This window comes from Medicago truncatula, chromosome 7 (assembly GCF_003473485.1).
Source record: "Medicago truncatula cultivar Jemalong A17 chromosome 7, MtrunA17r5.0-ANR, whole genome shotgun sequence".
NCBI lineage: Eukaryota > Viridiplantae > Streptophyta > Magnoliopsida > Fabales > Fabaceae > Medicago > Medicago truncatula.
Window position 1 is genome coordinate 49,824,645 of NC_053048.1, and position 123,347 is coordinate 49,947,991.

General features: G+C 32.2%; 8 protein-coding genes, 1 long non-coding RNA gene and 2 pseudogenes across 18 annotated transcripts; 9 read left to right on the forward strand and 2 right to left on the reverse strand.

The window, feature by feature from the left end:
* Positions 1-1,311: 1,311 nt before the first annotated feature.
* On the forward strand, positions 1,312-5,988 carry LOC25499433 (putative pentatricopeptide repeat-containing protein At5g37570). 5 transcript variants are annotated; one of them, XM_024769780.2, is made up of 4 exons: positions 1,312-3,181; positions 4,186-4,639; positions 4,748-5,016; positions 5,407-5,988. In XM_024769780.2, exon 1 carries the CDS (start codon positions 1,409-1,411, stop codon positions 3,068-3,070), a length of 1,662 nt encoding a protein of 553 aa, XP_024625548.1. In that variant the 5' UTR covers positions 1,312-1,408; the 3' UTR covers positions 3,071-3,181; positions 4,186-4,639; positions 4,748-5,016; positions 5,407-5,988. The 5 variants fall into 5 exon arrangements, with proteins under 5 accessions (XP_024625548.1, XP_024625550.1, XP_024625546.1 ...); XM_024769782.2 differs by having other exon boundaries at positions 4,753-5,025; positions 5,407-5,983; XM_024769778.2 differs by having other exon boundaries at positions 4,748-5,025; positions 5,407-5,981.
* A 1,850-nt stretch (positions 5,989-7,838) lies between these two features.
* Positions 7,839-10,274, forward strand: LOC25499435 (secoisolariciresinol dehydrogenase). Of its 2 annotated transcripts, XM_039827434.1 has the most exons (3): positions 7,839-7,956; positions 8,044-8,083; positions 9,311-10,274. In XM_039827434.1, the coding sequence occupies exons 2-3, from the start codon at positions 8,049-8,051 to the stop codon at positions 10,098-10,100; spliced, it is 825 nt and encodes a 274-aa protein (XP_039683368.1). In that variant the 5' UTR covers positions 7,839-7,956; positions 8,044-8,048; the 3' UTR covers positions 10,101-10,274. The 2 variants fall into 2 exon arrangements, with proteins under 2 accessions (XP_039683368.1, XP_024625681.2); XM_024769913.2 differs by having other exon boundaries at positions 7,841-8,083.
* Positions 10,275-12,112: 1,838 nt separating this feature from the next.
* Positions 12,113-15,687, forward strand: LOC120577088 (secoisolariciresinol dehydrogenase-like; annotated as a pseudogene).
* A 947-nt stretch (positions 15,688-16,634) lies between these two features.
* LOC120577120 (secoisolariciresinol dehydrogenase-like) lies at positions 16,635-17,679 on the forward strand (annotated as a pseudogene).
* A 2,673-nt stretch (positions 17,680-20,352) lies between these two features.
* On the forward strand, positions 20,353-21,044 carry LOC25499438 (secoisolariciresinol dehydrogenase). The gene is made up of 2 exons (XM_039828020.1): positions 20,353-20,384; positions 20,477-21,044. The coding sequence occupies exons 1-2, from the start codon at positions 20,365-20,367 to the stop codon at positions 21,042-21,044; spliced, it is 588 nt and encodes a 195-aa protein (XP_039683954.1). The 5' UTR covers positions 20,353-20,364.
* A 10,749-nt stretch (positions 21,045-31,793) lies between these two features.
* Positions 31,794-37,047, reverse strand: LOC25499439 (programmed cell death protein 2). Its single transcript, XM_013594703.3, has 11 exons — positions 36,446-37,047; positions 35,969-36,307; positions 35,063-35,146; positions 34,831-34,964; positions 34,651-34,748; positions 33,776-33,864; positions 33,584-33,692; positions 33,087-33,238; positions 32,939-33,009; positions 32,399-32,513; positions 31,794-32,288 (listed from the first exon to the last, which is right to left on the reverse strand). The coding sequence occupies exons 2-11, from the start codon at positions 36,197-36,199 to the stop codon at positions 32,118-32,120; spliced, it is 1,254 nt and encodes a 417-aa protein (XP_013450157.1). The 5' UTR covers positions 36,200-36,307; positions 36,446-37,047; the 3' UTR covers positions 31,794-32,117.
* A 1,585-nt stretch (positions 37,048-38,632) lies between these two features.
* On the reverse strand, positions 38,633-43,138 carry LOC25499440 (MTOR-associated protein MEAK7). Its single transcript, XM_013594705.3, has 8 exons — positions 42,951-43,138; positions 42,762-42,864; positions 42,530-42,634; positions 42,337-42,422; positions 41,670-41,911; positions 40,689-40,878; positions 39,910-40,093; positions 38,633-39,205 (listed from the first exon to the last, which is right to left on the reverse strand). The coding sequence occupies exons 1-8, from the start codon at positions 43,001-43,003 to the stop codon at positions 38,903-38,905; spliced, it is 1,266 nt and encodes a 421-aa protein (XP_013450159.1). The 5' UTR covers positions 43,004-43,138; the 3' UTR covers positions 38,633-38,902.
* A 4,740-nt stretch (positions 43,139-47,878) lies between these two features.
* On the forward strand, positions 47,879-53,341 carry LOC25499441 (uncharacterized). Of its 5 annotated transcripts, none has more exons than XR_003006753.2 (11): positions 47,879-48,324; positions 48,756-48,870; positions 49,025-49,321; positions 49,539-49,710; positions 50,332-50,390; positions 50,647-50,761; positions 50,996-51,100; positions 51,294-51,606; positions 51,708-52,399; positions 52,589-52,693; positions 52,881-53,341. It is a non-coding gene; the product is annotated as an uncharacterized lncRNA (long non-coding RNA). The 5 variants fall into 5 exon arrangements; XR_003006755.2 differs by lacking the exon at positions 50,332-50,390 and having other exon boundaries at positions 47,881-48,324; positions 51,708-51,930; positions 52,285-52,399; XR_003006754.2 differs by lacking the exon at positions 50,332-50,390 and having other exon boundaries at positions 47,880-48,324; positions 50,996-51,088.
* A 2,955-nt stretch (positions 53,342-56,296) lies between these two features.
* LOC25499443 (uncharacterized) lies at positions 56,297-58,058 on the forward strand. The gene is made up of 3 exons (XM_024769946.2): positions 56,297-56,476; positions 56,666-56,974; positions 57,206-58,058. The coding sequence occupies exons 1-3, from the start codon at positions 56,375-56,377 to the stop codon at positions 57,971-57,973; spliced, it is 1,179 nt and encodes a 392-aa protein (XP_024625714.1). The 5' UTR covers positions 56,297-56,374; the 3' UTR covers positions 57,974-58,058.
* Positions 58,059-89,629: 31,571 nt separating this feature from the next.
* LOC25499448 (protein GL2-INTERACTING REPRESSOR 1) lies at positions 89,630-89,932 on the forward strand. Its single transcript, XM_013594715.2, has one exon. The coding sequence runs from the start codon at positions 89,630-89,632 to the stop codon at positions 89,930-89,932; it is 303 nt and encodes a 100-aa protein (XP_013450169.2).
* Positions 89,933-100,660: 10,728 nt separating this feature from the next.
* Positions 100,661-102,019, forward strand: LOC112416242 (probable CCR4-associated factor 1 homolog 11). The gene has a single exon (XM_024769419.2). The coding sequence runs from the start codon at positions 100,802-100,804 to the stop codon at positions 101,666-101,668; it is 867 nt and encodes a 288-aa protein (XP_024625187.1). The 5' UTR covers positions 100,661-100,801; the 3' UTR covers positions 101,669-102,019.
* The last annotated feature ends 21,328 nt before the right edge of the window (positions 102,020-123,347 follow it).

Here is a 123,347-nt window from a genome sequence, read left to right on the forward strand (position 1 = left end):
TTTTATTTATAATTTTACCATTCTTTGCCAAATGAAATAACTTGTTTTTTAAATAAATAATCATAAATTATTTATAACTTGAAGGACATGAACGACTATTTTATAACTTGAAAACATGAACGCCAATTTTATAATTTTAAAGATATGAACAACAAAAACAGACACAATATTTATAACTTTGAGATATGATCGATAATAACAGACACAATATTTATAACTTTAAAGACATGATCGGGAAAGGCAGATGGATGTGCAAGTTTGCATGCAAGTTTAACAAAATCGTTATACAAAGTGTGCCATTTGATATTTGATATTTTTATGACAACTATAAGAGTTTGCCAAAGTAAGAAAAATCCTCAAAGCTCGTAAGATGCTTACAAATTGTCTTACATTTTCACTCTCACAACCTTGGCCGTCACGAGATCCAACAAATAGCTTCCAAGAGAGACATGCTACAATGCAGGGAAATGGTCAAAAATCAAGGTTTGGGGAAGCCAGGGGTGAGGCTCATAATTTAATAAGGAAGTCTAAAAGGTGATAAAATAATAAAATCTTTTAACACTGCCTTGTTTGCCAATCAAATACCCCTTGCTAGGAGAAACCAAAAGAAGTCTTTCTCCATTTCAAGTTTTTATATTTTGTTGATAACCAATGTAAGCTAAAGTTGCAGCACTCGCTGCTTAATTTTTCAGTTGACCAATATGAGCAAGTATGGTCTTGTTTGTAGAGTTCTGAACATGTGTTATAAGTATAACTGGCGAGTTTTTTTTTCTTCTTCCTTTTCTACTGTAATGTATATGCTGACGTTGACTAAGAAAACTTGGTTTTTTCTCTACCAGTTTGTGTCTTTCAATGTACTTCGATCAGTTGGTTTGATTCAGACACTTTCGCCAAATCAGTACTAGTATGAAAAATGAGGTAAAAAAGAAGAATTACATGATTTGGAACTTCGAACTAACAGCCAATGAGGTAAAAATGAAGTACATGAGTTGGAAGTTTGGAACTTCGAACTAACAGCCTTATTGACTTGCGTAAATATTTTTATTTTATTTATATTTACATGGATTTATGTAAGAAATACATTAAATGGTTTATTGTTTTTTTTTTAGGATAAAAAATAGTTTATTGTTTATCTTTTAAAAAAGTAAAATATTTAGTAGGTTCATGAATTTAATTTAATTTTTATTTAAAATTGCACACGTTAACAAACCCAATTTTAAAATATGTTCCGTACGGTAATCAAAATAAAAAATTTATTTTTTTTATTTAAAAAATAAAGTTTTTTACGTAAGAAATTGAGAGGGGGAAATTGAAAGTTTACAGCCATAGGTTCATGAATTTCAGCTACAGAGTTTGAACGAGGCCACCAGCTTCACCCTTTCTCTTCCACTCCTCAGCCGTCGTTTCCATGCTTTCTTCGCTACAACAACATTGTTCCGCTACTCGTTCATCTGCATGCATAACAACCCTTCTCAAAGCTTGCAAGAGAATCCAACATCTTCAACAAGTTCACGCTTCCATCATTCAAAGAGGCCTTGAACAAGACCAAGTTCTCATTTCCAATTTCATTTCCCTCGCCAACACACTTTCCATTTCCACTCGCTCATATTCCACAGCGGTTTTCAACCGCGTTCTCAATCCCTCTACATTCCTCTGGAACACTTTCATTAGAACCCATTGTCAAAGTAGCTTCTTTTCTGATACAATTTCCGCCTTTATTCGCATGAAAGCGGAAGGGGCTGTGCCTGATAGTTACACTTACCCTTCTGTGATTAAAGCATGTTCTGGTACGTGTAAGGTTTTGGTAGGAAAGTCGGTTCACGGGTCGGTGTTTAGGTGTGGTTTGGATCAGGATTTGTTTATGGGTACTACTTTGATTGATATGTATGGTAAATGTGGACAGATTAGTGATGCTCGTAAGGTGTTTAATGAATTAACTGAGAGAAATGTGGTTTCTTGGACTGCTATGGTTGTTGGGTATGTTACTGCTGGGGATGTGGTTAAGGCAAAGAAGGTGTTTGATGGAATGCCGTTGAGGAATGTAGCTTCGTGGAATGCTATGATCCGGGGTTTTGTTAAGGTTGGGGATTTGAGTAGTGCTAGGGGTGTGTTTGATTCTATGCCGGAAAAGAATGTTGTTTCTTTTACGACAATGGTTGATGGATATGCTAAGGCTGGTGATATGGAATCGTCGAGGTTCTTGTTTGAACAAGCTGCGGAGAAGGATGTTGTTACCTGGTCTGCTTTGATATCAGGTTATGTTCAGAATGGCGAGGCTAATGAGGCGTTGAAGGTCTTTCTTGAGATGGAATCAATGAACGTGATACCTGACGAGTTCGTATTGGTTGGTTTGATGTCGGCTGCTTCTCAGTTGGGTGACTTAAAATTGGCTCAACGGGTTGATTCTTATGTAGGCAACAACTCTATTGATCTTCAGAAAGACCATGTGATTTCAGCACTTGTGGATATGAATGCGAAGTGTGGAAACATGGAGAGGGCGTTGAAATTGTTCCAAGAAATGCCTGAGAGAGATTTAGTCTCGTATTGTTCAATGATTCATGGGTTTTCAATTCACGGGCATGGGGAAGATGCTGTGAATCTATTTAATAGGATGCTGATGGAAGGGATAGTTCCGGATGAGGCGGCATTCACAATTGTCCTGACAGCTTGTAGTCATTCAGGGCTCATTGATAAGGGTTGGAAATACTTCAACTCCATGGAGGAAAATTATGGCATTAGTCCTACACCTGATCACTTTGCATGTATGGTTGATCTTCTAGGCCGGTCTGGGCAATTAAGGGATGCTTATGAACTTATAAAATCAATGCATATAGAGCCTAATGCTGGTGCCTGGGGTGCACTTATTGGAGCATGTAAACTACAGGGTGATACAGAGTTAGGAGAGATTGTTGCTAATCGACTTTTTGAACTCGAGCCTCAAAATGCTGCTAATTACGTGCTGCTGTCTAACATCTATGCTGCAGCTGGGCGATGGAAAGATGTTTCCCTTGTGAGAAGTAAGATGAAGGAAAGAGGAGTGTGCAAGATACCTGATTGCAGTAAACTTTAGTACCATGCTGAGTTATTTGTGGTTCCATGGATGAAGTTCTGAATGTACAGAACATGGAGATCGGTATGAGTTCTTGTCCAGTTGATCTTGAAGCTCAGCAGTTATTCCATGGTAGGTAAATTGCAAATTAGTTGATGCTATATAAGTTTATTGCCATTTTTCACTAACTGTCGCATATAATTTCAACATGAAAGAACATGAGAGGATCTATTCTCATTGAAGTTAAGTTATGCTTTCTTCTATGTTACTTTGGATTGAGGTTTTAATTTCATTTATGTCGTTTTTAGGGGTTGAACCTATCCTGCCTTCATAAGATGCCCTGTCATGAATAGCACTATTTATTCACAACGCATTTGTTTATAATTTTTCAGTATTTCTTGGACCACAGGATATCAAGAGCTTTTTGCAATTTACATTGAAAATGTTGTGTATGTCAACCACCAAGGATTTGTGTTGATGCCCTTACCATTCATTATATATTTATATTTTTAATACATCTACTAGAAGTTTGATGATGTTGGTTACAAATTAATATAATTTCTTCATGATTGTCGATAGAAGATTTACTAAAACAGATTGTAAAAGGCCAATGAGCTCTTTGTTTATGCCAAACTGCATATCAAAGTAAATTTATACTTCTTTTTTTGTTTCTTTAAATGGAGGGCTGTTCATTTAGTTATTTCTTTCTTTTATAACATGGTTGCATAATTTCCTATTAATTGCGTATCAAATGTTTTAATTTTATTAGTGAAAATTATAAAAATGAGGGGTAACCTTGGCGTAACTGGTAAAGTTGTTGTCATGTGACTGGAAGGTCACGGGTTCAAGTCCTGGAAACAGCCTCTTGTGTAAAAAACAGGGTAAGGCTGTGTACAATACACCAATAATGGTGGGACCCCTTCCCGGACCCCGCATATGCGGGAGCTTTAGTGCACCGGGTTGCCCTTTTTAGTGAAAATTATAAAAATAATATTTCTAAGTGAAGTTCAAAATAAGTAACTCAAGACCAGTTTTTTACATGTAACTCTTGCATATCCTAAGCACTCCATACCTTGAACCGCACACTGTTTCAAATGTCTTTGCTGATTCTCTACGTTTTTGTGTTTCCTTTTAAGGTTTTCTTCCACCTCAGTTGGTGGTGTTTTACTGTTGCTTTTATTGCCTTGAGAGAGTCACCGCTATTGCTACAGTTGTTTATGAAGCTTCACTTGTAGCTAATTAAGACAGTGAAACTGATGCCTTGTTAGGGAAGAAAGCGAGCCTTGACAATCAAATCACAACTTCCCTGTCTTCTTGGATTACCGGTACCAACCTGTACATGGAAAGGATTCATTGTGATCAATCCCAGTCTATTGCTACAGTTGTTTATGAAGCTTCACTTGTAGCTAATTAAGACAGTGAAGCTAATGCCTTGTTTGGGCAGAAAGCGAGCCTTGACAATCAAATCACAAATTCACTGTCTTCTTGGATTAGTGGTACCAATTCTTGTACATGGAAAGGATTCAATGTGATCAATCCCCGTCTATCATCACAATAAAGATCTCAAGTAGCATTGAAGCAGGTTGGCAGGTATTGTTTAAATTTCTATTGTCACCATCTGTTTGAATAATATTTTTCTATGTTTCTTTCTATCATCATCTCCTTCTGATTCCCTGTTTGTCTTTTCTGTTTTGGCAGCCCAGATTTATATGGTGGCGATAACATCAAACTATTCACTTATTGGACAGTGGATTCTCAATTCGATTGCCCCATTTTGTTCTTTCTTTTAATTCATTATAATAACTTGATTAATTACTTTGATAGATTGATGCATATCAAGCAATGGGATGGTATAACCTCCCTTGCTCTGGCTTTATTCAAATTATCGATATAGGTCTGGGAGCAAGCATCTTCCCACTTTCTAACCATGCTTCTTCCCAATAGGGAGTATAACTTTAAGCATCCTGGTATGTGAGGTACACATTTTTTATCCTTTTATAGTATTGTCTTTTGTTGTAAGACATTATGGAAAGAAATTTTGCCCCACACGTAATAAACACTAAAATTGTATCAATGAAATTGTTATGTACAAGCACACACACCATTTTTAATTGTAATATTTTGATATTGATTTTATTATTCTGTCTTTTTTATTTTTGCTTCCTTGTTTTTTTCCTGATTATGATTGAGTCATGTTTGCATCTTTTGATGACCTTTCTATTGTCTCTGTCTGGTGGCAATTCAGTATTTTTGTTCCTTCTATTGTCATGTACTCAAGCACACACACCATTTTTAATTGTTATATTTTTTATTTGAACATATTAATCAGTTCACCTTTATTTGATTTGCAACTGTAGCACCAAGAACATTTTGAGACCCACTCCCTGTAGATGGTTGAAGACTATGGAACCCACTTGAAGCCATGCCACCACAGAGACCACACAGTTAAGCTTGTCAAAGAGAAAAGAAGAAACAGAGTTGCAAGGAAGAGGAGTCAAGGGGAAGCCGTCACAGGGAGGCTACCACGCACGTAAGGAGGAAAACACCCCTCATGCAATTCATAACATTTTTCCAAAACACGTTATCCTTAACCGCCTTTTCCACAATGATCCCATCTTTACTCTTTGCAAGTTTACCGGACTTCCACTCTTTCAATGTGAACATAATAATAAGTGCTCTATAATTGTAATGCAAACACTCTAATGTCAAGTAAGATGCTGCAAAACGAGTCATTGCAGGTTAAATCAAATAGTGTCTACAGTAAATTTGTGCAATAAAAGAATATGATCTTCTGTAAATGAATATTTTATCGCTAGCAATCATATCTTGTGGAAAGAAATCTTCTCAAAATTTTCCAACATTAGGTCGATTCAATGAGCTGCACATGGTGTCCAATACAACTTCTCCCACTTTTGCATCAACAATTACCCATCAACTTTGTAATTTGCTGCATTGTCCATAAAAATTGGGACAAGTTCTTCAACAACCTTTACAACAATATCATCTTAAAAACATTGTCGGCAGTTTTTGCTTATGTTAGACGCGTCAATAGATTTCTTAAAAATGGCTCGCTTGAGAGTATTCACCAAAAAGTTCAGTATAGTTCTTCAAGTATTGGTCCAACCGTCGGTCATTATGGTGTATTCTAATTTCTTCTTAACGACCCTATGATCTTACCGATCCTCATTGATTTTACCAACATAATAATTCAAATATTTCACTCTAATATCATGATTTGGTGGTGGCTTAAATCCTTGACCATGTTTAACAACATATTTTACGGTATAACATTGTTGCAAGGCAGACTTGGTTTTTTTATTTTTATTTTAAATCTCTTCTGATTCTTAAAGAACCCACATTTCAGTAGAGTTAAACAACAGTTTTTTCCCACTGCAAACTTGCGATTTCAACCACACCGCGCACCTCTAGTAATCCTATCTGTATTGCAGTACAGAACCATGGCTGTTGTTTATAGGTTTTTATGATACAATGAGGCGAACGCCACGCGATCTTGACTACTTTGAAAGTACCCAGACCTTAGTTTTTCTAAAAATATTACTCCCTCCGTTCCAAATTGTATGATGTTTTGGCCATTTTACACGTATTAAGAAATGTAATTAATATTGTGTGGGGAAGAGAAATTATGAATTGTTTTACAAAATTATCCCTTAATAAATGGTATGGAAAAGATAAATGAAATAATTGAAAGAAGAGGAAGTAATTAATAATTAATGATATAATAGGAAAAGTAACATTAATATTTCATTGGTTTTGTAAAGCGACATATAATTTGGGACAAATTTTTTTTCCGCGACATACAATTTGAGACGGAGAAAGTAATATCTTAACACAGTGATAGTAACCGTGCCAAAAAAATTGGAAATCATCATTGCACATTATTGCATTTTCAACGTGAATTATATCCATTTAATAGAAAATTAATGTGAGGGTCACAAGTTTTATTGCTGCAAACTAGAAAAAAGAAGTAAAAATTGAAATATTAGTGGTTTAAGGTTTCCTCGGCAGTTAATTGCTGAAGTTTGTCTGGCAGTTAACTGCAGTCGGTTTTCTATTTCCTCGACACTTAACTACTGAATGGTATTTGGATAATTTACTTGTGTTTCTCAGCCAAACAACATGTGTATACAACAATTTTCTAGATCTTTTAGTATCCTATTATAAATTTGTTAACCTCTACAAATTTGTTAACCTTTACAGTAATTTAAGCTTACTAATTTCGTTAATTTTTTGCATGTTTAAATGTATTATTATAAATTAGATTGAAATATGATATAATATATAACGAAATTCTTTAAAAATTCATGTTAAATATCAAAAGAGAGATTAATCCCATTGGTATAATAGTTCGTCAGTCAATTTAACCTTAGATCACTTTACTTATTTAAAAATATTCACATGCAATAAACTTTTAAACAGACTAACAAATCATATGAGACTTTTAGAAGATCATATCCAAATCTAAAAAAATAAGCTTTTGACAAGTCACAAACTAGATTAAACCTTACATTTTTTGACAAGTGAGGATTAGGCTTTGTAAAGCCTAACTTAGCCTAAGTGCCTAACCTCACCCCTAGTTGATAAGATTCCAACTTAATTATTCTTGATCCATAATTGGAGCTAACTTCGGCGTATTACATTGAGTTGCCGGCTACAACGTGGATCAAGACACACACCCAAACAAATACTGTTGGAGTTTGTGATTATTTGTACATAAAATATTAGTACTACCTTTGTATTGGCACGTCTTTATTTTTTTTATTAAACTGGACTTCTTTGTTAATATATTGCATCATATGGATGAAACAAGAGATGAAAAAGAGTGAATAATTTCTTAATATACGGACGGTTGTTTCCATACAAAGCGAGTGACTTTTGCCTGCCTATTGGTTGCTATTAGTTAAGCTCATTTTCACGTTCTAACATACTGTTCCTTTCCTCTCATTTTCTCAGATTTCTCTCTCTCTTTTTTATAGATATCATGGCAAGTTCGAGCCCTGCCGAAGTCAACAGAAGGTATGCTTCGTGATCTTAACAATTTACTTTTGTGTAAGATTCTAAGTGTCACATTTGAAATATTTGTTTGTTTCATATTATTTGCTATTTTAGAATACCAATAAAATGTTAGTTACTTTTTTCTTGTATATTTTATTTCAACTCAAATAACTACTCCACTAAATATCAATAATGATACTTTAGCTAATGAAGTTCATTTTTTTTTTTTTTTGTTAAGTAACTCAAATTATTATAAATTTATCCTTTAAGGTGAATAGGTGGAGATTTGGAAGTTTGAACTCCGGCTGTTACATATCACAATATTTTTAGTTTTCACCAGTCAATCTTCAAAAATTTCATTCTAATACCAAACTTATATAAAAAAAAGCAGGAGAAGTAAAAAAAATGCAGGGTCATCTGTCTCCTTGGCTAGTCAAACACGGAATAGTTCATAGATCTTTGGGTTTTGATTACCAAGGAATAGAGACTTTACAAATAAAGCCTGAGGATTGGCATTCGATTGCTGTTATTTTATATGTATATGGTTACAATTATCTACGTTCCCAATGTGCCTATGATGTAGCACCAGGAGGACTATTATCCATATTCATGGGGACGCTAATGAAAATAATTTTATCATAGAAATTAATGCCCTTAATCATTTTATCAATAAATAAGCATAACTTTAATGACACTTAATATGAGACAGAGGGAGGAGTAACCATTTGGTATATATTATTGTCTAGAGTCATAGGAATGAAATTGTGTTTAGAAGTATGGATTTTGACATTATTCATTCGTTGGATATATTGAAAATTTGATACTGGAAATGGTTATACTTATTGCTAAATCAGATGCCATGATTTTTAAAAAATTTATACCATATGTACAATAGGTTTTTCTTCACTCTAAAAATAGGATAACGAAAATCATTAAAATTCAAAAGTTGAATTACGGACTAAAATTTGATACAAAAGTAAAATTAGTCTGAGTTTGACGTCTTAACAGATTTAATATTTTTCCGTCACTAGTTCAATTTTTTCTAGTAATATTTGTTTTATTGTTTAGTGTTTCCTGATTCTTTTTTCTTTTTGAAGGGTTCCAATGTTTAATGATTCTTGTATTGTTATAAAAAATCAAATAATAATAATAAGATTTTGCATTTAGATTAATCTAAAATAGACATCAACGCTCAATAACATGAATTGTGTATGAATTTAGGTCTAAAAACTCTTTTCTTCTATGCAGACTAGAAGGAAAAGTGGCGTTGATAACTGGTGGAGCTAGTGGAATTGGCAAACGCACTGCAGAAATTTTTGTCCAACAAGGAGCCAAAGTAGTGATCGCCGACATCCAAGATGAACTTGGACATTCGGTTGCTCAAACCATAGGATCATCAACATGTACATATGTACATTGTGATGTCACTGATGAGAGCCAAATAAAAAATGTCGTGGACACAACCGTACAAACATATGGAAAACTCGACATTATGTTCAACAATGCTGGCATTGGTGGACCTAACAACTCTCGGATCATTGACAACGATAAAGCAGATTTTGAACGTGTATTAAGCGTCAACGTGACAGGTGTTTTCCTCGGCATCAAGCACGCAGCACAAGCCATGATCCCAGCTCGCACCGGTAGCATTATAAGTACTTCTAGCATAAGCTCTTATGTTGGTGGTGCTGCCTCACATGCTTATTGTAGTGCAAAGCATGCTGTGGTTGGTTTAACTAAAAATGCAGCAGTTGAACTTGGAAAATTTGGGATTAGAGTTAATTGTGTGTCTCCTTATGCTCTTGCAACTCCTTTAGCAACACAATTTGTTGGATGTAATGATGGTGAGCTTGAAACTACCATGAACATGTTGGCTAACCTTAAGGGTGTAACTTTGAAAACTGATGATGTGGCAAATGCAGTACTTTATTTTGCTAGTGACGATTCGAGGTATGTGAGTGGCCATAATTTGCTCATAGATGGAGGATTCAGCATTGTTAATCCATCCTTTCATATGTTTCAGTATTCAGATTCTTGATCTTGTTTAATACCATGAAACAATAATAATTATGAAGTTAGAATAAGGGATCATATTGGCTTTGGTTGTAATATTGTACTGTTTCTACAAATGTATGTTTAGGATTCTTCTGTAACTTATGCTTGGGCTTGTACTTATGAGTCTTTGAGACCATCGAATTACTTTTCTATTCAAGGTGTTGGATCTCCTTGTCTTAATCCTCTTTGAGGCTGAAAAGGTTCAGTAGGTTCCCCATTAATAAGGATAGAAAAGTTTGATTGAACCAGATTAAATCGAATAACTCGTATATAAAACTCGGTCTCTATAAAAATGTGTGCGTGTATTAAACTGAGTTGGATCATATTGAACAATCACTCATCTCAAAAAATAAGAACAAAAAACTCATAAAACCTTGTCAAAACTCATCAAAATTAACAATAATATGTGCATTGTATACCCATTTGGAGTTGGCCTAGTGGTTGACTTGGGATCTTGGAGTTTGCTCCTTCAGAGGTCTCAAGTTCGATTCCCTCTGGTGCCAATTTCGGTGGGCTAAGTCCATACAGAGCTTGCTCTGCTTTAAACGGGGCCCCCGCAAGTGGGCGGTGGGATTGGTCCCCTTAGATTAGTCGATTGGATCGGATACCGAGTTTTCAAAAATAAAAATAAAAATATGTGCATTTATTTAGAAAGATACAATTATATTAAAAATATGTATTTTAACTATATATATATATATATATATATATATATATATATATATATATATATATATATAATAATAATAATAATAAATTAGAAACATTTTAAAATAAGAGTTAAATCAACAAATTGACTCATGTGAGCAATGACCTAGTGGTTGTGTTGTCATGGTGGAATGCTTTTTTTTTTTTATCAAAAAATAAAGTAAAGTAAATTACAACTTCTTGTTTTTTTTTTCCTAAAAATAACCTTTTTTTATAAAAAAATTGAACAAGCATATACATTTACATTTAGTCAAAAAAGAATTGAAGCATGCTTAAAAATAAAAAGCGATAGTGTACCAAAAAAAAATGGCATACGTGAATAATGGAATACACCGTGATAGATTATTATATTTTTATAGTTTTTTATAGATTATATTTTTATACGTGAATTGAAGCATGGTCTCAAATTGTATGTTTTATATATAATTGATGAAAAGTCAAAAAAGAATTGAAGCATGCTCTCTAAGAGTTACTCTGTTATTGGGTGAAATTCATGTGGGTACCGCACATTGAAAATGGATTCCCCATAAAGTGGTGAGACCCACATGAGTTTCACCTAATAAGAGGGTGAGTGTTAAAGAGAGTGTTAGAAAGAGAGTGTTCCTAGCATTTCTCTTGTGTGATATTGGTTAAAGCTGATGCCTATGCCTTGGTGTTGGTTGCGTGTTCAAGTCCCTCTCAAATTTTCAGATTTTTTTGAAAAATAGTTTGAAGCACGGTGAAAGGGAGGCATTGACTCTCGGTCGGCTAGCACAAACCGCCGGGTCACTGGTTTTTATTGGGTTTGATCGATTTTCACCGATTTGATTACATAACCGATCTATTAAGCAGTTTGAATCGGTTACTCCATCAGTTTCTATTTGGATCGATCTGACCAGCTGAGTTCGGTTTTTAAAACTGTATGATACTAATATCTTGTGTTATTTGTTACGATGTTTCTTAGAATTATTTGTCTTATATGCCCAAAAGTGTCTTTTTTAATATTGATTTAGTCGTAGAGTATTACAAGAAATTTCAAGACCATATTTCTCTAGTGCATAGTTTGTGGACTATCTCTTCCTACTCTTAATAGTACTGCATGAATAATAAGTGAAATGTATTTTTTTGCATAATGTGTACATGCTTATGGTACATGGTTTGTAAAATAACTCTATATATTATTGTTAATGTTTGGGGCATGGTTTCTGGACTAACTCTTCTTGCTCTTAATTGTAGTGCATAAACACTATCACAAACATATCATTACAGCACAAACATGTGGAATATTAATGGACAAAAATAAAGAGCATGAAGGTAAGTAAGAAATTTGAAAATAAAATGATATGTGTTTGCATACATTCATGTAGAAGTGAATTGAATTATAAATTTGTGTGTGAAAATCAATTCTAGAATTAAAAGTTATAAATCTATGGAGTTGAATGATAAGTAAGAGTGTGTTTGAATTGGAGAATGTTTTGAGGGAATGTATTCGGGAATTTAAATACTTTGGGGTGAATTCCATTGTTTGGATAATAATTTGAAGCATTTTCAAAATGATGAAAATTTATGAAGTATTTTGTTCAAGTTAAATTTAGAGAATTTCAAATTTCTTCATTGTTGTTATTTTTCATATTTTTCATTTTGGTCCTCAAGTTTTCCAAAAATTTCAAATTGACCCCAATAAATTTCCAAAAAATTGCAAATTGGTCCCTCAATTTTTTCGAAAATTATAATTTGACCCCTCAATTTTTTGAAATTTATATTTTGACCCCTAATTTCAATTTTCAAATTTGGCCTAAAAAAATTAAAATTTATAAAAGTTGCTCAAAAATGATGACAATGAATTTTTGTATTACTTTATCCAAACAAAAGAATTGAGAAATGAAAGTAATTCAATTGAATCATTTAAATTGCCTAGAATTCTAAATTCTTTAAAATTTCTCAATTACCTCATCCTAACACACTCTTAACTTTAACTAGAATCAATTCTACTCGACAAAAATAGCTAATGAAGTTCATTTTTAAGGGTACTTTAGCTAATGAAGTTTTTTTTTTTTTTTTTACCAAGTAATAATGTTGATTAGAAATTTATCCCGTAAGTGATAAATAAGGGAAGATTTTAAGATTTGAACTTCGATCCTTGTATATCACAATGTTAATCCGAACCATTATTTTCATCATAGGGATGCCAATGAAGTTCATTTTATCATAGACATTAATGCACTCAATCATTTTATCAAGAGATATGCATAACTTTAACAACACTTGATATGAGACGGAGGGAATAGAAAACACCGTGGTTTAGTTTCAGCTGAATAAAACTTCAAACTTAGTATAATTTTGTATATTTGTATTTAGAAATATGGATTTTGATATTATTCATTCGTTGGATATATTGGAAATTTGATACAGGAAATGGTTATGTTTATTGCAAAATCAGATGTAATGTCCTCGTGAGTTTAGCTCAGTTGATAAGGATAATGCATAAATATGCAAGGTATGGGGTGAATTTAGCTCAGTTGGTAAGGACAATGCATAAATATGCAAGGTATGGGGTTCAAACCCCGGCCACCACATAAAAAAAAATCCGATGCAATAATTTTTTAAAATTTTTTTTGATACCCATATGCTCTAAAAATAGCATAACGAAAATCATTAAAATTTTAAAGTTGAATTACACGCTAAAATTTGAGGTGAATTCTAGGGTGATGGTCCAATTAAGTCCCTCATCGGTGGACCACTTTTTATACATCATCAGATTTGATGAAAGGTTCGGATTTTTTAAAAATAAAATTAGAACTTTGAAAGATTGCTACACACAATCATGCCCCCCATATATTCCACAATACTCATAGGAGATCTGAATACTTTATATGCGGCTGTCGCGTAAGTTAAATATACAGAGAAGACATTGTTCCGGCTAGAAAATGAAATTGAACCTTCCTAAATTGAACTTTGTGTTGGTGTCCTTGATGCCTTGGCATGTGGCAACAATGGAAAACATATACATACATAATTTCTTTTAATAATTTCAGTGAATTAGAAATAAAACAAAGTGAGCAGCAAGCAATTATTCTCTTTTCTTTTGATTTCATTTCATTGCAACATCTTTTTCAATTCTATTACTTTTTTTCTTAAACAAAATTGAATGGAAAAATAAAGGTGTGTCGATGAATCAAGGAGTTATTTCTTTACATTGGTCCAAATGATATTTCAAGATCTTTCATTTGGGAAATACCTTGATTCATCTTCTCCATGGCTGCCATCATAAGCAATTAAGCACCCCAAAAAATGTTAAATGCAAGGGCAACATTGGTGGACATGGATGTTTGGTAGCAGAGAAAGGAGAGGAGGAGGGTATTGAAAAATATGTGTGATCTAGTGTATACAATGTATAATAGGATGTATATGTTTGATTAATCTAATGATTCTTATTTGTTATTATAAGTGATCCACCGGTGAGGGACTTAATTGAACCCTCACCCTAGAATTCACCAAAATTTGATACAAAAAAAAAAGTGAAATTAGTCTGAGTTTGACGTCTCTAACCAATTTTATATTTTTCCGACTAATTCAATTATTTCTAGTAATATTTGTTTAGTTATTCATGATTTTTTTTTGAAGGGTTTCATGATTCTTGTATCGTTATAAAAAATAATAATAATAATAAGACTCTGCATTTAGATTAATCTAAAATAGACATCAACACTCAATAACATGAATTGTGTAGGAATTTAGGCCTTACGACTCTTTTCTTCTATGCAGACTTGAAGGAAAAGTGGCGTTGATAACCGGTGGAACTAGTGGAATTGGCAAGCGTACTGCAGAAATTTTTGCCCAACAACAAGCCAAAATAGTGATCGCCGACATCCAAGATAAACTTGGACATTCGGTTGCTCAAACCATCAGATCATCAACATGTACATTGTGATGTCACTGATGAGAGCCAAATAAAAAATGCAGTGGACACAACCGTACAAACATATGGAAAACTCGACATTATGTTCAACAATGCTGGCATTGGTGGACCTAACAACTCTCGGATCATTGACAACGATAAAGAAGATTTTGAACGTGTATTAAGCGTCAACGTGACAGGTGTTTTCCTCGGCATCAAGCACGCAGCACAAGCCATGATCCCAACTCGCACCGGTAGCATTATAAGTACTTCTAGCATAAGCTCTTATGTTGGTGGTGCTGCCTCACATGCTTATTGTAGTGCAAAGCATGCTGTGGTTGGTTTAACTAAAAATGCAGCAGTTGAACTTGGACAATTTGGGATTAGAGTTAATTGTGTGTTTACTTATGCTCTTGCAACTCCTTTAGCAACACAATTTGTTGGATGTAATGATGGTGAGCTTGAAACTACCATGAACATGTTGGCTAACCTTAAGGGTGTAACTTTGAAAACTGATGATGTGGCAAATGCAGTACTTTATTTTATTTTGCTAGTGACGATTCGAGGTATGTGAGTAGCCATAATTTGCTCATAGATGGAGGATTCAGCATTGTTAATCCATCCTTTCACATGTTTCAGTATTCAGATTCTTGATCTTGTTTACTACCACGAAGCAATAATAGTTATGAAGAAGTTAGAATAAGGGATCATCTTGGCTTTGATTGCAATATTGTACTGTTGCTACAAATGTTTAGGATTCTTGTGTAACTTATGTCTGGGCTTGTACCTATAAGTCTTTGAGACCATCAAATTACTTTTCTATTTAGGGTCGATCCTAGCTGCAAGTGACTTCTTTTATATAAATCATTTAGACCTCTATTTAGGTATGGCAAATGTGCGGGGCAGATTTTGCCTCCCTCACTCCCACCCCCGATTTCTCAAAAAAAAGTAAAAGAAGTGAAATTAAGATGAGAACAACAAGCAAACGAATTCCCCTGATCTAAATGTAGGTCCGTCGAAAACAGTTGAATAACAAGCAGACGAATTCCCCTAATCTAAATGTAGGTCCGTCGAGTAGACAATAATTGAATGCGAGACAACCGAGTCTTTCTCAAATCAACAGAGGTAAGTAAAAGGAAGATCACCTTCAGAACCCCAAGAATGGCAGTGATATTGAGCTTCCTTCGGGTAGTCATAAACCAAAGATGAATTTCCATTTGTGAGGACTAATGTGCTTGACCAGAGGTATCTTCATGAAGATTGAGCAAAGACATAATAGCTTCCAAATTTCTTATACTTCCTTGACAGAAAATCATAACAAAGGGTCATGCAATTTAAAACACCTCTCTTACAATTTAAAACACCAACATTTTTACCATTCATTACGAAAGAAAGTTTACCAGAATGAATAATAGTGAAAATCCAAGAACAAAAATGACTAAATCAAAGCTCAATAAGAAAACTCCAATCTAGGGTGTAAAAATATTTGGATATATCAATCTCGATAGCAACATTCCCTCCAAAGTTCTTTTGATCCAACATGTTTATAACCTCAGAAAGCAAGTATGTGATAAATAGTGGTGTTGAATGATTCGGGTTCTCTCCGATTATTTAAATAAATGTAAGCTCAATTTGAAGAGAGAAAGACAAAAATAATTTAGTGTATTAAATATTTGTATTTTATCTTTTCAAATAAACCATCTAATCATTTTGAGAAATGAACAATACAGACATGTTAGCTGAATTTGGGAACACTTGAAATTAGAAGACGATGAAGAATGACGGTTTGCCTAAGTTTCTCCTGAAAATAATTTCGGTTAGTAGCACTAATTCTGTTGTACAGTTGACTAATTGGTATCTGTCATTTATCAGTTGTTAATTGTTATAATGAATATCAACCACTTAAAATTTTGTCAGTTTGGGGATATTTGCTCATTAAATTATCTACTTATAAATTGAAGTTCCTCTGTAGTATATTATAGAGTAGTAAATTGAATTCTCTATAGTTGAGAGCAAATCCTCTTCCATGGCTTCAATTGCCAAAAGGTATATTATAGAGTAGTTCCTTAAACTTTATATTTGTATGAATCAAATCTGAAATAATTAATAGTATTAGTAAATTGAATATTTGCGCAGGCTTGAAGGTAAAGTAGCAATAATCACTGGAGGTGCTAGTGGCATTGGTGCAGCTACTGCTAAACCATTTGTTCAATATGGTGCTAAAGTTATCATTGCAGATATTCAAGACGAATTAGGCCAATCTCTTTGCAAAAATCTTGGCACAAAGAACATTCTTTGTGTTCACTGCGATGTAACTATTGAATCAGACATCAAAACCGTGGTTGATATCGCAGTTTCAAATTATGGTAAGCTTGACATCATGTTTAACAATGCTGGTATCTGATCTGATGACAAAAATAGAGAAATATTGAATTATGATAGTGAAGCTTTCAAAAGGGTATTTGATGTAAATGTTTATGGAGCTTTCTTGGGTGCTAAGCATGCTGCTAGGGTAATGATCCCACAAAAGAAAGGGGTTATTCTTTTTACTGCAAGTGTTGCTACAAAAATTGCTGGTGAAACAACACATGCTTATACTTGTTCAAAGCATGCATTGGTAGGGCTTACAAAGAATTTGTGTGTAGAATTAGGAAAATATGGGATTAGAGTTAATTGTATCTCACCTCCGGCTCTTCCTACTCCAATTCTAATGAACTCATTGAAGTTGAACAAGAATGAAGTGGAGCAAGTTTTGTCCTCAGCTGGTGTGTTAAAAGAGGTTGTTCCTAAATTTGAGGATATAGCTGAGGCAGCACTTTATTTGAGTAGTGATGAGTCCAAGCTTGTTAATGGAGTCAACTTTGTTTTGGATGGAGGTTATAGCACCACCAATATGTCATGCTTTTTAGCATTCAAAAGTTTGATGAAAATGGATAAATAAATTATTAAATAAAATTAATATGAAAATTTTCAATTCATTTACAAAAGAGAAAGAATATGTAATCATATATGAATATCTATATATCTTGTGTTTCTATATCATGAAATAAATATCTCCGGTAGAATTACCATCCAAAAATTATATATAGCAAGCCAACCAAGTATTGAACAAGAGTTGTTTTGGAAGAAGAAAGAAAACAGAAGAATTGAACAAGACAACAAGCACATCAAATTATCAATAAAACGGGCTAATTTTTCTCATCAACGATTATGATTCTTCATATATAAAAAATTACACATGAATAAAAGTAACTAGACAACAAATTATGTCGCTAATTGATAAACCACTTAACCAATAAGACTAATCAAACCCCATTTATTTACTTCTCGGTGATTACTAAGGCATCTTTATTATGATAATTAGATGGTTAAGAATGAAAAGATCAATTGTGTCGCTAATGGCTAAGACAAAAAAGACCAAGTATAAACTAAAGTGAGTAGACAGTAAATTAAAAAAGAAAAAAAAACATAATTTATCATTGGAATCACTCGTGATTTATTATACGTGACATATAATATCAATCATTGATATTGAAATTTTTTCTTCCACTATTATCTGGTTGTACCTTTTCCAAGTACTTCTTATACTCTTTTTTTGTTGTTGAAGAAAATAAGTTTATAGCATTTCATCACTTAAAATATACTCAATGCAATCTCCACTCAAACTTGGAAATTAGCTAAAAATGTGCATACCTTAACTAAAAGTATGCTCTGATACATATGCAAACACCTACTTTGTTAAGGAAAAAAAGGAAGCGTTAATATTGCTTTTCACACGACCCACCACCGGTTTCTTTAAAAGCCAATCCAAAAGAGTCGAAATGGACTATTTTCTTTATATACAACAATATAGAAAAGAAAAAGTTGTAACAAAATAAAATAAAATAAAATAAGAGTCCGTTAAAATAATAATGAATAAATTTTTTTTTTTAGTTTATATTTCAGATGATCTTGATCCTTCTTGATATTTATTTTAAAGGAAGACAGATTTAACATAACTCTCATTTTACTGGGAAAAAAAACATAACTCTCATATTACAAGAGGGTACATCCGCACATTTTAGTGGAACACTATGTTTTATTTTGAAGAATGAAGGAGGAAAGAATGCTGGGGAGAAAAAGTGGATTGAAGATCCAGTTTTCATCATTTGGAACAAATATAAATGGTGAAAGAAAGAAAGATTTGGCTGGGGCCCACTAAAAAATTCTTTGTGCGCACAAATGAACTGGAAAAAAGTGAGAGAATGACACAAATTTTGGTCAAAAAGACGAAAGTTCCCCTAACATTACCTAACATCTTTTCTTGAATTGATTCTTTGTAAAATTTGAATTTGGGTGTTTTTCTTCATTATCTTTTGTCCATGAAATTGATTTTCTTTTTGATGAATTGTTGTTCCTTCTGTGTTTTCTCCCCTCATTATATTGTACTTTGAAATTATGAAAATGCTTTTGGATGAAGTATGAAAAAGCAATTCTTGTGTTCAAGGTTTCAAAGAAAATTGATTTAGGTAGCTATTTGTTTGACTTTTTTTTTTTCCTTTCGTTTGGGTATATTAATGACACTGCTTTTGATGTTAGTAATATTCACAGTTGGTTGCTTTCTTGACAACTTGTAAGATGCATGTGTCTCCGGAAGGGTATCCGGTGTCATGGATGATTTATCTCAATCAACATTTTTCTATATGTAATTTTATGAACTAATGACATCAACTTATTAAAAAAATTTAAAAATAGTTATTATTTTTGGTCTCATGTTAAAATTTTAAATTTATCCGTCACAATCGTCACCGCTCTTATTGTATAAGTTGTTGTCTTCTTTCGTTGTCTCACCATCGCCGCCGTTTATCTCACCCTTGTCTGCCATCTCTCTCAAGCTCGCATCTCGTCGTCTCTCTTGATATATCAAAATCGTGGTGCTATTTTTTAATGTTTAGTTCTTAAAATATATTTATAAAAATTTACTATATTGTAAATTGAAATATATGTGTAAACAAATTATATTGAAAGCAGTACATGTAAATTGAATTTCAAATGAAAGCACGTTCAGAAAGTACGTTTAAGTTTTATAATTTAATAAAAATATCTTGCAAAATAATACCAAAATTAATATTAAAAAGTCATTCTTTTTAGGAATATTAAAATTCCTTGAATTTGTAATGAAGCTTTGGTGCATATGAAAGCGGCGAAACTACGAGTTGCGGTTCGTCAATATCTTATGTTTGTTTCTAAGTTCATGATTATATGTCGTATATAATGCCGTGCATATATAATATCCATTTGTCGAAAATCAAATAAAAATTCCTATCTATCACAATTCACAACAACGTTTGAGAAGGGTTTTGGTAATATTTTCAAACCAAATAAAACAGATGTTACATCAGTGAATGTTCAATAAATTTGCAACGCTGCACGACATGCATGGTGAAAGTAAACGATAAAGAATCTGTTTATGGTTAGTAGTTCACCTAATTCCACAATTTTGAATCTAAGCACAAAACCTTTTGGTCGGTAGGTTCATTATTATTAGTTGTTCTAATTAATAGTATCCGCAACTATTAATGAATATGCATTTAAAAAATAAAAATAAAAATAAAAATCTGCTACTATAAAAAGCATTCAAACTCTAGTGGTCTACTCCTATAGTTGGGAAAAATCATCTTCCATGGCTTCAATTGGCAAAAGGTAAATATATTGTGGAGTAGAGTACTATATATTGAATTCTTTCAACTATATTATATTTTTACGAATAAAATCTCAAATCTCTCTTTGTGCAGGCTTGAAGGTAAAGTAGCAATAATCACAGGAGGTGCTAGTGGAATTGGTGCAGCTACTGCTAAACTATTTGTTCAACATGGTGCTAAAGTTATCATTGCAGATATTCAAGATGAAGTAGGTCAATCCCTTTGCAATGAACTTGGCCCAAAGAACATTCTCTATGTTCACTGCAATGTAACCACTGAATCAGACATAAAAAATGTGGTTGATACCGCAGTTTCGAATTATGGTAAGCTTGACATCATGTTTAACAATGCTGGTATCTCTGATGACAAAAATAGAGAAATATTGAATTATGATAGTGAAGCTTTCAAAAGGGTATTTGATGTAAATGTTTATGGAGCTTTCTTGGGTGCGAAGCATGCTGCTAGGGTAATGATACCAAATAAAAAAGGTGTTATTCTTTTTACTGCAAGTGTTGCTACAGAAACTGCTGGTGAATCAACACATGCTTATTCTTCTTCAAAGCATGCATTAGTGGGACTTATGAAGAATTTGTGTGTAGAGTTAGGACAATATGGGATTAAAGTGAATTGTATCTCACCAGGAGCTATATCACGAGATTAATAATAAAATAAGAATGTATGAATTTATTATTTTTTATCAACAAACATGAGACAACAGATGTGTAACGACTGATATTATATCATTTAATAAATAGAAAGAAATCACATAATGATTAAAAAAAGGAAGTGTGAGATATTGCTTGATTCATTTTTTCATTCTTCTCTAAATATAGGTGAGACCTAGATTACCCTCTCTTGTTTAGGGAATATATACCTTTTTAAGATATCAACCAATCAAAATGTAATATACAAATGTATCATTAAATGTTCAATAAATGAGTTAACTTTTTTATAAAAAAAAAAACAATTTTAATAAGGTAACTTTTAATTTTTATTTAATTATATTTATGTATACAATATTAATTAATTTACACTATAGGGTTTGTAACAATTAAAATTTCACATCAAATTCCACCCATCATGGTTGTGTTTGGTAACACGAATAAGTTCGCTTATACCTTATTGGACTAATTTATAAGCTTGTTTTGATTTAATAAGATGTGTTTAGTAAAAAGCTTTTTTCACTAGCTTATAGCGTTTTTTGAGAAGCTATTTCAAGTAGCTTTTGGTTGTGTTTGGTAACACAAATAAGTTAGTTTATAGCTTGTTGGACCTACTTATAAACTTGTTTTGATATAATAAGACGTGTTTGGTAAACAGCTTTAATTTTCCCACTAACTTATAACGTTTTTTGAAAAACTATTTCAATTAACTTTTGAGCTTTTAACTTGTAGCTTTTTATATTTTCTTCAAATCTTAACTTTTTATTTATTTTATTTTATTTATAATAAAAAAAACACCCACATTCTTGTGGTAACTGTCCATGTTTTCGCATATGTTGTCATATTACGGTTTCTTTTTAAATGTTCTTGTTCACTTTTTTTTTGTTTTTTTGACCTTGTTTATAATTCATATAATAAATAATTTTATATAAATTCTACAATAAATAGTAAAGCAAGTTTAGTTAAATAAAATTCATAAAAAAAAATTGTTAAATAAAAAAAATCGATTGAATTCATAAATACATTTATCATTTTAGAGATGAAAATAATTTGAAATATATTTAAATCTTAAAAAAAAAAATACGTTAAATAATAAAAATTATATATATGATTTTTATATTAAAAATTAAACAAATACGTCCTTTTACATCATTTTATATTTATCGGTCACTTCAACAACTAATTTTACCAAACACTTTTAATTTTAATAAGATAACTAGTTACAAACCCGTGCTTCGCAAGGGTTCAATAATGTATTCGATAAAAAAAAAATCGAAAGAAGAGATGTTAAAACGACGGAACATTGTGATTCATCATAAAATATGTATAGGCTGATTAAGAGAGCGTGTAAAATTTATGAGATTAGAAATTGACATAATATTTAGGATAAAAATAATTGGAACCAATAAAGGAAACAATGATGTGTGAATTATGATTACACATTATTCAAAATTATAAAAAAAGAGTGTTGTTGTTATAGAGTTACCAAAAAAAGATTGATACCCATATTTAAAATAGATGAAATCAAGCAAAGAAGTAGCATCAGTGAGTGAAGATAATCTAGTATAGGATTAGAATTAAGGTGATCTGTTGAAAGTGCGGATCATGAACACCAAGTCTTTATTTGAGAATGATTTGAACGTGCATATTTTTAGGTGGCTTCTCTAGGTAAAAAATTAGCTTATCACCTACCTCTAACATATGTTATCGGCAAAAGTTAAACCGTTGGCCGCCTAAGTATTTTTCGTAACTTGTTCTCTTTGCCGACACTTATACCTTTTTTGAGCTTGTTTATCGACGAGTGTGATTGTTTTCCGTGTTCCTTTTAGAAATGTCCTTGATATCTCATTTGGAAAGTGATAGGTACAAAACAAATTGCAGTGTTAATTAGACGTTATATATATATACATTTCTAAAACATTTACCAAAGCATTATAAAAATTTGTTGTAGGAAAAGAGCATGTTCTATTTTGTTAAGAGATTGGGAAAACAACATTATATTTAACATCCTCTAAAAAAAAACATTATAATTAACATGATACTAATTGGAACCAATGAAGGAACCAACAATGTGCAGATTAACGTTACATAATAGTTAGGTTTATAAAAGAGACTGCAAGTGTCATAGACTAACCAAAAAGGGATTTTTGCCAATATTTACATTAGACAAAATGAAAAGAACAAATGGCATCTCAAAGTCAATATAGTTTACGATTACAGTTCAAAGCGATACGTCAAAATAGTAGAAGTTCAAATAGTTCAGTAGCAAAGATCTACTTTGGAACAACTCGAACGTGCAAGTTCTTCGGTGACTTTTCGAGATCAAAGATGAGCTTATCACCTTCTTCCATCACATGTTCTCTGCAGAAATTGAACAATTGTCCACCCAAGTATTTTTCATAGCTTGCTGTTTCGGTGGTAATGAATATATTACATGAACTCGATCACCCTAAATTTGAGAAAGAAACCAAAAAATATAAATAAATCAAAATGTACACTAATAAGTAGCATTGATAAATCATAAAGGAAATTACAACAAATTTTAACTAACTCATCTTACCTTTGCATCACAGATAATGAGCTTCATATGTTGATTCTTATTACTACCAGTCACAATCCAAGAATCCAGCACTCCAAATCCTATTTTCCAAATGTCCAAATCATTTTTGAGATCCTTAATGTAGTCATAATTCCTTGACATTGAAAGTCCTATATAGAAATACAATAATACATCATTTCATTTTATTTCCTTTGTTCATTCTGATATCGAAAGAAGCTAACATATTTATATGTGATCAATTTTGTATCATCAAATCAACCTGATCTTAAATGCACAAATTTCAGTATCATTAACTTTCTGGACCTCACTGATATGACCAAAAATAATTTACACCAATCAACTTTCGTACGGCTCAATGATATAGGAAAGAATAAACCAAATATAAAAACTGTTACAACTTTAGGATTGCTCACAAAAACTAATATAACCCACATGCATCAAAAAAATTCAACTAGAGTACTAGAACCTAAAAGAACAATTGTGTCAAAACCTTACCATAACAAAGGAAGATTTTTCTACAACCATGCAACATAATAATTTCTGGTACATAATTCACTAACAATTGAAAAAGAAAAAAAAAACCCTTAAAATGTAAAATCATGAAAAAAGGAAGAAAATCACATATGATGAAGCAAAAACTAAAACAGTGTCGAAAAATGAACCCCTCAAGCCATAAAAATCAGTCAACTCAAGTCATACATGGTCTCAAAACCATGAAAAAAAAAGGAAGAATATGACCTCTTATGAAGAAGAAAGTGAAACAGTGTTCCTAGCTAAACTTAGATACCGTTTGGCAAATGTTTTTTACGGTCTAAAAGTTACTTCAAAACAAAGTTAAAATAAAGGTCTTTAAGAAAGAAGTTAAAGTTGTTTGTTTTCTTTGTTTTTTAGTTTTAAAGCTACTTTTAAGTTAAATGTTGTTTGACAAAATATTGTACAAACTTTGATTTTTTTTTTTTATGGTGTCCGGGGTTCGAACCCCGGATTTGGCATATATTTATGAATTGTTCCTATCATCTGAGTTAAACTCACGAGGACAAAACTTTGAATTTATTATGAATTAAAATAATAAATAAAAAATGTTTAAAATATTTTCTGAAGGCTAAAAATGTTAAAAAATAAAAGATATTTTTTTTTTTACAAAGACAATATTTACGCAATAACGTTTATTTTGTGTAACATGAATACAAATTTGTATCATCATATAAATGACTTGTTAATTTTTTTTTTTTGTGGTGGCCGGAGTTTGAACCCCGGAGCTTGCATATATTATGCATTGTCCCTATCAACTGAGTCAAGCTCACGAGGACACTTGTTAAATATTTGAATAGGAGAAACAATTTAAGGAGTCTGAAATAATAACATAAATAATATCAAAATAGTTTGTGTTTTCTATTTCAATTATAACTAATTTCGTAGTGCCAACCTAGTTGGGATGTTTCAGCTTCTCCCTGCTACCTAATAAGAATACCATATTTTTTGTGTCTTTCAAAAAGATAAGAATTTATATTATATGATATTATATTTGTTACATTGTTGGTGTCATGGAAACATGTATGTTTGTTTTTTTTAATAAGAAAAAGATATGCATAGTTTGTTATAATTACAATGTAAAGGTGCAAAATATATATATATATATATATATATAAGTATAATTTTTTTAGGCATCTAGAACTTTTTTGAAGAAAAGACATCTACAATTTTACTTTTAATTAAAATCAAAATTTTATAAAAATAATCATACGCATTATGGAACACAAAAAAAAAATTATACACATTAGCGTAACAAAAAAACAGACATACATAAAGTATTACTCTAAGCACTAATGTGTGTGTGTATATTTGCAAGGTTGAAAAAAGAAAATAAAAATATTTGGTATCATTAAATGACAGTTTGAATAAAAATATTTGTGAGGTTGTGATGATTAAACTATATTGAAATTAAATATATAAGTCATAAAAGGATAATAAAATTAAATTGAACCTCCTTAAAAAAAATTAAATGGTACGGTTCCAAAAATAATTAAATGGAAGAAACAAACATATTATAATATAATATTAAAAAATAAAAGAAAAGGTTCCCAGCGTGAATTGAAGAGAAATGCTTGTGAAATAAATTGCCGAGAAGTAGTTTTTTGAAGTAGCATTCAACAACTTTTGGCCAAAGCTCATTCCATTCAATTTTATGCATTAAAAAAAAAAACCTTTTTAGTAAGTACTTAATTGATATTGTATTTGGCCTAACTTCTCCTTAAAAATGTAGAGAAGTTGAAAAAAACCCAGGTCAAACGGTATCTTAATCTCCAACAACGGCAGTGTAGAAGCAACTGAATTTGGGAGAAAAAATTGGAAAAGAGTTAAAAATAAAAAAATATAAAAATTGAAAAATAGTTTAAAAAAAACATTATATGCATTAGCGTAACAAAAAAACAGACAGACATCAAATATTACACTAAACGTTAATGTGTGTATCTATATTTGTGAGGTTGAAGAAAGGAAATAAAAATATTTGGTATCATTAAATGACAGCGTGAATAAAAATATTTGTAAGGTTGTGATAATTAAACAATATTGAAATTAAATATATAAGTGATAAAAAGATAATAAAATTCCTTTGAAAAAAGATAATAAAATTAAATGGAACCTCTTTAAAAAATTAAATGGAACGGTTCAAAAAAAAAACAAGTTAAATGAAAGAAAAAAAACATAAATTGGAAAGAGGTGCTTGTGAAATAAATTGTTGAGAAGGTTCCAGCGTGAGTTGAAAAGAGGTGCTTGTGAAATAAATTGTCGAGAAGTAGTTTTTTAAAGTAACATTCAACAACTTTTGACCAAAGCTCATTTCATTCCATTTTATGCATTTAAAAAATTACTTTTTTTTAGCAAGTACTTAATTGATACTGTGTTTGAGCTAACTTCTCCTTAAAAATGTAGAGAAGTTGGAAAAAAAACCGGGTCAAACGATACATTAATCTCCCACAACGACAATGTAGAAGCAATTGAATTTGGGAGAAAAAAAATTAAAAAATAGTTAAAAACATAAAAATTGAAAAATAGTTAAAAGTTATTAAAAATATAAAAATTATAAAATAATTTAAAAAAATTGGTGAGGGGCAAAATGGTAAAATGCACCCATAAAAAGGTGAGGTGGCAACAACCACATTCCACCAAGTAGAAAATTACAAAAATGCCCCTCTTAGGGGCAAAATGGTAAAATCATAGGGAATTAAGTTTTATATATAGTAAGTAGACTTTTCAGCTATAAGCCATCTGCTATCAGCTATCAGCTAGCTTTTCAGCTATCAGCTAGCTTATAGCTTATTTTTACCGAACACACCCTTTGAGCTTATAGCTGGTAGTTTTTTTTTATATTTTCTTCTAATTTTAACCTTATTAATTTAATTTAATTATTTTTTAATAAAACAACATGTTCATGGCTTAAAAACTAACGGTCAAGTTCATAGCTTATTTTTTTAATAAAACAACTGTCACATTTCCTCCTTTGGAAAAAAAAATTGTCATGCTTTATTTTATTTTTTGATGAATGCTTTATATATATATTGATTAAAAGAAACGCTTTATGTTTAACTATAACTAGCCTATGTACATTGTAAAATTTTATATATTCTTTCTTATATTTTTTCCACCTTCCTCTTATTTTTGGGATTCATAAAATAGAGATCAATGAGCTTTTCCCCTCTTTTGTACAAAAAAAAATGCAGAGATCAAAATTGTCGGTGAAATTTTATTGGAGACTAAAACCAAAAGTTTGAATATTTATCGGGATCCAAAACATAGTTAATCATAAATTAAAATATTAAAAAGTAAATACATTAGAAAAAATGTCTATATATATATATACAAACATGTCATTTTATGTCTTTTTATACTTATCAGTCACTTCAACAACTAATTTTACCAAACACTTCAATTTTAATAAATCATCTGTTCAGCTATAAGCTATCAGTTATAAGACATCAGCTATAAGCTAGTTTTTCAGCTTTCAGCTAGCTTATAACTTATTTTTACCAAACACACCCCACATACGTTCATAAATTTTGTTCCATTCTAAAATCTAGAACACACATAACGTGCAATTTCTTCTTCATTTTTTTACCCATCTTGATTGTTCAGTTCTCTCGTTCCAGAATTGTCGTCTTTTCCAATAATCGTGAGAATTATTGTCGTCCTTTTGATTCCAGACATTGTGAGAATCGGTGTTGTTTCCATAATCACATCAGGTATCGTGACTTGATTTTTCTTCTTGATTTGATTTTTCAGTTTTGTTTCTTTCTGACTACTATCGTGACTTGATTGCAACCGTTTCACGCTTATAATGTGACAATGGTGACTTTCAACTTTGGCATGAATTCCAATGATGCTTCCATTTTTATTTGGGTTTTGAGTTTGATTGAGTTGTTTGAGATTATATAAAATTGTATCTTATCACACATATTTTGTGTTTGATTAAGATAAATGGATCTTCAAATGCGTTGATTATTAATTTTATTTTTGGTACAATATTGATTATTAAATTTACTTTTGGAATTTGTTTTATCCAAATCATTATATTGTGTTGTTATGTTCTTTCTGTTCCTGGTGAATTTTGTGTTGCCGAAATGAACATTTATTGAGATTGTGAACACAGTGTGAAGTCGGTTAAAGCTAAGGAATAGAAGACAAAATGAAATAAATAAATAATAAATAATGCTAATACAAACATGAATTTCATAAGGTGATCGTTGATTCGTGAGCAATTCGGGGATATAGCTTTTGGAAACAACATCGATTCTCACAACGTCTAGAATCAAAAGGACGACAATGATTCTCACGATAATTGGAAATGACGGCAATTCTCGAACGAGAGAATTGAACAATCAAGATGGGGAGAAGAATGAAGAAGAAATTGCACGTTATGTGTGTTTGGTAAAAATAAGCTATAAGCTAGCTGAAAACTGAAAAACTAGCTTATAGCTGATGTCTTATAACAGATAGCTTATAGCTAAAAACAAGGTTTATTAAAATTGAAGTGTTTGGTAAAATTAGTTGTTGAAGTGGCTGATAAGTATAAAATGAAATAAAAGGACATTTGTCCAAACCAACTGAGCTATGCTCACGTGGACAAATAAAAGGACATGTTTATATATTTTTTCTAATCTATTTATTTTTTAATATTTTAATTTATGGTTAACTATGTTTTAGATCCTTATAAATATTCAAACTTTTGGTTTTAGTCTCCAATAAAATTTCACCGACAATTTTGATCTCTGCTTTTTTTTTTTTTTTTTGTACAAAAGAGGGCAAAAGTCCATTGATCTCTACTTTTATGAGTCCCAAAAATAAGAGGAAGATGGAAAAAAAATGTAAATAAGAATATATAAAATTTTAAAACGTACCGTAGGCTAGTTATAGTTAAATATAAAGCATTTCTTTAAGATATATAAATATATATATATATATATATATATATATATATATATATATATATATATATATATAAAGTGTTCACTAAAAAATAAAATAAAGCATGTCGGTTTTTTTTTCAAAGGAGAAAACGTGGCAGTTGTTTTATTAAAAAAAATAAGCTATGAACTTAGCCGTTATTTTTTAAGCTATGAACATGTAGTTTTATTAAAAAAATAATTAAATTGAATTAATAGAGTTAAAATTGGAATAAAATATAAAAAAAAAACTACCAGGTATAAGCTCAAAAACTACTTGAAATAGATTCTCAAAAAAACGCCATAAGCTAGTGAAAAAAGTTTTTTATCAAACACATCTTATTATATCAAAACAAGCTTATCAGCTAGTCCAACAAGCTATAAGTCAGCTTATTCGTATTACCAAACACAGCCATGATGGGTTAAATTTGATGTGAAATTTTAATTGTTTCAAGCCCTATAGTGTAAATTAATTAAGATTGGTATACCTAAATATAATTAAATTAAAATTAAAAGTTACCTTATTAAAATTGATTTTTTTTTTTTTTTTATGGAAAAATTGACTCATTTATTTGATATTTAATGTTATATTTTGATTGATTGATATTTTGAAGGGGTAAGTACCCCTAAACAAGATAGGGTAACATAGAAAAAACCCAAAATATATGGTTGATTCATATTTTATTCGTTATATATACATGCATGCATGCATGGGTGCACCAAGAGAAGTTTGTTGCACGAGTGAAAATATGGTTGCATCCTTATATCATTGCAATAAAACAATACCATTTTTGGGCAAGTAGAAGAAATCTTGTCTCATGCCCAACCTTATGGATATGAAATCCTCAAAAGTAAACAACTTCAATCCAACTAAGAAACTACTCCCTCCGTCCCTTAATAAATGACCTAGTCGACAATATGCATTATTGATTTGATATACTTTGACCATACTTTTCTACTAATTCACAAAGATAAATAATATCATGTAAGATGTTGTTGGATTCGTCTCGATGAATATTTTTAAAATATTAAATTTTTATAATTTTTTTTAGTAAAGAATTGAAGATATCAAAGATAAAACATATACATTGGTATGTGTATCAAAGTCAAATAGGTCATTTATTTAGAGACGGAGGGAGTAGTAATTACAACATTTAACATTGTTGTGTGAATGATTCACAGCTTGCTCAAATAAATTAACAATGATAGACATTCTAGAAACCTAGCAAACTATGAGAAATGATTTTTTCTAATCACACCTCAAGTATTTTTGGTTAAACCCCGAATTGACATTTTAAGATAAATTATTCAAACGAATTTTTCATTTGAAGCTTTCTTTAAAAATTTATTTATTAAAATTATAAGAAAAACACATTACACTACAAAAATCTATTTTAAAAAAAACTATAACAAACGAACCTTATATATTATATTAATATGATCTTGTATGTATGCAGTAGGTCTACACGGTTTTGGATTTTTAAAAACCGTGCTCGACAGTCTAAACCCACACGACCTGTTTTTTATTGTTATTTGAGACCCGTTTTAATTGGACCTGTGAACCTGCGGGTGGTTCAGCTATTTCGATTGGGGCAGGTTCGGATTTTATGCTCACCCCTAGTTTTATATGCCTAATGGAATTTTAAAATTTTCATATACGTAACATTATGATCATTATTTTTTGAGCAATGCTATGGTACGAAACAAAAGAGAAGAAATGTTACGTGTATTGATTTTAAAAGAAGCAGAAATTGGTTACTTTCTAATTTGTAGGAAGTCAGGCTTTGGTCAACGTAAACTAAGTAGAATAAAAACGCTTATGCTTTTCGTGCGTTGATTGTTTCGTAACAACAAGCATTGCGCTTATTTTTTTAATTTTCAAATTAAAAATCTATATCCGGAACATTCATACATGGTTGGATTTAAGAGGCAAAAAAAGAGAATATACTGGGTTTTTTCATAATGATTTGAAATATGTGGATTTTTGTGGTTGTGTTTGCTCCGCAAACGTTATTGAGTTAGCTAGTCACTTATTGAGTAGTGCAAATTCACTTAGAAAAATGACTTTCAGTTCTAGTGACAAAGGCTATATTGGAGTTGGTAGATGGATCAGAGACACTACTGATCGTGACAGATACTATATAGATGCTAGTAGATGGATTAATTTCTGTGGTGGTGGTTGTTGCATTGGAGAGAATATTCACGAGATGCTTAAAGATGAAGTAAATGAACAATGCCACCTTATAATTTTGTAGTGTTGTTTTATCTATTTATAATGAGTTTTTACTTATGAATTTCATTATTACAATATTAACTATCCTTTTGGGTGTTTTTATATTTATATGAAGATATTAACTATCCTTTTGGATGTTTTTATATTTATATGAAGTAATCATTGTAGTATTAGATATTGTTATATGTGGAAATACACTTGACGAGAAGTGTCTGTTGAGAAAAGAATACATGTGGAGGGTGCTCCAAGTAATTTTGTGTTTGGACAGGGAATCATAGTGAAGATTCCTAACTGAAAGTAACATTGATATGATGCAATAGGCAAGGTTGTGTGCAAGGAAAAGACATGCAATGATTGAATCGACCTGAGGCCTTGAGGAAGAGCACACTCCCAGGTCCCAAGCCAATACCACTAGGCCAACCCAAGTGGGTTATTCAAATGCCAATTTTGTTTATGCATTTAATTATTTGCTCCTTACAATTTTCATCTGTTGCAGATTTTCCCACCTATCAAGTGATTCAAGCATATAATTCCATGTAATCAAACAAAATATGCTTCAAAACAAAACTGACAGTTTCTCAACCACATGAGTTGTGAAATGAAAGTACAGGAATCTCCTATCAAAATTACATGAGATTTGTTCTCTACTTAAAAAACAAACAAACAATATACTATGTGCTAAGGGGGCAAAATTTCTTCCAGCAGACGCTAAAATAAGCATATAAATTACACAAAACCTGTCATAATCCAAAATTGTTGGCTGAACCAAAGGAAGAAAATCAAATCTCATACCAGCTACCTAGGCTGGAAAAAAATATGTTTATTTAGAGCTCTAAAATCACACTACTGGGCTGGCAGAAGGTGAATAAAGTTGAACCCAAGCATATTCATGCTTGTAAGGCAAACTTGCTTCACAAGAGGCTTCACATGCATATACGACAATCGAAGCCCAATCCAACGAGTTCACTTCATTATCCACCCCAAAATAATACAACAGCTGTGGCAAAATCTGGCAAAACCAAAATTAACAACTCAGTATTATCAAAGAAGGAAACAGAAAATATTTGGTTGACCAACCAAGAGAAATGGCAGTACATGCAGATTGACAACAATAACTACCTGAAATTCACAACACATGGATCCACCGCAATAGATGCATTTAGGGATATCATCTCTGGATGGCCGACCACTTAAAATGGGCCATATTGGCTTAGCATTAGAATTCCTATAATATCTGTTTTTATACCACAAGTATTGGAATGTAATTAAATACAAATGAATACATAGTGATTATACACTGATGAACTTTTAACACACATCTTAGTGCATGATTATCAAAACAGGGCACCTTCCATAATCTATTTTCCAACTGTTAGTTCTCTACTTCAACATTGATGAACAGTGATTATAACATTATGCAAATATAGTTGATGAATAGTGATTATAAAATTATGCAAATATAAAATGAAAAAAAAAGTCTCAAATGATAGGTTAGGTAGGCAGAAGAGAATAATTTTCCTGGATTACTGTTTATTTTTCTTCTAAAGCAAGATAAATATTTTTGAAAACATTTTCTCCCATTCAGTTAAGAAAATAATCTGTCACATACGGCAATATCTAAATCAGTTAAGCACTCTAAAATTACTACACATTAATCACCTCAACACTTGTTCAGGGTCTTTGGCGATGCGTTCCTGGAAATGGGCCCAACTCCTTTTGTCCTCATCACCCTATTCACACACAATATAATTAGCAAATAATATAATTAAAAAAATGTAATATGATCTTAATGAAAACAGGGTAAGACCTGAAAACTATCCATGAGTGAATTCATAGTGTCATCACTCCTATTCCTCAAGATCAAGGAATTAGCCAAGGCATTATCCTCAGAGACGTCTTTGTTACATTCACTTTGATCTTCAATGATCTCAAATTCAGGCCACGTGTGTTTGTTTCCAACTGTACAGTAAATGACCTAAGATGTGAATTAACAGGAAGCTAAATAGTAGATATCATAAAATTTGATATAGTAACCTTTAATAAAAATTATAGTCATATATTTTATTTGGAATGACATCATGCAGGTTTGAACTATGTTAGTCAGATACACATTTCACTTTCTTTTAAGGATTAGATTGTTATGTCCAAGCACTAACAAAATTTAGAGTTATAATTTATTGAATTTGTCTAAAAAACTGAGTAACATTTTTGTTATTAACAAGAAGTAAACAATCCCTGCCAAACATCCTTCAAAAAAAAAAAAAAAAATCCCTGGCAAACATAGAAGTTTTAAACCACTGTGACCTTTACAAGACTCCAATGAGGTGGTTCCATTTTTGTTGGGTCCACAAACAGGTAAAGAAACTTTTATTTGCTGGCAAGCAATATTATGCTCCGCACGCCAACTCATGGTCTGTACGTTGAAAGAGAAAGATTGTTATAGGAATCAAATTTATGGAGACAAAAGTATTAGACTCATATAAGCAACTCAGATACCTGGTGTTTCTCAGAGCAATACCGCACTTGTTTGCAACTACTGCAGAGCTTGTCTCCTTTCCAGGTACCACACCAATCACATAGAGCAGCTGAAAGTAAGAAAATTTTCCATCAGTATAGAGGTAGATTTGGAACAACTCAGTGTTGTTCAAATTTCACTACATTCCAGTGCTATTGCACTGCTATAGCCACCATTTAACAAAACTTGTAATAAATAGTGTATCACGAAACAATAGCATTTTGCTCAAATTTCATTGTGCTATAAGGCTATAGTGCCGCTATTTGACAACACTTGAACAAATCCATTTAATCAGATTGCATGCATGTTCTTCAACACCTAAGTCGACAAAAGTGCCAAATTGCCAATCAACATATCTTCATGTCAATCAGTCCAATATTTGTTATACATTAAGCAAAAATAGCTGTGAATATAACGAGAAGCCTCGCAACAAGAAGACAACGGCTTGTTTAGGATAATCAAATTAAGTTTTTAAATTTAAGATTGAAATGTGACATCATCTTAATTTTTTAGCAGTAGCATAAAGATGAATAACAAGTATTCCTTTCCTAATTATTGAACTCTTATTAATTCCCTCATACTAGTACTCTCAATACGACACTTATAAGTACAAAAACAACTAAGAAGGCTTGAAAATAAAGACCTGAACCTAAACAACAATCTATGGTTCATCAAAGTAAAGGAACTCTTAACGATTACAGACACCTACTTTCCTCAGGGCAAAAACTACCAACAAGTAAGCATTCATCAAAATGGGACATGAGGAGATTATATAAATGGTCCTAACGAATAATTGTAAGGTGAGATTATTTTCAGCAAAATGAGACAAATATATTATGATGATGAGTAAACCAACCTCCAGTGCCGGTAGGTTTGTCGCTACCATCATATTTGGGGCATTCACTCGAGTAAAAAGGATTAATGCGAGGTAACTGGCAACGGAAAACCTTCACACTTCAACAAACAACTACAATATCAGAGATCAAAAGCCAAAAAAACTAAGAATGTAAAATTTTATTCGCAAGGGATAACAGACCTTCTGCTTGGTCTCTCTGGATTGCGTTTCCATTGCTCGTGCTGATCTCTGAGAAGACATGTCATGGAAGGACACATGAAAACAAAGAGCATCCGGTGAAATGTGCTTTCCTTCTCAACAACTGGTGCATAAACCTAGCAGTTCAAGGGTTTAGTACAATTTATGACGATCAAAGGTAGGGGGGACAAACAATAACTACAACAAGTAATAGTTTAAGGAATTAGCTGCATACCTGAAGCACAAAATGTAAAGGGTCTCCACAAAAGTCACAAACTGAAGACTTCCCTGCTGGTATATTCAGAGGGTCCAGCCAAGCCTATTTTTCATACAATGGATCGTACAACCATTAGACACAGAAACTCACTTTTATTCAATTATAATTATAAAGTCTATTTATATTATACGTGTGTTTGGAACAGCTTTTGCAAGAAAAATCTCGCGTTCCAATGCATTTTCAGCGCAAAATCAGAATCTCCAATACATATCTTCTGTGTTGTTGTGGTTTTTCACCGCAATTCTGTTGAAATGGAACGTGGATCCAAACGTTCTATATATCTATAGAATGAGCAAGACTTTACCTTCATTTTTTTTCTTATTCTAAAAAATTCCACTAATGATATGTGGCAGATCACTACACATCTACAAACCTTAAACCATATCGGTGTAATTTTCCAAGGGGTCTTTACTCGTTAATGCATGTTTGAATTATCTTATTTATTTGAGATTATGTACTAGCATAAGCACTTTTGAGACTATTTGGGAGAGTTTACCGAAACAGTTTATGACATTTTCATAAGATCATTTCAGCTTAATTGTATAAGTTCTTCATGATGAATTATGCTGCCAACAAACACTTTTATTTCATATGAGTTCAACTAAACCAACGTGATTGGAATAAATCCAAATTACAATCGATGAAAAAGTGTGGCAAACACTTCTCTATCTATGATAGCTCATTAAAGCAGTTTATAACTTACATAAAAACAGTTTAGTTATATTTTATCTTTTCAAAAACAAATAGCTTACACATAACATAACTACTTATACGATAAGCACTTATACTTTTAAGAGCTTAATTAAGCTATTTATACTAACAGGGTCGTAATTGAATAAAACAATAGAGAAGCAAAGTAATTACCGGGAGTCCACCAGCTTTGCTAGGGAAAAAATGACGGGAAAGATTGAGTGGATTTTTGGGTTTTTCAAGGAAACCAAGAGTGATAGGTTCATCTTCATCATCAGAATCAGAATCATCAAAATCATTATCATTATCATTATCATCATCATCTTCATCTACAAATTCATCATTTTCCATTCGAATTTCCTTGAGCTTGTTCACAGAATCTCCAATTGCAGCATCAATGTCCATCTTTTTAGAGACGCGAACGACGCGGCAGGATTAGGGTTTATAAGGTTTTGGGATCATCTCATGCCCTTTGTCTACAGTGTCTTCACTATTCTCACCCCTTAGATTAATCTAACGGTTCAAACAAACAAACAAACAAAAAGTTAGGAAAGAGAGAAAGAGGTGAAAATGATACTACTTAGTTTAAAGGTGGCGTTAAGTCGGGGAAAGTAAAGTTGTTTTTTCATGATGGGAAACTTTGCTTTTTACCTCCAGTTGGCAGTCATGATCTATTGTGATAATAAAAGTTGTCACAATCCTAATCCAATTGCATACTATTAAAACACAAAATTAAAAGAAAATGATTCTAATGAAAATGAAATGTTTCATGGTTCAATGTTACAAAATGCTCAGCTTTTCTTCTCTGCATCTTTCTTATTGTTCCTCTTCTCTGCTTCTTCCTCCACCATATTTTATACAGTTCAGTAATCTCTGTCCTACTCCGAGTTTGTTTATCTGTCACCGTGAATCCAATCGCAAATATTATGGTCCTATTTTTGTGGTGATTTTTCAGATCTGTACATTTTCTTGTTGCTGTGATTTTTTAGATTTCAACTTTGAGCAAGAAAAATTGGTGAAGATGATGAAGATCCTTTGAAGAAGAGATGAAGAAAACATGTAATATTAAATTGTCAATTTAATATCTCAATAATATTGGTTTTTCTTGGGACAAATCTTAATCGGGTTTAAATGAATGAGATTCAATTGAAAATGGCAGCTTCTTTACAAAAATTATTCAGATAGCAGGGCGATGATAACAATAATGCATTAACCTTTGATCAGAAAGAACAAGTAAAAAAATACAGACGGTGAGGAAGCAATATTTGTTTGCGAATTGATGATTAAACAAAAAGTGTTATTTAATTAGTTAAGGTAATAGACTAAATTAGTCAGAGAGAATGATTTTTTTTTTCTTTCCAAAAGAAACACTGTTACAAAAAGTGAACATCCAGTTGTTAATCTTTAATCTTACCCGTTGATTATTTTTATTATTATATCAATGGCTCAAATTCAACTTTCCCATGATGGAAAAATACTTTCCTTTCCCAAGCTAAATGCCACCTAGTTTAAAATAATTTATCTTTCAATTTTACCTTTTAACTTAAAATAATTTATTCTTCTTTATCTAATCATATAACCAATTTTATTTTTTTTGTCAAGTAGTTCAGTGTCTAGAGAAATTCACCTTTAAGATGAATAAGTGGGGTGTCTGGGGTTCGAACCCCGGTCCTTGCACATATTTTGTATTTTACTACATCCGTTCCTTTTTAATTGTCACTTTTTGATATTTTACACAAACCAAGACAATCAATAAATGTTACTACTTTTGATACAATTGTTATTACTTTTACTATAATGACCTTGTTAATTTAATATTTCATTTCATATGTTTCTCTCTCCGCAATAAATATCTAAGGGTAATATTGATAAAATAACATTTAATGATGCATTGAACTTTGAAAGTGACAGTTAAATAGGAACAAAAAATTTCTCTAAAAGTGACAATTAAAAAGGAACGGATGGAGTAATAGATAAGCAAATTTACAGATATGAAATATAGCATGTTATTAAGCGGTAGTAATTGACATCATAACCGTGTACCTTAAATGGTTAAAGAAAAATTTATGAAGACTTGAAAGTGACTTCAGAGAGCTCTTATGCTGCGTTACTCATTGAGCATTCAGTTTCCGGTGTTTAACAAGTTTTCCAGTATTTAACAAACAAGGGCATCTAACCTAGAATCCAACCAATTTATTTTTTAAATATTTATCTCTGTATATTCTTCTGTACATAAACGGAGATATCAAGTTTTAGCATAACATTTTTTTATTTAATTTTATCATTCATTAATTTTTTTTATTTATAATACCGTTCTTTACCAAATGAAATAACTAATTTTTTAGATAATCACAAATTAATTTATAACTTTGAGTATATGAACGACTATTTTATAACTTTAAAGATATGAACAACAAAAGCAGACACAATATTTATAACTTTGAGATATGATCAATAAAAAAAGACCCAATATTGATCCGTAAAGACAGATAAATGTACAAATTTAACATAATTATTATACAACAAAGTGTGCAATACTGCACACTATTTTTTTTTTCTTTCTTGTGGGAGCCATTTGATATTTTTTATGACAACCGTAAGAGTCAGCTAAAGTGAGAAAAATCCTCAAAGCTCAATAGACGCTTGCAAATAGTCTTACATTTTATCCACCAACAAAACTCCCACATTAGCAGAAGGGTTTAAACTCACATCCTTAAATCTAACAGGTCGACCTTTATTTACTTACTACTATTTAGTATTAGTGGGTTATAATTGGATGTGAAGTTATTGTTGAGATATATATTTAATAGATATTTTGGAGGTTCTGCTACACCTAAATGATCAAGCATTTGCTGGTACTTAAATTAAAAATGTAAAAACATAAGAAATGAGTACAAACAACAAGTTACATACCCAATTCAGAATTGTTGGGTTGAAGATGGGAATAGGTAAAATGGTAATTGAAAAACAATAAGTACAATCTTCTCAAGATAACATTTTTGTGTGCGATTACAAATGGTAGATGATGTGCAGCACAAGAACTTCCCGGGATAAGATAACCAAATTTTTATTTACAAAGACGAAACTATTTTTACATATTGAAAATAATTACTCGCTGGAATTTGCTAGCCCTACCATGTTGAGCATATGCCGATCTTCCTTAAACCTCTCAAGTACAGTTCCCTTAACTGCATCATTCTTGCCTTGGACCACACCTTGAGTCACTCCCCAGCATTCTATTACTTCAGGTACTATACGGTTAGTTTTGGAGAGGCAAGGGCTACCAAATGTAGAACATGAAAATGTATGTCCTTGATCAAAGTTTGCTGAGATAAATAACCCAAAGTGATTTTCTCGTCCCCCAAAACCAATGCCATTTGGAATTTCCTCTGAACTAAAGTTGACAGCACACTACAAAACATATGGACATTCAGCAGTCAAATTAAAAAACAATGAAAATTCTAAAATGAATGGATTAAATCTATAATTTACACATAAGCACTTAGTTAAAAAATATATCCAAAGAGGGATCAAATCATCTAAATAAGCCTTTTAATTTTTCCTTTACAATTGATATAAATTATAACCATTTGCTAGTGGACGGTAAGATTGATCCCCCGGATACCGAGTTTTTTTAAAAAAAAAAAAGGGATAACCATTTGCAGCAACAACATCACATTACACATCCTTGTGTACATAATAGGATAGACTTTAATACCACCTTCAAATTTTGATTTAGGCCCAACTCAGCCTCAAGAGCCAGCTCATGAGTTGAAAGTTGTCCCTCACTTATAACAATCAGCCATGCCATATTACTATTTAACATAGAACTCTCAACAAATATCATCTTTTTATAACATAACAACACATTTAAAGTATACTCATGCTTAACCCCCTAACACCCGAAAAATGCCATTGATGCTGATAGGATGCATGGTTTAACACTATAAAGACCTCATAGTTCTTGTTTTTGTATATTATGTTTGTTCTAATAGGAGTACCAACGTTAAGTTACTTTGCAACACTGGCACAACATGATAGCAGATTGATTATCACAGTTTCTAACAAACAAGGGAATGTACAATTTAGAATATAAGAAATAGGAAGATTTTTACCCATTGTAGATTAGTGTTTGCTCCAGTTGGCCTGAATATAGATGCCTTTGGATTTAGTTGAAAAATGTAACATTTCATGTCTCCATAAAATTCAGCATGCCGCTCCCATTGTTGAGAAGCATATCCTCCATATATATAACCATCTTTATCCTTAAGAATTAGCACAGTTGGGCCTTCATGATTTCTGCGGTTAAGATCAAGAGCTATTAATGCATACTAAATTTCCAATCCTAGAGTTTAGTTGAAGCAGCCTATAAACTGGAATCGACTTAACATACATTTAGCATTTACGACCTCAGAAAACAACAGAAATTGACAAGCGCCTCTTGGTCAATTATCAAAATCATAATAATGAAATAGTTGCATGTTAGACAATAGAAAATAAACCTTTAACGTTGAATTGTAATCTGTAACAACACGGCTCCTAAAATTTTGAAGCAACAAACCTAATTGTAGGCTGTGTGTAATAAAAAGTAAAAGCTTGCCAAGTTTTAGATATCTCAAGGGTGCACTCAAATATAATGGGGATCTTGTTAAATTAAAGATGTGTCTGTCCTACAAGTCATCATGTGTTTCTCACTAGTAACCGCAAAAAGCACATGACACGTCCTGTATACTGTTTGTTTTAGATTCAAATCCCATTGATGAAAAATTGTACAGTCCAACCATTCACAACCTCCACTAGGACTTATTTATGTAATTTTGTGCATAAAGTTGCTAGAAAGCTACTAGTTTAAAGGAGTGGAATGCTTCAAACTAAGGCAAGAAAATGTACTTACGAAATGTTGCCCAAGAATGTATTGAAACTAAGACCATTAACAGAACTATGATATAAAAGCATCCAATCTTCCAACTCATGCTGGGAAAGTGCTCCTCCTATATGCCAAGCATACTCTTTTCTCAAAAGCACAATGTTAGAATCAATATCCTTCGGGGTTAGTAGATTAGGAATTTGAGTACCTGGCCGTCCTACAAAAGGCAAAACATTGGAATAAGAAAATATGCCAATCATTTTCCCTGATATTTCTTCAAAACTAATCCAATAGTATTTTTATCTAAAAATGGGTGCTAAAATCAATATAGTATACAAGGGAAACATATAGTTTGATGAATTGCATCTGTTTGTCTAAGTTTTTATAGATACCGACACGATAGGTTCCTAGATCTGGTAAGTTACATTGAAGGGCCTGATAAGGCCCTAATGACCTACTCATGTCGGTCGATTCTCCCATTCAGGGGAGGAGCTAACATGTAAATACCAAATGAGAAGGAAAGTTAGTTTGTTGGGGGCAAAAGAACAAATTTGATAAATAGGGTAGTTTGGAGGGTTAGGTGGGGGCTTGTGTGTGTTTCCATTTCACTTTCGGCTTATAGCTTGTGGCCATAAGAATTTACGTTGCTGGGAAAGTTTGCCGTAAATTTCAGTATTTTCTTCTTCTATCCTATCAATAACAACCCTATGTTAGATATGATATGTTCGTCTAAACTTTCCCTCCATTAAAGATTTTTCTCTTTCCACAAAAGTCGATCACCCGGGCCTTAACCGGCCCCATCTTATAACTAACCTAATGTAGGAAGAATTCCACGCAAAAATAATAACAAACACACACATGTTTACAGTTTTTAGAGAAATTCAAGTTTTCTCATACCGCAGAGTCATAACTCTGTGCCCTTAATGTTAAGTCATATTTGATGTTTCAGATAGACTAATAAGAAATTAGGTCAATACCAAAATTATTGCAAATAGAGTGCAGCAAGACCTGAATCAGGTGGCAAAAGCAAGCTTCCAAGAAGCTTTCTCACAGTTGGGAGATGAGTACACCAACTTCTGAAATCATCAAAAGACATAGCCTCCTCAGTGCACTTTTCATCATGTATGGAAAAATTGGCAGCACTCAGAAATATGTTGACAATATCTTGATGTGAACTTGATCCATGTTCAGAACCTTCTATGCATAATATATCGTTAAAAATGGCAATTAGTACCGATTCCAAATCTGACCTGCATCAATCATACAAGATTCCAAATCAGAACTGCATCCCCAATGCAACATGCATCAATAAAATTTTAAATTTTAAAAGGGATACGGAGAGTATAATAATTTTAAAACCATGTTAAAAACAGATAAATCTGTATACGTGACGTAAAAATTCCAACATTTAAAAATCTCTTATTTCAGAACCATAAAAATAATATCAATCATGTTAGCAGCAGTGCAGCACTATCTTTAAAGAAGTACCAGTTAGAACTAATCACACAGTTCAACCAACTAAACTTGCACAAAAGAGTTTAAATCCGACGAATTATACTTCATTGCTTCAAAAAGGAACATTAAAAGATTTCATTGCTTAATTATTAATCAGACCCTGCATTAAACTTTTACAAGTATAGCATAGAACTAAAAGCTGTAAGTGAGGATGCTCTACCTTCCTACAAAATTATCTCCCGATAGATCTAATAACCGAAAAATGAATTCTTCAATTTCATCTTTTGTTCCTTTCTCATAAGTAGCCTGCACCATGAAAAGTTAAACCATACACGCAAACCAAGTTAAACAAATTCAACTTTTACAACAATAGCAACAAAACATGATTATAATGATAATAACAAAGAACTCACTTTAGTAATAACAAGGTCTTCAAAGGTTAACTTTTGATCCTTACGCTCCTGAGTAACCAAATCAAACATCCTCTCCCCAATAGGACCATTGAGTTTGAAATATGACTAAAACCCAAAGAAAATGGAAAGCATAAAAAAAAAAATGATTTTTCATAGATTATGGAGAAAATTAACAATTGGGTCATGAAGGAAATTAATCACTGAATTGCAAATCATCCAAAAAAACAGAAACCTGAAAAACTGAAGGAGTGATGTATTTTCCATTGCTATGTGATTGAGATGCCAATGAATCGAATAGTGATTTTAAGTTTTCAAGTCCCTTTTGAGCAAAAGCTCTGCAAAAAATTATAAAACAGATTAATATATGAAAACTGATTTTTCTGAGTGTGTGTGGAAGCAGAAGAGAAGAAGATGAAGCTACCTGGATGCTGAAAGATATCGAGGATCAGTGGGAGGAGACTGAGCGTTACCCATTGATTTGATTAGATTATTGCTTTGCTTTGAAATTTTTGTATTCTATCTTCTTCTTCTTCTGATTTGGGAACAGAGTTTGTATGATTGATAACAAGGGACCGGGGGGTTTGTGAGAATATATTATTATATTGGTTTGAATGCATTTTTTACTCCAACTTTTATGATTGTTTGATTTTGATCTTATAAGCTTCCATTATTTGATTTTAACCCTCTAATTTTAATGATGTGACAATCTTCCTCCACTTTCAAGTTTAAGACATGTCTTTCTACCATTAGATTAGATCAAATCTTTGTAGTTTTTTACCCTTATTAATATATATAATTGGGGGTGTTTATGTATTAGGACGATCCGTTCAATCCAGTGACCCAAACAAATTCAACCCACATTTTATCCAAATTCGTTCAAGTTCGGGTTCAACATGTTCAAACTCTAAGTGGGTTGGTTCGAGTAACGAGTTTATCATTTCAAACAATTTTCAAGTTCCCCAGCATGAGAGAGTTTTGTATTATGTAGAAATTGAACTCGCAAAACTCTCTATTTCTTCCATTTGCTCGTTCATTTTTTTACCTTTAAAACCCGCAAACAAAGCCTTAGATAATAAGTTGGCTATATTAAGTCCTGTAGGGAATCTTATCAATAGGTGTAATACTTGAAAATTCATATTTTCTTGAAACTAACTATTGACATGAAAATGTAATCTTAATCTTGGAAGACAGCTTATGTTATAAATTCGTTCAAAATGAAATGAATAATTGGATTTATTCAGTTTAAATTTTTTATTCAGATTGTAAAAAATGTAGTGTTTATTGCAGTGGTATTTGTGACTTGAGGCACATTTCTTTGTCTTCCGCTATATAGTTATTGCTTAACTTAGAACTTATGAGGCCATTCTATCAAAGTTATTGATTAGGATCACTGCAGTATATATGTCCTTAAGTCAATTAGATTACTCTCTGTCTACGGGTGTTCCACCTGCTTTGTTTTTTTTTTTTTTGACTCTGATACAATATAATATATGTGCATGAGATGTATATCATGATATTCTTTTTCATTCTTGTCGATTAGCAATAATAAATACTTTACATTTTACCTTCCAGCTTTGTGATCTTAATGCAACTGCATCAACAGCCAACTAATGAAATGCAGAGAAGGAGGATTAAGGATCTTTCAAAACGCTTGGAGGAGGGCATGTTAAAAGCTTCTCTCACTATGGTTTTTTCTTGATCTCATTTTCATTTTCTTTTCACTATTGGGAGGTATTCAAGTCTTCCTTAATTTTAATTTTAATTTTAACTACTCAAGATTTATGATAATAGAAGTAAATTTCAAAGACTATTATTCTGTTTGATGATTTTTTCGACTCATATTTTAGGAGGACTACATGAATTTGGATACACCGGAGTCATTTAACTAGTAGCTATGCTTGGCCGTTCTGAAGCTCACAAAGATGCAAGCACCACTGTAACACATTTACTCTATTTTCTGTTTCTGCATATTTTTGACTTTCCTATTTGGTGAGTTTCAGGCCATTGCTGTTGTGAAACCTCTATTCTTGCATTCTCTATGGATATAACTTATTAGGCTTATAATTCTTTCCCTTCTTTACTAGGAATTGTCAATTCATTGCGTGTCTCTTGGTGTTACAATTATCTCTTTACTAGAAATTTAAATTGGAAACGAAGTTTAAAATCAAGGTTGTTGATGATGTGAAGTACTATTCCCTTCATGGATTTCAACATGCTTGTTCTTCCATTAGAAATCATGCTTTTGTCATCCACTTTTCTTTTTGCCTTTGACTTATCAGAGCAAAAATTTAAGACAAATTGGAATTTTAGTTTTTAACTTTATCATTCAACAAAGTAATCCTTTGCATTGTCTTCACGTAGTACCACAATATATGAGAATTATGTTGAGACATAAGAATAAGGAAATTTCTCTTTGCATTGTCTTTTTCTTTGCAAGCATTTCGCACAATGTTGGGTTTATAGTTTCGAATATTCACAATTGATGGCCCTCAATAATTAATCAGTATCTATGTTAGTTTGTTTTCCTTTAATCATTGCTTTTATTTGTTAAAGCTTCAAGTGTTTTCTTTCATCCTTACTCATCTTTTCAAAATGTTTTCAATAATTGCTTCTATATGCATATAATTGATCATATGTCATATACTCATCTAATAAGAAATAATTTTTATCATCATTATTGTAAGGGAGTTCAGAATGTGCTTCAAAATCAGAAGCATTGTAGTAAAATTCACTTGCATAAATCCGTAATGAAAATATTTTGATACTGATATTTTCTTTGAACAAACACATATTTTTCAAATACACGCTTAAAATTTTGAAAAAGACGTATGCTGATGGATAGTCTAATTGATTTCAAACACATGTTTGGTTATTAATGTGGTTCATATTGATGCTAGATCTAACTTCTTTGATGTAAGTTGGTACAATGGACTAATTATAATCTGAATAGTTTATAGCTTGGAGCCATGATGTTGATTGGAAAGATATTCAGGGCTTCTACCCCTCATACCTTGTGGTCGCAGAGAAGTCACATAAGAATTTCTAAGAGAAATTACATAGACCTCCCCCGAGCTTTGCTTGAATGACACAAACCTCCCTTTTATTTTCAGAAAAACAAGAACCTCCCCTGCTATTAACTTTTGTTTAGTTTCTGTTAAAATATACACATTGCTTGACAAATATCTCACCTCCTGTAACAAGCAGTGACCTAGGAACGTTTCTTCCCTAATTTTCAAGCAATGTGAATCTCACTAGCCAACAAACATGAATAACTCTAAACAACCCACATCATCGCTCAAAGAGATAACAATACAAAGAGCAAAACAGGGGGGAAAATTGGAACACTAATAGCACTTCAATTGGATTACTACCATGAATTAGTGATCACACATGACATAAGAATCACTATTTATAATAAGCCCTTTCACAAGAAGACTGAACCCATTGTCAAAAAAACCTATCACAAACAAATAACACCAAACACATATAATTCCACAAGACTAGCACAAACATCGACAAGTTGTTATGCGAATCTGTGAATCAACCATTGTGTGTCGCTTCTACTTGTGAGTATTATCGTCATTGTTCCCATTTATCAGAGATAAATTCATGCCACATCAGAGATCGACCGAGAAGTCTATATACTAGAAGTGGTGCCATGGTTTTTGTAGTCTAGGGTGGCCATAATCATGTTTTAGACGTGTAGACAACATGTTATCTTTCTCTTTGACTGATATGGTTTTTCTGTTTTCTTTTTTGTTTAAGAGTGTTATTTAACAAACAATTGATATATCATCTTTAACAAACTCCTTTCTATTTTGCACACTATATCTCTCCTATCTAAAACAATTTTTTCCATTAGAATTTTTCTTCTAATTTTAACTTAATTTTTTTTAATGTTACAATTTTATTTATAGAATCTTTACCTTCATGGATTCATAGTTTGTTAAAAAAAGAACTTGAATTCTTGTCAAAAAAAAAAACTTGAATTTACCAAATAAATAAGATTCATAGTCTTAAAAAAAAGTTTGTTTAAAAAACTAAAATCACGTGCCCGTCTTTCCGCTCTTTTTATTGCGCTAGCGTGTGTAGATTATCAACGATATTTTATAGAAATTTGCATGTAAATTACAAACGAGATTTTATATAAATTTATTTATAGATATTTGTGACTTTCAAATATAACAAACTCAACAAACCATATTAATTTTTTTCAATGGCAACAATAATATAACAAATATAATAAAAATTCTTATCTTTTCAATAATAACACCAACAATATGGAGAGCTTGTCGTAATTGTTTGCCCACAAGAATTAGATTGCAATCAAAAGGAGTTCAGTGTACTGATAGGTGTGCAGTGTGTGATGATTTTGGTGAGGATAATACCCATTTGTTTTTTATGTGTAATAAAAGCAAGATTTGTTGGCAACGTAGTGGATTATGGAATCTTTTGATGACTGTTTTTGATAGTTCTGCAAGTTTTCCAACCAATGTGTTTGCTATCTTATAACACCTGGACCAGCAACAAAAGCAAGTATTCAGTGTGACCCTTTAGAGTATATGGAAGCATCGAAACAATAAGGTATGGAACAATGTTACTGAAACAGCTCAAGATATTTGTACTCGTGCAGGATCTCTTCTTACTAGTTGGAGGAATGCTCAGACTATTCGTCATCCTATCCTTCAACATCCCGCTACCCCGAATGACTTGAAGTGGATTAAACCAAGTCCTGGCAGATTTAAATGTAATGTTGATGCGTCCTTTTCTGAAGCTCGGAATCGGGTTGGCATTGGTGTGTGTATTCGAGATGATGAAGGTCGTTGTGTTTTAGCCAAGACTAAATGAATGTCTTTGCTCCTTGATGTGGATTTAGGTGAGGCTTTAGGTTTATTATCAGTCATGTATTGGGTTCGCGATCTGCAACTAGGTATTGTGGACTTTGAGCTTGATTCCAAAACCGTGGTAGATAGTCTTTATGGTATTAAAAGTGGCGTATCTAATTTTAGTGCAGTAATCAATGACTGTAGACGCGTGTTAGCTTCTGACTTAGTAACCTCTGATGTTAGGTTTATTCGGAGACAATCCAACGAAGTCGCTCATAGTTTTGCTAACGTGGCTTTGCGTCATGTTAGTTTCCATATTCATATTAGGATTCCATCTTATATCTCTATTATTATTATTATGAATGAAATGGAATAAGTTTCTTCTTGTAAAAAAAAAACACCAACAATATAAAGATATAATTGTTTAAAAATATAATTGAAATAAAAGAAAGTCAACCCGAAAATCCTCTAAAAAAAGCTACTATTTTCTTTACATACAGATATATAGTATATAGTATAGATTACCGAATTTTCCATCACAACACAACCATAGGGAATCCCTTTACCCTCTTTTAGAAAATTTGTATATATTCTGATTATAGGTTTTTTATTGGTGCAATCTTCTTAATACTTTTTATTAGCACCTTAAATTAAATTGTTCACTTTATATTGACATTTAAATTGATTTTGACGTTTAATTTTCACATGAAACACTAGCTGATGGTGTAATCCTTGGATTTAGGCATTGTTGAATTTGTGCAGAGTCTGATACGGGTGAAGAATTAATATGAATCAACAAGCAGATATTCCAGGGCACATATCTAGACAGGTACCCAATCAAGCAGGGTCTCAGTTGCCTGGACAGACTCAACTGAATGTGAATGCCCTCCCAGCACAGATGCCATCTTTAGGCGGATCAGCAATTAATACGGAATTTCTTAGAGCACGCACACTTATCCGAGATAGGATGTAAGTTACTATTTGTTTGTTTAACTTGTCAATAGGTGTAATATTTGGAGATTGATATTTTCTTGAAACTAACAAATATAACCATTTAATCGTTTTAATTTTTTTACTCAGATTGTGATTATATGTAGTGTTTATAGTTGGTATTTTTGCGACTTGCTTGACGACATTGAGACACATTTCTTTTTCTGCTGCTGTATAGTTATTGCTTATCTTTGAACTTGGCAAGCCATTCTATCAAAGTTATTGATTTGGATTACTACAGTACATATGTCATGAATTAAGTCGATTAGATTAATCTCTGTCTATGTGTGTTCCACATGCTTTGGTTTTTTTTTACGAAGATACGATATAATATGTGCATAAGATATATCACGTTATTCTTTTTCATTCTTGTCGATTTTACTTGACAGCAATAACATTTTACCTTCCAGCTATGAGATGTTATTGCAACGGCATGCAATACCAGTTAGTGAAATGCAGAAAAGGAGGATCAAGGATCTTTCAAAATGCCTGGAGGAGGGCCTGTTAAAAGATTCTCTCTCTAAGGTTTTTTCTGGATCCCATGTTAATTTTCTTTTCACTATTGGGAGGGATTTAAATCTTCCTTAATTTTTAAATACTCAAGATGTATGATTCTAGAAGTAAATTTCAAAGACTATATTCTGTTGAGTGTTGACAATGTTTTGGACTCGTCTTTTAGGAGGACTACATGAACTTGGATACACTACAGAGTCGTTTAACTAATTTCCTCCGACAAGCAGCTATGTGTAATCACAACAAACAGAATCCCCAGCTTGTTAGCTCTTCTCCCATGTGTACAATGACATCAACCCCTGGTATGTCGCATGGTTCAAATTCAAGCATGGCGGTTGCATCTTCTACAGACGCCTCGATGATTTTTTCCAGTGGGTGTCATCGCATAGTATCAACCTCTTTCAATAGTGTAAATATGTTACCAACAGGTGGCATGGTTTGCAGTTCCAAAGATCACAAAGATGTAAGTATACTCTTTATTTTTTGTTTTTGCATATCTTTTGATGTATGTTATTTGAACAACCATTTTTTGGACAAATTATGGGACAATCAAAGATATACAAAGAGAGTATGAGAGAAAGAGGGAGTTGTCCCAAAAGTTGTCACAAAATGGTTGTAGTGTTGTACATATATCATTTCTCCATTTTTTACACTATTGAAGAATAAATATGAAACTACAGGAACATGTTCCAGGGCAGATATTCAGAGAGGTACCCAATCAAGCAGGGTCCCTGGACAAACCCAACTGACTGGGAATGTCCTCCCATCACAAATGTTATCTTTAGGCGGATCAACAATTAATATGGACCCTGAAGAATTTCTTAGAGCACGCTCATTTATTCAAGAGAGGATGTAAGTTACCATTTGTTTGTTTAACCACAACACATTCCTTTAGGCTTTGTTTGTGAATTTGGAGGGGAAGGGAGGGGAGGGCTTTGGAAAAAGGAAGGAGCAAGTGGAAGAATTAGAGGACTTTGAGTGGGGAGGGCCTGGGGGGGTTATTTTTCTTCATAAATACAAAATCCTCCTCATGTGGGGGAACTCAAAATCCCCCAAAGGATTTTGTATTATGAAGAAAAATAATTCCCCCAAAAGCCCTCCTTTCTCAAAGTCCTCTATTTATTCCATTTGCTCCTTCCTTTTTTACAATGCCCTCATCTCCAAACTCACAAACAAAGCCTTAGGGGATAACTTGACTATATTAAGCCCTATGTGGAATCTTATCAATAGCTGTAATACTTTGTAGATTCATATTTTCTTGAAACTATCTATTGACATGAACATGTAATCTTAATCTTGGAAGCCAGCTTATGTTATAAATTGGTTCAAAATAAATAGTTGGATTTATATCTAAAAAACGGGAAAGGAAAACAATTTTTTGGCCCTCAGTCATTGTAAATATATAATTTTATATGTTACTTGAATATGTAGGCTAAGATATAACCATTTATTCGGTTTAAATTTTTTATTCAGATTGTAAAAAATGTAGTGTTCATTGCAGTGGTATTTGTGACTTGCTTGACAACATTGAGGTCCGTTTCTGCATCTTCCGCTATATAGATATTGCTTAACTTAGAACTTGTGAGGCCATTCTATCAAAGTTATTGATTAGGATCACTGCAGTATATATGTCCTTAAGTCAATTAGATTACTCTCTGTCAATGGATGTTCGACCTGCCTTTGTTTTTTGACTCAGATACAATATAATATGTGCATAAGATATATCATGGTATTCTTTCTCATTCTTGTCGATCCGCAATAATAGATATTTTACATTTTAACTTCCAGCTTTGTGATCTTAATGCAACGGCATCAGCAGCCAATTAATGAAATGCAGAAAAGGAGGATTAAGAATCTTTCAAAACACTTGGAGGAGGGCATGTTAAAAGCTTCTCTCACTATGGTTTTTTCTGGATCTCATTTTCATTTTTTTTCACTATTGGGAGGGATTTAAGTCTTCTTTAATTTTAATTTTCTTTTCACTATTGGGAGGGATTTAAGTCTTCCTTAATTTAAATTTTCTAATACTCAGATTTATGTTTCTAGAAGTAATAAATTACAAGGTGCTTTCAAACTTCTTCCTCCTTAATTTCAAAGACTATTATTGTGTTGAACATGTTTTCGACTCGTATTGTAGAAGGACTACATGAGCTTGCGTACACTAGAGAGTCATTTATCCATTTTCCTCCGACGAGCAACTATGCTTGGAAGTTCCAAAGCCCACAACGATGTAAGCACCAAGGTGTGGTGTAACGCATTACTCTTATTTTCTGTTTCTGCATATTTTTCACTCTCCCATTAGGTGAATTTCAGGCCATTGCTGTTGTGAAACCTCTATTCTTGCATTCCCCAAAGATATAACTTGATTAGGCTTATAACTCTTTCCCTTCTTTACTAGGAATTGTCAATTCATTGCGTGTCTTTCTTTTTTGCAGAAGGTGTTACAAACTAAAACTCTCAAGGATATTCCAGCAACCACCTTTCCCACTGGTGATCATGTTGAGCCTCCTCCAAAACAAACATTAGTTAAACAAGTAATCGTGGCACTTCCTTCTCGATCTCCTATTTTGACAGAGAGTAATCAATTGAAAGATGAGGCAGTTGTTGTTTCCCAAAATGCCATTGAAGTTGATGTTGAAAATGTGCAAACACCTGTAAAAAATGACGTCCATTAACAAACATCTGGCACCAAGGGTTTAGTCGTCAATGACAATTTGACAATTTCTTCCTACCCTGCTCCAAAACATGGTACAGAATAAGGAGTATTATCCTTGAAATGTATATTAAAAACAGTGTTTAAAATCATGCTTTTCTCATCCACTTTTCTTTTTGGCTTTGTCTTATCATAGCAAAAATTCAAGACAAAAGGAATTTCAATTTGCTTCTTTACATAGCACCAAAACATATGAGGATTATGTCAAGATATACGAACAAGGAAGTTTTTCTTTGCACTATCTTTTCTGTTGCAAGCATTTCGCACATATCGGGTTTATCGTTTCGAATATTCACCATTAATGGCTCTCAATAGTTCATCACTTTTGAAGTTTGTCGGTGCGCATACAATTAATTTGGGTAGAATCATTTCCAATGATCGGTCTTTTGAATATTCACCATTAACGTTTTGATTCAACGTATTTTACAGTGGTATTTACGACTTGCTTGACAACATTGAGACACATTTCTTTGTCTTCAGCTATATAGTTATTGCTTAACTTTGAACTTGCAAGGCCATTCTGTCAAAGTTATTGATTAGGATCACTGCAGTATATATATATATCATTGAGTCAATTACATTACTCTTTGCCTATTATTGTTCCACCTCCTTTGGTTTCTTGATTGAGATACAATATAATAAGTGCGTAAGATATGTCATGATATTCTTTTTCGATCTAACAATAATAGATATTTTACATTTTACCTTTCCAGCTTTGTGATCTTAATGCAACGGCATCAACAGCCAATTACTGAAATGCAGAAAGGGAAGATTACAGATCTTTCAAAACGCCTGGATGAGGGCCTGTTCAAAGCTGCTCTCACGAAGGTTTTTTCTGGATCTCATTTCAATTTTCTTTTCACTATTGCAATGGATTTAAACTTTCCTTGATTTTAATTATTAAATACTCAAGATTTATGATTCTGGAAGCAATAACAAGGTGTCTTCAAACAAGTTCTTCCTCCTTAAATTCAAAGACTGTTATTGTGTTGACAATGTTTTCGACTTGTCTTTTAGGATGACTACATGAACTTGGATACACTAGAGAGTCGTTTATCTAATTTCCTCCGACAAGCAACTATGCATGGAAGTTCCAAAGCTCACAAAACTGTAAGCACCAAGGTGTGTTGTAACACATCACTCTTATTTTCTGTTTCTGCATATTTTTCACTCTCCCATTTGGTGAATTTCAGGCCATTGCTGTTGTGAAACCTCTATTCTTGCACTCTTCAAAGATATAACTATTTCCCTTCTTTACTAGGAATTGTCAATTCATTGCGAGTCTCTGTTTTTTTTTTTTTTTTTGCAGAAGGTGTTGCCATTATCTACTAAAGCTCCTAAGGATATTCCAGCAACCACCTTTTCCACTAGTGATCATGTTGAGCCTCCTCCAAAACAAACATTAATCAGACAAGTTATTGTGGCACTTCCTTCTCGATCTCCTATTTTGACAGAAAGTAATCGATTGAGAGATGAGGCAGTTGATGTTTCCCAGAATGCCATTGAAGTTGATGTTGAAAATGTGCAGTCACCTGTAAAAAATGAATGATGTCCTTTGACAAACATCTGGCACCAAGGGTTTAGTCGTCAAACACAATTTGACAATTTCTTCCTCCCGTGCTCCAACACATGGTGCAGAAATGGAGTATTAGAGTTTAAAATCATGCATTTTTCTTCTTTTTGCCTTTTCCTTATCATAGCAAAAATTCAAGACAAATGAAATTTCAATTTTTACCTTTATCATTCAACAAAGTGATTCTTCGTATTGTATTTGCTTCTTTACATGCACCAAAACATGATAATTATGTCGAGATATATGAATAAGGAAGTTTTTCTTTGCAGTATCTTTTCTATTGCAAACATTTCACATATATTGGGTTTATCTTTTCGAATATTCACCATTGATGGCTCTCAATAGTTCATCACTGTCGAGCATGCAATTAATTTGGGAAGAATCATTTTCAATGATCAATCTTTTGAATTTCGACCAGACTCATTCATGAACAATGATACTCGTCCTATTAAATTTTCAATGACTCGCAAATTCTTAACGCTTTTGTAGAATTCTTCCATTTCATCATCAAACCAGTCAACACAATTTTATATGTCTGGCTTTCTCTGTTGACTTATCAATAGATGGTCAAACTGTTAATCTGATTGAGAGTTTGAGACATTACTGGCTGTAGCATGATAGAATTCATTCCATCACATAATGTCAAAATTGTCTCTAACAAATAGTCATTAATTTCAGGCAAAGTATTCTATGTTGAGTGTCTGCTAATATATCATCCACTTGAAGTGTCTCATCACAGTCTATCATATCACGTTTTGAGCCATTTTAATTAAGTATTTAGTCTAATTTTATTAGCTTAGTATTTAATTTGGAGTCATTTTGAATAAATTGTGGTTTTAAATTTATTGAGTCATGTAATATGTTATTGTTGTTATTATTAGTTAGTAGCATGTTTTAAGGCTAAAAAGGGAAGTAAGAAATGGTCAAGTAAAGAAAGGATGCTGGAATATATAAGAGAAGTGGGTGGTGTGAATATTAAAGAGAAAAAGGAAGCATTATGTGCCTATGCATGAAATTGATAAAAAAGCAAGTGGGCATTTTTTACCCAAATTTGGTTGGATTACCCGAGAGTGAAAATGAATTCAGCAAGGTAATAAAACAGGTGCAACACATCATGCCAGGGTAACGACGTTTTGGCAGAAAGCGGATTCACGTTTTTGGAACGGGAGGAACGCACATCACGCATCACGGGAAAAAGAAGGAGGAAACGAGCCACGCACATGGACACTCAACAATAGCATTTTGAATAAAATTGAGGATCAACGCAAACTCTATCGGTTTAATTTCGTTACTCCTTTTGTATGATTATTAGTCCTAGCTTCTTAATCATATAAATTGATCATAGAACTTAATTGACTACTAGCCATAGCTGTTAATTCTGACCTAATAATTCTGTTTAACTTTACATACGAAACTAGAGATAAGAAGCTGCGAGTTATGACTTAGGGATTAACGAACCAGTAATACTTCTGAAGTTAGGAATCGACTTAAGAGATTATAACTTAGGAAAGGTTTTGACTCAAGAGATTGATCAAAACTATTGTGTTAGTCCGTCGTAAAACTAGGTGAACATTGAGAGAGAGAGAGGAGGTGCAATTCACCAAATAGCGAGAATTAACTTATTCGAAAGACACCTGATCACTTTATCTGTGTTATCTTCCAAAACAATTTCTTCCAAAACAATTTGACAGCAGTCTCTGTGGAGACAAACGATGCATTTTTAGTACATTTGCCAAAAGTCTATCAATGTCACACATACAATTAACCTACTCTTATTTCTTATTTCAGTCTACCTAATGTTTCTTATTTCTCCTAATCTTCTTTTATTTTTTTAATCGAAATTTACATTAACCTCTCTTGAAGATACTAGCGGGTTTGAACCCAAGACTTTCAAATTTAACATCCATCTTTTTACCACTAAATTAAACCTAGAGTTTTTTTACTCATTTTAAAGGTTAAATTATATATTATTTTTTTCCTTAACTTAATTTTAGATTTCACTTTTGTTCCTTAAATTTTTTTTCCCGTTTCATTTTGGTCACTTAACTTAAAAATATTAGATGTTTTGATCTTTTAAAAAATGTAGACATTTCGGTCATTCATATCGGTGACCAAAATGTCTTAATATTTGTAACGTAATAGACCACAACTAAACGGAAAAAAATATAAGTGATCAAATTATATAATGAAACAAAACATATTTACGCTCCCATTTGGTACTGTTCACCGTTTTAGGTTTGTCGTAACATTTTCATAATCTATTAGGGTTTGCTTGTTCCTTAACTTTGTATTTGTTGATTTGATTTGATTAGATTAGATTCAGTATGTTTCTTCTAATAGTACTTACGTAAGTTTGATTGAATTTTTATAATCAACATCTATCCATTCTTTCAATTATTCATCACAAGCGTATGAAATACTTTTAGCGTGAATTTACATGCAGATGCAACTTATTTTGGTGATGATAGAGCTTATCAACATTTATAACGATTGTCTTTCTTTTAGAAAAATTGTATACTGTGCTAATAGGTTTCTTCTTAGTATATATTATCACCTTTAAAATTAAATTGTTGACATTCAATTTGCACATGCTGATGGTGTAATCCTTGGATTTATACATTGAATTTGCATAGGGTCTTATAAGAGTGAAGAATGAATATGAAACTAGAGGCAGATATTTCAGGGCAGATATCCGGACATGCACCCAATCAAGCAGGCTCTCAATTGCTTGGACATACTCAACTGAATGGGAATGCCCTCCCATCACTGATGCCATCTTTAGGCGGATCAACGATTAACATGGACCAAGAATTTCTTAGAGCACACTCATTTATTCAAGAGAGGATGTAAGTTGCTATTTGTTTGTTTAACCATTTAATCAGTTTAAATTTTGATTTAGACTTTGATTCAACGTATTTTACAGTGGTATTTACGACTTGCTTGACAACATTGAGACACATTTCTTTGTCTTCAGCTATATAGTTATTGCTTAACTTTGAACTTGCAAGGCCATTCTGTCAAAGTTATTGATTAGGATCACTGCAGTATATATATATATATATATATATCATTGAGTCAATTACAATACTCTTTGCCTATTATTGTTCCACCTCCTTTGGTTTCTTGATTGAGATACAATATAATATGTGCGTAAGATATGTCATGATATTCTTTTTCGATCTAACAATAATAGATATTTTACATTTTACCTTTCCAGCTTTGTGATCTTAATGCAACGGCATCAACAGCCAATTACTGAAATGCAGAAAGGGAGGATTACAGATCTTTCAAAACGCCTGGACGAGGGCCTGTTCAAAGCTGCTCTCACGAAGGTTTTTTCTGGATCTCATTTCAATTTTCTTTTCACTATTGCAATGGATTTAAACTTTCCTTGATTTTAATTATTAAATACTCAAGATTTATGATTCTGGAAGTAATAACAAGGTGTCTTCAAACATGTTCTTCCTCCTTAAATTCAAAGACTGTTATTGTGTTGACAATGTTTTCGACTTGTCTTTTAGGATGACTACATGAACTTGGATACACTAGAGAGTCGTTTATCTAATTTCCTCCGACAAGCAACTATGCATAATCACAACAAACAGTCTCCTCAGCTTGTTAGCTCTTCTCCGATGGGTACAATGATACCAACCCCTGGTATGTCGTATGGTCCAAACTCAAGCATGGCAGTTGCACCTTCTATAGACGCCTCAATGATTTCTTCCAGTGGGTGTAATAGCATAGTACCAACATCTTTCAATAGTCCAAATATGTTACCTGCAGGCGGCATGCTTGGCAGTTCCAAAGTTCACAAAGATGTATGCACCAAGGTATATTGTACCACCTTTACATTTTATGTTTCTGCATATTTTTTTCACTTCTCTTTAGACCATTTCAGCCCATTGTTGATGTGAAACCTCTCTTCATGCATTCTCCAAAAGTATAACTTGATTAAAGCTTATAACTCTTTCCTCCTTCAAAAAAAAAAAAAAAACAGAAAGCTTATAACTATTTCCCTTCTTTACTAGGAACTGACAATTCATTGTGTCTTTTTTTTGCAGGTGTTACAATTATCTACTGAAACTCCCAAGGATTCTGATATGGACACTGTTAGTGGGAGCATTTATTCGACTGATCAACTAGAAGAGTTTGTGTCAAAACTCGCTGCCCACAGTCACTTGAATTCGTTGGTATCTACCTGCTCCTCTAGTGCCCTGTCTCAAAACTCGAATGCCCAAAAAATTTCAGAAATTATGCAAAAACTGAAACCTTTGGTGAGCAAGGATCTTGACTCAATCATGTCCACCACTGGAGTTGTCGAAGAAATATCTTCGTTGGTGAAAGATTTAAATGAAATCAAAGATCACCTCAGTTTTGCCGATTTTGGGACGTTTTCTGCAGTTCAGATGGCTATTGGTCGTTTTGAGAACATCAAACTTGCTCTATCCAATTATCATGGTGTGCATCAAGAACAACAGGAAGTTTGTGGGTGTATTCAAGAATTGATACAGCATCGAACAAATGTGAATGGTAAGCATGAGGAACTTAACCAAAGAAAACAACAAGTCTCTAACCGCATCATTGTTCTTCGTCATGATCTTCAAGAAGCAGAAAAGGAACTACAGACAATATTGGCTGATAAGAAAACCAACACAGCATCTGGAAAACACATTGAGTCCAAAATCAATGAAGAATATTCAAAAGGAGTCAACCTCATGACCAAGATGTCGTCCATTGAAACTGAATATCATTCTGCTCTGAGTAAGAAAGCCTCTCTAGCTGAACATTGGGCCTATGTTCAAGCTTGTTTCTTTCCAAAATCAGTTTAATTTAATCACTTACATTAACTTAGATTTCATAAGAACAATTTGTAATTCTATTGCATTTTAGGTTGTGTTCCCTTTTGTTGAACAAGTATTCCTTCTTTCCTTGTTTACAATGAACTACTTTAACGGTTATTGACAGTCGCTGGTTACTTTCGGTCTACTTTTAACTTGGCCGGTATTGATGATTAATGTGCCTCGTCATGGTATGAATATGATTCATAAACACCATGCTTTGCTCTTTTACCCTTCACAACAAATATCTTACTCCCTCTGTTTTCTTTTCTATGATGTTTCCTTTTGCACTCCCTTCTCCACCATGTGGGATTTGGCTTTTGTTTTACAAATCCTTTGATAGGTGTTTGTTTTAATAGCACAAATTGTTTTTAACATGTTTGTGTTGCCATTGAAAATTATGCTTTTCTCATCCATTTCTCCTTTTGCCTTTGTCTTATCAAAGCAAAAATTCAAGACACATGGAATTTCGATTTTTACCTTTATCAAATTATCATTCCACAAAGTTATTCTTTGTATTGTAAATTTACTTCTTTATGTAAGTAATTCCACAAGCATTTTGCACATAACAGGTTTATAAAGTTTTGAAAATTTACTATTAATGGAAAGAAACATTTGCAGTGATCATGAACGCTTCTTTAAATTCTTAACAGATTTAAACTTAATATGACTGATAAATTCTTGACACTTTTGTGGAATCCTGCCATTTCATCATCAAGACATTACCAGCCAACACAATTTATTATGTGGATTTCTCTGTTGACTTGATCAGTCGATAGGTCAAACTGTTAAATCTGATTCAGACATTACTGACGTTTAGCTGTTATAATTCAGCTTGATGCATCGTCTCGTCTAATACATCTTGATGAATTATTTCTACTTCCACATCAACAGGTTTAACTTTTGGAATTTTACATTTCAAAATCCAAATGGAACTTATGCAGACACCACAAAATATCAGATGCTTAAGTGATAATCATTAGAGAGTCATATGGTAAATGGATAGGAGGGTTCTTGTAAGTTTTAGGGTAAGTGTTGCACGTTTTTAAAAAAGTTATGGGATGTGTACGAAGGTTTGCTAGTTGCAAAAAGGATGGGATTTAATTCAGATGAGCTAAATGTAGATTGTAGATTCCTTGGTTGTAGCAAATATGATTAATGGAGGAGGGGAAGTTAATCTGATTTGTACGAGTCTAGTCTTTAGAGAGAGTGTTCAAAAGTGAGTGTTAGAGAGAGTGTTTAAAAGTGAGTGTTGCTAGCATTCCTCCACTTAGTATAATATTATACGTTGAGGCAAATGAACATCTTGCTAGTGATTTTAAAATTAAGGAAGCTTAGATTGTGCATAAATAGAGGAATGATGGTCACTAAGAGGTATGAAGAAAAATGACCAAGTCTCTCTTCTCTCCTTTTGACACTCATTGGTAGAGTAATGACTTAAGTCTTAGGACTAGGTCTTCTTCTATCTTTTTCTTTTTCTTATTGTACTAAGAATACCAACTCTAATTGGATTCTTGTCTATCAATTCAATATTTGATTCCATAATTAATTTGCAATTATACATCTATCACATACTCAATAGTGCAAACCCTTAGAATGTGTTGGCCAACTTAGTTGTAATCTTGGTTCCTCTTTGATGTATTAGCTAGACAAATGGGATTTTCCTTTGCTCATTTGGTTGTGATGCAATTCTCTCTTTTGAGCTCCAGACCTCTATAGGCCTCTTAAAAAAACTTGTTTCATCATCTATCAAAAGGCCTCAGACAAATAAAAAAAATTAAGTACATCAAGTAAAGTCTCACAAATAAAAAAAAAAATCTGTTTTGAGTTTCAAACTTTTCGGTATGAATATTCAATACTCGAAGTTTTAAAAACAAAACATCCAGTATAATTATTGAAATGTATCTTTCAAAATTTTAAAACATCGAGAAATTTTGATACACTTAACTTTTTTAGGATGTGATTTTTTGAAGAAAAAACTGTTCTTAGTATGTTAATTTCGGTGGGTTAATTTAACTTTTTAAAAAAAAATTAAAGGTATTTATGAAATAACATGTGCTTGGGGTATATGTATAAATGGGGTATGAAGTAGAATTTCTTAAGTCATATACCTAACTATCACACGGCCCTTAATCTCGATCCAAAAGAAATAGTTTCCATTAGACCAGAAAAGAAACAAGACCCTTAATATAGGACTATTACTTTTCTCACCTTAAGGCCTTCTCCCGTGCCCTCTAAAATTTTCAAAAATGCCCTTGTGCATTCCGGATTTTAAAATCCGGATTCATGTTTACTATTTTGGATTTTATAATCCGGACAATTCTTAAGTATATTCAGCCATCAGACTCTCACATTTCAGCTGTTTTGAATTTTGCTTTTAAAAACAACAAAAAAACTAAGTAAAAAATGCTAAAAACCTGTCAAATAAAATCATAAAAATAGCATCAAAAAATTCTAAAAATCAAATAGAACTAATGAAAAAAATTTCGGATTTTTCTGAGAATATGAAAAATTAAAAAAAATAATTAAAAATGGGTCTAAACGATTGAATTTTGGATTTTGAGGGGCGGAGTCCCATAAGAAGTCTCTTTCTAAGGGAGTCATGGTCCTTGAATTGTTTCTAATTTTCTGGGGATGTTTCAGAGCAATCCGATCAAGTAGTCCGAAAACCTGATTTTTGACCAAGAACAGGTGACAATGACCCAAAACAGAAGGATGAGAGTTAGGAAGATTAATATTGTCCCTAAAATGACTATCCATGTTACAAACATATTTAGAATTTGTGCTGATACAGTTCGGATTATATAATCCGGACTGTTTTACCTTGAAAAGGGGTGTTTAGGGGGTTTCCGGATTATGTTGAAGGTGAGAAAAACACAAGAAGGGGGGGGTTGAATTGTGTTTTCTTTTTCTGTCTAAAAAATTCTTCTTCTGATAAAACTTCAGAAGCAGAGTGAGAGTGCTTCTGATGAAATGATCAGAATCAGATATGCAGCGGAAAGAACAGAGCAGAGAAAAGAAAGACAAAGACACAAGCAGTTATCCTGGTTCCTTCCACAACACGGAAGTAGTCCAGTCCCCCTTGCACTTCCAAGGAGATTTCACTATAATCACAAGATTACAACTGCTCAATACTTTCTAAGTATGAGACTTCACAAAACTATGCTCAAGCACACACGCAAGAGTCTTCCAATGCTCAAGCACTAAGCAAGAGACTTCTAATGCTCAAGCACGCAGGCAAGAGACTTCTAATCAAACAAAAATACAGAGAATTGAGTTTGAATTGAACACTTGATATACAATCAGTGGTGTTCACAATACAATACAGAAAAGACTCTAGACTTTGAATTTCTAAGATGTATCAAATCAGTGCAGAAATTCAGTGTGCTTTTTAGAATCAAATTGACAGAGTTTTGGCGCTTTTGAACTTGCGTATATTCCTATTTTATCTTCAAGTCTTCACTCCTTTATATAGAGGCGTGAAAGAGACGTTGAGATAATCAGCACGTCTAAAGAGTCGTTTGAAATCCTTTGATTATCCACCAGTGATCTTTTGCCTGATTTGGGTGTAGTCCTTTGAAGAATAAACTTCAAATTCATTCCCATCTTGAGTTGTACAACTTCTGCAGGCATGGCTGTTGTTTTGTCTTGTAGCGTAGACAGAAAACAGAGTAGTGGAGGTAGTGGTTGTACACTTGTACTTTGTCAACTCTATTAATGAGAGACAAGTGCTCAGTGCTTTCCATATATCCGTTGATACCTCCCTTTCAGTTCTTCGTTCTTCTTTGATAAGACTGAATTGAGAATCAGCAACTTTGAATCTTCAGTTTGATTAAAGAATCAAATGTAGCTTCTGGTGAAAATATTGCTTCTGATGAAAATATTGCTTCTGATGAAAACTTTTGCTTCTGATGACTTTCTGCTTCTGATGACGTCATCTCTTCAGGAGCAGTTTAGCTTCAGGAGCAGTTGAGCTTCAGGAGCAGTTTTCTTCAGATGCTCAGAATTTCTTTTTCTTTCCATTGTTCTTCCAAGACCTATTGAAATAACTTGAGTAGCCTTTGGTCCTGTACACTTGAACAATTATTAGTAAAAACCAATTGACAATTTTTAATACCTTGTTATCATCAAAACTTAATAAGGTTCTTTGTGAAACACATTTTGTTCCAACAATCTCCCCCTTTTTGATGATGACAAACAATAGTATTTAAAATGTTCAATTGTTGTTGATCTAATTAATAAGTTGACTACTGGGACAGAGGTTTGTAAGCTCCCCCTGAGTCTAATAGATCTTTAAGGTGAGGTTTGTAAGCTCCCCCTAAGTTCTATTCTTATTAATTAAATTTCAATAAAATACTCATAAAAATCAAATCAGAGGTATTTAAAAGAAATGTAGAAGTTGTTATAGTAGGGCTCAGTGCCTTAAAAATACTATACATTTACTCCCCCTTTTGTCATCAACAAAAAGAATAAGAACAAAAGACAGAGTAGCAGAGCATATAACCAAATAAAAACATAATAAGTATCAGAGCAAGAAGTATCAGAGCATATGACATTAAAATCAATAAATATCATTAGAGTTAAAAAAAATAGAACATAATATTTATAAATGAAGGTTAAGGTACAAAGATAAGACTACACAGAACAAAAGTAAAAACAAGCTAGAGTTGGGTGTGCAACTAAGGTTGGGCTTGCTTATACAGCTGTTCTAAGAGATACTTGATCTGTTCATCTTTCTTCTTAAGTAGCTCATCCTTTTCCCTCATTCTTCTTACATGCCCAGCATGAATTCTTGCAGCTCTTGTGATATACTCTTCTTCAGGATAGAAAGGAGTGATGTCCAGAAGAGGTACATAATTCAGCTCTTTGTCCTTAGCTGCTTCATGCATATCATCCAAAAGCTTCTTCAGCATTGCAGAGTGAGATGACACACATTTGGTTCTGAGTTGATCCAGCAACTCATCAAAGCTCTTCTGAAGATCCATCCACTGATCATAATAGTGAATAGGAGGTGCAGGAACTGTTCTGCGAAGAATCAGTGCCTGAATCTCATCACTAAGTCTGATCAGCTGTTCCTCTATATACTCAGACTCTAGGATATGGTCAGGGATGGGTGAAGGTTCAGTTTGAGTTGTATTTGATGTGGTTGGTTGGTCAGAGGTTAAGTCTATTATTGTGGGTGAGTTTGGTTGTTGTTGGTCTGTTGTTTGATGGTCAGAGGGTATTGTTTGATGGTCAGGAGCTGTTTGGTCAGAAGCAACTTGTTCAGAGGCAGTTTGCTCCTGAACAGTTTGCTCAGGGATGGTTTGGGTTTCTGTTTGGGTTTCCAAAACAGTCTTTTCAGGAACTGTCTTAGAGGCTTTAGTGGGTGTTGGTTGCATTTCACCACCTAGATGTTTTTCTAAGTTGTGAAGGGTTGAGGATTCTTGGTGTTGGGGGGTTTCTGAAGTAGTTGCATCTGAAGCTACTTCAGAGGCTTTTTGTGTGGTTGAGTTATGTGGTGAGTTTGTTGTAGGTTCTGGGTTTGGTTGAGGTTGTTGTACACTAACAGGTTCAGGATTATCTGGATAGAGAGGATGAGTAGGAGGCAAATTGAATTTCTCACAAAGTTTAATTCTATTCTTAGAAAATTCTATTTGAGTTTGCTCCCAGTCAAGTGTTCCTAAATCTGTTAGTTTGGTAGGTTTGGTTTTTAGAAGCTTGTCTATGTGTTGGCTAAGGGGTTGGTCATCTGATTCTGTTGATGATGAAGAGGGTGAAGAGGGTAGAGATGGAATCTGAGTATTAGTTGGAGCATTAGATGGATTACCTGAAGACTGAGCTTCTGGATGAACTGCTTCTGGAGCTTCTGAAGCTTGTTCTGATGAAGTTGCTCCTGAAGCTTGCTTATTCTTCAAGGCTTGAGAAAGCAGAGTTGCTCCATACTTAACAGTTTCTAACTCTGATGATAAAGCAGCAATGTCAGGAGTAGGCACATACCCTGCAGCCTTGAGACGTTCATCCCTTTCTTCTTCATACAACATCTTCATCCTTTTCTTCTCGGCTATCTTGGATGCAGCAACCTCCCTAGTATACTGCTTCATTTCTTCAGTCATTTCGAAGCTGGGCATGACTATGGGCTCAGAAGTTGCAGTCCTTTTTGCTTTCTTAGGGCTTGAGTCTTCATCCCAGTTCTCTTCCAGTTCTTCCATCATTTGTTCCCTTCTTCCTTCAGCTGTCTTCAGATTTCTTGTAAAACTAGACCTCTTCCTTTTGATGGTCTGAAGAGCAGCTTCTCTTTTCCTTTTGGGACTTGGAGGCTTTTCAGAAGCAGCTTGTTCAGAAGCAGGCTGTTCTGCTGTTTCTTGAGTGCTCCTTGTCCTTTTCTTGATAAGAGGGACATCATCCAAATCCTCCACTTCTTCCTGAATGGTGGACATAGCAGATTTTTCTTTCATAGCTTTCTGATGCTTCTGAGCACCCTTCTCAGTAGCATCATCAGCTAGATACTCTTCCTTGGTGATCTGCTTCTTCTTGGACTTTCTGCTTTTGGCCACAGGCAGAGCACCACCATACATTTCATCAGGAACATCCTTCAAGCTGATTTTCTTGTTGTAGGTTGTGTAGAAGTCCAAAATGTATGCCCTTTGAACATCCAGAGGATCCTTCTTGCATATGTGTATCTCATTAGAGACTAGATCAGATATGACATCAGATTCATGCATATCTGAATCTAGTTTCTGGCAAGTTGAGACCAGCTTCATTTTGACCAAGGTTGCCCCATTTATTATCTTTCCTGTGACTGCTCCCAGCTTCTGATTGTCATAAATGCCCACATCCTTTAGGACACTTAAGATTCCTCCTTCCTGGAAAATTATGGAGAGCAGCCTTCCATAAGGAACGAACTTTCTGTTCTCCATCTGGCTCTTCTTGAGTTCCTTGATCATGTACTTAAACATGTACTTGGGAACATTCATTGTTGTTTCTTGAGTGATGGTGTGATGCAGAAAGACCTTATGACCAAGAGAGGGTTGATCATTTCCTCCACCTTTGGGAAAAATGTTTTCATTCTGGATCTTCAGCAGCATTTTCTTTTCCATGCTTAAGGTGCTGTAAGACTTAGCATCCTTTGATCCGTAGATAGTGTAGTTTACTATCTCCTTCCATGGGCTTGTTCTGGGGTTAGGAATCTCTTCTCCATCATAAGTCCCAGAAGCATCCCTTCTCATGGCTTGAGCAATCACTTGCTCATTGATTGTTACAGGAATGCCCATGACAGATGATCTAATCTCAGTCCCCTTGAAGGCGCTTAGACCCATCTCTTCTCTGGTTTTTCCTTCCAAAGTAGGATTAACCAGAATCATCTGAGCTTCTTCCTGTTTAGCAGCAACTTTGTCATACACTGAAGCTCTAACCCAGAATTGTCTTACCAGCACTTCATAAATGGGACCATTGAGAAGACTGAAATAACCCATCAATTTTTGCTTCTTGTAAAATTTTACCAAGTCGCATCCATGGTGAGTTAGAGAAGCGAAATCCACTGGATTTTCCGCTTGAATAATTAATTCCCATTCTTCGATTGACATGGTTCTTCCCTTTATCTCATATGCAGGAGCTTCTCCTTGTTGTTTGTTTGATGATGAACCAGTTGCAGAACTTGAAGAAGCCATTGATATGAAGTGGTTTTAGGGTTCTAAAGAGTTTTTGAGAGGATGAGAGAATGCGCTTACGTTCGCAGAGGGTTGAGAAGAAAAATAGAAAGTGTTTGTTGTGAAGTGAGAAGTGTGTGAAATGACTTAGTGTTTTTATTAAAACGTTTGTAATTCAGAGGGGACAAACAAACACAGCATTAATGACAAATTGGGGGCGCGTGTAAGTACGTCAAAAAGCGAATAAAAACATCATTGCCCTTTTTGTTATACTCCAATACAAATAAACCACGTCAGAGACTCTTCAGAAAACTACCTTTTGGGTAATGAGACAGCTGTTACATAAAGTAACTTCCACCGTTCTCACTAACCAAGTTATTCAGAAGCAAAGAATAACACTTCTGAAGTTTTAGTGCTGACGTCATCTTCAGAAGCACATTTTCCTCAGAACCTCAATTAAGAGCTTCTGATGAACCAAAATGCTTCTGAATAAACTTCAGAACCAAACTTCTTATTCAGAGGCAAGCAAATTTTTTTTTTTTTTTTTTTTAATCAGACACAAAATGCATGTTCAAATTTTTCTTAATAAAGTCAAATCTTTCAACAGACAAAGGTTTTGTAAATATGTCAGCCCATTGATGTTCAGTATCAATGAATTGTATATCTAAAATTCCTTTTTGAACATAGTCTCTGATAAAATGGTGTTTGATTTCAATATGCTTGGCTCTTGAATGTAGAATTGGATTCTTTGACAAACAAATAGCAGCAGTATTATCACAATAAATGGGAATACTGTTAGCATTTATCTGATAGTCTTCCAACTGATGTTTCATCCAAAGCAGTTGTGTGCAACAACTTGCAGCTGAAATGTACTCTGCTTCTGCTGTAGACATAGCAATAGTTGCTTGTCTTTTGCTTGCCCAGGATATCAGATTCTCTCCCAGGAATTGACAATTTCCACTGGTTGATTTTCTTTCAATCCTATCACCAGCATAATCAGCATCACAGAATCCAATCAACTTATAATCTAGGGATTTCCTATACAGGAGTCCAAGATTAGTTGTTCCTTTCAGATACCTGAAGATTCTCTTAACTGCAGTTAAATGAGATTCTCTAGGATCTGATTGAAATCTTGCACACAAGCATACACTGAATAAAATATCAGGTCTAGATGCAGTGAGGTATAACAGAGAACCAATCATACCTCTGTAAAGCTTCTGGTCTACTACTGTTCCAGTATCTTCTTTGCTTAAGGTGCAGGTTGGATGCATTGGAGTGTTCATCATTTTACAGTCTTCTAGCTTGAACTTCTTCAGAAGCTCCTTTGTATATTTTGTTTGATGAACATATACTCCTTCTTTACTTTGGTTGATTTGAATTCCCAGAAAGAATTTCAATTCTCCCATCATACTCATTTCAAATTCATCCTGCATTAACTTAGAAAATTCTTTGCAAAGAGATGCATTAGTAGAACCAAATATTATATCATCAACATATATTTGCACAATCAAAATATCTTTCTTAAGAGTCTTTCTGAAGAGTGTTGTGTCAACTTGTCCTCTTTCAAAATCATTTTTAATTAAGAAATTACTTAGTCTATCATACCAAGCTCTGGGAGCTTGTTTCAAGCCATATAGTGATTTCTTAAGTTTATAAACATGGTCAGGATGCTTAAGATCCTCAAACCCAGGAGGTTGTTTAACATACACTTCTTCTTCAATGACTCCATTAAGAAAAGCACTTTTGACATCCATTTGATATAATATTATGCCATGATTAATTGCGTAGGATAGAAGTAACCTGATTGCTTCCAATCTTGCAACTGGAGCAAATGTTTCAGTGTAATCAATGCCTTCTTGTTGACTGTAGCCTTGAGCAACAAGTCTGGCTTTGTTTCTGGTTACTTCTCCTTGTTCATTCAGCTTGTTTCTGAATACCCATTTTGTTCCAATAATGTTCTTCTGAAAAGGTTTGGGTACCAGATCCCACACGTCATTCCTTTGGAATTGATTTAGCTCTTCTTGCATAGCTAATATCCATCCATCATCTGAGAGAGCTTCTTCAACAGTTTTAGGCTCAATTATTGAAAGCAGTCCTATCAATGATTCTTCTTGTCTAAAATGTGATCTTGTTCTTCTAGGACTATCTTTGCTTCCAATGATTAACTCCTCAGGATGTGAAGATTTGTGCTTGAATTTAGGTTGAATAACCTGCTGAGTGTTATCTTGAAAGTCCTCAGAAGCAATTTCATTCTGTGCTATTGGGCTAGGTTCTGCTTCTGAATTAGACTCAGCTTCTGGAGTGATTTCAGCTTCTGGACAAGATTCAACTTCTGTATACTTTTCAGAATCAGAAGGTTGATCAGATTCTGATGCATCTTCAGAATCAGTTGTACCTGCATTACTTTCACTTTGCTCTGAAGTTTTACTTCCAGGCTCTCTATCATCAAATTTTACATGCATAGATTCTTCAACACATTGTGTTTCTGAATTATACACTCTGTATGCCTTTGACCTTTCAGAGTAACCTAAAAAGATTCCTCTTTGAGCCTTGGCATCAAATTTCTTCAGATAGTCTTTAGTGTTTAAGATGTAACAAGTACATCCAAACTGATGAAAGTAAGAGATATTGGGTCTTCTTCCTTTAAAGAGTTCATATGCTGTTTTCTCCAACATAGGTCTGATATAGATCCTATTTTGAATATAACATGAAGTATTGACTGCTTCTGCCCAAAAATGTTTAGCTAAATTGTTTTCATGGATCATGGTTCTGGCCATTTCTTGTAAGGTTCTGTTCTTTCTTTCTACAACCCCATTTTGTTGTGGAGTTCTAGGAGAAGAAAACTCATGGAGAATCCCATGTTTTTCACAAAAAAGTTCAAATGGCTCATTTTCAAATTCTCCACCATGATCACTTCTGACTTTCAAAATTTTCAATTCTTTTTCAGATTGTATTTGAGTGCAGAAGCTGCTAAACACTTCACATGCATAGTCTTTACTTTTAATGAATTTTACCCAGGTCCATCTGCTGTAATCATCAACAATGACTAATCCGTATTTACTTCCATATAAAGATGCAGTGTTAACTGGACCAAAAAGATCAATATGGAGTAATTCTAAGGGTCTGGAGGTTGATATAATGTCCTTAGATTTGAAAGAACTTTTCACAATTTTCCCTTTCTGACATGCACCACAAAGTGCATCTGAATGATAATCAATGTTAGGCAATCCTTTGACCAGTTGTAACTTGCTAATTTTAGAAATTAATCTCCAATTAGCATGTCCCAACCTTTTATGCCATACCCATTTTTTATCATTCATTGACAGAAGGCAAACTACCTTCTGATCAGCCAGATCAGAGAAATTTATTTTATAGACATTCTCAACTCTCTTTCCCTTGAATGTAATGGATTTGTCATCCTTGTTAACTAGTGTGCAGTTGGTCTTACTGAACATTACATCATACCCATTGTCATAAAATTGACTAATGCTCAATAGGTTATGCTTCAGACCATCTACTAGCCACACATTATTAATTGAGATGGAGGAATTACCAATAGTACCTGTACCAATGATCTTTCCAGTTTGGTTGCCACCAAACTTCACTTCTCCTCCATCTTTCATTGTAAGGGTAAGGAACAAAGCTTTCTCTCCAGTCATGTGCCTTGAACATCCGCTGTCTAGGTACCATGACCTTTGTTTCTCTCTTGCCCTTAAGCACACCTGCATTTTTGGCCAATTCAGATTTAGGTACCCATATCTTCATGGGTCCTTTTGGGTTAGTTTTGGAGGTTTTACTTTTCCTCCCTTGTACCTTAGGGTAAATGCTGAGTGGCTTCTGATCATTCAATACTTTAGGTTTGACACCTTTTGGTATTGTTTTCTCAGAAGCAGTAGCTGCTTTGTTCTTCTGATCCTTTTGTTTTGGAATTTTAGATTCTGGTTTAATCAGATTCTGATGAACAGGTTCTGATCTTTTCAGAATTTTAATCTTTTGACTCTTAGGATCAGATTTTGTCATTACCTTGATCTTAAGATTCTCTGGCTTTGATGTGATCTTAGCCTGTGAACCTGAAGCTTCAGGTTTTGACTGAACAGCAGTTATAGCATTTGTACCTTCAGGCACAAAGGTGGATTTCAATCCATCCTTGATACAATCACAGTAGCTCTTGAGACTGTATTCTTTGGATTTCTCCTCAGAATATCCAATCCCTTTGCCTTTGTTCTTGTATGTGCTGTAGATCATAGAAGCAACTTTGCTTCTGTCTATTCCAGCCATAATAAAATCATCCAAGGCAATCTCATGTTTATTGCCTGAACCTTTATCACATTTTTCTTGTAGCTTCTGACAAAGACTCTTGAGTCTATCTTCATATGTTGTTGATATGAGGTTAAACCCTTTGAGTTCTTCTTCAGAAGCTTTCAGTTCCAATAGAGTTGATTTTTGTTGTTTCATCAAATCAACATATTTTTCTTTTAAATCTGTCAACTCATTGGTTCTGTGTTCAAACAGTGATAAAAGTTCTTTTAGAGAATCAACAAGTTCTTGTCTAGGGATTTTGGAATATACCTCATTTTCATCTTCTGAATCTGATTCAGCTTCTGATACTGCTTCTGATGATACTGTTGCCACTAACCCAACGGCTGCCTTAGCATCATCATCAGCTTCTTCTTTATCAGAACCAGATTCACTATCCAAATCTTCCCAGGTTGCCATCAAGCTCTTTTTGATTTGCTTTCTGAATTTACTGGAGTTGAAGCTTGATTTCTTGGATTTGCCTTTAAACTTCTCCTTTTGAAGATCAGGGCAATCAGCAATGAAATGACCAGGCTTCTTACAATTGAAGCATCCCTTCTGATCTTCTTTCTTGAAGTTCTTGTAGCTACCTCTCTTGCTCAAAAATTTCTTCTGCTTCCTTGCCAGATACTCAAGCTTGTTGGACAGCATAGCCATCTTTACAGATTGATCTTCATCAGAATCTCCATCAGGTGATTCTTCTTCAGATTCACTGGCTTTGTAGGCTTTGGAAGACTTTGAGGTCTTTCCTTTAGATGGTAAAGCAATGGATTTACTCTTCTTAGAGGTTTCATGCTCATTTAAACTCATTTCATGCACTTTGAGTGAGCTAACAAGATCTTCAACACTTAAAGTATTTAGATCCTTAGCTTCCTCAATAGCAGTTACTTTGGGTCTCCATCTTGAAGGTAAGCTTCTCAAAATCTTACTAACATGATCAGAAGCAACATAGCTTTTCTTCAGTATCTGCAATCCAGAAACTAAAGTTTGAAATCTTGAGTACATTTCTTCTATACTCTCATCATCCTTCATTCTGAAAAGTTCATACTGATGAACTAACATCAAAGCTTTAGCCTCTTTTACTTTCTTGCTGCCTTCAAAGTTTGCACATAGAGAAGCAAACATGGCCTTCGCAGTAGATTTGTCACTCATTTTCATGTATTCGGTGCGAGGTATAGAAGCCACAATGATTCCTCTTATCTTGTGGTGTTTCTTATAAAGCTTCTTCTGAGCAGGAGTATGTATTCTTCTGTCTATGGCAGCTCCTTCTTCATCCAAATCCAGATCATCAACTCCATCTTCCAGTATATCCCATAGCTCTTCATCCAATCCCATGATAAAGCTGTACATATTAGTTTTCCACCATGAAAACTCTTCTGGATCTCCATTAAACTTTGGAGCTTTTCCAGAGTCTGTTTTCTTGTCAGCAGTATCATAGTCATGCTTGACACTTGTGTATTTTGTAGTAGTTGATTCCTCATCTCCAGACATGTTTTTCTAATAGATCTTGAACTGTAACACGGTTAAGTGCTGTGATAACAGAGCAAGCTCTGATACCAATTGAAGGTGAGAAAAACACAAGAAGGGGGGGGGTTGAATTGTGTTTTCTTTTTCTGTCTAAAAAATTCTTCTTCTGATAAAACTTCAGAAGCAGAGTGAGAGTGCTTCTGATGAAATGATCAGAATCAGATATGCAGCGGAAAGAACAGAGCAGAGAAAAGAAAGACAAAGACACAAGCAGTTATCCTGGTTCCTTCCACAACACGGAAGTAGTCCAGTCCCCCTTGCACTTCCAAGGAGATTTCACTATAATCACAAGATTACAACTGCTCAATACTTTCTAAGTATGAGACTTCACAAAACTATGCTCAAGCACACACGCAAGAGTCTTCCAATGCTCAAGCACTAAGCAAGAGACTTCTAATGCTCAAGCACGCAGGCAAGAGACTTCTAATCAAACAAAAATACAGAGAATTGAGTTTGAATTGAACACTTGATATACAATCAGTGGTGTTCACAATACAATACAGAAAAGACTCTAGACTTTGAATTTCTAAGATGTATCAAATCAGTGCAGAAATTCAGTGTGCTTTTTAGAATCAAATTGACAGAGTTTTGGCGCTTTTGAACTTGCGTATATTCCTATTTTATCTTCAAGTCTTCACTCCTTTATATAGAGGCGTGAAAGAGACGTTGAGATAATCAGCACGTCTAAAGAGTCGTTTGAAATCCTTTGATTATCCACCAGTGATCCTTTGCCTGATTTGGGTGTAGTCCTTTGAAGAATAAACTTCAAATTCATTCCCATCTTGAGTTGTACAACTTCTGCAGGCATGGCTGTTGTTTTGTCTTGTAGCGTAGACAGAAAACAGAGTAGTGGAGGTAGTGGTTGTACACTTGTACTTTGTCAACTCTATTAATGAGAGACAAGTGCTCAGTGCTTTCCATATATCCGTTGATACCTCCCTTTCAGTTCTTCGTTCTTCTTTGATAAGACTGAATTGAGAATCAGCAACTTTGAATCTTCAGTTTGATTAAAGAATCAAATGTAGCTTCTGGTGAAAATATTGCTTCTGATGAAAATATTGCTTCTGATGAAAACTTTTGCTTCTGATGACTTTCTGCTTCTGATGACGTCATCTCTTCAGGAGCAGTTTAGCTTCAGGAGCAGTTGAGCTTCAGGAGCAGTTTTCTTCAGATGCTCAGAATTTCTTTTTCTTTCCATTGTTCTTCCAAGACCTATTGAAATAACTTGAGTAGCCTTTGGTCCTGTACACTTGAACAATTATTAGTAAAAACCAATTGACAATTTTTAATACCTTGTTATCATCAAAACTTAATAAGGTTCTTTGTGAAACACATTTTGTTCCAACATATGTAATCCGGAAACATTATGTAACGCGCCCTATTTTTTTTATTTTCCCGATTACAAAATCCGGAAAAACACGTTACTCATTTTTTCACCCTTTAACAAAAGAAAACATCATTCCGGATTATATAATCCGGAATGCTCTGAGGGTACTTTTGGAAAAAAAATAGGGCGCGCGAGGAAAGGCATAGGGTGGGAAAAGTAATGCTCTAATAGTAGTATTTCATTGGAATGTTATCAACTACTCCCTCCGTTTCAAAATACATGTCCAAATTTTGTAATGTGCACTATTAATTTAACTTACTTTGACCATACTTTTTAACTAATGTATAAATAAAAATATTAGAATGTAAGATGTTGTTTGATTTGTCTCTACAAAGATTTTTAAAATATTAAATTTTTATAATTTTGTACTTTAGATAATTAAAGATATCAACGGTCAAAACTGTGCATTGGCATATGTGAAGTGGTTGACTTGGACATGTATTTTGAAACAGAGAGAGTACTATAATCATTTCATTATTATTATTTTTTTGAGAGGTACAATAATTTAAATATTTTTAGTATGTAAATAATTCAGTCCAAAAAAGTTATTTTTTATCACATATAATTGAGTTTTTAAAGACTTTTTAGTTTTTTAGGAAGTTATGCATATCTTTTATAAGAAAAATTAGATGATTCTGGAAAGGCATTTATCAAGCATACATGACACATCCTAGGTAGCAAAGGCCGGTAAAATACCAGCATGTTTTTCCAAAAGAAAAAAAGACCAGTAATATAAACAAGGGTACAATTTTTCAAAATAATGCTTCCTACATTTTTTTTTTTTTTAGTTTTTTCATTTTATTTCAAAATAATAAATATTAGTTTTGTCAAAAAATAAAAAAGCATTTTAGGAATTCAAAATATAATTAATTAAACTTTATTTTCTAACAATATCCTTGTATATAATTATGATTATTTATGTTTATAAATATGTGTACATTTTTATTAAAAAAATAAAACTTAGAAAACAATTAATTATAGAAATAAAAGTAGTTTTTCTGTAAACTAAGACTAGCATCATCTAAAACTCACACAACTCTAAGTTTCCAAATTCATCCACAGATAAAAGATATCAGCATTGATAGTTGAGTTATGCCCTACTGACAAAATAAAAACTAGTTTTGATACAAACATATAAATTAAGTAATTTGTTAATTTTTGAATAGAAACCTTAGCCGACAATGGCAGCAGAAATTAAAAAAAATGGAGGGGGCAAAGCTTATAAAAAAAATGTACCAAATTATTTTGCTTGATTATTTTTTTGCTGCTATGTTAAAATGCTATTCTTTTTTTATTATTATTATTACGATGCTTGTTTTGTTCTATAAAAACTATGTTTAGGTCTGTTTGCTTCTTGGTTGGATCTGTTATGATAGACAGATTTATATGTTACAATCTTGTGTGTTGATTATATTTTGTTGAGGATTATTACTCGAGCTGAACCGAGTTCTTAATAAACTTGAATCCAATAGATTTTAGGGTAAACATTGCAATGTGCTTGAATTAAGTAAGAATATTGGGATATGTAATGGTCGAAATTCAAACCTCAAATTTTTCATTTATTCATTTTAAATAATGAATTTTTCAGTCTCAACGCTACTTAAAAAACAAATAGGCAAACGCACATAACAACAGTAGTTAATTCAATGTAATAAAAAACTTGGAAGCAACCTCAAATTCGCAATTAATTTTGAAGTCTAATAATAATATCTACTACTACAAGGTGGAGAATCTACTATCACGTGAAAGGAAATATCTTGGAATCCATAAATAAATATTGGTGCTTATGGTGTTTTAATGTGAGCATTGAAGAATTTGTCATTGAAATCTACAACTTGAATTAAAGTCCATTATATTGTTATTATTATGTAGGAGTAGTAAGTAGTTTCATCTCCTCTCACAACAAAATGTACATAGTCCATAGAGGTTTGAAATTGAATGATAATACTATTACTACATAGCAGATGCATTTGATATTGATGATCGTATCTGGTGAGTTTGGTTGGCAACTTGGCACATGAAATTGATCCGTTAATGGCGTTTGAATGCTGCACTCTGATCCGTAAGAGTAATCAAAGCTAAAGTAACAGAGGCCCCTGTCGAGTTCTTAATTTCTGCCTCCATATTTAGAGGCTAATCTGTAGCTATGCAACTAAATGCTTTGCATGCATTTCAATGAGAGGGGTTTGAGAATTCAATTCAAACTTTCATCAATTGAGTATTAATATTTATGGCTATGATCTGCTTGGATTGTACTATACTATATTATCTTTATAAATGCAGTAAATGCTGCATTTTTTTAATCCATTTTTTCAACATTCGTTAAGATTCTTTTGTAAACTCATCGTGATGAAGATTATATTAATCTACTCCTATTATATTTTGTTTGAAAAAATTCTTGTCATAACCTCTCTACTTGTGGTAGGAGAGATATGCATTAATATTAGAAAGGAACTCGACACCATACTAATGGATGATGAGATTGATTCCTAAATTAATCGTTGCATGGACATATACAGAAAATTTAAGTATTGTAGACATTATTATCGTATACACACACAACACTTAGTATTAAGTTTGTTTTATAGGGTGGGTCAAAGTCAAACTTTATCCTCCCATTATGCGCTGTATTTAGTTTACTAATGCATTAGATATTATTCCATCTATTTTAAAATGAGTGTCGCTTTAGCCAATTGCACACAGAGTAAGGAATGGAATAAAGTAGGCAAATGTCATAGCAATTTTACCAAATTATCGTAATCAACTATTAGTTTGTTTTTCATTAAAGAAAAAATAATTCTTTGGAAGTAGTGTAACATAGTATTAATTGAAGGGTACAATTGAAAAGAAAAAGTTATTATTACATTGAAAACTGAAAGTGACATTCATTTTGAAACAATTTTTTTTTTACTAAAACGATATTCATTTTAAAACTGAGAGAGTGAGTATAAAAAAAATAAAAAATCTTTGAAAAGGAACCAAGGGCCTCGGCCCACATACCCATACACATGGTGTCGTCCCTATTCATTGGATCAGATATCAAATTTAAAAAAAATAAAATAATAATAATAATAATAAAGAACTTGACACCTTAAACAAGATACAATAGTAAAAGTTCAAATGACCTCTTATCTATAAAAATATGTGTTTTGAATATAAGAACTTATTTTTTTGTCCAAAAGGGTCCTCAACTGATATCATTCACTATTAAATAACACTAAAATATTTTTTGACAAATAAAAAGTAAAAATTTGTTACATATCATAAAATCTGATAGGACAACATAATCTAATGATTTTTATTCATGGTTCACCCTAGATGTCACCATAAAATATGGTTAAAAAAAATTCATTAGTGAGTAACTACGTCTCAAACTCGTCATTTTAAGTTACATCAAACATCAATTTTTTTTGTCCAAAAGGGTCCTCAACTGATATCATTCACTATTAAATAACACTAAAATAATTTTTGACAGATAAAAGTAAAAATTTGTTAAAAAAATTCATTAGTGCGTAACTACATCTCAAACTCGTCTTTTTAAGTTACATCAAACATCAAACAAATTGTTAAAACAGTTAACACTCGTTTTTATTGTCATTAACTATGATCTTATCTATAAGTAGACAATTGTGATGTCTTACATAATCAAAATTACCATATGCGGCAAACTAAACTTCAATTCTTCATCTACCGATTGACTCTAGCAAACAAAACAAAACGGGGAGTAAGTGCTATTAGACCAATCGAGTATACAAAAATACTCATTCCGCTCTTTTTTAAGTGTTTTTTTTGGAGAAAATTTTTGTTTCTATTTAACTATCACTTTTTAAGGTCAATGCAACATTAAATGTTGTTTTATCAATATTATCCTTGGTTATTGATTGCGGAGAGAGAAATATATAAAATTAGATGTTAAATGAATAAGGTCGTTATTGCATCAAAAGTAGTAAAAATTATTAATTGTCTTGGTTTGTATAAAATATCAAAAATAACAATTAAAAAGGAACAGAGTAGTATGAGTTAACAAAACAATTTCAAATGTGTCTACTTAATGCACATATAATTGACTTTCTTTGGTCTAGTTTATGTTTTATCTCGTCAAATGCCCCACATTTTATAAAATGCTTATAAGACCATTTACAATGGCAAATTATATTCAACAACCCTCAACATCCACTTTTTCAATTCCCAACACTCCACATCATTTTCTCTCTCTTAATTCAACACCAATTCAATTTTTACCTCTCCAATGGTTTTTTCATTCAACACCCTACCCCACCATCTTTTATTTCTTATTCTTATTTAATTTTATATTTTTGTTTTTATAATTACATCAAATTACAATTATCGATTATAATTAAATTAAAATGAAGAAACACTTAAGATTTTTTTTTTTTTTTGTAAAAACAAAATTTATTTTTATTTTCTTAACATAAATAAAATGCAATACAACAAACTAAGGATTAAAGTTGTTTGGAACAGAGGATGGGTGATTGAAATTTGAGGCAAAACCAAAATTAGACATGTTTTGAGGATTTTGGTTGGGGAATTGATTTGGGTTTTGAGGATGTTGGTTGGGGAATTGATTTGGGTTTTGAGGATGTTGGTTGGGAAATTGATTTGGGTGTTGATAATTGTTTGGATTTTGGTAGCTAAAATGGTAATCAGAAGAATTTTGGGTGTTGAATTGATTGTTAGTGGGATCCATTTCACTAAATAAACACTAAAACTTCAAAAGAAAGGCTAATACAAAGCTAATGATAAGATTAAGAGAGTGAAAAACTTGATTTTTTTTCTGTGTCCAAATCAAATGATCCAAATCTCTATTTATAGAGGAAAAAAAATTACAAATTTTGGTAAAAAAAATTATTTGCAATGAAATAATTGAGTCCAAATTATTAAGAAGATAAAAATCCAAGCAGCCAATCACATAATGTCATGTGTCTTGCTTTATCCATTTCCTCTCTTCTCTCTCCGCGTGTGTGTCGCCCACTCTCTCCTTCTGCGCGTGTAGCGCACGCGCCTGGCACAACAAATAAGCGCGCGACAGCTGTCCCCCGTGGCAGCATTCAACAAGTTGAACTCTTTCATCACTTCCCTCCTCCAACTCAGATTTTTTCCTTCTTTCAACACCCCTCATTGCATGGCTTCAACAGAAATGTGGAGGATTTACAGTGAAAGTTGAGCATGACTCTTTGAGTCATTTTAATATAGTGGATGCTGATTTTGGAGACATCTATGTTAGATTTGAAGAAGTGCTCAATTCCATCATAGGTGAGTGTTCTTATTTTCAAAATAAATTGCCAAGTCGGATGAAGTTATTTAGTAGAGGGGTGTACGTTACATTACATGATATTTAATTTTTTTGACGCAATGTTAAGCTACATGATGAATATCAATTAAACTGTATTTTTTTCTATTTTGCATTCATGATCGAAGTGGGTTAACTACACTTGTTTTGTAGGCGTATAATTTATTGATGTGTATTGGTGCTGAGGTTGGGTTTGATGGTGTGTTCTCTAATGAGGTTGTTGCTCATTTCATCCAATTTATAAGGATGACTGACTAGAGGGAAGTGGGCAAAGTAGGGTTAGACATTTAATTTGGAGTGTTGGTGTGGCTCTTTCGTTTTTTTTAAGAAATCAAATTATATTCAATGATTATGATGGTACATATATGGTTGACTGCAATGGTGTTATTTCTCACATTAAAATATTTTCGTGGAGTTGGTTTGTGTTTAGAATGGATATGTTAAGGTTTAAATTTTGGGAGTTTCCTGTGTTCTTTTAAAAAAGATGGATTTAATTGAGTCTTGAAAATACTTAGGGGGCGTTTGTTTGACGGTTTAAAATTTCATTCCTGGGATTAACCTTTCCTGGGAAATAATAATGGGTATCTTATTCCTGAGTATTTTTAGAAAATTGTGTTTGGTAAATAATTGTCAGATTCATGGGAATTGTTTGTGATAGTGGGTATATGGGTAGTTATTTCCATTTTAGTACCATTTACATGGGAATCTTTTATTCCCGCCCACTTTCTTTGGGAATAAAATCATGGGTAAGTGGAAGTTATTTTTTTCCTAGGAATTCTTTATTCCCAGGAGTTATTTTTTTAACTTTGTAACAAACATAGGAATCTATAATTCCAACCTCCATGTTCCTGGGAATAATTTTTTAAACCAGGAAACAAACACCCCCTAAGAATCTTTTATACATTTTTTTTTTTAAGGAAACCTAAGAATGAATTAGAACAAACACTAACTACCTTTTTTTGGACTCTTATATTATAATCACTTAAAAAATATTTTTTTTATTTTTTAATATTTTTTTTTGAAAACTTACGTATTTGTCTAAGTAGTATTCAAGATGTTAGATAATGTTTTTCTTTTTTGGTACAAAAGAGGGCAAACATCCAAGAAGAAAACTACAAATCTAAACGAACATTTCGAGGCACGCAAGCGTCGGATTTGTCATCAAAGAGAATATTTTGAAGCTCCCTTGGAGGAGTCTCCATTACATGGAAATCAAAAGCGTTCAAAGTTAAATTGAAGTTAGCTAACCAATCAGCTGCTCTATTACCTTCACGCTAAGTATGGTTAATTTGAACATGCCAATTCATGTTTTTAAACTCACAAATGCGCCAAGTCAAGGTAGGAGCACTCCCATTAAAATTGTAATTTCATGTTATCATGTCGACCAACACCTTGGAATCACTATAATTTATTCATGATTGTATGTATCTAACTATAATATGTACAATAAATTGAAAGAGAAAAAAAGTGATTTTATGAGTCACAAAAATATAGTTAGTGTCATTTAAATTCGTTCTTAGTTAGCCTCATTTTTTAGGACGACATCATAGAACTTCCCTAAACTTTTGATTGGTTTCATAACCCTAGTCCCCTCTTTTCATTAATTTCCATTGAGATGCCCTTTGCAACCTAAGTTTGGTTTTAACATAAACTTATGAAAAGGAACGGTATGAGATAAAGACAGATACTGGTACATACTATTAGCCAACAAAAAAAAAATGGTACATACCTAAGATATTGAATATGGTTAATAAAAGAGGTATTTTTGTTTTTATGGAAATTAAAACCCAACCAAGTGCTTGATGGTCAATCTCGTTTCTACTGAACTCAATAAACTCTGATATCTTCCCTTAGACATTCTGCTCTTATCCACAACATTAGACATTCGATTATTATACCAACTCAAAAATAAGTACGTGCAAATTAATTTAAACTACAACTGATCTTTACATTATTTTTCATTACACGGTACTATGATTTTGTTGTGTATTTATTTTCGCACTTCTTTTTGCTGGTAGCATGGTACACATATTTATGAATTAAAAGTTGTGTGGTAACGGTAACTAATAACTTATCGGTTGCTCAAAAAACAAATATCCGGAAAATTTTCATTTAATTGTAATTCGGTTGGTAAACTCCATAGATATTGGTTTGAGAGACTGAGTTTTGAAATCTGGATTCTCTATTTTTTCCATACTTACAGTGTTTGAGTTTGGCCATCAAGTTACTTGTTTAACAAAAAAAATTAACTAATCAGAAAAAATTTAAGTTCCACAAATAATAAAAAACTTGAAATGAATGCACAAAGAGTAATAATCATCATCTTACGAACCGATTTTATAAGAATGAGTTATTCTCAATATAAAATTTAATATAATAGTAAAGTCTATCAATCCGGATCATCCACTAATTATATCTCACAACAAGCTCATGCCTGAAATGAGTTTTTAAAAGTATTTAAACTCTATCAAAGTCTATCAATTGGCTTGTTGTATATTTTCCTCCCATTTTGTTCGCAAGCAAAAGTATTTAAACTCTATTTTTTAGTGGATTTCATTTAAACTCTAGTTGATTATAAAAATAAAAATAAAATAGTCAATTTTAATTAATATTGTTAATTTAAAATCCACTTGGGTTTGTTTGGTGGTGTTGACTTGAGACCTTTGAATGTGCTCCTCCTCAAGGTCCCAAGATCAATTCTCCATGTGTCAATTTAGGTGGGTTAATTTAGTTTCTTCAAAAAAATATTTTTAATTGATAACTCCCACCGCCTTCACCTTCCTTTCATCCAAACCTTCTTTTAGCAAAGATGTAGATGCTTTTGCAGGTGGCACGATGAGTGTTGTCGACCCTCCGCACCACCCTTCGTCCAGATCTCCTCCGTGCGACCATGCAACAAGAGCTTGTTTCGTTGTGTGATGGCAACGGTAAATTTGAGTGTAAAACCCCTTCTTGATCGTGAAAATGTTTTGGCTAGTTTCTTGTTTCATGAAACTATCGACCATTTACTCAATATCTTCCTTAAATTATACCCGACCACCTCCATTGATTTGTGGCCAGGAAGAAACTTGATCGGATAATTACTTTTCACTATCAATTCGAGACAATATATATCGAGATACATAGCAATACTCTCTCTTTTTTATCTTGCACAACATAAAGACCGAAAGACATGCAAAACTCAAAACTTGTCTTACGATATGGTGCATTGTCACTGGAAATGAAGCGGATGTGGTCAGATTGATATGATCCATGACATTGTTCTATCATAATCAAACATAAGGACTTGCCTTAGCGATGATGTACCAAAAGCAGATGGAACTAAAGATCAAATTACTAGTAGAACATAGTGCATGGTTGAGTTGATGATGGTAACAAGGTTGATCCTTATTACCGTTTCTATTCTTATTATAAATGAAATGAATTAAGTTTTCTCTTGTAAAAAAATAAGGTTGATTCCAATCATAATAAAGATTTTTATGAAGTTATCTCAAAGTCCAAAAAGAAAAATTGAAAAAATATGGGATGCATGGATGTTGATATTATTCTGTATGGTTGGTTCTTATACTACTTTTTAGGCTAAAGTGCACTTTCCCCCTGTTTCGTTGTTTGATGTCGGCGGTAGATTTGGGTGTAAAATCCCTTCTTGATCGTGAAAATGTTTTGGCTAGTTTTTTGTTTCGTGAAACTATCGACCATTTACTCAATATCTTCCTTAAATTATACACACGTGGCATGCCACATAGACATTGATCGGTCAAAATTGACCAAAATGATCAAAGATGCAAATGGGCTAAATCTTAGGGGGCTAAAATTGTAGTTTTTGTATTTAGGGGGTCAAAATTGCAAATTTTTGAAAGTTAGGAGGAGAAAAGTGCACTTTAACCTACTTTTTAATGTAGCCTCGACCTTTTTTATTACTATTATTTTCTTTTTCTTTCCTGGATTTTGTTTCCTTTTGTGTTTTTAATATATAGTTTTAGCTTATGCACGCAAAAAAGAATTCCCAAAATTTATTTCATTATCATGAATTATTTAACATGTTTTTCAATAAAAAATGCTTTAGAATAATCCAATCTATGGAAATCAAGACAAATTCCCAAATTAACTTCTTTGGTTTTTTTCCTTTTCTAATTAACCTTTAAATCTAGGTGTATTCTTACTTTAGACAAGATGGTAGATCTATCATCCTTTCTAGCAAGGAGGATATATATGCAATCGCTCTCTTAAACTTTAATTATTTCTTCTTCCTTGTTTCTTTTGCTTTGGCACAACATGCAGTTCAATTGCTATAAGTCTATAAAGATTTGATCAAACAGCAGACAGCATTATGTCCCTATTAATTTCTCTCATTGACTTTTTAATAGAGGGGTGCCATATTTAGAAACTCACCAAATTAATTTTCTTTAGCTTGGGTCGTCCACATGAGGTATCCTATAATGTGAGTTAATGACCGACTCAAAATGTGTTTTAAGTTTCTTTTTTACATAGATTAAAAAAATTAAACAGACGAGTATAGTATGTTTATTAGTTATTTTTCTGATTATAACTTCTAATTAATAATATGTGCATCACTTGCAAGTTATTATACTTCTCTTTACATTTATGATAAGGTCATGTACGCCGATAGTTAATAAGATTAATTTGTGTCCCGTGAGCATAGCTCAGTTGGTACGACAATTCATTATTATATGCAGGGGCTGAGGTTCGAACCCCGGACACCCCACTTATTTACCTTATAAGGTGAATTCTAGCCACTAGACTACCCGACCAAAAAAAAAAGATTAATTTGTAAAAAATATAATATTAATTTGATAAAACTATTATTTTATTTCTTTCATTTATATAGTATCCTTAATTTGTGTGTGACAATCTAACATAATTTAGTATGACACTTATAATTAATGGTGTATATGAAGTGTAATTTCTTGAAGCATACATATAATATTGATTTGAAGGTAAAATTAGAATAAATTTTAATTTTACCTTCGGTCCGTAATACTTTTCATATTTACAAAACAAAAAGAAGCTCATTTTAAGTTTTCAATGCAATTTTAATTGGTAAATTCTCTAATTTTATCATCTAATTAATATTATGTGAATCACTCCTAGATTATTATCCTCCACTTAACATCAAAGGAATACAAAGTGGCAAGCTAGCATATATATTTTTTTTATCGGATGAAATTAATGTAGGACATACTCTTTGAAATGAAACACACATAAAGTGGTAGTATAAACATTGGTTTCACTCAATAAAAGAGCGAGTGCTAAAGAGAGTGATCAAAAGAGAATTTTACTAGCATTTCTCAAACAAAGTACTACCTCCGTCCCTAAATATAGGAGCATTTTGTCAAAATTACAGAGATTAAGAAAGTTGGTTGTAGTATTAAATTTGTATATAATTACTATTGTTTTTACAATTTTATCCTTAAGAGAGAGAGTTAATTTATGTTTTCAACATAATATTTATTGTTGATTGAAGAAAAAGATGCAAAATAAATAAGGGTATGTTAGTAAAGAAATAATTAATGTACTTGGTAATACCAAAGGGGTCTTATAAAAAGTGACAATTTTTTTTTTCAAAAGGATCTTATAATTAGGGACGGAGGTAATATTTGATATGTCTCAAAATGTTTGCGATATAATTTCAAGCTTCTTATCATATGATAAACTAAATTTTTTCACGACTGGGAAGTATGATAAGGCAGCAAAATAAGTCGTGAGCATTTTAGTAGAACCGAGTTCGATTATTTAATTAATGAAACTGTTTTTAGTCATATATTAAACAGTGTCCTAAGAGCGTTAAACATCTAAAATAAGTAAGTTTTCATAGAAAATTTGTGCAATCATTACTTTATCAAAAGCAACATCTTATATTTTCAAGTTAAAAAATTTATTTGTAGATTCCTTAACCATTATCTTGGGGGCACAAGTTAGCAAGTATAATTCAAGTTTTTAGCAAGGAAATGGAGTGTAATACACTCCAAATCATTCATCAAAATTGACAGGTCCTGAAAACTGGTTCAACCCTAAGAATCTACATTTTGAAATAGTCAAGAAACCACACTCATTTGTCCTTTCTAATACCCTAAAATCAACTTAAAATTATTTTGTCACATTACCATTTTTATCTTGTTGGTTGCAACTCGCAAGAAAATTGTTGATACACCCGTACCAATTAATAAAGGCACACCCAGATACATGATATTTAAATTTATGGTCAAATGCATCTAAAGGTCATTTAAGTTTTTCGTTTTTCCCAAAGTCGTCCTTTAAGTTTCAAAAGTCCCAAACAAGTCATTTTAGTTTTTGAATCGTTTCAAACAAGTCCTTTTAGAGGATGATGGTGATGATTTAGATTATAGCAACAAAGAGCATTATCCACCATTTGCCATGCTCTAAAATGACTTGTTTGAAACGATTCAAAAACTAAAAGGAAGCAATTACCAACTATGCTATCTACAATAGGACTTGTTTGAAACGATTCAAAAACTAAAATGACTTATTTGAAACTTTTGAAACTTAAAGGACGACTTTGGGAAAAATGAAAAACTTAAAAGACCTTACATTTGACCTTAATTTATTGAAAATTTTAAGAAGAATTCGATATTTGATTAAGAATCTCACCTAGCCCAACTTCTATGCATGGAACATTGGTTACAAATTTAAATCACACTATTTGTAATCAGCATACATATTATTGCTTCTTACCAGCTACATGCTGTGACTTATGTTATTGAATTGAATTGTTGTACATATTGTACTTTATCTACATATGCAATTAATTAAAGACATACTTTCTGTGCACAAATGGTCCTTTTTCCATGGTTTGAAACTATTGATCGATGCTTACAATCAGAAAACTTGAATGACAAAATCTAATCAGTACTCTGTTGAATTTTGAAAGTAAAGATTCTGAATTTTCATGTAGGTATTCTGAAATAAAAAGTTCAGCTTGAGAAGACAACAAATGAATGATGGATCATCTGCTAACATTAACTACACTGTGATGCTGAGGTTAAAACAAATACTCCATTTTTTTTTCCCTTGAAAAACCCCAAGCTCTCTTCATGAATAATCAATGGCCTATATTATTGTTGTGTATTAATTTAATCTAATACTCCCTCCCACCCTACTTACAAGCACTACTTGACGCTAAAATATAGATATATCGCTTCTATCATGATAAATGAAACGATGCATTCCCGTTTGAGGCTCTATATATTTGCATAGAAGTATTTACTTTTTTCGTTGCTCTCTTTGATCTCGATTAGAGGAAGAAGAGATAAAACATATCTCACTTCGCTGAATATATTTTTAACTTAAATGTAATTTTGATCTTTATTTAAAAAAAATATTTTTGCCCCCATTTTAAATGCATCCATCAAAATCTAATAGCATCCCACAAATTTGCAAAATAGCAAAAAAAATATCCTTAAATTCTAATAGCGTCCATCAAAATCATCCTCCAATTAACTTTTTCCATTTCATACCATGAGGCATCACAATAAGTGTGTACGTGACACTCTACATTGATGACACACTTGAATCCTACACATACTTAGAACACACATATATTAGAAAAATTGTTTCTTCGCTATGTTGTCATCGAAACATCAAACAATGTTTCTTTGATTTGTTGTCATCAAAATATTCGGTGTGAAGTATTGTGACTTATAAACTAAATTGGTTCTTGCGGTCTTAATATTGTTAGTTGAGTTTATGATAAATGTTAACGAGTGTTCCTGGGACACTCTTTAATGACTATAAGTAGCAAGTATTTTTAAAAATACATGTAATCAATGTATTGGAAATCGAAATGTTTGACTTTTTTAAAAAATACTCCTTCCGTTTCAAAATATATGTCCAAGTCAACCACTTTACATATGCCAATGCATAATTTTGACTGTTAATATCTTTAATTTTCTAAAGTAAAAATTATAAAAATTTAATATTTTGAAAATATTTGTCGAGACAAATCAAACAACATCTTACATGCTAATATTTGTATTTATATATTAGTTAAAAAGTATGGTCAAAATAAGTCAAATGAATAGTGCACATTGCAAAAATTGGACATGTATTTTGAAACGGATGGAGTAATTGCTTATTTTAGTATGCTTAAAGAATACCCCAAGACACTCGTTATCAAGACCCTAGTTTTATTAACCAATGTAAAAATCTTCGACCTTCATTTTGTAAACTTTTGGGTTAGAACATATTATATGGTTTGGTGGTTTTGGCGGGAGTTAGTGTTATTGGTTTGTTTTGGAGCTCTAACGTGGTTTGGGTAGCAATTGTCATGATATGCATTTAGTTTTTGTATCAGTGGGTATGCGTTTGCTCTTTTATTTATTCGTTGCACATAATGTGCCTAGTTTGGATCCTATGATATATTTTTGTTTTTTTTTATATAACAAGAAAACTTATATTAATTTCATACCAAAACAAGTTATACGATAATGTAAATATTGGAACAGTCCAGGTGTGCTTGGTTGAACATGCCACATCTTCATCATCAACTGAAGTTAAGTCAACAAAATAAATCACACGCATATGCATATATATATATATATATATATATATATATATATATATATATATATATATATATATATATATATATATATATATATATATATATATATATATATGTTTGGGAATAGACTAAAAGAACCGAAAGGACCTATGGTCTAGTCTACATCAAACTTCAGCTAATATATACATTTGCATTTTTAAATAGAGAAGAATAAGTTTCTCTTAGAGCCTATTTAGCTAAAAATTTCACGCTACTTACAACTCAAAAAGTCTTTTAGACCTATTATACTATAGACCAGTAATAATTTATACAATAAATATTTTATTTTTTTAAAAGAAGAATAAATATTTTATTATTTTAATAAAAAAAATATTAATGACATTCCTCTCTTTGGACAAATCTTCTATCAAATGTATTTCCAATATTATTCATTAGTTTCAAATGTATCCCCCATATTACTAATTTAATATCATCATAGTCTATATAAATTTTAACTAAGGAAAAATAAATATTTATAACTTCAAAGATAATTTTGATTTGAAATAGTATTAATAACTTCAAAGTTAATTTTGGAATAGTATTAATATGATAGGCTGGACTGATAAAATGATTTAATTTCAATGACCATATTAAATATGCACTTAATTTTTATTTTTTTACAAAAATATGTACTTAATATTTCTAACGTTTTTATATATGTAAGTTCGTCATCCTTCAAAAAAATATATATATATGTAAGTTCGTCAAAAAGAAAAAGAAATTTTTTAAATATATAATTTGTTTTAAAAAAAATATGCATAAGTAATCATGTTTGATGTTATGAGTATTTTTGTAACAACCGCCTCAATGTTAACAGGTTCATAAACATTTTTTCAACGAACTTGGCTGAAAAAAACAAGCAACTGTTTAAATATCGCATGACTTAAGGGCCAATTTGTATATAAAAAAACTTAAAGGACCAATTTTAACAAAAATTTAAAGAACTAATTTGTTGTAGACATTTAACCTAAAAGACCGCGGAAGATATTTGGCTAAAAATAACTAACTTTCGTTTCCAAACATTAATTTAAAAAAGTTTAGAAGGAAATTTTTCATTAATGATCATATCACAACTATCTTATAATTCGAACCATGTTCCTTGAAGTTACAAAATCAAACTAAGCACTACTAATTGCTACTAACACATATTGCTCACAATAACGACAAGAGTTGAACTTACGTTTTTACGGATAAAGATCGACTATTTACCAACTAGATCAACCTACACTTTTACTCCACAACCAAACAAGAAAAAAAAAGTATTGTTTTTTTCTTCATTCAAATTCCCTCCCCATCTTTCTTTCTAACAAACAAAGTACTGATAGTAACGTCTTTTGAAGAATGGACTACGGTTGTACTTTCCAAGTGAGAGTGTAGTCAACTAAAGAGCAACAGAAATTCTACGAAGTAAAGGACCCCAAACTAAACCGTTATTATTTCCTTAAGAAAAGTTCACATTCATATGAAGGGGGTGCTTCCACCTGATATATCATAACAAACAAGTAGTATAACAAAATTAATTATAATTTCAAACAGAAAAAACTATGAAACATATTTTAAATAAAGGGTAATGTTATCCGGTGCCTCGGGGGCACGGTTAAGGAGCATTAAATGAACAAATTTCACTTGTTTATCGCCTTTCTCTTTTGTAACTAACATTTTTCAGCTTTCTTAAGCATACCTTGTGCTTGAGGGGCTGTTTGTTTCTATAATATATTTTGCTTAGTTTCTTCAAAAAAAAAATTGGTTTGAAAAAAACAATATGATTCACAAAAAATTTACAGAAATAAAAATTGGTTTGAGTAAAATCTGCGAGAAAAAAAAAATTGTTAAGAAATGAAAAGGATGTAGAAATGTAAATATGAAATGGAAAGGAAAATTTGACGGACTATTAAATATAACTTTTTTTTTATTTTAATTAGTTATCTTATTTGTTACTTTAATTAAAATAAAATAAATGAAATCTGTTTATTTATTACTCCTTAACCGATGTCCCAAGGCACCAATTAGCAACACCCTTAAATAAAGTTGTGGTCATTTTAATATATCTCCTCTCCCATCGACCATAGTATTGAATTTAATTTCCTTTCCCTTTCTTAAGGCACCGTTGTATATTTAAGATTGATGTTCATCTCACCTATTACACTTGTTTTTCTTTCATTGCTAGTACAATAAAAAAAGAATTGATGGTTTACTACTTGATTGATATTAAATATTATTGGTGTAGTGTTCGATAATAACTATTATTATTACAATTATTTATTATTAGTAAAAATAATAAAGAGTTCAGTTAGCTCTAAATTAAATTAAAAGCAGTTGTAGTTTTTTTCTTTCTCTATTGTTTCTAAGAGTCTTAAACACCGACTCTTTTTTTTTTTTTTTTTTTTTTTTAATTTAATTTCTTATAAGCAATGAATGAAGGAAAGGGCCTCCTTCTGCAGTTTGTGTAATTGCAATATTTACTACTCCACAAATTTCCAATTCCTGCATAGTTCTTGGGATTTTTCCAAACAATTAATACATTTCTTGGCCTCAATTTACACTCTTCTTCTACCCAATATTACTACTTCAATTCAATTCAATTCTTCTCTCTCTTCTTTCTCTCTCTACACCTTACACCCTCCTCAATTTAATTAAGCTTTAATTCACTCCCCTTCATTTACTTGTATAAATTCCCTTCAATCCCTCTCCATTCTCACAACATCAAAAACACTCTTATTCTATTTTTTGTTCTTCCTTCTTTTCTCTTCTATATCCAAAAAACTCGGTGAGTAATCATGAATATTTTCTTCTTCTGCTTCTTCTTCTCCCTTTTCTTATCTTTTAATTCATTGTCTTATGCTTTATTTATTTACTTATTAATGTTTTTTTTATTATTATGTATTTTGTAGAAAACAGAGGAAAACAGAGGAAGAAGATGAGTAGAAGAAACGGAAGTGGGCCAAAGCTAGATTTGAAGCTGAATTTGTCACCACCAAGGGTGAACAGAAGAATGGAATCATCACCAACACGATCAGCGTCGGTGTCGCCGCCGAGTTCATGTGTTTCATCTGAGAATGGATCAAGCAGCCCTGAAGCAACCTCCATGCTGTTAGTAGGTTGTCCTCGTTGTCTCATGTATGTGATGCTCTCTGAGAATGATCCAAAATGTCCAAAATGTCACAGCACCGTTTTGCTTGATTTTCTCAACGCTGAGAACAACAACAATAAGAAGAGTTAGAGTAATAACAGAGTTAGAAACAGAGTACTCTGTTTCAAACCTCTGTTTTTCTAAGAGCTAGGAATATTATCATTAATAGTAGTATTAGTAGCAGTAACTTATAATTTAATCCTAGGAATATGCTTTTTATTATGAGTAGTGCTACTTGCGCTCTATTTTTACCATCTTTCATTGAGGTAAAAAAATCCCAACAATTTTGTCAAAGCAGAGAAAGAGACAAGAAGTGGAGCGTAAATAGCACTATTTTAATCAATAGTAAAAAAAAAAAAATGTACTGTGAAATTTAAGAATATTAGGGGGGTTTCAGTGTAGTAGGGTTTTACATGATGTACCCTTTTAGTTTTCTTGTTGAAATTTAAGGTCAAAATCAATCTTTTAGCTTATCTTGACTTCCATTTCTCTTTTATTAATATTGCTGTTTTATCCAATTTGTTCATGTTTGACATCATTCAATAAAAATAGCGGCAACAAAAGTAACATAATATTAACATCGTATCTACGACGACAGTGTGTAGATCCTCTGAAGTACTATGAGGACAGTAAAAACTTAAAATGGTTTGAATGTTAAGGCCCACATAACCAATGTTTACACCATACTACACTGAAATGAACTCATGCGAGGTAAAATTACACATGTGCATGTCGTTGTATCCAAGCCAAGAAATATCATCAATTCATGTGCGTTTTTATTATTTATATAATTAAGAAAATTATTTACGTGCATTTGACCCAAAAAATAAATAAAATAAAAAAGTAATTAGAGAGAGAAGGAATTGCACGTTGAAATTTAAGACTAAATGGTTGGCAACTAATGAGGGTAATTAAATGTGAAAGTTGACTTTATTTAAGATTGCTTGCTAACAATTTCGATCATCATAGCAAATTTAATTTTCTAATTTCATTCAGATCCCCTATAGGTAGTCAATGGGGGAATTTTTCTTATAATAGTGTTTGAGTTTTTAATAAGAAAAATATATTTTAATATCCATCATTTCTAGGTCATGTGTATCCACGAGTATAATGAGAACAATAACGTGAAAGTTGTATGTCGTATAGTATAAGAAAATTTGATTGTGTTAGGAGGAGGAGGATGAGTAAAACTACAAAACAAAGGATGGTATAGAGAGTGGGTTGGGTTGGGTAGTTCCAAGCATTGAAAAAAAAATGGCCATTCTATTAAGACCATTTAAATCACATAAATGCAAGAGTAATTGAGACAGTTGAGCATAATGACGGAGATATTACGTCAGATGATAAATGCCAACCTTTTTTCCACCTATTTTTTTTCCTCCCCCTTCCTTAGCTAAATAAAATTATTTTGATCATTTGATGTGTTTTGAAAAGAAAAAAAGAAAAAAAAATTGCTTTGATGTCCATGATATTTTTTCTTTACATTTTGCTTCCTTTTGCATAAACCTTTATGACTCAAACCTTCATAAAGGTTTGCTCTCATTTGTGTTTATTCACCTATCAATGTATCTCGTTTCCCTTCATGCCCATTTTCCTATTCATCTATGTTCAATTTGGCGCTTTTACTCTTTTCCTTAATCATCTTAGTTAGACACATGAAACTCGTCCCAGAAGAAAATCTTAGACACATGAGAATACCATAATTGTCGTAGAGTCAGTTTCATTAGTAAAGTTTGCATTAAAGGAATGATAGACTATTAGTGGATGAATTATAGCCATTGGATTTGAAATTTCTAACCAAAAATCATAATTAGAATGGTGCTTCTTTGCAATAGTGTCTTCATCTTGTTAATGAAAGATTTTACTAACCAATGTAAATCTTTAATTTGGAAAACTTATGGGTTAGAAAGTCTTGTGATAATTAATTTAAGTCAAGAAAAGTTATACAATGACATAAATATTGAACCGATCTAGATATGCTCAGTTGAACACGCCAGTCATCACCAATTGAAGCTAAGTCAACGCCAGAAATCGCGCGTATACTCATTTATGGTGCATTTATAGATTACCAGAACGACATAATTGCACATAAATACCCTAATCAATACCGCTTGAATTTAAGTCAACACATTCTTTGGTCTTAACTTCACATTAAAGAAACTCACAACTTTAAAGAGGATTTGAAATCCTTAAAAAACATATGGCTGAACTATACCTCTAACCAGGGATAAAAGTAAACGAGTTTGTCTTGTAAAAAAAAGTAGACTAGTTTGTTCTAGGCAAATACATGCCCTAACCTACTTAAGGTCGACCACACTTTTTAAAAAAATATACAGAGATGCGTCTTTATGAAAAGTATGTTTAGCTAAATAAACAAGAGCATCAATCATTTTAAAACCTAATTAGACCTAATAAGTTGACATATTTAAATAAACACGAATATTTTTTTATAATTCACTATAATCATTAGAAAACAAACAACCACTAACATTACGATAATAACCATATTTTAGTTTTTTGAAAAGCACCCAACTTTTTTATTTTATTTTTCAATTTTCTTTTGTAAAAAACCTTTTAGGTACTTTTATTTATTCTAAAAAATGACAAGTTGTTATTTCTCAACTGCGGCTTCTTTTTGGTATGCCACGTCATTGTTTTGATGTTATTTTATGCAAACGAGTCACTCAAGAATATTGTTGGAAGCTACAATCAGGGGCGGATCTAGACATTTGATATTGGTGTGGCAAAACTTTTAAAAAAACTATATATATTAACAAAGTAGATCACTAACACTTTAAATAGTATAGCAAAATGGTTTGAGTGAGAGCATTTTAACATGGTGTTGTAGGGTTACAGGTTGTGAAGCCCCGATACTTCAAAATGGATGACGTACCGTATCCCCTGCGTATCCTGCACCGATACTTCCCGATACGTATCCGGAGAGTATCCAAATATTAAATTTTATTTTTTTAAAAAATAATTATCCGATACTTTCCGATACGCACGGATACTTGTGTTTTTTATATTATTTTGATTTCTGTTTTTTTTTTGTGTAAAAAATAAGAATAAATTACTATAATATATATACATTTTCTTTATCTTTCTTTGGTGCCCGTACGACCCGCACCACACCACACCACACAACCAATTGCATCTTTCCCTTTCTCTTAATCGTCAATATTATATTTATATTAATGTGCTACGAGCATGGTTTCTTGTGTTTGTTAATATACTTGCATATTAAAAAAATGGTTATAATTATATAGTACATTTAATTATATAATTTTTTTTATTAACGTATCCCAGCCGTATCGTATCTTGATTTTTGAAATTTTTCCGTATCGGCGTATCGGTGCAGTGTCGTATCCGTATCGTATCTCGTATCCGGGCTTCACAGGTTACAGGTTCAATTCTCTGCAACACCCTTTTTATTAATATTAATAATTTAAAAAAAATAATCATAACTGCAACTTAGCAAGAGTTGAACACATGTCATACAAATCATCCATCAAGTATAAACCGCTAGGTCAAGAGAGAAACCTGTGACATGTAAGCAACTTATATTATATATATAATTATTTAAGTCTAAGTATATGAAAAAAAAAAAAAAAGGAAATAATCTGGTATGGCAACTGCCACACCATGTTTCAAACTGGATCCGCCCATGGCTACAACAATTCATACACAATATAGTTTGTATGTCACTAATCAATTAATTAATTTTTTAATATATTCTAAGAAAAAATGAGAATAATTATCAGATACTGATTATAATTTATCATAAAAATCATATGGGTGGCAAGTGTATGTAACTAAAGAGTTACCGAAAATTAGTGCTTTTTAATATATTCAAATAAGAATGAGGAGTTAAATATGTTTTCGGTCTTTTATAAACATTTTAAGTTTTCATCTTAGTCTCCTTAGAGATTTTCTTCGGCTTCTGGTCCACCAAAAACTTTCAATCACCACTTTTTGGTCAATTTATGTGTATCATTCAAAAAAATTGATTTTTTTTGTACTCGTGTTTACTACATTATAGAATCTCTTACGCAAAAGTTTAAATTTCTTTAATAAGGGATAAATTAAATATGAATATGTATATTTTTATTACTTCAAAATTCATAATTAATTCAATTTTTGTTAAAAAAATTCTAATTCTTTTGGGAGAGATTATTATAGCATTTTAAACATTCCTCTAAAAATCCATTTAAAAATATGAAGGGTACACATGACTTGACTTAAAAGTAGGGATTAAAAGTGTGGTTGAAAAACTTTTAAGGTCTAAAAATCGAAAAAATACTTTAGGAGACTAAAACAAAAAATTAGAATATTTATAGGAATCAAATACATGTTTAATCCAAAACAGAAAATAATTATAATACACCATAAAATTTTTGCCAAGCTTGTGACCTAAGTAGGGTCATTAAGATGTTGGAAGGTCTTTGATGTGTGAAAAAAAATAAAAAATAAAAACAAAACAAAATACACCATAAAATTTTTAAACTTCATTTTTTTCTCGTTGTCTTCTTTCATGAACAAATACATCCAATTATTTGTTGAAAGGAATGGTCTGTTTTGTTCGTGGTGTTGGAAGGACTGCCCAAGCTACGAGCAGACATTCCAAGTGGTGCTTCATCATAAATTGTTATTGGAGCTAATAGTTGATGCCCTTTATTTATAGATTATGTCAGTTTTGTTGCACTTTCTCAGTTATGTTTATTATGAGCTGTTTTTGAAGTTTGAGCAGCAGGTTTTGTTTCGTATTCAACTATGGTTTATGTTAATCGACTTGCTTGAAAAAAAAAAATCCTATAGCCAGTAATGACACTTTTAAGGCCCTATATCTATCCATGTCTTTTGGTTCTGCATGATTTTAACTACAAGTGCTAAATTTGAAATGATATAGTCAAATAAAAACTGTGAGACTTTCTATTGCAGTAAAGGAATCGTTCTAAAACTTCGCCCTCAAATAAGGCAGAAGCCTCCCTCAACAAATATGGTATTGAGACCATAAGAGTTCCAAATGGGAACAAATTTTCCTGAAGGGACAAAAAAAAGGGAAATATGACTTAGAAATGTGTAGGGCAAAGGAGGGGGAAGAGAAAGTTGAGTAATGCATTCAACTTTGTACAAATTGCTCAATGGTGACTTGAGCGATCTATTTATAGAGTTGAAAACGTAACAGTAAAAAAAGTGGACGGCTCATATCAAATGAAAGTTAGGAAACATACGTCTTGATTGAGCTCGATAAGGAATGGAACATGGAGAGCGCCTGTAGGCGTGTGTCCGACACACATCGACATAAGTAAAACGTGTCAATGAGATCTGACGTGGAATGAAATAAAAATTTCAAATATTTTATTTAAGGTTGCAGTTTCTAAAAAATAATACATCACATAGTTATGACCCAGCCAATAGACGACAACATACGTGTGGCAGTCAAGTTGAATGTGTCCTCTTCCATTTTACAAAGTTGGATACCCCTCAGGAGACCAACTGACAAACGACGATAACACACACATGTCCTACATTAATCTTATATACATCAGTATTATGTTAGCTCTTTCCAATGTGGAATTTTTAGGATTTTTCAATTTACACACTAGTATGCCCCATGTTCCAACACAATTAAATCCAACCAAGATGGATCAATCATCAAACTGAGTCTTTATTTGGCCAAGATTTTCTTTTTGTAAGTTTATTTGTACAAGACTTTTTTTAGTTAGCTTAATTTAGTAGTACAGGTTAAGTTACTTGGATTTTATATATAAAAAAAAGTTAAGTAATTATTATTGACTAGTTTTTTTTTGGTCGAAAGATATGAGATTTCAAAAAAATTGCAGTATAACCAAAAATTCGGTTAAAACCACGTGTCAAGGGTCGAGGCCCATGATGGGCTGGATTTGAGAGAGGAGCGTGAAATGCTTCAATCCTCTACCAGGGTTATCCTCCCCCAACCAAACAAGGAAAGAAAAGGAGGTTTTGAGATGACACTTTAAGACGAACACACTCGAAAGTTCTGTACCAATCAAAATGGGTTTATCGTTTGAGACTTCTGATTAATTTTAACTTTATTAGTTCGTTCTCTTAGATTTTTGGATTCATCTTTTTTATTTTTGTCAAGAGCTATCCACATTAGATTTATGATTTATATTCCATCTTTTTAATTTTTCTTTCTAATATATGTTGTCTTACTTTGATAAGTTCCTCCTCTGATTTGCTTGCATGCCATTGATAAAGAGAAAAAAAAAAAGCATTAATCCTTGTTTTGCGTAAGAGTTTTGCACACTCATGAGTAACTGTTCATTCCTAACCCCGTTTCAGTATCCATTCTTGATCTTTATTGATTTGATTTCATGTTGTGCTGAAGTCTTTAATTATTTGTGCCAAATTCATAGTAGAATAAGTTTGACTTTGTTCCTTCTTCTTCAAAGGAAGCTCTCGCGTTATTGCTTCACAGTCAAGTAAATGATCAATAAACACGACTACAATTTTTTACATTGAGATTGGTGAGGTTTAGCATGGAAAAGGTACTTTTTTTTCACCATGGGAAAGTTAGTTTTTGACCATTAGATCAAATCAAGAACACATCCTTATCATACTCGTTCATCACTAAATTTTCTTCTTTTCTTCTATTCATAGATGACTTTTTTTTCCTCATTTTTTGCACCGATTTCTTTCTTTGGTTGAAGGCTAATTGGGTACTAATCAAAATTTTCCAATTTTTTTATTTTACATTTATCATTTTTTTTCTATTTATAAACATTTTTTTCCCTTTCAAAAATAAAAACAAAAGATACTGTTAAAAATATGTTATGCTTTCATTTTAATAAAATTATAACAGTTTGTGTTATTCAAATATAATTAATAAATTCCCTAAAAAAAAATATAATTAATAAATTCCCTCAAAAAAATATATTCAATAAATAGAAGAAAATCTAGTGATGAGGGAGTATGATAACAATGTGTTCTTGGTTTGATCTAATGGTCAAAAACTAACTTTCCCATGGTGGGAAAAAAATAGCTTTTTCATGCTAAACCTCACCTGAAAGATTACAAACCCTTTATAGACATACAACTGCTCAAACCATCAGCACTCCCATGAGACAATGATTGTTATGGTGAAGAAAACTCAAACCTAATCTTCATATTTATAATAATGCTCTACTTATTTTGTTATTTCCACTATTCCATGTGGTACTTTGATGGATATCCACTTAGACACAACGGATAGCATTTGGATGACATTGACCAACCACAATATCACAAGTGGCTTTTCTTCTTTCTCTTTCCTAAGGTCTTTTTGTTTTTTATACATTTGTGACATTATAGTTAACCAATATCACCTAATTATTTTCGAGACACAACATATCCTTCCTTCATTCAATGCTCACATTTACTTTGACTTCAACTTCAGTAAAAGGTTGTCCACCTAATCAAACCACATTTGCAAAAGTAACACTATGCAACTTTTCTCTCCTTTAGACTTCACAATTAATCCTCGAATCTTTTACATTTAACTTTGTATGTGACCAAAATCTTTACAATAATAATAATGAAATTTGATATTATCTATGATTCTTCTACAATATTAATCACCCTAATTCTTTCCATTTCAACCTTTATTCAATAATATTGGATTGTCTTCAAATGATTTATCAACGCCCATCATTTGTTGACTATCCTTCAGTGATCTCTCCCCTCTCATTTGTTGACTGTTAATGTGGTTTATAAGACTTAGCTAGTGAAACCAACACGAGAAATTTTTGTTCTTCATCTTTTATATTTTCTTATGTATTCATATATAAGTACAAATACAAACTCGTTAAACTTATTAATATGATCAAAACGTGTATCTTCCATCTTCAATAAGTACAAACTCGTTTTCATCATCAATCAATTGATTAATGTTGTGGAAGCAAACTTGCATTCAAATAAATCCCGCAATTTCTTTGGAGGAGATTCTTTCTAACATATAAAAACTTTCATATGTGGAGCAAGTGTCAGTTAAATTAGGCTGACTATATATATAATATATTTTATTGTAATGTAATATTTCATCTCACTTGGTTTTTCTTTTTCCAAAGCACAATCAAGGTCTCATGGACCAAATAAACAGTCTTGGATTGTGTATAACCATGAGGAGAAGTCCATTCTCCCGTAAAAAAAGGAACATTGAACTTCAATGTGACCTTAAAGTTATTTAAGAAAAAATATAACTAAAATGTTAATTAATCTCTCTTTAAAGAAAACTTATACGGTACACTCACAATTTTAAGTGTACCGGTACTCTTATTTCACAAAATATATAAATTAATGATCACTTTAATGAAATAAAAAGGTATTTATCAATATTTATATTTTAGAAAACATCATTTCATAAGAAAAATCATCATTTCATTATTTATAAGGAACATATTAAAAAATTTACATTTTGTCCTAAAAAATAATCAATATTCATTGTTATGAGTAATAAAAATTCTTAAAAATTAAATTTTATTTCGTCGAAGCTTTTGGTAAATAAAATTTAATTATCTTAGTTGTCAATGATAGAAAATAATTATTTTTCTTCAAAAAAAAAACTTATTTATTATTAATTTTACGACTTGGTGTACCAATACACCCAAATTTATTAGGTGTACCATAGAATTTGCCTTAAATAAATAGCGCGACACAATGCTTCTCTTCCTCCCTTGATTAGAGCCTTTGCTCTCTTCCCGTAATACCTTTTATTTTATTCTAGTTATTGGGACAGTAGTTAAAGAAAATATTAACTCGATAAGAAAAAAAAGTAAATAAAAGGCATTTCACTAAAAAAATTTATCACTCAACCTGCTATTTTTACAAGGAGAAAATTGTAAACCCTTTCACGCAGATTTTACAATTTTTCCACGGAAAAATTTCAAACTTCTCAAGACAATACACAATTATCCAAACCGCCAATATACCCAAAAGACTAAAGGCGTTGTAGTAAAGAAAAATTGAACTAACTCATATTTATAATAATCATCAACTTCTTTTTTCAAACTACCCGGTGCAAGACTTGAATGAATCTCGTCTTTGACACAATTTAAGTTCAAATATAAGTGAGAGGATACATATATGTAATGTCTTAATATTGTAAATTTAAATGTGATATTCAACTCACTTATTACAATATTTACTAAAAAAAAGGTCAATATATTAATCTTTCAGGCTCCCATAATGACCTAACACTTCCTTGTATTTTTTTTAACCAACATTAATCAAATTACTACATCAACTATAACATGTGGCAAACCGGTGTTAGCCCTATCCAACAGACCTGTTTAACCTGTCATTTTAGACGTGCCAAACTAAGATTTTGAACCTATCCCTCTAATTAGTCCATTCAAAAAAGTTGGCCCTAATGACCTAACATTCCTTTATATTTTTTTCGAAATAACATCAATCAAATTACTACCTCAAATGCAACTAGGGTGGCAAAATGGAGTCGTCTTGTCATAGAAACTCATTTAACCCATCATTTCTTCGCGTGCCAAACTATGGCTTTGAGGCCACCCTCTAGTTGGTCCATTAAAAAAAGCGGGTCGTAGCGGATCGGGTTGGTCCACAAGCTTTTAAAAACCGTATCGTTGCTTTTATTTGACTAGTAAAAAAAATAATTGAGCCAATCTTTTATGTTTTATTCTGAAATTTGTTGTACGATGGTATATTTATTCTGACTCTGAGATTTGTTTAATGTTGATGTTATATGGTGACATTGCTTGCTCCTCTCGGTTATACTTTTGACAACGCGTTTTGAGGCTCCAAACGTGGTTTACTTTTTCTAAATGTCGTTCTGCCCTTAAACATGTTGTTTGGATGAATGAAAAAGCAAGTTTGTGAAATGTGATTTTTGTCTCCAAACGTGGTTTTGCTTAAGCTCAGATTCATAGCTTCTACGGCAGGGGAAAACGTGGTTTCAGCCTTTAAAGATGTGTGACATGTTTATCATCCTATTTTACTCTTGCTTTCTTTGTAATTTGTTTTCTAATATTTTTAGATCTGCAGCTTGCTTTATCGTTGTTGTGGCAATAGATTGAAGAAGATGGTACATGGACTTTTTGTTAGGTTTAACTCACTGGTCTATTAAATCTCTATCATAGACTTTCTATTATTTATTTTTTTAATTTTTTTTTTGTGATGATTTGCTTTTCTTCTTTTGCGGAGAGGATTTTTTTTTATTGTTAAAAAAAGATAAAATAATTTAATGAAACTAATGTAAAGAAAACAATTCACCAAAAAAAAAATGTAAAGAAAACAATTTATAAACATATAATTTTTTTTACCTATTACTTGATAAATTATTATGAAGGAAAATAAACAAAGTTAAATATAAAAGTAATGTAATTTAAGTTGGGACCTATTTTGATAATTATGCATTTAAAAGTAATTTTGATTTAAAATATACAAACAAAATTAATTCATAAGAATCACTTTTAAACGAGTGTATCAAAACATAAATCAATTCACATCTAACTCATTTTTATCCAAAAACAATTCTCTCAAACTCAATTCTATCAAAATTCATTTTTCCCACTGCCATACCAAACACACACTTAAACATGAATCTACACAGTAAACTAAGAAAAAAGTGATCCACAATTTTACTACAAAAAAAAAGTAACCTAAGCTCTGAATCTATCAAAGAAACAAAAATTACGCACGTTGACGCGTTTTTGTTACTGTAAACGCTTAACCCGTTTTTATTACTGTAATAAATCAACGTTTAACCTAACCAAGCTTTTCATTCCACTGTAAATAAAAAAAAAAACCTATTCCACCTTTTACACAAACAAAATCCAAATCAAATCAAATAACACAAATTAATTCTTAATTTCCTTTTTTTTTTTTGCATCAATTCGATAATAAAAACTGGCGTTTTTTCTTCTTTCTCTCTACTTTGGCCAAACCCTAATTTCTGGCCACTTGAACACAATGTGTAACCGCAAAAAAACCCTAACGGAATCGATTCCTCTTTCACCACGATCCAGTAATGGTTCCATTCTTACAAGATCAGTGTGGAGTTCAAATCTTGATCACGAATTCGAGTTGATTCGATCGTTAATCGATCAGTATCCGCTAATTTCAATGGACACGGAGTTTCCCGGTGTGATTGTGAGGGCGGATCCCGGTGATTCGCCGTTCAAGAACCGTGGCGCGTGTCTTTATGCAGTGTTGAAGGCGAATGTGGATAGGTTGAATTTGATTCAGATTGGGTTAACTCTTTCTGATCATAAAGGTAATCTTCCAACGTTAGATACTGAAAATAGTTATATTTGGGAGTTTAATTTTAAGGATTTTGATGTGGCGCGTGATGATCATGCTGCTGATTCTGTTGAGTTGTTGAGGAGACAAGGGATTGATTTTGAGAAGAATCGTGAGTGCGGGATTGATTCTGTTAAGTTTGCTGAGTTGATGATGTCTTCCGGTTTGGTTTGTGCTGATTCTGTTAGCTGGGTAACGTTTCATAGTGCGTATGATTTCGGGTATTTGGTGAAATTGCTGACGCAGAGGCTGTTACCGGATGATTTGGAGGAGTTTTTGAGGCTGGTAAAGGTGTTTTTCGGTGATAAGGTTTTCGATGTGAAGCATTTGATGAGGTTTTGCACGAATTTGCATGGTGGATTGGACAGGGTTTGTCGGAGTTTGAAGGTGGAGAGGCTTATAGGGAAGAGTCATCAAGCTGGTTCGGATAGTTTGCTTACTTTGCATGCTTTTCAGAATATCAGAGAGCTTTACTTTGGGAAAGCAGACGGGTTTGTCAAATATGCCGGTGTATTGTATGGATTAGAAGTTCGCTGATTATTTAATTTTTCACTTTTATTGATGGAATTGAGTCAGTGTCGATTTTGTTTTGGTTTTTTGTTTATCCCTATAGTGTCCGAATTCGGGTGTATCAATTTCATTAGGAAATTTTTATTCTATGGGTTCTAATATTTTTGCATTTTATCTAAATGACTATAGTGTAGTAGGGCATGAGGCAGTGCAATTATTCTTTGAGGATGTGTTAATACATTTGAGTTAGAGGTTAGTGTTTTCCTAGGTACTTTTTACTAGACCGAGTTCTCAATAGACTGAATTTTTGCATTACCTATTGTTCACTATTATTGTAGACGTGATTTATTTAACAGAAACAATTATGTTGAAGTTGCACTTAGTTCATGTTGATTTATTCATCTTTAAAATGTCAAGCTACTTCTGTCAAAAGGTAAGTATAAGGGACACCTTCTTTTGGTTGGCTCCATTTTGGATAGTCTGTTTGGATGAATTCTTTCATTGGATTGCAATAACTTCACAGTTGAACATCATAGCATGGATGCTGCGTAAAATTATGCACTAACATTGCTTCGTTTATTTATATTCTTAGTTGTTTCTTATTTTAATTTTCCATTATCCAGTCTTTTACTGTCAGAAAGTCTTGGCTGTTTCTCTCTCACAAACATTTAATTGGTTGAATAGAGATGGAACGGTTGTTGAAAAGAATGTTTAATTATTGGAGTTTTGACAAATTTCATGAATCTTTATTTTTAACTTGAAAGTGATAGATAGGAACTGTTCTTTGATTTTTTTCTAATATGCTCCCTTAATCTGTAATCTTGATTTCTGCAACCTTTATTGTGACAAATAATAAATAGGCCGTGAAATAATCGTCTTTCCATACTTTTGAAAGCTACTAAAACAAATAATTATGTGCTCTACGATCTGACTAGAAGTTCATTCTTCTAGGAGAATGATATCATGACTGTAAATATGCTATCAATTTTCCTTTGGTATGGCTGGCAAATGGAAACAACATTGCTGGCCACCTTTCATTTGTTTGTCTTCTGTTAGTATTACCGTGGAAGCTTGCGGCTGCTTAGTGCGTGTATAATAGTTAAGTCTTATATTTTAACTTCAGGTGAATTAGTTCCTTTCATTTGTTTGACTTCTGTTAGTACTACCATGGAAGCTTGCTGCTGCTTGGTGTATGACAGTTAAGTCTTATATTTAACCTCTGAGGTGACTTACTTCATTTCGTTTGTTTGGCTTCTGTTAGTATTACCATGGAAGCTTGCTGCTACTTGGTGTATAACAGTCAAGTCTTATATTTCAACCTCTGAGGTGAATTAGTTGTTACTGAACTAATAACTAGATTTAATTTGATAGCATCTGCAAATCTCCTCCTCACCTGCATTATACTTTTGAATTATGACTTTGGTTTTATACTTGTTCTCGAAGGTTATGTTGGTTTTTTGGTTATAGATGTGGGGTTAAAAATTGTGGTCACATCATACAGTCGTGATTTAATTCACTGGTTGGTTTTTCGCATTTGTTCAAGTGTTTATCTTGTACGAGACAGTGTTGTCAAATAGCTGCTATAGCGTAGCAGAATTTGAACAGATTGTTATTTTCCGCGATCCACAATTGATAACATTGGTATGATTCACTAGTTAGGAGTAAGTAATGTAGCCGATAGATATGGATTACACATGGAATATATCCAACTGCCATGGTATATGTTCCACTTGTTTATCGTCAATGTTCTTTCACGTAGGGGATGGGATTTTTCACATCTCGATGTCCGTTCTTGTTATCCTCTTTTCATTCTCAGTGTGTCTTTTACTTTCATGTACAACTTTTGTACATGAGATATTTAGATATTTGTAGTTTCTGTGAGCACACTCCAGAATAAAATATAAGCAAAAAGGGTAGTTGAATAGTTGATGTATGTGGTTTGAAATTTAGTCCATATACATCAACTTTTCAACTACCCTTTCTGCTTATATTTCATTCCGGAGGGGAGTAGTAGGCATGGCAATAAAACCCATGTCCATGGGTACCCCCGCCCAAACCAACCTCGATTTGACGGTTTTTTCCCAATTTGATTGGGTTTGGGTATGAGTTTGGGTTTTCCCCGATTTCAAAATACGGGTACGGGACGGGTAATGGGGATATATGTACCCATACCCAAACCCTACCCGAATGTAGAAAGGTCGTATTTTTGTTTTTGTTAAGGGGGTTGATAATGATATGCCATGTTATTTGGTTTGATAATTGTCATGATATAAGAACTTTCACGGATAGTTATAGGAGCAACCGAATTATTCGGTAACAAAATGTTAAAATGAGCGCAAATTATTGGATAATGCATTACAACATTACCATTGAAGCTTAAAAAAACTCTTTTTTTATTAAAAAAATTGTTTCACTGTGGGAACGGGGATGTGGTGGGAATACCCGAACCCATTCGGGACGGGGATGGGATTCAATTTCTCATCCCCTTTGGGTATGGGTAGGGTAACGGGTAAGTATATGGAAGTAGGGGATGGGGATGGGGAAGGCAAAACCCGTCCCCACCCCGCCCCATTGTCATGCCTAGGGAGTAGCCACTATTTGACAACTCTGAATCTTACATGAGCGGAGGGAGTATTAACAAGGTTTGTAGATGGCTATTAGTATTCTGATTTGACTGATAAAAGAGAAGATGGTAGTAAAATTTCTGTGCATTCAGTTACATTCACAGTCCTTTAGTCTCTCTTCGGCTTCTCGCACATTAAAAAACCGAGGACTTGGTGTGACATGACACAAGCTTTTCTTTAGAATTTCCTTTTGTGAGAAACTTATTTATTTGATTCTTCAGCCTCTTATAAACTTGTGTTTGAGCTGTTTTATTGGGATAAACATGATTCCTGCATGTACTCATGATGATAACTGATGTATGGCAAACTTCCGATGGGAAAAGGCAAGGGGGGGAGGGATGGGGATTTAAAGTAAAAAAACGCTGAACATTGTTCGATCACTGACTTCAGATAAATGGATGCCGTTAATGTCACTACCTACTGATTAGATAAAGTGCATTTTGTAAGTTACTGAGATGAATTTGGAATCCTAAGTATGTTTTCTCTTAGTTTGGCTGGGTTGCTTTTATTGTCTGCTATTACATCCGTCTAATGTTACTTATTTACTGAGGACATTTGGAATTTCACCATGGCTGTATAGGATCCTATGTGTTCAATAACTTTATTTGCTCATTCATTTTTGCTATTCGTGATTCATTTTCAATGAAATGATCATTTTGTTGGTTTTTCCACATTATATTTATCATTCCATTCCCTGTTTCAGAGTAACTTTGTCAAGATATAGTGGCAAATTTGGTACTGACTTCTCTCTAGTTTTAAAACCCAAATAAAGTAAAAGCATTAAAAAGTTAAAAGTCACAGATGGGAACATGTAATTTGTGATCAGAAGTTTTTTTTGATTGTCCTTAGTATCCTACTTGCTATTATTGAAACTTTGAGTTGCTTGTTGCATCTATTTGGCTAAATGTGTTATAGCCCAGGACCAATTTCCCTGTGGATTTCATTAAGTGTGGAAGGGCAGACTTCTTCCATGAACTGTCAATTTGTCTTTCTTGCTTGCATAACAAAATTCTGGTGGATTTCATGCAGTTTAGAAGAGCTGGGTTTTACCATGAACTGTCAAATTGTCTTTCTTGCTTTAACAAAAATCTGGTTTTATGCTGCATGTACATAGGCCGTGATGTTATAGGAATATTTAGTTGTTGAAAGTGAATGTTTGTCCTGAGATAGGTATTTTGTTTCCACTTTCTTCTAACTTGAAACATGTAGTAGTTTGCTTTTTAAATTAGGTTAGGATTTAACTAGAAGCATGCATTTCCTCCGATCACTATTATAAGCAAAAAAAATCATTTTTTAGCTTCATCAAACAACTGATGTATCCGGTCTGTAATATAGACCAGATACATCAAGTATTCAACGAATCTAAATAGTGATTTTTTTTTTTTTTTACTTATAATAGGGACTGGAGGAAGTACTAGTTTGCTCTACTATTTGCCTCCTTTGGAATGGTAAAATGACATTACAATTTTATTTAAACTATTGAATTGGCAAATGGTATCACAATTTTTACTTATAAATTTATTAATGCTGTTATATTATTCTGCTACCTATGGAATGGGCAAATGCTATCACAATTTTCACGTCAAGTTCATTAGGGGTGTTCAAAACCGAACCAACCCAATAGAAAAACCGCAAACCAAACCAATCCAAATCGAAACTGCAAAAAACCGCACTTGGTTCGGATGAATTCGGATGACTTTTGCACTGAACCGTGCGGTTCGGTTCGGTTTGCGGTTTGCATCTCAGCAACCGAACCAAACCAAACCGCAAGAATAATGAATATTACTTAAACATGTACTAGCCCAATTACATAGCTCAAGAATAATCTCTTTTGATTTGATTTTTCCATTGTTGCACCATCAGGTCCGATTCTAATTCCTTTCCATCTCTTTCAATTCATTTCCAGTGTCAGACAATTTGTTTTGTTATTGTTGAAATCTGAATTCTACTATGCTTATGCACAAAATTGCACCTGTGGGTTGTTAAAGGAATTCTGTCTGGGATTCTAGAAATTGTGTTTAAGAGAATGTAACACTGTCTGGTTGATTGTCTGTTCTGCTAGTCTTGGGGGTTTCTGTTACTGTTGCTGGCTTTTTGATTGACCTGTTATTGGTTGAATATGGAGTATTTTGCTGCTGATAGGGTGGCCTTATTTTCCATTTCTCCGATTTTCTTTGTTCAGGGGCTGTTTGTGAGCGGGCAGTAAGACTGAGTTTGTTTTTCCTCTGTGTTTGCAGGGGTAATTCGTGGGGCAATTTTGAATTTAGGTGGCCAGGTGAAGTGTTTCACTTCTTGGTTAATTGCTTCTTGTGTTTGTTTTGGTTTTGTGTTATTGGAGTTTTTGGGAGTGGTTTTAGCTTTGTTTTTGTTTGGTTTATGACAATATTGTTTTTCCCTTCCTTCCTTGTTCAAAGTATGTCTTGTACTTTGTTCATTGTGTTTTTAATAAATTTTGACATTTAAAGAAAAGGGGAGTTAACGAGTGCCCCTGGAGTATTTTTAAGTATACTAAAATAAGCAATTATTCTTTAAAAAAGTCGAACATTTCAATTTTCAATGCACCGATTACATGTATTTTTATAAATACTTTCTACATATAGTCCTTAAAGAGTGCCCCAGGGGCACTCGTTAACGTTTTCCTTAAAAAAAAAAAAGTTCAGGATTTATTTTTGATCATTTGAAAAATTAGTTAACTCTAGTACTCTACTGCCAGAGTTGAGGAGTGACTGGAATATGATTAATTTTGTTTTCTTGGTAGAAGCCTCAACAAAGAGCGTATGGTTGGGGAGTTTTTGATTGGCAAATGATACTTGCATGAATCTTGTTTCTTTAGGATTGGAATTACGGCTGCAGCTTGATGGGTTGATTTATGTTTGCTATGAAATTGTTTCACATGCATGAGTATTGGCTTGTATTTTGTGTATGCATCTGTGTTTGAAAGTTCATAAAACCATAAGAAAATATCAAAATATTAGAATGTCTCTTTCAGTGTGGGTCGACATGTCATTATCCAGCATTTCTCAATTCTCATGGTCCCTTATTTATTTGTTTAGACACATTCCGACCATGTGTTGAGGCAGTAGATTGAGAATCTTTCCTGGTATTTAGTTGTAGCATGGTAAGATATGCCTTAACAATGAAGAAAAGAAGCATGATAAGATTGAGAATTCATTTTGTGATGCTCGAAAGCTTTGGCCGCCCTCCCACTATTTTTATTTCAGTTTGTGTTTTCTGCTAAAAACATGAACAAATTGCAGGTGGACGCAGGTGATATATTTCACGTTTGAGGGTTAAATAACTATCCCTACCTCGTTCTTTAATTATAAGATCAATTTATACAAAATAATTGATCCTAGCTGCAAGTTGCAAATAATGGTCATCCCGAAAAAGATTTGCGTGGTAGTAGTAGCTAGGGACCGGGGAAAAATGCATACGAGTATATCCCTACTATACTTTTGTTTCATTGTGGTGTGGATAATATTTCATAGGGATAATATGATTTATGTCCTACAATGTTGGGATTAGAAAGAAACCGGGTCCCCATCTTTTAATTTTGTCGGATTATCTATATACTAGTACTAGTATAAAAAGTGATGTCCATTGATTTTACCTTTTTGCCCTTAAGAGGGGCAATTTGCTAATTTACTACTCCCTCCGTCCCAAATTGTATGACGTTTTGGGCATTTCACACATATTAAGAAATGCAATTAATATTGTGTGGAAAAGAGATATTATGAGTTTTTTTACAAAATTGTCCTTAATAAATAATATGAGAAAAATAAATGGAAGAATTGAAATAAGAGAGAGTAATAAATAGTTAAGGTTATAATAGGAAAAATAACATTAAAGTTGCATTGATATTGTAAAGCGACATACAATTTGGGACAATTTTTTTTTTTCCCTAAAGCGACATACAATTTGGGACGGGGGGAGGAGTAATTCATGGTTTGGCCTATGAATTTCCATTTTTGCCCCTAATCAATTTTTTTTTAATTAATATCTATTTTATATTTTTAATAACTTTTAACTATTTTTCAATTTTTATATTTTTAACTATTTTTCAATTTTTTTCTCCCAAATTTAGTTGCTTCTACATTGCCGTTGTGGGAGATTAATGTATCGTTTGACCCGATTTTTTTTCAACTTCTCTACATTTTTAAGGAGAAGTTAAGTCAAACACAATAACAATTACTAAAAAAGTACTTTTTTTGAACGCATAAAATTGAATGGAATGGAATGAGCTTTGACCAAAAGCTGTTGAATGTTACTTTAGAAAACTACTTCTCGACAATTTATTACACAAGTACCTCTTTTCAACTCACGCTAGGAACCTTTTCTTTTATTTTTTAATATTATTTTTTAATATGTTTTTTCCTTCCATTTAACTTTATTTTTTTTAACCGTCCCATTTAAAATTTTAAGGAGGTTCCATTTAATTTTACTATCTTTTTTTTAAAGAAATTTTATTATCTTTTTATCACTTATATATTTAATTTCAATATCGTTTAATCATCACAACCTCATAAATATTTTTATTCACATTGTCATTTAATGATCCCAAATATTTTTATTTCCATTCTTCAACCTCGCGAATATATACATACACACATTAATGTTTAGAGTAATATTTTATGTCCGTCTGTCTGTTTTTTTGTTACGCTAATGCATATAATTTTTTGGGTTAAATATGTTTTTGGTCCCTATAAATATGTCAACTTTTCATTTTAGTCCCTCTAAAATTTTCCTTCAACTTTTGGTCCCTATAAAATTTTGAATCTTCACTTTTGGTCCCTCTTTTAAAGTAAACTCATATGCAGAATTCATATTTTTTTAATATAATTTTCCGGAAAAATTCAAAATATTATAAAAATTACTCTAAATTTTTTTTTGAATTTTTTAACAAAACATGAATTTTTATATTTTTTACGGTTAAAAATTCTTTTTTTTTTTGAAAACTCGGTATCCGATCTAAGAATCAACTAATCCGAGGGGACCAATCCCACCGTCCACTTGCGGGGGCCCCGTTTAAAGCCAGAGCAAGTTCCGTATGGACTTATCCCATCGAAATTGGCACCATATGAAATCGAACCTGAGACCTCTAGAGGAGCAAACTCCAAGATCCCAAGCCAACCACTAGGCCAACCGAAAATGGGTTTTTAAAAATTCATATTTAATTTATGTTTTGTTAAAAATTCTAATTTTTTTTAGGAAATTCTTTTAGAATATTTTACACATTTCTGCACAATATTATTAAAAAATACAAAAATTAAATTTAAAATAGGGACCAAAAGTAGTGATTGAAAATTTTATAGGGACTAAAAGTTGAAGGAAATTTTTAGAGGGACTAAAACGAAAAGTTGACATATCTATAGGGACCAAATACATATTTAACCCTAATTTTTTTAGTGTTGCTTGATTGAGTGCTACCAAATTTTTTTAACTATTTTCCAATTTTTATATTTTTAAAAAAAATTCCAATTTTTTATTTTTAACTATTTTCTAATTTTTTTCTCCTAAATTCAGTTGCTTCTGCATTGCCGTTGTGGGAGATTAAGATACCGTTTAACCCGAGTTTTTTTCCAGCTTCTCTAGATTTTTACGAAGAACTTAGGCCAAATACATTAACAATTAAGTACTTACTAAAAAATGTACTTTTTTTTAATGCATAAAATTGAATGCAATGAGCTTTGCCCAAGAGTTGTTGAATGCTATTTCAAAAATCTACTTCTCGACAATTTATTTCACAAGCATCACTCTTCAAATCACATTGGGAATCTTTTCTTTTATTTTTTAATATTATATTTCAATATGTTTTTTTCTTTCATAATTTTTTTTTTGAACCGTTCCATTTAATTTTTTTTAAAGAGGTCCCATTTAATTTTATTACCTTTTTTTTCAAAGGAAATTTGTTATCTTTTTATCACTTATATATTTAATTTCAATATTGTTTAATCATCACAACCTCACAAATATTTTTATTCACACTGTCATTTAATGATATCAAATATTATTATTTTCTTTCTTCAACCTCGCAAATATATACACACACACATTAGCGTTTGGAGTAATACTTTATGTGTGTCTTTTTTTTTGTTACGCTACTGCGTATAATATTTGTGGCGTTGCATAATGCGTATGATTATTTTTATAAAATTTTGATTTTAATTAAAAGTAAAATTGTAGATGTCTTTTCTTAAAAAAAGGTCTAGAAACCTAAAAAAATTATACATACATACATATATATATATATATATATATATATATATATATATATATATATATAAAAATTGAACAAACTATGCATATCTTTTTCTTATTCAAAAAAATTGAACATATATGTTTCCATGACACCAACAATGTAACAAATATAATATCATATAATATAAATTCTTATCTTCTTGAAAGACACAAAAAATATGGTATTCTTATAACGAAATTTGTCATAGAGTATAATTGAAATAAAAAAAAACTAACTATTTTGATATTATTTATATTATTATTTTAGGCTCCTTAAATTATTTTTCCTATTCAAATATTTAACAAGTCATTTATATGATGATAAAAATTTGTATTCATGTTACACAAAATAAACGTTATTGAGTTGATATAGTATTTGTAAAAAAAATATCTTTTATTTTTTAACATTTTTAGCCTTCAGAAAATATTTTAAACATTTTTTATTTATTATGTTAATTCTTAATAAATTCAAAGTTTTGTCCTCATGAGTTTAGCTCAGATGATAGGAACAATCATAAATTCAAAGTTTTGTCCTCATGAGGTTCGAACCCCAGACACCATAAGAAAAAAAAAGTTTGTACAATATTTTGCCAAACAACATTTAACTTAAAAATAGCTTTAAAACTAAAAAAACAAAGAAACCAAATAACTTTAGCTTCTTTCTTAAAGACCTTTATTTTAACTTTGTTTTGAAGTAACTTTTTGGCCGTAAAAAACCTTGACCAAACGGTATCTAAGTTCAGCTGGGAACACTGTTTCACTTTCTTCTTCATAAAAGGTCATTTTCTTCCTTTTTTCATGGTTCTGAGACCATACATGATTTGAGTTGACTGATTTTTATGGCTTGAAACACTGTTTTAGTTTTTGCTTCATCATAGGTGGTTTTCTTCCTTTTTTTTTTTTCACGATTCTGCATTTTAAGGGTTTTATTGTTTGAGGTCCAAAAAGTTGATGATACAAAAATTTGTGCATTTAAGATTAGGTTGATTTGATGATACAAAAATTGAGCACAGAGAAATATGTTAGCTTCTTTCGATATCAGAATGAACAAAGAGAATAAAATTAAATGATGTATTATTGTATTTCTATATAGGACTTTCAATGTCAAGGGATTATGACTACATTAAGGATCTCAAAAATGATTTGGACATTTGGAAAATAGGATTTGGAGTTCTGGTTTTTTGGATTGTGATCGGTAGTAATGAGAATCAACATATGAAGCTCATTATTTGTGATACAAATGTTAGATGAGTTAGTTAAGATTTGTTGTAATTTTCTTTATGATTTATTAATGTTACTTATTAGTGTGCATTTTGATTTATTTATATTTTGTGGTTTTTTTCTCGGATTTAGGGTGATCGAGTTCATGTAATAACTAGATATAGAGAGTTGGAGCATTGGAAGGCTTTGATCGAGGAAAACAAGACTTATACTTTGTATAATTTTCATGTGTTTGATAATGACATTGCATTTAATCCCATTAAGGTTGTTTTTGGTTCTGGTACAAAGGTGCAAAAGTATGACAAGTTAACTACGTTCTTACTTATTGCATTCAAACCTGACGTCTTATATGTTATGGTTATGTGCTTTAATTTATTTATGTGTTTTCTCCTATTATAATGTTCATATAGATGTAATATTTTTTTAAGAAATCATCGGATTTCTTCATGAGATTGTTAAGACAACGCCAATTGGGACTAGAAAGAAACTGTGTATGAACATTTTGTTGAAAGATAAAAGGTATTATTTTCTAATTTATCAGCATCAGATGATAGGATTTTGTATAAATTTGATAATGACCTGAAAGATGTCTTTTCTTATGCAGTGGGAATATAGTTGATGTAACACTATGGAAAAAATATATTATGTAGCTTTATCATTTACCTTGAGTTCTTTGCTTCCATTTTGTAGTCAATGACAACCCAAATATATGTAACAATTGGTGTGGTTCGAGGCTGATCATCAACCTACATTATCCGGTTGTTGAGAAGTTTAAGACTTAGTCAGTTTGCATTATGATTTCACAATACAGTGTTAGAGTAACTTATTATTTCACAATCTGATTTGGTTGTTTTTTGACCAAGTTTCTTGAATTGTTGTCGTGAACTTAAAACTTCTCAAGCTCATAGTCAAAGCATCAGTCAGAACTTATGTCAGAGTTCAGTTTCTTCTCAACGTACATCGTACAACGATTTTTCCAATTTGTCTCAGGTTAGGCTAATTGCTGAATTTATAAACTTAGTCAAGGTCTGCTTTTTTTATTCACAAACATGCTTTGAGTTTTTTTACGCACAAATTAAAAATACATATTTCATTATTCTTTATTTCATGTGCATAATGTGTGCTAGGATACATATTGCATCACTATTTGGAAAGCAACTAAATTCAATTATAATTAGTTTGGATGATATTATGAGAGTTGCACCAAATGTTCGAAGACATTAATGTCAAATGGTGCTACCTATAGACGCACATGCGGAAGTGATGCTTAATTTCCATTTGTTTCAACAATGTTAATTGGTTAACGAAGTTCATATAATGCACATGCATGCATTTATCTAACCTTCATATGAAGATAATAGGAAGATAAATTAGAAGTCATAATACATTTTCTTTAGCTTAAAATCAGTTATGCTACCTTTATTTTATGAATTATATGTAACTATATTCGCATACATCTTATCCATGTTAATATGCATTAGACTAATATTGTTGTTATTTCCCTGTTTAGCATTTCCCAAACGAGGTGTCAAGAACAATTCTAAAAGGAAAGCGCAAAACAATCACTCTCATTGATGACCAGACACAGAGAAAGTATAAGCGTCGCCTCATTACCGCCGAAAGAGAAAGCTATGAAAAATACTTGGTTGGGCAGTGATTCAATTTCTGCAGAGAACTTGCATTTTCGAGTTCTTCCAAAGTAGATCTTTGCTGCTGAAGTATTTGAACTTCTACTATTTTGACGTATCGCTTTGGACTGTAATCACAAACTATCTTGACTTTGGGATGACATTTGTTCTTTTCATTTTGTCTGATGTAAATATTGGCAAAAATCCTTTTTTGGTTAGTCTATGACACTTCTAGTTTTTTTTTATTTTTTTTTTTTTATTTTTATTTTTTATAAACCTCACTATTATGTAACGTTAATATGCACATTGTTGATTCCTTCATTGGTTCCAATTAATATCATGTTAATTAAAATGTTGTTTTTCTAATGTCTTTGAACAAAATAGAACATGTTCTTTTACTACAACAAATCTTTATAATGCTTTGGTAAATCTTTTAGTAATGTACTTATATATATATATATATATATATATATATATATATATATATATAACATCTAATTAACACTGCAATTTGTTTTGTACCTAGCACATCCCAAATGAGATATCAAGGACATTTCTAAAAGGAACATGAAAAACAATCATACTCATCGACAAACAAGCTCAAAAAAAGGTATAAGGGTCGCTTGATAACGGCAAAGGGAGCAAGTTATGAAAAAATACTTAGGCGGTCAATGGTTCAACTTTTGCTGAGAACATATGTTAGAGGTAGGTGAAAAGCTAATTTTTGATCTAGAGAAGCCACCTAAAAATATGCACGTTCAAGTCGTTCCCAAATAAAGATTTGGTGTTCATGATGTGCACTTTCAACAGACCACCTTAACTCTAATCCTAGACAAGATTATCTTCACTCACCGATGCTACTTTTTTTCTTGATTTCATCTGATGTAAATATGAGTATCAATCTTTTTTTGGTAACTCTATAACAACAACACTCTTTTTTTATAATTTTGGATAATGTGTAATCATAATTCTCACATCATTGGTTCCTTTTTGGTTTCAATTGTTTTCATCCTAAATATTATGTCAATTCCTAATCTCATAAACTGATTATATGCTCTCTTAATCAGCCGGTACATATTTTATGATGAATCACAATGTTCCGTCGTTTTAACATCTCTTCTTTCGAAGAATTTTTTTATCGAATACGTTATTGAACCCGTGTTGAATTATCTTTTCTTCAACAAATACTATTGAGACCTCTGCATGAGATATCAATGTGCATACATATTAGATTAAACTCATTTACAACTATTGATGGGATCATAAGACTTTTCATTCTATCAAGAGGCTTTACCGGGATACAGCTTCCTCCTCGAAATGGAAGATGTCTTTGTTGAACATCTTCACATTTTGGCCATTATATTTTATTTGTGTTAATTATTTGGTCTTTATTGTGCAGATAATGGTAAGCCTAATTTATGCAACAATTGGTCGGGTTCGAAATTGCTTATTAACTTGAAGCATCCGGTTGTTGAGACTTTTAGGGCTAGGTGAGTTTGTTTTAGGCTGCAACTGATGGATAATGATATAATTTGAACCTTTTTTTTTTGTTTGGCTGAAGATTTTGTGTCTTAATTTGTGGTTTTAAGGAACTATGCGAACCTGTGCTTCAATGTATGCTTGGTGTATGATCTCATAAAATATTCTAATGATTTTTATATCCTATTTAGTGTATGTTTCATTCCGTTGTCTGGTTGATCAGAGGAAATTGTGCTTTATTATTCAATTCAAATCCATTGGTTATAGGCGTTTAATATTCTTTCTTTTTTTGTGGTAGGTTTCAAACTTAAGTTCATAGCTTTGCTCAGAACCTCAGTCATCAGTTTAGGTTTCTCGCGTGATTCTGCTGTGATTGAGAAAATTAAGGCTCATCTTCATCCTAGTGGAATGGAGCTAGAGGAGGGACAAGCAAATGAGGTTTGCTGCGCTTGCTTCGCATTTTATTTACAAATTATTCATCTATTTAATTTTGCTTGGTTTATGTTTGTCTTTTCATTCTATTGTTATAGGATGTTGTGCACCATAATCTAACTCATTCATTCAATGTTGAGAAGATGAATGTTGGTGCTGAATCCTCAAAGTCGCTTGACACTCCTGTGGTACGTCAACATTTTTTCTGTCCAACACTTTTAGGAGATATCTTGAATAATAAAGGAATGCATCTGTCATGCAAAGAGCTTTGACAAATATGTATTTTCTGTAATGACTAATAGGACAAGAGGTAGAAGATTAAAATTACAAAGGATGTATTTTCTCTTAATTTGATTAAAAGTTATCTTTTCCCTTAACAGATCTGACCATAGGCACGGTACATGAATGATTTTTTATTCAAGAAGATGCTTATGTGACTTATTAGATTTGTCTTTCTTTCATATTTTTGTCCTTTTTAATAAGTATTGTTATGAAGAATTCTAATGACCATTTGACTATAATTTTTTTTCAAGATTTGCTATTCATGCTTTATCAAGTCTATAATATAAGCCACAAAAATTAGTTAGTCACGTAGAACTGTGAATATTTTGCGTCAAAAAATATTGTTGATAGAAGGAAACTTTTTATTTAAGTAGACCTATGAATAGTTTACAACATTAGTTACCTTAAGAGATTGATTTAATTTAGGTAAGAAGTACATAAAGTTGGAGGGAAACTTTTTATTTAAAAATAAGTTTAACTCTTCACATTTTTCATATATGGTTTATTATAAACACTAAGTCATATATCTGATTATTGCAGAACGCTATGGAGCTAGTCATGGTTTGCGAGTTATAGCATATCAATCGTTGAGCCACGTGTTTCATTAAGTGGTTTTCGTTAAGTGGAAAATACAGTCCATTTGTCAACTATATTGTATGCTTTCAATGTAGTTCATCCTATTCCATGTCAACATTAATGAAATATTGCATGACAACCACATATTTCTATAGTACACAAGGGTAAATACCGATATTTATTACGAGTCTCTGTGTAAGTGTGGGTATGTACACATTGCAGGACTCTGCTAACTATGACTTATTTATATTGATGGTGATTGTGTGCTTAGAAAATTTTGGGCGTTAACTTAAGTATAGCAGAAAAGTATTGTCCATATGAGGCATAAAAGGATGCGCGTAGTATATTAGTGATTCACAATATTGCACATCAGATGAGTTAATTCATGTTTTTATTTATTTAATTTTTTTTGGGGGGTGTTGCTAGGCAATAGCATCTATAAGTGTATACTTCGATCAACACTCTCTCCCTTTTGAGAAAAAACATTCTCCAAAGCACTGCCCTCCCAAAGTCACATCTTCCTTCGACAAAATATAACCTCATTAGTCCTTTTGAGAAAAAACACTTTCCAAAGGCACTCTTAAACTCTTAAACAGACCCTAGGTGGGATTTATTTTGAAGTTCATAACCATTTAAAATATAATCTCGTTAGTCCTTTTACATTGAATTGGATAATTTGAACACTTTTAATTGGTTGCGCATGTACATGCATTTCAAAGATGCTCATATATGCTACTGAACAATATGAGAAGTAATTTTGTCTTTGATTTGTGATGACACAATTAGAATGAATAATGTTTAGTTGAATGTAACTTCTACCTACACAAGGAATTTGTGACGGGTTCAAGAATAACCAAGGCAAGTATTAACATAAATAATTAGTTATCAATTATCACAACAGGGACTTGCTTTTTCGTTTGATTTTTGTGCAACATATCTGATTTCTTGCTTTCCTTGGAGTCCTATTTGTTCAACTATAAGTAGTTTCAATCAAAATTTAGGTGTCACTATATTGTTGTTGCTTGCTTTTTCATTAATTATAGTCAATTGATGCTCAACAATGAGTGGTTGTGGTTATGATATCTTTGCAGATATTAAAATGGCTTGGGAAAGATTTTGGAATCAAAATTCTTGACAAAGTTCAGTTTAAGATGGATCATCAGAAGTCAAAGGAACACTTGATTTTTGAAGATGGGGTGAGAAAAAATAAAGCAGCAAAGACTAGACTTCTTAGAAAAAATGTTCTTCAAGTTAAGAAAACAAGAAGGTTGAAAACAATGTCAAAAGAAAATGCTCCAATCTCATGTAAATGCTCTATTTTTTTATTTTATTTATGAATATGAAGTTTGCATTTTCACTCATATTCTAATCTTTTGGAAATTGTATTCTGGCATGTATATTTTGTATAATATTTCAATGACAACTTCACTTCGTGGTGATAATAACCAACTTTGAAATAATACTAAACATGATCACAACTTCTACAGCTGCATTACCTAACAAACCATTAATATATACTGCTGTGAATTCTAAGGTGAATCAGGAAATAGAAGAAAGTAATGTTACCTCACCTAAAGTCTCAGAGATTCAAATCTCTACTCCTCCGCCGAGTAACCAAGCAATGCAAGTATCAATCCACAACAGGAAGAAATGGATAAATGATGAGGAGAACTCTTCAAAAGTGGTGAAAGAATTTCGTAAGCTTATTTTCTTTGGAAGAAGGAGTTGAAGAACCTTTGTGGATTGATACTTTTTCACAGAAGGGTTCACATGAACTTATGAATTGTTCATGGAAGTTATGAGTTCTCTTTATCCGTACTCTTGGTTATTGAATATTTCAAAAGAGAGTTTACTTTGTCCATTATTAACTCAGTAGAAAGTCTTTGGCAAATTGAATTATTTGTTGTTATTGAACATACTCATTCATGTGACATGGTAGTCATGTGGAAGATTATAGATAGTTTCTAGCTTCTCACACCTTATAAGAATAAGACCATGTGGATTGGAATTGCTATCATACTAAGGAAGGATACCAAGTATAATACATTTTCCATGTTTTGGAATAATAATATTTTCCTTTAGAACAAATTTTTTACAATATACGTAATTCAACCCGTCAATGGACAAATATAATATCAAAATAGGATGGTATGTTATTATAATGTAACTATTATATGAGCAGTATTCTATTTAAAACTAAATTGATACTTCATAGTTTTTTAAATTTATATGTTTGGGATCTATGTTTGTCTCTAATAATCTATTCCTCAATAACAAAATTTTCCAAAAAAAGATAATACAACCCGTATCAAAATACTATAGCATATGCTTAACAAATAAGGCCCCATAAGATTCATCTTATTCATGTAACCCCGTTTATTACTATGCCATGCATTGACATGGTTTGGTCAAACCATAAATATACCAGATCTTAACAAACACATGAATTGACTGCAGAATAGAAGAAATACAACAATTATTTTTTTGAATGTGACTAATGTTTGGAGGTTCAGAAAGCACCCAAAACCCCCATTAAATACGAGACTATGAAACGAAGTAATTAATAATGAAAGAGAACTTACATTTTTTTAATTTTTTTATTTCTTCTGGCTGAGTACAAGTCAGTTAGTCAATTCCTAGTTATGTGTCTCTCCCTCAAAGGTCTCCATCGGCTCTCTGGACCTTTTATCACAAGGCTCGTGAAGAGCTATCTTATCTTATAATAACAAGTTATACAACTATGCATCCCCACCTATCCATGTCTCCTCATAATCTATCATATTTTCACATTAATATATCATATCATATTACTATCACCCGAGTGAGGTATCCTTTAATTGGTTTACCCTCCTGCCCCATTCATATAAGTGATGTATATTTGGATTGTTGGGAGCTTTGCAAATTTATCTTGTGAAGCTCTAAAATAGTTTTTTTTGTCAAAATTATAGCAACTCGCTATAATTATGATAAAGTTACTGTTATTCTAAACATATAATAAGTCACACATAATCATGTTTCAATGCATGTGCATCGCACGATTTTGTTGAAACTTTAAAGTCACTTATTTTTTACACGACTACAATTCTGTCAAACTCATTAATAATAGGAACATACACTAAATTGATTTGAACCTATATCCATTATATGATAATTCACGTAAAAGCTATATAGTCACTGTCTCAAAATCTCCTCTAGTGTTTTTACTGGAATAATCTAATAATTTACTGTTTCAATCTTAAACCACAATATAACGGGAACAACGGTCACTCTCTTCTTCACTCATTCAGATGTATATAACCTATATAAATAGTTTGATCTCAATCATTTTCAAGCTCTATGACTCTCTAATAGTTGCATGAAAGTTAAAGTTGTTACATGTACCCACCACCACCGTCGCCAATATAGATATTATTTTGGTACAATAATGTAGATAATTTTTAAGTAAAACAAAAATAAAATTTCAAGATAAATTTATGTGATGTATGTTGTTTGAATTGTAGTGAAGAGTGATATAATTAATCATTAATCAAGATTGTCTAGCTAGGCATAGCCAGGGGCATGACTCGGACGCTTGGGGTCTTTTCTATCCAACTGGCCCCCATGTTCAAGGATATTCCAAGTTGTGTATATGGGCCCTAGCTGGCCCACCAAGTTCTAATGGGATTTGGGTCTTGTGCACAATGTCTATAGATACAGGGGCGACCGCTTAGAATTCTGCTCATTCCCAAAATAAAAATTGAAAATGCCCCTACGTATGTTATAAGAGTGACGACTTAGATAGCGGTTGACTTTCACTCGACCAAAATTTTTATCCAGTCAAATTTGTAGCTCCTAGCCAAACCTAGATCCTATTAAACCTGATTATAAGAGTTTAATTAAGATAAGATCTAAGTAGGACATGGCTTGATGATGTTGAGGTATGTTCAAATCATATGATAGTAAATGAACATATCATCATATACACTAAATTTCTCAAATTAGTCACCTGTTGTTGACTGATGCACTTGGTGTTACTCACATGAGACCTTAGTGCCTTTCTCTAATTCCTTTGTTTCTTTGTTGTTTTATTCCACATACACTGGAATTTATCTTAATATGAGATGTTTCTGTACTTCAGAATATTGCTATATAAGAGAAAAATTTATAATTTGACTGTTTCACATGTTGATTGTGTTTGCTAGTGTGAATGAAATGAAAATATGCGATAATTCAAAAATGTAAAGGTTTATCCATAAAAACAATTTCAAGCTATAAATATGATCATTGGTTTGGATTTTGTTCAAAATTTTGTATTTTTTTTCTGTCAAATATAAACCAATCAATTATATCCTATTTGATAAAAAATCAATGGCTTAATTACACTTTCACTTTCAGCTTCCTAAGTATCAAAAAGTTGCGATTTTAACCCCTAATTAAAACAATAACAACCGAGCCGTTTAATATAGGGGGCTCGGCTGTTATTGTTTTTGTTAGGAATTAAAATTGCAACTTTTTGATATTTAGAGGACCAAAACTATAATTAAGCCAAAATTAAATTCAACACTTAGAATAAATTTTACAATTTAAAATTTTAACACTTGAACCATGGAATGTGTAGGGTTTGTTGTTTACAGGTTTAGAATCATGAACCTATTACCTGAACCATCATAAATTTAAGATTATTACTTTTCCCATCCTATAGCTTTCTCACGCGCCCTGTAATTTTTCCAAAAATGCCCTCGTGCATTTCGGATTTTAAAATCCGGATTCATGTTTACTATTTTGGATTTTATAATCCGGACAATTCTTATGTATAATCAGCCATCAGACTCTCTCACATTTTAACAGTTTTGAGTTTTGCTTTTAAAAACAACAAAAAAACTAAGTAAAAAATACTTAAAACCTGTCAAATAAAATCATAAAAATAGCACCAAAAAATTCTAAAAATCAAATAAAACTAATGCAAATTTTTTCAGATTTTTCTGAGAATATGAAAAATTAAAAAAATAAAATGAAAAATGGGTCTAAACGATGGAATTTTGGATTTTGAGGGGCGGAGTCCCATAAGAAGTCCCTTCTAAGGGAGTCATGGTCCTTGAATTGTTTCTGATTTTCTGGGTAAGTTTCGGAGCAATCCGATCAAGTAGCCCGAAAACCCAATTTTTGACTAAGAACAAGTAACAATGATCCAAAAACGGAAGGATGAGAGTTAGGAAGATTAATATTGTCCCTAAAATGACTATCCATGTTACAAACATGTTTAGAATTTGTGCTGATACAGTTCGTATTATATAATCCGAACTGTTTTACCTTGAAAAAAGGTGTTTAGGGGGTTTCCGGATTATGTAATCCGAAAACATCATGTAATGCGCCCTATTTTTTGAAGTTTCCGGATTACAAAATCAGGAAAAACCCGTAACTCCATTTTTCACCCTATAACAAAGGAAAACACCATTCCGGATTATGAAATCCGGAATGCTCCGAGGGTAATTTTGAAAGAAAAAAATAGGGCACGCGAGGAAACCCACAAGGTGGAAAAAATAATAGTCTAAATTTAAACAATTGGACTCAAATTTGAATGAATTTAGATAAAATACAATTGTGTTAGTTTTAGTCATCATGTTGAACCTCCTCTAAAAAAAAAATTGTTGAACATGTCTCACAAACTAGTGAACACTCCTAAGATTGTTGTCACATCATCATACATTCATACGTTATAATTATTTTTTAAAGATTAACAATAGAAAATGAGAAATGATATTTGAATATTTATTTGGTGACAACTTTCTCTCTCATATTGATATCATTTTTACTTTATCTCTCTATTGTTTTGATTTCTGTACAAATACTTACTTTTTCTTTGTAAATTATGGTTGTCACATAAATTGTCAACCAAATTGGTTGTTAAAATAACACTCTTCATAGAAAATCTAGAAATAGAGATCTTTCATAAGATGTAAGCGTACAACTAACTTACTTACAATGACAAAATTACACTTAATAATTTTTAAATAAACACTACTAGAAAAAATAAAATTAGCGAGGAAAATTAGTGACGGAAAAAAATGAAATTCCTCACAAATTTCTTAGTCGCAAAATTTAGTGACGGAATTAGAGAGGGATTTCATGTTTTTCCTCACTAAATATCCCTCACTAATTTTTGTTTTTTAGTAGTGAAAATCCCATTATAATATATAAATATTACATATATAGCACACCAGATAATGATAATTATAAAGCTAAATACAACTCATTTTTAATGTGTCTCATATATGTGGTGAACTGATCGTTGAAAATTATTCAAAATTCTAACAATCATCTAGTATCGCTCTTTGTAAGTTGAAATTGGTATGTATAGCTGTCCTTACGACTGAAATTGTGACAAGTGAAATTGTGACATATGGTCATAAGGATGCTCATGATCCCAAACTTCTACTTAAAATTGGCGACGTCAGCCGCATGCAAAATTTTAAGAATGATAATGCTAACAATATATGGTTTGATATAAGACTCACATGATTTTGTGAAATCCACATAAAATTTTAATAAAACAAAGAAGGAATGTATTAAAAAAAAAAACTTCATTGAGTCATATTTATAAACAAAAATCAACTTCTTAGATTCATTGAATAACTAATGTATTTGATCTATATATAAATCGAATACATTATTTATTCAATGATTTTTTTTTTTGTTTATATATGTGACTGGAAGAAGTATGTATTAAAGTGTGTATTTTTTATTTTTTTTGAGGAATTAAAGTGTGTATTGTTAGCATTTCTCTTTTATGAGATTCTCAAATTCATCCGCCGTTAAATCACATTTACTGCATTTTATTATCAGGTCACAAAATAAGACCAGGGTCGTTGCAAAAGTAATGCTACTAAAGCCTTTCATTTTATGTCCAACAACAAAAAAAATCATTAGATTTTATAAACAAAAAACCTCATGCAGACAAAAAAATGTTTCATATATTAACATTTGCCTTGAATCTCACTTACTATTGAAAATTATTGGACCGACCCTTGAAAACTTAATCTTTCTTTATTTTCTTATGCATCATAAGTAGTATCTAGTTGCTAGAATGGAGTTGGATCACCAGATCATAAATACACAATCTCTTTGAAAAAAAACCTACTTAATTTCAAGTTCACCGGTAAGGTATAAACAAGTACTTCTTCCCGCCCAAAACAGATTGATGGAGTATCGACCAACGTCTAGCTATAACGTTATTTGGTTTATGGTTTT

Excerpts from the sequence above, each read along its gene's own strand:
- LOC112416242 (XM_024769419.2), top strand. The coding sequence starts at position 100,802 with ATGTGTAACCGCAAAAAAACCCTAACGGAATCGATTCCTCTTTCACCA.
- LOC25499435 (XM_039827434.1), top strand. The coding sequence starts at position 8,049 with ATGGCAAGTTCGAGCCCTGCCGAAGTCAACAGAAG. Across the intron at positions 8,084-9,310 it reads CCTGCCGAAGTCAACAGAAG|ACTAGAAGGAAAAGTGGCGT; the intron begins GTATGCTTCGTG and ends TCTTCTATGCAG.
- LOC25499443 (XM_024769946.2), top strand. The coding sequence starts at position 56,375 with ATGCAACGGCATCAACAGCCAATTACTGAAATGCAGAAAGGGAGGATT. Across the intron at positions 56,477-56,665 it reads TCAAAGCTGCTCTCACGAAG|GATGACTACATGAACTTGGA; the intron begins GTTTTTTCTGGA and ends CTTGTCTTTTAG. Across the intron at positions 56,975-57,205 it reads ACAAAGATGTATGCACCAAG|GTGTTACAATTATCTACTGA; the intron begins GTATATTGTACC and ends TTTTTTTTGCAG.
- LOC25499448 (XM_013594715.2), top strand. The coding sequence starts at position 89,630 with ATGAGTAGAAGAAACGGAAGTGGGCCAAAGCTAGATTTGAAGCTGAAT.
- LOC25499433 (XM_024769780.2), top strand. The coding sequence starts at position 1,409 with ATGCTTTCTTCGCTACAACAACATTGTTCCGCTACTCGTTCATCTGCA.
- LOC25499439 (XM_013594703.3), bottom strand. The coding sequence starts at position 36,199 with ATGGACATTGATGCTGCAATTGGAGATTCTGTGAACAAGCTCAAGGAA. Across the intron at positions 35,147-35,968 it reads GCAAAGCTGGTGGACTCCCG|GCTTGGCTGGACCCTCTGAA; the intron begins GTAATTACTTTG and ends TATGAAAAATAG. Across the intron at positions 32,514-32,938 it reads GACCCTGAACAAGTGTTGAG|ATATTATAGGAATTCTAATG; the intron begins GTGATTAATGTG and ends GTATAAAAACAG.
- LOC25499438 (XM_039828020.1), top strand. The coding sequence starts at position 20,365 with ATGGCTTCAATTGGCAAAAG. Across the intron at positions 20,385-20,476 it reads ATGGCTTCAATTGGCAAAAG|GCTTGAAGGTAAAGTAGCAA; the intron begins GTAAATATATTG and ends CTCTTTGTGCAG.
- LOC25499440 (XM_013594705.3), bottom strand. The coding sequence starts at position 43,003 with ATGGGTAACGCTCAGTCTCCTCCCACTGATCCTCGATATCTTTCAGCA. Across the intron at positions 41,912-42,336 it reads GGAGATAATTTTGTAGGAAG|GTCAGATTTGGAATCGGTAC; the intron begins GTAGAGCATCCT and ends TGATTGATGCAG. Across the intron at positions 39,206-39,909 it reads CAAACACTAATCTACAATGG|TGTGCTGTCAACTTTAGTTC; the intron begins GTAAAAATCTTC and ends TATGTTTTGTAG.